This window comes from Falco punctatus, assembly GCF_963210335.1.
Source record: "Falco punctatus genome assembly, chromosome: 5".
Classification (NCBI taxonomy): Eukaryota; Metazoa; Chordata; class Aves; order Falconiformes; family Falconidae; genus Falco; species Falco punctatus.
Window position 1 is genome coordinate 79,945,959 of NC_137584.1, and position 143,670 is coordinate 80,089,628.

General features: G+C 42.8%; 4 protein-coding genes across 7 annotated transcripts in view; 2 read left to right on the forward strand and 2 right to left on the reverse strand.

Annotated features, from left to right (window-relative positions):
* LOC308064610 (uncharacterized protein C1orf198 homolog) overlaps positions 1-13,361 on the forward strand; it is a 23,234-nt gene extending 9,873 nt beyond the window's left edge. Inside the window, exons 3-4 of the mRNA XM_080389301.1 lie at positions 8,426-8,977; positions 10,897-13,361. Coding sequence (XP_080245427.1) covers positions 8,426-8,977; positions 10,897-10,953 — 609 coding nt within the window. The 3' untranslated portion in view covers positions 10,954-13,361. The remainder of the gene's footprint in view (positions 1-8,425; positions 8,978-10,896) is intronic.
* Positions 13,362-29,863: 16,502 nt separating this feature from the next.
* On the reverse strand, positions 29,864-63,928 carry CAPN9 (calpain 9). The gene is made up of 20 exons (XM_080389309.1): positions 58,043-63,928; positions 53,392-53,461; positions 52,830-52,948; positions 52,077-52,210; positions 51,319-51,487; positions 49,702-49,785; positions 49,363-49,448; positions 47,459-47,536; positions 42,857-43,017; positions 42,000-42,157; positions 41,132-41,340; positions 40,504-40,540; positions 38,893-38,973; positions 38,311-38,368; positions 37,682-37,746; positions 35,277-35,345; positions 33,806-33,884; positions 33,020-33,136; positions 31,933-31,991; positions 29,864-31,143 (listed from the first exon to the last, which is right to left on the reverse strand). The coding sequence occupies exons 1-20, from the start codon at positions 58,307-58,309 to the stop codon at positions 31,117-31,119; spliced, it is 2,127 nt and encodes a 708-aa protein (XP_080245435.1). The 5' UTR covers positions 58,310-63,928; the 3' UTR covers positions 29,864-31,116.
* On the forward strand, positions 63,928-86,494 carry AGT (angiotensinogen). 3 transcript variants are annotated; one of them, XM_080389297.1, is made up of 5 exons: positions 63,928-69,619; positions 75,181-75,997; positions 79,754-80,018; positions 80,468-80,612; positions 81,258-86,494. In XM_080389297.1, the coding sequence occupies exons 2-5, from the start codon at positions 75,208-75,210 to the stop codon at positions 81,447-81,449; spliced, it is 1,392 nt and encodes a 463-aa protein (XP_080245423.1). In that variant the 5' UTR covers positions 63,928-69,619; positions 75,181-75,207; the 3' UTR covers positions 81,450-86,494. The 3 variants fall into 3 exon arrangements, with proteins under 3 accessions (XP_080245423.1, XP_080245424.1, XP_080245422.1); XM_080389298.1 differs by having other exon boundaries at positions 75,184-75,997; XM_080389296.1 differs by having other exon boundaries at positions 63,928-75,997.
* Positions 86,495-86,621: 127 nt separating this feature from the next.
* Positions 86,622-118,822, reverse strand: COG2 (component of oligomeric golgi complex 2). 2 transcript variants are annotated; one of them, XM_080389286.1, is made up of 18 exons: positions 118,632-118,819; positions 117,631-117,792; positions 116,762-116,827; positions 115,756-115,836; positions 115,037-115,140; positions 113,622-113,730; positions 111,737-111,916; positions 108,546-108,670; positions 107,118-107,244; positions 103,147-103,286; positions 99,840-99,901; positions 98,403-98,554; positions 96,774-96,974; positions 95,865-95,937; positions 94,536-94,678; positions 92,047-92,186; positions 88,706-88,886; positions 86,622-87,078 (listed from the first exon to the last, which is right to left on the reverse strand). In XM_080389286.1, exons 1-18 carry the CDS (start codon positions 118,701-118,703, stop codon positions 86,977-86,979), a joined length of 2,220 nt encoding a protein of 739 aa, XP_080245412.1. In that variant the 5' UTR covers positions 118,704-118,819; the 3' UTR covers positions 86,622-86,976. The 2 variants fall into 2 exon arrangements, with proteins under 2 accessions (XP_080245412.1, XP_080245413.1); XM_080389287.1 differs by lacking the exon at positions 116,762-116,827 and having other exon boundaries at positions 118,632-118,822.
* Between the last annotated feature and the right edge of the window lie 24,848 nt (positions 118,823-143,670).

The window sequence follows — 143,670 nt, forward strand, 5'->3', positions numbered from 1 at the left end:
GCTGCTTCTCCCCTGTTTCTTCCGTTTTTGCCCTTGAACTATGTAGATAATCTTGTATGAGCTTATGAATATAATCTTAGCCTAATGCAGAGTAATCATTTGGAAATGCCAGTGAATATTAAATTAATCCAGTTGACCCAGGGCTTGTCAGCCTTCCCAGCTCAAGGTCACTGCCTGTAGCTAGCATCCCATCTGTGCTTTGCAGATGCTGATTAACCTATAACTTGATGTGACTCCTGGGTCCCTGCAGCCTATGGTGCTGCAGTTTAAGAGGAACCATTGCCGCTCTTCACTTGCATTAAAACTCCCTTATAAGCTGTGGTGGTTTGGGAGCCGGTGGAGGATTTCCTGCAGTGGAAGCCTGGTAGCTCAGGCAAGCTCTCCTGTCCTTCAGAAGCCTCAGAAGAAGCAGCTGAGGAGGCTTTTACCATGGGTGTACTTGGGTGAAGCTGTCAAGAAAAGTGAAGTAGTGAGAACAGTTTGGACCTCACTGACAGGGGAAATAAATCACAGCATTGGAGACATCGGCATTGTCTCTCCCCTGCTTTTTGGTGCAAACCCTAAAACTCAGTTTTGGGAATGTGGCAGCTATAATTGCATTTCTAAACTCAGTCTTGACAGGATTTTGAGAGTTCTGAATAGCTGAACTTCCTGGAGGCAGTACTTCGCGTAACACGCTGGCTAGTGATCCACGATGAGATGAATGGATTTTCTCTTTAATTGATAGTTGTCTTTTCTTTTAAATGCTTGCATGTCTAGTGAAGTGTTTTTCAACCCAGCCTGTGGTTTACCCCTTGCTGATTAAGATGGTTTTTACTATCCTGGTGTCTTAAAATGAGGGACCGAAATGGATAGATGCTATAGTTTCATGCATTTCTGTAATGAATGGAGGGTTGCAGAATGATATGGGGACGCTTATTGTGACTGCAGAAGAAAAGTAAGGTGGGAAGGAGGTTGCTTTAGAAATAATTGCCTCAGCTAATCAATTTCCCTCTTTTCCCCCTGTCCTTCCTTGCTGACCAGAGATAAAAGCGGTGCCTTTGTCACCTGTAGGGTGGTGTTGCATGACCTTTTACTTTAGCAAAACACTAGAGAATCCATTTTTCCCAGCTTTATGGGGTGTGGGTTGGGTGGTTAGTGTGGGTTCTTCCTCTGGTTTTTCCCCAGTGCCTCATACTGTGTCAGTCTTGAAAGCAAATCCTTCAGCTGCTGAGTCTTCCATTTCTAAAGGTGGAGATGTTTCTTCATGCTTACTCTTTTAATCTCTTCCCTAACCAGTACCTTAATTAAATGATGCTGAAAGGCAGTTTCTCCATGAGGTACGGGCTGAGGAAAAAGTATCCTTGCCCAATCTGTCCAGCGTGGGGAAATGGTGAAGAAACCCAAATGAGCTGTTTAATAAGGGTTCCCACTGTTAGTTCAGGCTGTCAGGCTCCTTCCATTCCATCAGCTCAGCCCCATGATGGGTTATTCTTTCTGTAATATTTTCCCTGATCTCCCTTTAACGCAGAGGGTCTTGTTTGGTTTGGGTTTTTTTGCATGTTATTTCTGTGATGACAAAATTGCTTCATTCTTTGCAGCTTTGCATGAACATGCTCTGGCTTACCCAAGGAAGGGAGCGTGGTGTTCGCTTTCTGCTTTTTCAGAGAAGGAGAAAGTAGAGATGTAAATCAGTTAAACCAATAGGCTTTTTTCTTTTTTTTTTTTTTTAACATTGAGACTAAGAAAAATAGAGCAGCAGAATCCGTATTTTTGTTGCTTATCTGTAACTAACTTCAGGAGAAGTGAGAGGGTAGCGAGAAGAGGTGAGGGCATGTTTTCTGCAAGTTGGAGCCTCTCTCAGCTGTTACAGTGATGCCAGTGGTAATTCCAGTTGATCAGTTATGAACAAAATTTTCTGATGGTAGCTATTGCAGTAGATCCCCTAATTCCATGGCTGACAAACTCACCCAGAGAACAGTGTACTAAATTCCTGTCGTTTCGGGCAGAACATTGCTGAAGGGCTTGATCGCTTCTGCCAAAAGTAAACTTTCCGTGTTCTTTTTTTAAACACAAACGTGAGATGTGGCCTAAGGCATTTGTAGCGCGGCGAACACTTGCAGAGTGCCTCCACCATTTTTAGCTGTTTGACGTGTATTTAAAGTTCTTGTCTTTCCTCTTTATTTTTAAACCCTCAAACCAGGCAAACAAAGCAGAAGTACAATGTAAACTGCTGAGTTAGTTGTTAGATAGCATTAAGAATACTAATATTTTTAGTAGGAAACTGTAGCACTTCTGAGAAGGAAAACTACTTGGGAAGCAAGGAGTTCTGGTGGCACTGCAAATAAGCTGACATTTTAAAATTAGAGATTGAATTGGAGGGAGTGATTTGGTTCATGGGTGGAGCCCTCACGAACATAACATGTCTCGAAATGTGGCCTACAGTTTTAACTAGAGCTAAAGCCAGGTTTATGAATTTAGGGCATTCTATTTATGGCTTCAGGTTTAACTGAGATGAAAGCCGACGTTTTGGCTGAGTTTAGCCTTTGAGGTTTCTTGGTTTGTTTGAAGTAAAAATTCAGCGAAACTCAGCACGGACTCCAAGATATAAATGGAAAACAAAAATCATGGCTGGGTTTGGAAACGAAATTTCACTGCAACTCTTCCTGAACTCAGAACTTTCTGGTTTTGTTGTCGTTTTTTCCTTTTCTTTTTTAAAAAAATAATTTAGTAATGGGCAGAAAATACAATTTCGGTCTGCCACCTCAGCTAACATGTTGAATGCACAGAGCAGCATGGGAATAAGTTGGAATCTATTTTTAATTCATGCTGTTAACTAAAGTAAGTTTTATTCCAAATGCTTAAGATTGACACATGCACATCTAAAAATGTGTTTTGTTACAGGTAGAATAGTTGCAAAGGTAGCTTTAGAGAGTCCTTTTTGTACTTTTTTCTTTTTAACTTCTGACTTTTTCCTCCTTCAGTTCTCTTCTGCTTTCAACAGGCCCGCAGATATTTGTTGAAAAGAGAAGCTACCAGGTGTGTTTACAAACAAACTTTAAAAAAAAAAGCAAAAAGAGGAAGTGTCAGGTTCAGTCCCTTCAATAATCTGGTTGCTGCCTCCCTGTCGAAATTCCCTACTTATATTGCTACAGAAGTGATCTAATCCCAGCAACAATTTAGAAAGAAAACAATTGTTGCACTTATTAAAAAATGTGCTTTGCAAACTATTTCCTTTATCTAAAACTAAAAGACAGTCTTCAGTATCCTTCTTTATACAAGTCCTAGTTGATGTTGTGGTTTTTTGGTTTGGTTTGGGTTTTTTTTTTAAATAGGAAGAAAGTGGCAGGAAAGAATTTCTTTTCCCCTTCTTCCTTAGCAGCCTGTTATTAGATTATTTTTTTGTTTTTGTTGCAAACTATGTGAAAGAAAGAAGAGTGATGCCTGAGGTGCTGGGTCATCCTTTGCCTTTTTGACTAGGCTACAAATGTTTAAAAAAACCACGGTGCTGTAAGACTACTGGTGATTATTAGTTCTTGAGCAAAAAAAACCAAACCTGTAGTAACAGTAGCTGTGTTCAAGGTTTATTTTAATCCGCATGGGCAGGTATTCTCAGCTAAGCATTCTGTTACCTGCATCAATCTTTAGGCAGTTGGGTTTGAGAGTAAACCCATGCACATGCCAGATTCTGTCAGTATGATTCTGCTCAGGCTAACAGTGGCAGATGAGAGTGCTGTTCATGTCACTGAAGAGTAGATTGTGACATTTCTTTCAAAGCTCCACACTATGTATCTCTGGGGTCGTCTGTCCTTATGGACTAAAATTACTTAGATTGGGTTTGAGTGCTTTGCTCTGTTTTTGCCCTTGCAATTGGTCTCTGCTGACCTAAGGATGTCTAAATAACTCTGAAAAGATCCTGAAAACACCCATGGTGTGCACAAAGCAAAAACTGCACCTACTTTGGGTCCCATATTTACTTTGGTTTTGTCCATTCAGGAAAGCAAAGTCATCTTCTAAGTCATTTTAAACTGGGCTTTCTTACCTCTGCATATATCAGGCTATGCTTAAAACAAGTTGCTTTTGACAGTGTTTCTGCAGTTATAGTCCCAACAACTTAGATTTTTCAGGCTGCCAAGCAAAACAATTTATTTTGGCTGTGTTTGCTTGACTGCTTAGTAAAATACTATACATTCCTGATGAGTGCATAAGATGCTTAAGGGAAAAAAAAAAAAAGCTCCTGGGTTCTTTTCGATCATCTTGTTTTTAATACAGACTTACGAACTGAGACCTGATTTTATACAGTGTTATTATATCATAATTTTCTTAGGGTGTAGTGCCTCTCTTTTAGAATACATTGTTTCCCATGAGTATATACAGCCACTGTTACGATTTGGTGGATTATCCCTGCCTTGAGACTGAAATTAGGTCTAAGTTTTTTAATCCAATAACATTCCTAAACACCTTAATACGGTCTTTTTAAGGAAAGATGGCCACACAACTTCCGAAACCCTGCAATTTTTAATATTACTTATATGTATTATTAGACAGAGAAAGAAGACCCAAGACCTAGGCATCCTTTATTTTAACCCTTGCAGTTGTTTGGGATCAGAGGGATAAGACTGAAAAGAACACAGACTTCTAGGTTTGCTCTGCCTCAGAATACTGCTTTGTGCGTGCTTTCATATGCACTTTTTCTCCCCCTCTCTCAGTGTGTTGAGAATGACTTACTTTTGCAATGTCTTGAAAATACTACAGCTGTTGCTAGCTTTTATTCGAACTCCGATAACTTTTAGAAATTGCAGTTAGGACTGTACTAGCCTGTCTGTAAACTCTCGAGACTTTCTGGGCTGAACAGTTCCCAGAAATACAATTTGGACAAATGGTAGGAAAAAGAAAGTGGTTTTATTGTATTGCTTAGATGGGGAATTAAAAGTACAGAAACTGCAGCTCATTCAAAGTCATACAAAATCTGTGAAAGCAGCTGGGGACTGGAACCCTATCTCTAGAATCCTGAACTGTGCCTAAATGACAAGTCACTTTGGACCATCAAGTGTTTTTTGGGGTAACTCTCTTTTAAATGTCACTTCCTTCCCCCTCCTGCTGACCCAATCAATTTCCAATTTGCAATCTGATATAAGAACCTGAGAGCAGAACACTAATTAAACTCCCATTTCTAGTGTCTAGTGACTCATTAGAACGTACAGTACTAATCGTGACTTAGATGTCAGCATGGGTTGTTTCACACATAGGTCTTCTCCATCTCTACATGAAATTATCTCCCTACTTACATTGCTGTTCTGTTGGGATTTTTTTGGGGGGGAGGAGGGCGCTTATAAGATTTTATTGCCAGTTAGTTTTGTGACTTGAAGGATATTGCATATTAATAATTTTCTTTCATCAGCTACATTTCTTAGGGGTTCAGATGTCTTAAGTAACCTTGCAAGTCAAATACAAGCATTATATATTTCAAGGAAAATAACTTTTGACTGGTCCACAGAAGTTCTCAGCTTCTTGAGCTAAATGCTAGAAGCAGAATTATTCATCTGACCTCTCAGGGCTGTATTTACATCATGCTGAGATGCAGTGCTTTCAGAACCTGTCAGGGTAGCCTTGTTGTTTTCACCCTCCTTGGAGGAGAAAGAAAATTCCCAAAGAAGTATTTTCATTCAGATTATTATGTGTCAGGTCATGAACTGTTTGATCTCCGGAGCATACCGTGACACAAATATGCAGTCTTAAGTGTTGGGTGGGCCTTTCTTCTGAAATGGAAAGGTACATACCACAGCCTCTGCTCTGAAAGGACAAAGAGGGCACCCTCTCCAGAACGTGAGTTGGAAGGGTACAGCTGCCTGAAGCTGTGCTGCAGTGCCACGCTCTTCTCTACACTAAAGCAAGCTGCCACTTCAAAACCAGACCTCTGAGCTGGTATTTGGACCTGTACGAAACAACATAACACATGACCGCAGGGAGAGGCTTTTGCTCCATAGCATGAGAACCTTTCCAGGAGGCCTGGCTTGGTGTTGTCTCTCTTGCTGCCATTGAAAGGCCAAGCTATCTTGTTGGTTTTCCTTTTTCTCATTTCGGTTGTAGCAGACCCCTGCTTCCCCTCTGTCAGTGTTTCTCCTGGATTTTATTTCCAATGCTATTCTGGTAGATCAGGGACTGTGGTGGCCCCTCTGGGCACTGACATTCCCTCTCTCTGGAGCTGGGGGGTGAAGGAATCATTTTACTGGAACTGACTGTTGTGGTGGCCGTTGGCTACTGTCATCTCTAGTATGAGCCCCAGGACAGGCTACTTAGCAGAAGGAAGATTGCTGAAGGGTAGAGAGTAGCACTGTTTTAATTCCTACATGTTAAGTACTTACGTCTAACAAGATGGAATTTTGTTTGGTTTCGGGGTTGGTTTTTTTTCTCCCCCTTGGATACTGGGGAAGTGCAGGTCTATTTTTTATTGTGTTGTGGGTTTTTTTAAGCTGGGGTTTTATCGGTTCTGAAGTCTTAAAGCATCATCTTAACTTCAGGGTGGTAAATCTCTCTTCAGTAGTATTGCCAAATGAGCTTAGGGAAATAAATCCCTGTATTTGAATATAGGGAATGACAGTCACTGTAAATAATCCTCAACACCATTGCATTCATGGTTTGTTTGTGCAGAATTTATCTAAGGAAAAATCTCCTGCTGTTAACTTTATGAGATTTGGTTTTTTTAAAAAGTAATACAAATTAATAAAATTATAAATAAAAGTAATAAAATAAAAAATAATAAAATAGTAATAAAAAAATGGGGGACTAAGGTTTTTTCTCTTTAGCTTTTTGCAGGCAAGGTGGGGTGTTGACCTGTTTGGTAAGAGTTGTGTGTGTCCTTGCACTCACCTTATTCTAGCTGAGCTATAATTACTTACAGATTGTTTATGCTCTGCATCTTTTGATAACACAGTATATTCTTAATGAAAACATGGAACTTGGTGCTTCCTTGCCTGTAACCTTGAAAAAATATCTAATGTATCTAATTCTTTAGAAAGGTCAGATAGTAGTCCATGAATCAAATATTATGTAGTCAGCTGCTGACTGTTTAGTAAAAAAAAAAAAAAAGTTTTATAAATAATCAATCAGTTGCTGAGCTAACATTTGCACTTTGATGAGAAGTTTCTGAATATTAAATACTAGGCGTGTAACACCTGCTAGATAGAGAGTTCCTTTAAACTTAACATGCACAATAATGTAGGACTTGAGATCAAACACTTCTAGTGAAAATGATATGCAACTAGGACTTGTTTTAGACTCAGGCCCTTAGACGCTGTTGTGGTTTTATTCAGGAAAGGCCAGGTAATGAAGTGGAATGGGGAAGACATCGCAAATCTGTAATGAACTTCAGAAGTATCTATTAACTGCTTATAGAAGAAGTTTGTGTTTGAAATGTCCTCTGAATTTTTTGAGAACCAGACAGATCCGTAATGACAACAGCATAGCTCTAACAGTAAATGTGATTATTTTTTTTTTTTTCTTTCATCGTTTGTTTAATTTTACAAACAAAAGTCTAGATGTTAGGTTGTTCTTTTCTGGCACTGGCTATGATGCTGTGCTCCTGAATACAGTAACGCTTAAGTGTTCTGCAGAGTGAAATAAAGTTTAACATCTATTAGCCTAAAGAGTGTCCCCTAGTTGACAACCAAGATTACTGAAGTGGTGGTAAGTAAAATGAACGTTTTGAAGTACTGTTCACTTTTGGGTGGCTTTTGCAAGATCTGTGTGTCATGCTTTAACTGTGGTCACTTGCTTCCTTGACCCAGTGTTACCTTTCAGAAATGAGTACAGCTATCTGCACTGCAAGTAAAAACAAAAGGCGGCTCTGGAATAAGTGAAGAACTGGTCTTGCTGGAGTTGTTTCCCTTCCTTCAGAAGGGCATTAGAATTGTAAAAAACGCTTATCTATGCATACCCATTACATCTAATCCTTTATCTTGGAAGTAGATGGAATTGTAAAATGCTGCCAACTATTTCAAAGACTATAATGGAAGATTGCCTTTTAAAATACACTGTAAAGCTTTTTTGCTTTATATTTTCATGTAAAACATCTATGGCTTTCAAAATGCATCCACAACTGTTCTATTTAGCGCCACTATTCTAACGTTTTAGTGCTGTGCATGCTGTGCACTGCTATCTTGGATGGCACTGAGTAACTTCAATACAATTTGCTTTCTCTGACTCCTCTGCAGCAGGTCTAGGACTCTTACATTTGTTTGCAGTTCAGACTTTTAAAAATTATTATTTTTATGTAGCTACAAAGATGGACATTTATGGAGAAAATAAGTTAGCTTTGCTGTGATATGTAATGTCTGGGAGTTGCCTGGCCATGGGCAAAGGTGTTCTCTATATGCATCAAGACCAGAAGTTCAAAACTGCGTCTTTGAAGGGCTTTGAAATACTGTTTTTCTTTAACCCTGAACAGAGTCAGATGGAGTTCAGCATTGCATCTCTGTCCTTACAAGAACAAGGTGGTGCCCAGTTGCAAAACGAACAGAGGCAGCCTGTGAAAGCAGCACCTGGTGTCCAAGTCCCTAAATCTTCTCAGGCCAATAAGACGCCTGGCTCTGATGGGTTGATAGCATCCAGAAAGGAAGAGGAGTCCTCCTTCTGGAAGATAAATGCAGAGCGCTCGAAGTTTGAAGGAGACAAGTCTGAGTTCCAGTCCCTGACCCCCAGCCAGATCAAGTCCATGGAGAAAGGAGAGAAACCGCTTCCTTCTTTTTACAGACAAGAGGTGGCTCCGAAAGAGGTGGCAAAAGCCGAGAAGCCCAGCATACCTAAACCAGAGAAGTCTGTTGCCCCCAGCCTACCTTCTGTATCTTTTGAATGGGAGAAACCTCAACCCACTCAACTCCCTGCTAGTTCTCTAGATGACTTCTTTCTTCCTGACCCACCACAGGACCTGGCATCTTCTAGGACAAACAAGGAAGATACTGATGGTACTATACTTACAGATACACAAATGCCTGGACAGGTAAGGACTGCTATACCTACTGTCCTTAGATTTTAAAACTGTGTAGCACATTAAAATCTGACCAGATCTCTCTGGAAGATTAGGGACTCCATAAAGCGTTAAGCCGTAGCTAAGTTTGCTGGCTTTTATCCTGCGAATTTTAAGAAGTCTATTTAACCAACATGTTAACTGCTACTGTTTGTTTCAGTCAGATATTTTTTCATGTAGTAAAGTGCATAGGATAAAGGTGTCATTTAAATATAATCCCAGAAATGCTGACATGGCATCCAGTGGCCAAATGACAGCAAGCTACCAATCAGTTTGGGGTAAAGAGCTTGCTATATCAAGTGAAAGAGGGTTGGTGTGTGTTTTTTTTTTTTTTCTTGAACGAGCAAAACACTTAGTAGAAAAAAAGTGTTTTAACTTTAAAAGTCGATAAACTGAAGTCTGGGATTGGTACCCACAATACATGGTGAATGGCGAACTAGTTTCTCAGCTGTTTTAAGTGGTAGCCCAACAGCCACTTCCCAGTGTTTTGTCCCAGGCAGCTGGGCTGCTTTCAAACGTGTTTTCTCTTAAAGTCCAAAATGGAAATGGAATGAGCTTCCAGAATTAGCCTTCTCAATGTTTTTTTTTAATAAAAAAACCCAAACAACCCCACAACAAAAAATGACCTTAAGCGGCTCAAATAGCCAATTGAAGCTATTTAAAAAGCAGATGGTGATCTGTGAGAAAAGAAAGGGAACAACAGGGTATGACATGGTGAGGGAAAGAAAAGGATGAGATCTGAAGCCTGAAAACTGTGAAGTAGAGGAGTGGCTCTTCAAAGAGAGCTGTGCAGTTCTGTTTGGAATCTGTAGCATCAGTCTGGCATAAGCTTGACATATTACTGTAGACCTTCAGCATGTTGCATAGCTTTTTCTCTACCGTATTTTCCTAATAATGGCTGTTTAAATTCCAAAGAAGGTGACGTAGGGTCAGAAAGATGCGGGATGAGGTAAATACTTGCAAGAGAAGTAAGTGGCAGTGCTTGGGGGAGAACAATACTTAAGCCACTTCAGTATTTGGAGTGCTATATTTAGGTGGGGTTTTTTTCTGAAGCTAAGAGATAATGCTTCTTGAGCTGTTGTGCTACAAATTGTGACCACGGTAGTCCTTTAATTTTAGTTAAATGGCTTTATCATATTTTCCCTACAAATTAATGGTTTGTTACAGTTTTAATTCCTTTGTGAATGTTCTCTAGCAACTGAAATAGTTTGAAAAGCCTAATTTTTCTCTCTGTGGAGAAACAATCCTCCCATGTCAAAATGTCAGTAGCGTAGTGGAGAAGATAGTATGATAGAGTTTTCTCTGTTTTCTGGTTTATCTTCCCTGTTTTGGGGAAGAGTGCCGTGCTGTAGTAAGATAATCCAGACACTTGGCTGTGTCCCTTGAATAGTCTTCCTGAACACGAAAATCGCCTTAGATGTCATGGCTAGAAGTGCAGCACTGCAGGGGCGAGCACGTTCTTGATAGCCTAGTGAAAACTTGTCAGCAACGTTTACACTGTGTAGTTTTCTGGAAACAACTGGCTGTCACTGCGACAGACATTCCATTGAATTAGTGATGCTTATATTCTGTGTTTGTTTCATTCTCTGCAATTCCCACTCTGGTCTAAAAATTGATCTTTATGAATTTGTCCATGGGGAAACAAAATAACATTTTGCCTGCAGACCGCTGTGATAATTTTGGGTTTATCCAGAACTGCCTTTTTCATCATTGTGAGTATTCTTCCGTGTCCAGCGTTTTCTGGTGTAAGTTCTAGGTATCCTAGAGCAAGGTGAAGAACTTGAAATATTGGCAGACATTTCAAACTTTCTTTTGTGAATAGGCAGTCAAGTACCGAGTTTTGTAATACCATAATTAACAACCACATCTTGTTTCTCTTTTCTTCCTTGCAGACTAGTACAAGCAATGTTATCTTGAAGACTGGCTTTGATTTTCTAGACAACTGGTAAAAGATACTTCAAAATAGATCAAACCAATTTTGGGGAAGGAGTTGAATATCTTTCTCCTTGTATGTTAATTTACTAGCATTTGTGTCTTTTTCTAGAAGTAACTTTCAAACTCTTAAATGTTGCCTTTGTATAAACTTTTTGTAATACCATATATGTTTTTTTGTTTTTTAAACAGTGGTAGAAGTGTGTTTTCATTTGGATATTTTTTAATATCTGTTAAAATTTTTAGTAGCTACTGTATTGAGAGGTTGGGAGAAGCTACCGTACGCATGTTAAAGAAAAAGAAATGAGAGTCTCCATATCCTAGAAATGGAACCTACAGGACCAGATTGCTGTTTTCATTTGAAACCTTGTTAGTACGGCTTGTTAAGAAATAGCATTGCAGGTGCAGTGGTTCCAAATAAGCAAATAATTCTGAACTTCAGATAACTGGCAAAAGCAGTATGAAAAATAAGCATACAGAGGAATTGCATTGATTTCTAGACTTCTTTTAGTTTGAAAGTAACTTTTGTACCACTTATGTGAAAATGCTTTTCTTTTGAAGAGGGCAAAGGCATTGCCAAAATGATGGATCCAAAGAAGCACCGTGTTTGTACCGTACAAATCTGCTAAAATAACGTAAGAGTGTTAGAAAAATGACCTGGGGAAATGGCAGGTGTTTCTGGTCTTCGGCTTAAAGACTTGGGGATGGGTGGAGGGGAATGGGACAACACCAATAAACAGGAGAAACTGTTTTCAGGGAACACAAGCCTAGCGATTTCACTGCCTCCTTACTAGAGCATAACTTCGTAATAGTAGTGCTGGAAGAAGTGCAGCACTGAGAATTGCTGGAGTGTAGATTACCTTTGTGTCAGGAAACCCCTATGTTTATAGGAGGTCATAGCAGTATAAGGCTTCTTTGTTTATAAGCAGCTTATTGTCTCAAGGACTCATCAACTTTGGTGCTTTTTCCTCCTCGCGGGTACATCCTCTTCAGCGTTCAACATCTGGGTTACGTTTGTTCCCGAGGTGCAGCGAGGCACCTCAAGGTGGCCCTCAGCAGACTTGCCTCCGGTTCTGCTTTCAAAATGATCTTTGTTTGGTGTTTAAAATGTAGAGAACAAGACTAGCTGTTGTTTGAATCTGTCGTTTCTGAAATGCAGCATGATTTACACACTGACTCTCACTGTGTTTACCTCACCTCGAAGCCTTAATTCCCCCTACGCACAGCCAGCGACTGGTCTGCTCCAATGCCAAAGGTTTGACCTTTCCCCTTTACCTCAGCAATAGTCCCGTAGCATTTGTTTGGGGTAGAAGGCAAAACAGGGCTCTCAGATGGGTCCCAGCCAAGGCTATAAGAAAGTCACCATCTCCTAGACCATAATTGTGCTAGGCTTCTCATGGATTAGCGCTCGAGATTCGGTTCAGTGCCAGGGGCAGTTAGATGTGCAGAATTGGATGCTGCAGGATTTTCTTCTGCCTGTTACAGGAAAAGCTCAAGATGTCCTGGAAGAATCCTTGCCTCTAACTGGCGTGCTGCTTGCTCTGAGCAAGCAGGGGATGCTGACAGAGCAGTAGAACTTACTTGCTTATCGAGGAAAATGCTGTAAGCTACCCCTCTCCCCTCCAAATAAAAACTAGAACCACCAAGCCCCAAACCTCTAGTTTTTCTAGTGTTTTCTTAAAAGGTTTCTTAGCTAAAGAGGAAGATTGCCACAGAGTATTAAGTCATTGTGTAGCCTTATTTGTAGACTTCTTTCCATGCTTCCTAAGATGTACAAACTCCTGTAATTAGTGGACATTGTCTCTCTGCATTCAGCAGTTCAAAAAATACTTGCTGTTTCTGCCAGCCTGGACTTTACTGCTGGTTTTTTCTTAGCTGACCTTTTTTAGCATTTGCTACAAGCATCCAGCATTAATATCACTTAGAACAACTTTAGCCCAAATTCTTTAGGTGTATAATTAGCGTGGACTGGCACCTTCTCGCCAAAGCTGACAAATGTGAACCCTGGGGTCTACAGTTACTAGTGCATCTAATTTTCTGTATGTTCAGCTCCTGAAAAGTTATAAATCCAGCGTGAAGATGTGGATTCTAATCTTACTTTGATATGGGGACAGCTGAAAACGAAGTATCCTACTGTTGAGGAGTGTAATTTTAAACCTCTGCTAAATACCTTAAAGCTTCTTAGGGAAGAACCTGGGCTGCCTGCCTCTTCCATTGGCTAACTCGACCCTAATACACATTGGGACCAGCTGGTAGAACATGCTGCAGAACTTTTTACTTATCCTGGTAGGTTTTTCCTGTGCTTTGACAAGAGTTGATGCTCCTTCTTTCTTTAATATGTTTTTATTAAACATTCTTACAAAAAAAATTGTACTTGGTCACATTTTATATTAACAATGTTTTAATAAAGTCACTTTAAATAGAACATTCAAGGCTTTTGTGCTGCTTTGTGAATTGTCCTTTCTATTCTGCTTTCCCCAGTGCCTTTGGAGTTGTTTGGGGCATCTTGAATCTGCCTGAGAGGCAGCCAAGAGTGATCTGGTTTAGAATGTAGAAACTGAATTTTTCAAATCAGAAAAAAAAAATAATCAATACAGTGCAGCTGTTTTTCAAGCCTTTGAGTGAGGCCGTTTGGGGAGGTATCTTTGCTTTATCACTGTATGTGACAGCTGGGGACAAGATGAAATTTGGGACTTCTTATAAAGGCTGAAATCTATTTTCACTTCACTGTAGCAGACTTAAACACAATACACGCTGCCCCTGCCCCCCATCTTCAGGTGACCCAAAGCAGTATCAGGATCAATGCTGCAGAGGCAGTTTGAAAACCATTATGTCATGGTTTAGCCCCAGCTGGCAACTAGGCACCATGCAGCTGCTTGCTCACTCCCCCTGAGCAGGGTGGAGGGGAGAACCAGAAGGGTAAAAGTGCAAAAACTCATGGGTTGAGATAAAGACATTTTAATAGGTAAAGCAAAAGCCACACAGACAATCAAAGCAAAATAAGGAATTCATTCACTGCTTCCCATCGACAGGCTCACTGTACAGTGCAAATCGGAACTGGCAATGACAAACTTCCAGGCAGTTTTCCTGCCGGTTGATGGTTAAGTATGGGTCTTAAAAGCACATCACAAAAAGGAAGATGCTAGCAGAGGCCGCTGGTTCGCCTCTCATTCTGCCTTCTGTCTTATGCAGCAAGTTCTCAAAGCATGAAATAATCAAGCATGCAGCTACAAGGATAGTTTTTCTTCTGTGTGCCCACACCCACTTCCAGAAATGCAAAACAACTCAATTTGGTTTATACTTGAGCTGAATTTCTACCAACAACTGAAGAAGAATTTGCTTTGGAGAGACTCAACAGCCAATTAATGGGTGGTATTTCAACGATATTTAGGATCTGTCCTACACGTAGTTTGCTTCAGTCTTGTTTAAGTTCTGTCTTAACTTTTAAAAGTCCTTTCTAATAAAGGCAAATCCACAGCATCTGTCTTGGTGTGTGGAGTCATCGGGTCTCATGACTGAGTGAAGACTTGTAAAGGCAGAGTAGAAAACACACCGTGGCTGCCTTCCAAAGGATAGTGACTGATTTATTTATTGGTGACTTCAGCCCTGGTTGCTGAGGTTCAGGCAGCACAGACCTGTCTGAGGTCGCGGCTGTGGGTGCTGGAGTGGTACCCAGCAGGCAAAGTCCTGTCGATTGCTCAGTGACAGCATCTCCCAAAGAGCTCGCAAGTCACATCCCTGAGATACAAACTCGACTTTGCCGGCATTATTCACAGACAGGCCCACAGGCTTTGCCGTCCAAGTTTGCCTGTGACCCACTTGAATAAATATGTTCTTGTTCTTATGAGGACAAAGCCATAATCTGGCTGTCCTACATTTGTGAGTTAATGAGTTAATGCCAGTGAAAGCCCTCAGAGGGCAGGTAAGGCGGGCACACCTGATTCTTCTCAACAGGTCGCTTTTCTATTGAAAATGTTATTGTCCCCTTTTTACAGGTGGGCTTTACACCTCAACACAAAATACAACCAAGTAGTTCACAATGAGGATCTACACCTGACCTCCCACCATCTGGGGAGCTTTGACAGCACCCTCTGAGGGCAATGGATGTGAGGTGGGAGATGATCACAAGACTTGTTCGCATCCCTAATCCAGCAAGCAGTTCCCCAGCAGTACTGATCTGCACCCAAAGGATGCTGATCTGAGACCAAGTTTATTCCGTCCTAATGGAGCAGAGAAGGAAATCTCACGGTTTCACATCCTTCTCCTTCAGCGGACCCTCTGTCCCCTAAGATCCTCTTCCCAGGGGCATTGCTGCTCCCTGCTCTCCCTGCTGTTCATGGTGAAGATGCCCAGGGATGCTCTTCCGGCTCCTCACCAGGTTTTCTTGCCAGGGCAAGTACACGCATTCAGCACAGTAAAGATACCTTCTCTTAGGGCAGCTGCTAGGGCAGGCAGCCACTGCTGCCCCGAGCCAGGCTTGGTCTGTGTCTCCACTTCAGCCCAACAGGTTACTTTTAGAGCTTACCATTTCTCTGTAAGCATCGCTGTGGATTTTACTCTGAATGTCTTCTGGGGCAAAAGATTCCATTAGGCAACCTCTAAATGACAGCATTTATCAGCTCTGCTGCTTAATGGCTGCAAAACTTGGACCTCATACAGGACCAAGATACAGGGCTAAATGCCCTTGGCAGGTCAGGATTTTAGTGGGATGACAAGAAGTGAAAAAAACATGTAGCTTCTCTGAAAATAGCTTACTGCAGTTTTCCTATAATACTTGTCTCCAAAATGAATGAGGGAATGAAAAAAAAAAAAAAAAAAAAAGGTGGGGGATGGAAAGAGTCTTCTGTGTTTTTTGGATGGTTCAGCTATTTCAGTGACCAGCCAGAGGTTTACACAAGGGCCTGACCTCAGCCTTAGCTTCGCTTCTTACCAAAAGTGGCAAGAGTGCTGGCGACCCCGAAGTTCAGCTGCCTCTTTGACTCCTGGGCTTCTCCTCTGAGCTCCAATAACCAGAGTGAAGGCAGCCTTTGAAAATTTCCTACTTGCGGCTCACTACGAAGTATGTCACAAGGGTTGTTTTTGTTGCTGTGAAATGCTGGCTGCTGTGAAAAGATGCAGTGGCATGCAGCATCGCAATGGAGATGGGAGAAGAGAGAAAGGTGATGGAAGAAGGAACAAAGTTCAAATAGGAGCAGAAAATTTCGCCATGTGGGTCCTCTCCACCCTGACATTTCCCAGTGACATGAGCTGAAGTGCTGGCTCTGGTTAGCTTGGTGGCAAAATTTATTTTGACTTGCAGGAAGCCTGGACTTTATTACAGCTGTTTGTTATTAAAGGATTGACTGAACATCCTGCTCTCCTTGCCACATTTTTCAGAGCTGACATTTGCCAAGAAGGAAACTTCTGGTGAGTGCCTATAAGCTTAAGTTTAAGGAACCCTGCTCCGGTCCGTGTGTTGTACCGAACCCTTTGGCTTCCACCCCAGTTTGGCTGCAGCTCAGTTCCTCCGGAGCACAGAATGCTGCACATGCTTGTGGCCAGTAATTACAGTTTTTTTTTTCACGTCTCCATCCCGGAGAAACCAAGTTGTTGCCAGTGATTCAGAGCACCTAGGAGCTCCCCGCAGGCTGGCACCAGCACGGGTAGCGACTGGTGATGGCAGGAGGGGCTGCCTCCTGCGGTGCTGCCTCCGAGCCCTTCAGCAAAGCCCATGACCTGCAGTCTGAGACACCCTGAGCTGGCTCCAGCAACTGAGTCTGGCCAAAGTCACAGCAAAAGTACCAACAGATGAGAGTTTCTTGGCCCACGGCCCTGCCAGCACAGGAGTACTGCTTCTTGCTTGTCCTCTGTTTTGTCCTCTCTGCCTCTCATCTCACGAGGCAAATGGTCTTGCTGTCACTGAAAGTCATGCAGTGTCTTATTAGCAAGAAGGTGTAAGGTTGCAAAACTCTTTAATAATGTAGCTAGGTGCTGGTACTTGCTTTCACTGGGGCACACCTGGCATATTAAATTTTATGTAGATCTTGGCTATACTTCCTTCAGAAACCACTAAAACGAGTTAAGAAAGGGGCAAAAAATCCCAGATCAAATAATTTTGAGTGTCCAATCTTTGGTCAAGTTGTATTATATCACTACCACCAGCCTTGACCCAAGCTTTGGGTCAACCCACCAGTTTTGGTACCAACTCAGTTGGGTCTGTGGCAATCCTGCAGCAGCCCCAGGGAAGCTTCTCATCACTAAGATTTCATCAGTAACATTACAGGATCACAGATGACCAAAAACAGGTTTAGCACAGAGCGAAGTATGCTCCTGAATGGTCTTTCCACCAGCTGGTTCAAAACCAGTCCTGGCTGGGAGCAAGCAAAGCCTGTACGACTCAGCTGGATCAACTTCTCCCCTGCAGCCCCATGCAGTCCCTCGTCACTGGCACCTCTCTGCCAGGAATGAGGTTTGCTCCCCTGGTTTCCAGCATGGCAGGGACTTGCCCAAGCACCAAGCCAGGTCCCTCAGGCCTACAGCCATGCTGCAGCGACTGAGACCTCTCCCTGCCCACTGCTCTAGGTCACTTCAAGCAGACAGCTGTCCATTTTGTGTTATCGGGGCTCTCCAGAGCTCTAGGGGCAGTTTGGTGTTGACGGATGGAGCAGGAACTGGAAGCCGGCAGGGTGGGCACTAGCTCACCCACCTCCAGCCCAGCCTGCTCCAGCACTGGGCTTGCCCTTTAAAAGGGAGGTTTCCCCTCCCAGGATCCGGGCTCGTTCCCCAGCAGCCCGGTTTGTTGTTACAGAGCAGCTTAGCGAAAGGCCCCGTGCCAGGATGGGACGCTTTCCCTTGGAGGCATCTAGCTGTCAGCAGCACGTAAGCCAGGCACCAGAGCCCAATCTGCAGCCCACCGCGGAGAGCCTCATGACCCTCAGCGCACAAAAGCATTCCATCCTGAGCCGCTACCTGCACCCCAATTTTCTGCTTTCCTGCCAAAGCTCCCCCCCCCGCAGCAAGCACCTCAGTGGCCAGGACATAGGAAGGCTTCACCGGTTACAGCAAAGTCTCCTAAAACACTCGGTCCCTGCACAAACTTCTCACACGTCTGGAAAATCAGGCTCAGAGGTTATTTGCAAAGCACAGCCATTACCAGACCGCTGGATTTTTGTGGGCATTCTTTAAATATGTTATTTTTGTCTCAACATCTTTTTTTTCCTGCCCTAAAGGGTGCGGAGCCCTGAGATGTGCGGAGCCAGCCCTTGGTCCCTCTGTTGGGATCAGCTCCGAGGTGGGCATCGGGGACCCCAAGGTCAGCAGCCTCCCACTGCCCTTCCCTCGCACCACAGCCCCGCTCTTTTCTCACCCCACCACCGCTCCCTGAAGTCCAATGCCTTTCACCAGTGTAGCGCCAGAAACGTAGATGGAAAAACTGGGTCGCGATGGTAATGTCCTGGTAAGGGAAGTTACATGATGATCAACAGAATCAGGGGTGGCTTCTGAATCTGGTCCCACAGGTTTTACCCAGCAGTTGGTGACCACGGTTACAGAGGACTTAAACTGACATGAAAATAATCCAAATCCTGACTCCTTTCAACTGTACAGATGCAGTTAAAATCCATAAAAACAACAGGACCGAGTCCTTAGTTCCTTTGAAATGAATCCCCCAGGGCATTACTTTTGCTAGAAATGCCGTCAACATTTACTGCTAAGTTCACTGGGAGTCACTTCTGGTTTTAATTATATGGCCCTTATAACATTTCCTCTGGCACTCTCTTAGTATGGAAAAAATGAGTGTAGGATATAGACAGATAAAAACCCTATTAATTCCAGGACCTACAATGCCAGATCAGTATAGTTGCAAACAGATTTGTCTCCGTAACCCAGCCCAAACAGCTGGCTTTCAGTGTTTGGATAGGAATGTACCAAATATGACAAAAATGTTGTTATCTGGGGAAGCTAATTTTAGACACCACTTTTGGCCAGGCAACAGAAATACTTTGGGAAGAAATTATTAAACTTCCAACAAAAAAATTGTTTTTGTAGGACGCGTTGCACCCAGTGTTTCAGAAGTGGTCTCCCTGTTAAGTCCATCACAGGGAGACTGGAGCAGCCGCTCAGCCGTGCTGCCACACACAGCCAGCGGAGCACATCCATTCTGTTCCCTCTGCGGCTTCCCCCTCTCTGTACCACCTCCAGCCTGGGGACCACGATGGACCCGAGCTCTGGCTCTCCGGGTACCCCTAGGACATGCAGCCCAGCCTGGCCCCCACTCCACCAAAGAACACGGGCTCTGGGGAGCTGCGTTTGCCAGTGGCTCCCACGAGGCTGGGAGAGGTGTTTGCTGGCACCGGTGCTGTCTCAGCCTCCAGACCAGCACTGTACCCTCGCTGTGGACCCCCTCATCCATCCTGGAGAGATGAGGATTGGGCACGGCAACTGGTGGGGGAGCAAACCAGGTTCCTGCCCCATGAAAAGAGAAACTCCAGCATTTCAGAGCTTCCCACTGTCCCAAGATGGGGCCGAGATATTTCACAGTTTAAATTAAATGTATTTTATTTTATTAAATTAAATTAAATTAAATTTAAAATTTAAATTAAAAAATGGCAGCAAAACCAAGGTAGAACCCAATGGCTCCAGCATCTGGCACACAGGTGATGTGGCTCAGTTCACTGCTCTGCTCACCCAGCTGAGCCACCCATGCAGGGCTGCAAACCAGCCCGGGTGAGGGCAGCAGCTTTCCTGAGATGGGGGAAAACCAGACCCCAGCTGCCAGATTGACCCAAGAAGAAGGGGCAAGATGTGCAAGTGCCTTCACCACACACAGCATTGTACACACAGTGATTATAACCCAAATAAAGAGGGAGGAAATGCACATGGCACATAAACAAGTTGTTAAGGGAGAGGTGCAATGAAAGATGTCTAACTGATCTAGAGCTCTGCAGTTTAAAAATTCATAGGCTTCGGGTTACTTCTGCCATGTTTAAAAATCACTTTTGAGTTCAACTGCCTCAGCACTTGCAACCAGCTACCTGCAAAACGTGCTCAGTTTGAAAGCCCTTGCCTACAACTGACCTGTTTTTGTGTAATACACATTTTCTGCCGTGCCCGGTCTTTGCAGGAGACAGCAGGACTCAGAACCAGCCATGGTTGTAGGGATTGGGTGTTCACAGTCCTGAAGGACACCAAGTGTCAATAGGATGCAAACAAATATATATGTATATTTTTAAATTCAAGAAGTCAGGGCTTAGAAATGCTCGCTTTTGATAGCAGCAATCAAAACACTGAAAATCTGCCAGCATTTCCCCTTTCAGCAAAGCTCTGAGGACTGGGGCCAGCTCCATCTGTCACACCATTTCCAGAGCAGACTGCAGCACGGCACAGCTCTCCGCTGTCCCTTTTGGCAGCCGGGCTGGGCTTCCACCCCGAAGCGCCTCCTCCTTTGCTCCGGTGCCCAAGGGGTGACCTGGGATGGGAGCCACGGACAGCCAGGCTGCAGCGACCAGGGCACTGCTGCGGGACACCTCCGCTCAAGTCTTTGCCGACAGACTTGACGTGACTTCAGATTGCTCACTTCACCCCAAGGTGCCCTTACGGGTTGTCCTGTGGAGATGCTGTCACGTGTGTGTAAAGCACATACCAGCCTAAGGACAGTAACGTTGATGTTTGTTGCCATCTCTTGAGGACCAGCTAGATAAAGACCATGGGGGCCTGCAAATTAGATTTTTTACATGTGAAATATAAAATGAAAATAGAATATGAAAGCTTCCTGGCAAAAGCAGTTGCTAATAACCATGGTAATGCCTCTCATGGCCTGTCTCAGCCTCGGTGAGACTAGTGACAGCAACATTTCCCTTCCCAAACTCCTCACAGCCCGCAGTTCACTATGAAGAGCTGGAGGATGCCCTTCTCTCTGTTGACTGTATGAGCTGTAGCCCAACGAATGAACTCGTCAATTTTGTTATTACCATTTTGTTCTGGTGTTGAAGGTATTCCAAAGACCTTTTCTGCATTGAAATCCTCCAGATGTTCTCTTGGAAATGGAAGGTACATTGGTACTCCGGTTCCGAGACTTCCCGCGGACAAAGCAGGAGGCTCTGATGCTGATATTGAATGGTGAGGCTTACCTCAGCCGAATGCTGGCATGCACCTCAAAGCATCATTTTAGCCTCCTGAAAAGCTGCAAAAAACATCAGCTGAAGTCACTTGGAAGGAGCCTCATGGTGGGAAGTGCAAGAAATAAGCCTTCCAAAGTCACTTGAGATGCTGGCAAAGACGTCGTTGTGAACACTGACCGAAGGCATGGGCTGGTGGTGGAGCAAACATCCCCACGCTTTGATGGGCTTCATGCTGGGGACTGTGCAGAGACACTGCTGCGGTACGAAATTGTGGCCAGCCAGTTTATCACCAGCAACCTGAAAACATTTCCCACACTGAGGTGTCCTGCAGAGGTGGCCCCCACCGGGATGTAATAAAAGCAGATATTTGCTGGAGCAAGTAATTTTCAGTACAATTGATGGAGAAACTTAAATCCAAAACACACTAGCGAACAGCAAAGACTTCTCAGCTGGCGGACACACCTGAAAAGGAGCTTCTATAGCCCGTGAGTGTTTCTGAGCACTCAGGCATAATGGGAATGGGCTCGACGGGGGACAGGACACATCCTGCTGTGCACACGTGGTGACCCTTCCTAGGGAAGGGCTTCCTGGCTCGCAGCAAGGGTGCCAGCACGGACCCTCTCTCCCTGGTGTTTCTGTGTTTCTGGCAGGCGGCTGCTGCCCCAAAATCCTGTGCTTGGGAAGCAGCGGCTCATTGTGCCTGCAAGGGAAGGCAGACCTGGCGTTTCACCCGTGCTCGCGCTGACAATTGTCAGAAAGAGAGGCAGCACCTCCAAAACGCCTGGGTGTGCACCCAGGGCCAACCTTGGAGTTGCCTTTGGATGCACATTCTACTCGTGGATCTATAGCTTTTAAAATTTATTTTTAACCTCCTTTGCAAACACAGCTGAATATCCTGCCCTGTGCCCAAACACGACATGACGCCTCTCCACTGACGATGTCCTGCTGAAGGTCAGTTTTGTGGCTTTCCAGGTGACCTGCAGAGCAGACCCCCTTGGATCAGAGGGGGACCCCCGGGCTCTGGGAGTCACCTCACTGCCAAGCATCTTGCCCCAGTGCGACAGCCAGCAGGGACAGCTGGAGCAGAGGAGGGCACCGTGCGCTGTCGGTGCTGAAACGTAGCTGGCACATCTAATATTAACCTCAGGAGCACTAAAAGCCCTCTGGAGTTGCAGCATCCTTGGTAAATCATCTAAATCAAGGCTGCCTGGCCTAAAGCTGGCTCTCAGATAGGAAAGGTTTAGCCCTGAATTTTAAACATAATTTTGACGGAAACTGAAGTTGTCTGCCTTCAGCGGTGACCCAGGGCATCTGAGGCTTGCAGGGACTGGGTATTAGGAGAGACACCAAGAAGAGGCAAAAATGCCTGGGATATTTCTGTTTTGCTGTCTAATGCAGATTTGACTGGGAATAGATCTATGTGTGCAATATATATTCAGAATGAAAGCTAGAAGCATGGACGTAAGCAGCAAATACCTGCAGGGTGCAGAGCAACCTTCAGGTCTATAGATGGACACCAGGGACAGCTGGTTTCTTGTTTCAAGAAGACCAATGACATTGCAGAAGCTTCATCAACCTACACAGCAAAGGGACCAACTGGGAAAAACAAAAGGCATTTTGCTTCGAGTTCTGCATTCACTATTGCCTACTTGGCCAGTATTTGGAGTTTTGAAGGCTGGCTCCCATTCAGAGGCAAAAAAGTGATGCAAGTTTGATAGGGCCTTTGGTGTGACAGGGTTTGTTGATGGAGAGCACCCACAACGGCCGTTTTGCTGCTTCCCATGGGCTCTTCCTTCCAGGCACCACATTCAGGTTCCCTACATGGGCACAAACACACATGCCTACGTCTTCCCCTTCAGGGCTCCATGAAACCCACTGGATATTTTTGTTGGCTTTTCAAGCCTGACATGTTAATGAGTAACTGAAGAAACTGAATATTCTCCTGGGGACAGAGGTGGGTCCGTGGCTACAGGCAATTGTCTGTGCCGAGCAGGCCTGGAGCTTTGGTACCCCTTCCCAGTTAATTGTGAAACCGGATAATCCATGCATGGTGAATCCAAAGCTGGCTGCCAGTACCTTTAGGGGACCGACTGCCTCACTGCTGGGGGTTGTTACTGAAGCCTTGTACACAAACTGGCCTACATATATATAAAATACATGTGTGCACATATAAATATAGATATATTCATTATATTTTATATAAAGTGTATATATATATATTAATATGCCTCTGAAGCAGTGGTTTTCCATGTCTCCCTCCCTTGTTTGTGCATCTGAGAGATGCCCAAGGGCAGAGAGATTATGGAGAGAAAAGGAATACAGCTTAGTTAAAAAATGCAGCGTTAGAAAACTAATGTTAGGTCTCCAAAGGTCTTTAAAACATTAATTCCCAGTCATGTGGTAGTTTCTGTGTTAATGTTTTCCAAGAGCAGGTTGTTAGTGAACAGGGAAACTACCAAATTAACAACTATAGAGACTTAATTGTCTGACCGCTTCCAATCATTTGTTAGGGAAGGAAATCCCTGCCTGTAAACAAAGCCAGCGTAGAGTTATTTCATGTCAGAAGCAGTAACAACACATCAAAGCATTCACAAGCCATGAGTTAGGGCCACTAAAATTATCAACAGGATTTAGACTTCAAAAAATAATAAGTGGGGGTTGATCTTTATTTGTATTCTGGTTTCTGAACCTTTAAGGCCTGCTCAAAAGACATTTTCTAGATATTCTCCGTAATCATAAAAGCTGAAACTTCCAGTAAAAAAGCTGGCAATTCTCACTTTCTCAGAGGTTTCTGAAGAAGCTGAAATTCTGTGACGCTGACTGAGCAGGCTGCCAGCAAGGAAGGTGCCTTTCTAATGCAGACTGCAATTCTGAGCAGGAGTGGAGTGATTTCCACCCCACATGAGGCACAGACCATCTTTTCAGCGAGCTTAAACCACAGTCCATGTCTTTCTGCTGTAACCAGGGCACACGCACCTTGTCTTGTGCCTCCTGGGCCATCTGAGGTCCCAGGTGTTGCATGGTAGTGGTACCTTGCTGGAGAAATCTGCTGTGATCTATGGAGGGAAATAAGGATGGAGCCACGTTTTCCTTACACAGAGGTTTTCTCCCTGTGCCTTGGGTGCTGGGGGCGCATCCCTGCATCTGCCCACAGCAGAGGGGTCCAGCTGCTGCCTACCCAGCCTCTCACGTCATCCATGGGGCATTTGGGGTGCAAAGTGGCCGCATCCCAGCAGCAAAGCTGCTCTGTGCATGCAGATCTTCAAATGAGCTTTGACACCATGAGAAGGTTTTTTTACTCCCAAACAGGCATCTGTTTTTAGACAATGCCGAAGTTAGATGGCTGCCCTCTAGGATATGCCTGGAAGAGCATGAGGTCAGCTCTAATGCAAAATTTATACAACATTGGGAAAGTCTCTTTACAGTGCTTTCCATAGGTGTCTGACTAATAAGTTTAAATGGTTTTTGTGGAGGTCTTTATAGGCTAAAATAATGAACACAAATATCCCATCCCCAGAAAGTGCGTACAGATGATCTCCTTTTCCCAAAAAGGCTTGCCTCATCCATTGCTCCTCAACAGCACTGGGCTCTGTGGGACCCTCAGTGCCCCTGACAAACAGGTCTCTTCTCAGGCCCTTCAGGGTGGGGATGGACTTTTTGCTTCTGGTTCCCAAGGCTTAAACCCATGACCATTGCAGCTGTTTATGGCTTGCACGCTTCCATCGCACTGGCGGAAGGGAGCAGCACATTTGCTCCCTAGTGGGTAGGGCAAACTGGATTCAGTCCACTTGCAATGAAATGCTTGTGGACCACAGGGTGAGCTGCTGAGGGAGCCGTCACTCCCTGGCTCCTTGCAGGCTGCCCATGGCACGCTCAGCCCAGCGCTCATTTTCTTTTCCTTGCACTGAGTGCGTGCCTTTCCCCCAGGGGTTGTGCAAACCGCACCGCGACTCTTTTCCAGCCAGGCCAGCCACCCATGCACCCGCTTTCAATCAACGTTTTTCTACTGTAGCTCTTGTTGGCTCAGAAAAGTGCTTTGACAAGCTTGACATTTCCTGCCCTGGGATGGGATAACATCTCTTTCAGAGTGCCATGGGTTCTGTTGGAGAGGTGTTACCCATGAGCTGCAGAGAAAGCTGGACTTAGGAAAAGGGTCGGGAACTGAAACAGCCCTTGGGGCGGCAGTACTAAAGATGTCCCCGAGCTCCTGCGTAGGGCACAGCTGGGGTCACTGCCATTGTGGCACCTTCCTAAAGACACTTCTCAACATCTGTTTCTTGTGCCCAAATGTTTGCTTACCCCAGTTCAAGAAAATACAGCATACATGACATCCTTGTGAGGAATAAATTTAGACACTCTTCAGCTGAGCCTGGTGGGGCAGAAAGCTGAGCTGAGGCTGCAGCTGATCTCAGGTCACCCACTCCCCTTTGCCCAGTGACGTGAAGAAACCCTCCCTGAAATAGGAGAAGTATTTATGCATGCCTTCACCTTGGAGAAGAAATCTGTGGGGATGGCGGCTTCTGTACAATGGCCCCTCGAGTTTTGCTTCCACTCTCCTTGGCCTGTGTCCTGCTAGAACTTTCAGTAAGCTATTTATCAGGTAAATATGTAAACCAGCCATCATCATATCAACATATGGTGACAGTGACTGAGAGCTGCCCTATTAATTGCTGACCCCATTTCTATTCCAGTCACTTGTTTTGTCCTCTAGGAAATGAACGGGATCAGTCATGATAAATCCATTCTCTGTGACACCAGATAATCTGTTTTCAAGCTGGAGTGGATGCTGAGATGCCCGTCCTGGCAGCTTGCTGCTGGATGGACAAGGGGGTTGTAGTGCAATGTGGCTGCATCCCTGAATACTTGTGTTGGTGCCTCCTTGTACAATAAATGTGTTTCGCGACACAGTATTGTGTCCTAAAATGCCCTGAAGTGGTATGGCACATTCCACTCCTACATCCTGTATGGAAAGGATGCATCTGTCTAAAGGTCCCACAGATTAATTCCTGGATGGCTGACAGCCTTTGATTTGGGTCTTAAACCGATGCAGAAAGGCTGAGTGACTGGAGGAGACTGGAGAAAGGTAAATGTTATCTGAGCTGCTCAAGTTTTGAGCTCAGATCTCCTGTTCCTGCTCTAACCACTGGGTTATGAGTCACTGTGGTGTGGTGGTAGGGGTCTTCTCAGCTCCCTACGCTGGAGATACTTTGCTTTGCACTGAAACAAAGCGGTCCTTTGAGATGTCACGGATGGCCGAGGGAGCGTATAGGTATTTAAAAATATGATTTTGCTGCAAACACTTAAGCATTGAGAGGAGCAGAGATCGCAGCGGGTGCCCTGAGTGCTGGGCCGGAGGGTTGGACACAGCTTTGCTCTCTGGCCCCAGCAATGGTTACTGCTGCCCTGCACAGACACGGCTGCAGCTGGCAGGGGCTGCAAGAGCCGGCTCTGTGCCCTCAGCCTTCCGCTGCCACTGCCTCGAGCAGAGAAGGCAGCTCAGCTTGGACCCTGGCTGCCAGCGCCCCTTCCAAAGCCCTGCACATGCCGTCACCCTCGCTCAGCTCCTGGGACAGACCCTGCCACAGCCCGTGAGACCCTGCGACATGGGAGACCATGGGCCCAAAGCGGGAAGTGCCCTCCCAGAACAGCACAGGCGTTTTCCCCTGGGGCGGTTTGTTTTTGCTGTATTTGTGTCCCTGGGACCCAGCTGCTTAGCAACTGGATAAAATTGTCACAAAATGCTGGCAGCGCCCTCCTTGCCAGGGCAGGGGCTGGGCTGTGTCCCTCAGGGGGGCTGTCTGCCAGGAGAGGTGGCCGTGTGGCACTCGTGGGGGGACCCCATTCCCTGTCCCTGTCCTCGCCGGTGGGCTGTCCCAAAGGTGTGAGGGAATTTGGCCCTCAGGCATGGCCAACACCGCTCTGCAGGCAGGGCATGCAGGCAGCTGCCCCGCCGGCTGCCCGCAGAGCAGGCGGCACCCTGGGGGCAGGTGAAACATGGACACTCTTGCTTAGGATGTGTCGTTAGATCTGGGTGGATAAACGTTTTTTTCTCTCTGAAAAACCAAGAAAAAAAGTACACTTGGAGTATTCTCACGAAGCACCTGGAAATGAAAACATTCACTACTCCTGACCGTGTATCAGGGGGAGATGGGGATGAATGCACCATCTTACTTTGGTTCAAGGCATTTTAAATAAAAACAAAGAAAACGACGTCTGTTCTTTGGGCCAGAAGAACAGGCATGTGACTAATGCCTGCTGCTGTCCTTGCCCCTGTTTGATGACTCTGTCTCTACAGATAATACAGAGGTATCCAAGCTGCTCAGGAGGCCAAACCCTGCTCAGTGGAGCTGACTTCCCTTGAAGGGCCATGCAAAGGGCAAAGGATAAAAATTAATTAGTTTTCAGGAGAGCAGTTTATAACACACTTGCTTTTATAAGTAGCTGACGTGCAAAAGATAGCTGTTGGCAATTGCTGACAGCTTGTGTGTTTACCTCAATCAGCAAGTATTTGTAATTAATTTAAAAAATGTTGAAGTTCCAGCCTTACTGGGAACGTTATAAACTGCCCTCAGCACTCTGACGTGCTTCCAAAACATATGCTGCCACGAGTCAAAAAGCACAATAAATCAAATATTTCAGGGGCGAGACGGGGGAGGAGTGGGAGTGATGATGCGGCTGAAATTAACATCATTTAGGTAACTCGGTATCTAATCACAAATATTTAGTTTTCATGACTGGAAGTAACCACAACTGTTATAAACGGGGTAAACTACCGTATCACTTCTAGCATCTCTCCTGCCTGATGCCACAGCACCACAATAGGGAGGGTTGGCCAGCAGTGGGACGGCTGAACTTCACTTTTTCCCTTTTCTCTCCTCACCACCCCTACAATGCCTCATGCACTCCCTGTGCTCACACAAGAGTTTGCCCCCCCCAACCTAGCAGAGATTAAAATAAACCAGTGAAAAAAATATACATTCCTGAGACAAGTCTTGCTGTTGAAGACTCAGCAATGCCGAGCCACTCCTCGGGAGCTTTTTGAAGAAGCACAGGATACTTCTGACCAAAATTGTGGCCATAATGTGTATTGACAGTTTCTGCCTCTGTTTGCACAGAGACATGGCAGAATGCAGTTTCACTATTTTTCTGCTTCTTTACATTCTTACAGCAGTTCTTCGTGGTAGTTTTCACTGACTATATCCCTCCTGGCCTCGTCAACAGGTCGGGCAGGAAACCTTCTTCAAGACAGGAAAATGCCATTGACAAACCTACCGTCAGGGCGGTAAGGGTGGTGGGGCTGGCTGAGCTTGGGACAAATGCCAAATGACCCCCCCTCAACGAGCTTATGCCTTGAGTTGACGTTGTTCCTTTAAATTGCCATGTCTCTGAGCACTGCCCAAAATCTTGGGGAGCTGAGGCTGCTGAGAGGGCACTGGGGAGCAGAAGACATACCTAGCCCCAGGGCAGCAGCCAGCCACCACTGACATCTGGCCTGAGGCTTTAGCAGCTGGTTTTAGAGAAAGATTTTTGGTTCTGTGATGGAGTAGGAGAGCGTGGTCAGATTGCAACGCTGTAGCTAAGTAAATTTTAGGTTTTTTTCCAGTAATATAACTATGAAAAATCCTTCTCATGTTCCCCATTAATACTGCTACTAGCAGACAGGCAGGAGTCCCAGCGTGAGCCAGGTCTTGCTAAGGAGGTCTGTGTGTACCACATTAGGGAGTGCACCACTCACACACATTTCGGATCATTCTAAGTGATTTGTCATGGCTCCTGTAATGCTGCAGAGCCAAACATACCTACATCTTATTCAGAGAAGGCAGCAAGATCTAGCTTTAACTTCAAGATCCTTGACTAAAAGAAAAGAAGACCAGTAAGCCCAAACCCCTGCTTCTGGGCACCGAGCTGCCCTCCTGCTCAAACACTGGGCGGGTGCTGTGCTGAGAAGGACTATCATTCTTGGATGGGGCCGTGAAGTCAAACATCTCTCACTCACCCACTTGGTCACTCACACGAGCAGCATAATAACAGACCAAAAAGAAACCTTTACCAAGGTTTATCTAATCCTCCATCCTCACCTGCACTTACTTCTAAAGTCACTTCTCCCTTTTTAAGGTGGGCCTTACTCCAATGCAGAAAGAAAATGGTCTGGTGCATAGGACAAGGAAGAGCAGCTTCTGTTCTTCCCCTTGACTTTAGCAAGGCTTTCAGCACAGGCACCCAAAATATCCTTATAGCCAAAGTGGTGAGATAGGGACTGTGCCGCAGCAGCCTCTGGGTGGCCGTGGGCCAGTTTGGTTGTATGTACAGGTTTTCTTCCACTTAACTCCCCTTACACACACCTCTGCTGTGTAGACCCCAAGGTAGGATGGGGCCTTGGCTCTGCAGTGAGCTGGCTGCCCAGGAGAGGGAACTCAGATGTTAGCTCTCAAATTCCTTGTGATACAGCCAGCCAGCAACTGCTCCGAGTGGGCAGAACACACCTCAGAGTGGTTTTTTTTTCCTTAAATGCATGGATTTAAATGCAGTGAGGATTTTTGCCTGTGCCCCATTGCTCCCACCTCAACATACACCATTTTCTTATATCAGTCCTGACTCTGCCAAGACATTCCCAGCTCTATGTAGAGGAACAGAAAGCTACACTGGCGGTGCCAGGCATGGAGACATCTCCTTTCTTCTGCATAGCTTGTGGACGATGCTGTGTTACAACAAATTTGTATCCACATCTAAGCTCGCACAATGAACCAATTAAGGACCCATGATCTTTCATTTCAAGTATGTGGCCGAATGTTTATAGGACAGTCTAGATTTTAATCCAAACTTTCCTCCCGTGCTGTCAAAAGGGCATACAATCAGCACATCTGAAAATCAATACACCTCATGGGGCTTAGTAACTCGGTTAATCAAATACCGCAACCATTAGCTTTTGCTCAGCTTCTAGTTAGCTTCAGAGCATTCTCTGCATAGTTACAAGATTATAATTGTTAGAAAAAAGGAAAGTGGGTGTTTCAAACATCACAATCCCTATGTTTTTTCATTGTTTGAGCTTCACCTTTACTGCAGCTTGATTTTCCTTCCATAATTGCTCATTAGGTCTAAATCTAGAGAAAACAACCCCCTGGCTGTCTCAGTGATTCCGGACAGTCGGGAATGCAAGGCTATTCTAGGGCCATCTGTTTCACTGCAGGAAAGTTTTTAGAAAACAAATCCAGACAGTGGATTCATTATAAAATAGACATAAATTATGAAGATAATGATGGAAACAAATCCTATGAAGACCTCTTAAGTACCTGGCTGCTATTACTGTTATTTTTTAAGTCATCACTGGCTACCTACATCACATGAATAATACTATAAGTCACAGATGCAAAATCACAGAGATTGGCTTGTGAGACACACTCTGGCCACAGAGCAAAGTGTGTAGCAGAAGAACTTTGTGGGTAGCAGAGGAAGGACTAAGGAAAGGTGAGATGCAACAGTTTTCCCTAAGTTAAATTTCTGATGAATATCAAACCTTAGCTTAAGCATCCTTCTTTGGAAACCTGGACCAGGGACCTCTGTCATAAATATTCAAGGATGAATTTTAATCCGTACATTCCCTAGTCTTCCTTCGTTTGCAGTCCACCAGACTGCAATTCATATGGTTCTAAGGGGACTTGTTATGTAGCCAACAGCATGCCTGGAAATAAATTCCAAACTGAACAAAGTTTTATGCAACCTTATATTTTCAAAAGCGTCTTACAGTAATCTGTAACCAAGCAGCAGGAGAGACTTCTAATCACCGTAGTCCGTGCTGTGCTGAAATTAAATACAGTCCTATTTCATAAAAACCTGTGGTCACTCAGGGACATCAGTTTCAGTCTGCTTGAGAGGCATGTGTGCCCAATCCAAAACCAAAACAAAAGTGTGATCTGACTGTTGAACTCATCAACAAGGCTGGAGACCAGAAAGGATGGGCAGCATGTATATTTCTCTGCATGAAATCTCCTGGTAACGTTTGCATGCAAAGCGGACCTCAGCTGCTGGGGCAGAAGTCTCGGCAGCAATGTTGCAAGAAGCTCCCAGAATCCAAGGCAGACTTCTTCAGATGTTCATTGCCAGGTTGATAAACTAATACAGGAAGAAAGATCAAATTTACAATAAATTATTGCAGGCCTTTCTCCCTTCCTCTCCCTTTCTCCTGATGGAAGAGAGATGTTCAAAAGCAGTGCCTTCACTCTGAACCCCCCACTGCTTACTTGACTTTTGTGTCCTGCCTTAGGAGAGACCTGAGCCAGCATTTACTTTTGTGCTTGGAGGGAAGGAGGCAGAGCTCTCCAAGCACTAGATGCTGATAACAGCAGTGATTTTATCTGCATCCCAGCAGTCCACACAGGCTCCCACATACACTCTGCCAGGGAATTCATTCTGCCTTGCCCCAGGAAGCTTTGGGTTAGTGCAAAATGATAGACAACCCACATATGCAACAAGGAGACAAAGAGAGCACAAGAAAATAAGAAGCCTGTGCTGAGCAGTGTGAGAAGCAGATGATGGACATACACAGGAGAGGCTGATTTGATCCCTGGGGGACAAATCAGGGACAGTGAATCGCTGCTGGTTCCCCTTTCCCCCATCAAGAGCAGGCACCTGAGGAAGGAAAAACCAGAGAATCTAGAAAGGGGGATGGGAAGTTGTCAATACACCAGAGGGCAAGGAAGGAAGGAAATAGCATGGAGGAGAGGCAATCAGTGCATGCACTGTAAAATCCCAGCCCTGCTGAATCCTGCAGGTGCCCCCTCCACTCTCACGGCCATAGATGTCACCTGAAGTGTCATGCAGAAATACTCCAGTTCTTACAAGTGGACAAAGCTCTAGAGAAGCCCCATCATTTTGTCAGCGTTTCTGAAGCTGTGCTCATACCTCGCCTATATTCAGGTTAATGAACTCCTTGTTTTTCACACTCAGTGCTTGGAATACTCCTGAAATGAAAAACAGGACACCAGTGCTATAAATACACCTCATTCATATTCATACATGAGCTCCCCATCCCACAGTGGGTGGCCGTGCCAGGGAGAGGGAGGGCCTGGCGCAAAGGCGGATCACTTCGGATTGCTCGGTGGTGGTAGCTGCTCTGACAAAGCAAAGTCCTTGCAAGAGGCAATGTCTGGCTGACTTAAGGCTTTTCTGCAAGTCTCACTTCAGGACTCGACTGGAAGAGGGTGTCCTGGGTGTGCTGAACAGTAGGATTCGGATGATACTCCAAAATGAAGCCAAGCAATTTGCCTTTCTTTATATATCTTGTTTAACTTTTCCCTCTCGGTAGTTTACTACTTCTGTTGCCACAGATCAAACCAGAAAGTGAAGAGAAGAACAAAACAAACCAAAAAATCAGTGAAGAAAGTTGATTTTGCTTCTCGTAGAGTTGCATTTGATTAGAATTTGGAGCCACACTAATGAACCCTTCAGCTTTTATCCAGCCATTTTACTTATCTCTACTACTGCTGCTCTGGAACGAGAGTGAACCTGCGCACAAATGAACTGACACCTAGGGTGCCTTGAGCTATAGGGCACCATATCTTCAGCCAAAAGCAAAGTTATGTAAAAGGTACAGGAGATAACTGTTCACGTGTATGCCAATTATCCCTTTGCATTAGGCACAAGCAATATTTGAACCTCGAACTTCTGTGATCCCAAATTAAGCTCATGGGTGAGCCACAAGAAACTAACATAACACGGACTTTGCCAGCATTCTTCACATGCCTTCTATGTTGCTGCAGAGTTTATGAAGCAGGCTCTTTTCACATGGGGAAATTTTCCATTAGCAGCAGAACATTTTTCACTTTACAGGAGAAAAGCCACCCTAAAAGCAAATGCTAAATGCAGCTCCTTTCTGTTAGCCATGTACACACTTGACCTCAGATATCGTGCAATATGCTCAACAGTAGCCGAAAGTGAAACATTTTTTTTTTTCAGAGGAGAAGAAATTCCAGAGGAAGAAGATACTCACGACTTGCATTCTCTAAGCGAATTAAGCAGTTCAGAAAATCATCAAATTCAATCTGGAACTGTTCGTCAGAGTATCGGAGGACAACCAGTTGCAGCAGGTAGTTGTTGAGCTGGTATCCTTCCCAATGACACAGGCACAAAGGAAAAGTGAGCAACCTTGTAGGCCAGGGAAGAATCTGCAGACCTCTAGCAACTAGTCTTGAAAACCAGTTAATGGGAGGATACTCTGTGGCACACACCCATCCAGAAAACAATCTGGCCACAAAGTTCTTTAAGCTTGCAATGAATAAAAAACTCTGAACAAGAAATTTTGCAGTCACTGCAGTGTCTAGCCCATGCACTTTTTGGTGTATGAGGGACCATTCTGTATCGTTGAAATTTGGAGGGATTTCTGCAAAACTGGGAGCTTTAATGAAAAGAATTTGTGATGAAATACAAATGCACTGACTGCTCTGTATAACAAACAGCTCGCTCACTGTTCCTCTGACCCTTGAGTAGAGACAGACTCCGAAGTGGTTTGTTTCAGGGTCTAAAGCTGCACATGTGCAGCCCTGTTGTAACAGAGTTCAATAAAAATGTAAACATTCTCTGACTGCCCTGCAGTGCTGGGGATATCTGGGGCAAAATTGGTCCACTTAACGTCCTCTCTAGGTGCCCAAGTCCTCTCTGGGGTTTAGAACTCCCCTCTTTTCAGGGGTACCTGGCCTGCATAATTGGTTGCAGCCGGCTTCACCCACAGACGATCTGCCCAAAAGGTTTCCCAGATAAAATGCAATGCTTGTCTTACCTGCAGCTTTAAGAGCGCTGCGAAGCTCATAGGAGGACATGGAGCCAGATTTATCAAAGTCAAATTGAAGAAAGATATTCTGTTATGAAAGGAGCACATGGAAAGCTCAGTATTTGCATACAAAAGGGAGCGCAGATATGGCATAGAAAGGCAAGGGGTTTATCTCTGTGTAATGTAAGCATTTAAGAAAGCTGGCAAGACTTTAGTCTAGATACAGTCTGATTTTATAACTGGAGGAGCAAATCTGGGTCCCAATTCTCTTTGTCATATGAATAGGTTGTTGTGAAACTTAAACGTACTGCCAAACCCAAGCATTAAAAAATAATGAGTTGGTTTTCATAAAATGTTCCATGATTTCTTAAAAAGTGATTTTATCTGGGAAGGATGTATTGTTCTTTGTCTTTTAGCTCTTAACTGACATGTTCTCTTAACCTCTTTTTCTGTTTTTCTGTATAATTCTGAAGACTAGAGACAAATTGTTTAACAAGAAGTTAAGATTGTCACTTACTCATTTTCTTCTAGGTATAAAAGATCTAAACAGCAACATTCATGATACAACCAAAAGAACTGGTACAAATGGTTTGAATTTTGACCTAATTATTAAGTAATTATTAAACTGGAGTTAAATTCCATCATTTTAATGAGACAACAAACACAAGCCTCCCTTGGAATATGAGTGATTTAGAGCTGTCATCACATCCAGCTTCAAATTTTCCAGCAAATATACATGCAAAGCTTCCTACAGGATACAAGGATCGCTCAAGCCCCCCTTGTTAAAAAACAGTGTGTCCTTTGTTAAAAGCGATGTGACATTATTACCCAGAAAAAGTGTTTGCCATTTCTGGTGGACTAGACATGAAACAGAGAACTGCATATTTTGAATGCTTGGAGAAAGCATCGATTCAGAAGAAACTATTAATGACCATGGGGAAACAATTATGATGTCTTTATTTGACTATTCAGTCTGTGGCCTGATTCTACAAGCTTACTTATTCTTACTGCCATGGAAATGTGTTTAAAATTAGAATCAACACTTTCCCAGGCTTCAGTACAGTGGACTCCTGAGAAATCAATAATGGAAATGCAATGACTTAGGAAATGATTGTTTCCTACTAGTCATGAATCATCAATTTCTTCTTCCGTACAACAGCAGTAATGGAAACTCCTTTAAGTTTTATTTTGATTGGCTTGCTTATTAGTGCCCATTACATTTTTTATCCCAAACGTAGTTGATTTGCTTACAAAAATCTCTGTTATTTCCAGAAAACCATTATGGTTTAGCATCACAGAAAGCTAAGAATGTCTTTGACTATCCAAAACAAGCCCCCACACTTTTAAAACAGTTGTTTTGAGTTAGAACTCATGGCTTATAAACACTCCTGTCTCCATTTTTGTCTGCGCACACAGAGTAAGCTATGCAGGAAATAGCTAATGAAATGGAGAAACAAATACAATGAATAATGTCACCTACTATCCATTTCTTCATTTTTTCCCAGAAAATTTTGAACTCATTAAATTCCAGTTTCCCGTTGCCACTAGTCTGGTAATCTGAATCAAGGAAAAGGATTTGTTATATGAGGGTCCAAATTCTGTCTGAATTACTCAGCACTGCTCCTTTAAGCAGAAAATGTGAAGTTGCCTGGAAAGCCTATGGTGCCACTGAACCCAATACTGGGATTGCTCATAAGGTGCAGTCGTGGCTGTGGCTGTGCTACTTGGGGAACATTATGTGATATAAAAACACAGCTGAGCAATACAGGCTCCACAGGAGAAAGACAAATTGTTCTAAGGCAAGAAGAGCTTTGGTTGTAAATGGCATATAAATGATTCAGAGAATTAAATTACCTAATTCAAACAAATTGCTACTGTACTCGAAGGAGTTAGTCAACCAGTGCGCTATTCAGTATTGTTATCTAGAGACCACGCTTTGTTGCAATGGCTCTATCAAAAATTAATGGGAGTGGTGGGGTGGGGTTGGCAAAGTCTGGTCTTCATGGTCTGGAAAAAAGGTCTGTATAGCGGGTCTGAGAGGCAGTGACTAGATTTGCCTGGCCTGCCCTGAAGTGTGAGGGTCTTCATACCTGTTTTACTGAGTTACTGATGTCACCCAAGCACAGCTCACTTGCAGGACGGGGCACTTGCTCTGGAACGCTGAGCAAGGAATGGGCCCATTTGCCTTCACCTTTCCATCCCCCTTGCCAGGACAAAGCTTGTGCTCAGATGGACGCTAGCTCCGTCAGCATTCACAAAGGTCAAAACGTGCCAAGTGGGGTCTAGCTAATGCCTGCCATTACTGAAGCACCTACACTGTTGGCATTTGGAGGGTACCCACAGATCCCATGCTGCAAAAAGTTTGTCTTTTTACCCAGCCAGATTCTTCTTCCTGGGCTCATGTAGAACTTTGCCCTCGCTCCATGCCACTGCATGGTGACTGTAGCCAGGGAATTCAGTGGCATGTGACACGGCAGGGACTCTGCCAGTGTTGACCTGGGTTTGCATTCATGTCATTTTGCTCCTCCATTGTGCTCCAAATACCATGTCCAGAGTGAGATGGTTGTGTTTGCATTCCTTGTGCTTCCAAAGCAGAGGAAGAGATGTCTCCCCATTTATTCAAAACTATGCAGAGATTTGCTTGGAAGCATTGCAAATCATGGAAACTATTTAGTTATATCCTAAATAGTAAACCTAGGACTGCTGCCATGCTCCTGGGTCAAGTGCACACCCTGGCTCTGTCCCAATACCATGTAAGGATGAGACAAGAACATGGACCAGCTCCCTCCTGAAGCTTGGTATTTAAGGGAGGAAATTTAGGACTGGTCCTCTGTTTCTTATTGCATATGCATGGTGACTGATCTGCACGGAATTTTAATGCTATGGACATAGCTTTAACAGGGTACAGTTTTGTCTGGTTTGGTTTTCTGTTAGAAATGTTTGAGAGGATGTTACCTCTGTCATGGGCTGGAACAATGAAAGCAAAAGATAAGAGCTTCTAAGCTGAACAAGCAAGATGTAAACCAAATATTAGATACTTGCCTTGTTAGGACTGTATCTGTTATGTCTCACGTGTAACAAAATTGTCTGTCAGGAAAGCACACCGCAAAAAATAGCTCTACCTGAGCAGAAGCCATGCTAAGCAAACTCAACAGGCACCAGAACATTGCAAAGGATGAATCTGGTGGAGGAGTACCCAGGGCTGTGATTCATCTCACCTAATGTCTGAGCAGCCATTTAGCATCCCTCACAGTTAGGTGCATCCAAGATGATAATTATACCACCCTTTTCACTATCTACAAAGGAAGTCTAGAAAGCCAGATTAGATGTAGACACCTACACCACAAATGCCTAAATTTGGACAGACAACTCTCGCCCACATGTCTGCTTCCTGGAGTTCCAGGATCCAGCTGAAAGACCAGATTTTCCAGCTTTTAGTCTGCTTGTCAAAATAACCACAGCTTTGATATCAGTAATTTTCAACACCCTGCTGAACCTTAATTTCTGACCCTGTCTGGTGAATTTAACCCTCCAGACAACAGACCTTTCTTGACCTATCTCTTCTAGACCTTTTTCAAATAAAGCACAGCTTGAAAAATGCACTGTTCTATACAGAAGTAATCTGAGAATTACTTTTAAAAGTGGTCAGCATTAAAGCATCTGTCTTTAAGTCTGCAGCAGAAAAAGGTCTGACTTGAAGCTCCTAACCCTAAATTTCTAGAATGAAAATCATGATACAACTTCCATATAATCTTTTTCTTTGGGTAGTGTTTTGGCACGACATTACCACATTCATCTCTGGTGGTTGCTATGACAGGTTCCAATGCTATGGACAATTACATTCACTATTCACTTAGCCTCATGAGCACGTATTTGAAAGGATACATCCATAAGAGAAATGATATTTCGGCATGAAATGAGACTTAAGTTCTTGAATTTGATGTTCTTTGCTGAAAAAAGACAATAATAAGAAAGAAGTCATTGGGTAAATCTGCCTTTTATAAACTGAAAGTAGAAAACTGGTTTTCATAAGCAGAGATAGCTGGCTCTTATTCCTCGTAGGAGGACCTGTATGGTGGAAGATGAAGACAGCCCTTACTATAGAGAAGTCACAGTCCAGACAAAAGAAGTATTTACTGAAGATATGACAGGAAATACTGTCCTTGTTTTGTGTATCAGGAGATGAGGTTCAGAGGACACCAGGTTTCCCATTATACAAAGGGTCTGTAGCAGGGTGATGAACTACATTCAGGTCTTACAAGTCCCAGCCCAGCACCTGTCTTTCCACAGCAGAGCAGCAGTGCAATGGAGAGCTGGTCTCACTGAGCTGGCATGGATCATGCTGGAGGCAGGGCAAGCTCGTGGTTAGATCATGGACGCTTTCCTGGATCTGCACTGGCTGGCTGGAGGACACCAGGCAGGAGTCATAACACAGCTTTTATTTTTCCACCTGTAAGTGAATTTAATGGCAGCTTTTATAAAGTTCTTTACCGCCCTTAACTTAGAGCACTTACTTTTTTCTAATACAGCATTCAGAACATATTTGAGTTCTTCCGCAGCTATCTCCATGTCCTAAAGTAAAAAAAAAAAAAAAAAGAAAAAAAAAAAAAAAGCGCAGCATCTGTTACTTGAATGCTTCTGTAATCAGACATAAGAAAAAACACAGAAAGCACAAACATCACCCATCTGTACTTTATTGCAACTCAGGAAAAGAGAACCATACAAAACCCCCCAAAAGGCTAAACACTAAAGGGCTGGCGAAATACAAAAGTGCTGCTGTGCACAAGACTGTCTGAAGGAGAACTTAAACAGTAACCATTGATTCAAGGAAAAGTAAACTGCAGCTGGACACCGAACCAGGTAGGCTTCCCTAGAGCCTGAGCTCTAGCTTTGGTCCACCTGCTTGCTCACCGGGGACTGCCCTCTTCTCCATCTAGACACCAGGCGTGGTGACATCTGGTGCCCAAAGAACACACTACAACTACGCATTCTCCTCCCCAGACACGTCATTTTCATTTCACCTGGCCCTGGGTGGGAACAGAAGTGTGTCCCCTCTTTCTACACCTTGCTGTGGCCCACAAGGGTTTTGCACTCACCTTTCCTGAAATCTGCGCAAACAGTGCCTGGAACAGCTTTTCTTCTTCCGTTTCTTGTGGGCTTGGGGTTGGGTTTAGAGGCTGCAATGTCAACACGCAAGTCATTGTAAGAATTGTAAAACATGACATTTGTCCTGCCCATAGCCCCTGGGTGCATCAGGGGACTACAGTACCTCTTAAAATAAGGATACACATGCTCTCGAACATTGCTAGACCTGAGGCCTCCCAACCATCTAGCTGTCTGAGGGGAGCCTCACCTCCTCATTTCCTTCACCCACGGGACTGTGTAGTGTGCCATTGTCCTGGCTATGTCAAAACCTGGAGCACCCATCCTGGAAAACACCACTCCTCTCATCCCACCCCTGCACCACTCTGCTTCCCCAGTCCATGCACAACCACAGCTCTACAGAGCTCATTCTAGCGGCATCATCCAGGGACCCCTCTCCCTTCTTGAGAGCACCAGCCAGAGGTGGGCGCACATTGGCACATCACTCAGCGCCATCCTGAGCCTGGATGCACTTTTGGCTGGCTGCCAGCTCAGTGCCTCAGTGCCCTCACAAGGGTGTAGAGTCCAGGCTTCAGTCTACACTCATGAGCAGAGAGATGCAACGGTGTAGAGCCACTGCTGTAGTTAGGATGACCATGTGAACAGAGAGCAGCTCTTGGGCCAAAAAAATGGGGGGAAAGAAGGCAACAGCACAGCACAGGAAGCAGAGAATTGAGCTTCGTTTTCTCTACCCACAGAAGAGCCAACATGGGTGCTATTTAGTGCACTGTCACCAAAGTGGCACTGGTGACACCGCTTGGCCACTCACACTTTTTTTTGGCCGTATATATGTTCCTCACTTCCTTCTGCACAAGTTTGGATGCAGTCCCTTGATGGTACTGGGACAGGGGAACAGATTTACCTTGCTACTGAACATGGCCCTGGGATCCCAGGAATGGAGATGCACTTGTTAGCTGGTCCCCGGAGGAGAGCTTTCGGTAAAGAGGGACACATGAGAACCTGGCTTAACTTGTTTCCATGGGAAGGCACACCACAATTAATGGCTTATTTGCAGGGATACACTTAAACAGGAGCTGACTCAGATTCAGCTGCAATTACTGCTCAGCAGGCAGACCAGGACATTCAGAAACAAAAAGAATTTAATCATTTCAGTAGGCACACATATGTATCAAGCATTCCTTCCTAAGCCCTGAGGATACTGCTAAGCAAAATAAGGATATTTGTATGCAAAACGAATGTAGGTCTGTGGACATTCTTTTGCCTCTTATTTTTTCATAATAAATAAAATTCTAAAAGGTATGAATGGCCGTGTGCCTCCCAGGTGCTAACGGCTGGGCTTTCAGCCCACCCAGGGTGGCTGATAGCCACCTCTGGTGCTGGCTGATGCCGACTGCCTTGAAGCAAGTGCAGAAGCATAGCAATTATGATTTTGATACAGCTCTTTTACCATATTCAGCAGAACTGACTGCTTCAGTCACATACACAAAGCTGGCAATTGTGTAACATTCCTGTGAAATGAACGTGTTTTAGCCAAAGACAGTAAAAGCAGTGTGTGCTGGCTTCTGCTGAGCTATTCTCTTGCTATTTTAACTCTGTAGACTTACCTCAGGGAGATCAATGGCAACGTTTTCATCTAGATCCCTGGAGAAAACAAAACCTTATTCGGTATCTGAAGATATACAACATCTGCCTAGGGTGAAAGTTTGCTTATTACATTTTCCAGAGGTGAATGATAAAACTGCATTTTTTACTGAACAGTTTAAGTTTAGATAAAATTCATCAGACAATCAGATATTTGCACTGTTTAAATTTTGGTATAAGCCCTTAAAGCAGACTTTAAGCAGGACTCAGGGAGGGCATAGCTGTGCATGCTGTCTGCTCAGGAATTAATTTCATCCTTTATTCATTGTGAACTCACTTTTTCCTCAATACCCTTTTTTAAGATAAATTTCTCATTTGGATAAACTTTGGGAGGAAACAAATACTGCTGCGTTCACAGATTCCTGAACAGTACCAGGTAGCTAGCAACTTTTCCTTGTCAAGCTTCCACCAGATTCACCATGGCAAGCCCTATTTCCTCAGGTTTAGCAAAAATGGGCAAATGCAAAAGCAAGCCATCAGGAGCTTTCCCTGCCAGGGCTCTGCTGTAGGGATGGGTGCCCAGCAGCCAAACTGTCCTCAGCAGCCACAGCCCCATGCATAGGTGAGCACCAGGGCTCACTGCTGACTTACTCGGTGATGGCCTTCTTCTCAGAGAAAATCCTCAGGCAGAAATCTGCCTCCTGGTGTGGCTCAAATGTGGTCGGAACAAGAATGTAATCTCCTGGCGGCAGCTTGAATCGGTTAGATACTTCCCTTAAGTTAATGTAGGTTTTGCTCCTGGCCTTGGAGGGGTGGTACCTGAAGAAGTCTTTGCCCAAGTGTCCGTCTCTGCCAGGGTTCTAAGAGTGGAAACAAAGGCAGCAGTGCACTGTCTGGGGTGTGCTGGGGGCCATGCTTGCCCCTTTCCCAGTCACAGAGCCAAAGTCTGCCTGGCACAAACCTCTCCCCTGGCTGTGACCCTGACTCTGATCCCTTCACCCAGCTGCTCACAGCAACCTAGCTCCCACCTTATGGCAAGGACCTATTGCTGGTGGTCCTTTCCTGCCCATAAGGCAGTCTAAGAGGACGCTAGAACATTGTCTTGCTGCTTAAACATTCCGCACCATTATATATCACCGTCTCAGACAGGGTGTCACAGAGCAGTGACAACAGATTTGCCAATCCCAACCTCGCTCAGGGTCAGGCACTCCTGTGTGTGATGCACCCCAAGAGGCTCATAAGGAGCAACATTCCCTCTCGGGGAGCCAGGCAATGGATGACAGAATCATGGGACTGAGGAGTCTGTCCTGATAACCCATGGCCCTGTAGGGACTCCTAAATCCTCCTCTGAGAGGGCTCCATGCTGACCACATCAAAATTCTCCATGGAGCTCAACGTAACTGAGATTATTTTAAGAGCAAGGGCTCTAAAACCACATGATGACTGGCAGGGGTACAAACTCAGAGAAAGATGCTAATACTGATAGTGTGGCTACTGCACTGTAAAAGTAATAAAGTACCTCATAAATAGAGTAGCCAATGGTTAGCATTTCAGCACCAAGCTTCTTGAGTTTACGGCGATCCTTTTGCATCAGTGCTGCTATGAATGTGCAGTCATCTTGTCCATCGTCTTTCTCTGTCAAATGTAGCTTGATTTGTGGATTTGTCCAGAAAGTCTCTGCCAATGTAAAGAACACCAGAGAGTTTATTTCCTCAGAATAATAATACCACCACTACTAATAATAATAATAAAAAAAAAAGAAGACAAAAAGGACAATTGAGCTGAGGTTTTGCTCAAATTTAGTTTTTCCATTAGCTGTCATGCTTCTTTCCACTAAGCTGTGCAGAAAACAAGCCAAATCCCAAAGTCCTTCATGGAACTAGGTGTAGAAAAGATTTTAGGGCTGATACTTTATTAAGTTACCATGGTTTAAATAAAGTTGTCAGATGGGATTTTGTTAAAAGTACATAGCTACAATGATCTCATAGTGCTGGTGCCAGACCGGAGTAACACAGTTCAGATCCATGTCACTACTTCGGAGCCACATAAACATGCTGGCTGAACTGGATTTTTGTCTCATTTTACACTTACTGCTGCAGTTTCAGTGAGTTATTTGGAGCTAGTCCTGATCATGCAAATGTAAATGAGAGGCAAATCAGATCCAACAAACTTGAGAGCAAAGAAAGCAGCTTTTTAACCGCAAAGCCTCAAGTCGGACCATATGAACGTTTTTCCTTTTGGCTGGTTCCTGCTAGCTGAGACTCAGCTGGCCTGGCCTGCACCCACAATTCTGGCTATGGGGTAACAGGAGAGGTGGCTGAGGGTGGGTAAAGACTTCAGTGCCTGCTTCTCATTTTCAAAGCAGCGTGTATTTACCTAGAAAATTTCTACATCCTCCTGCAGTGGATCCCCGGACCCAGCTCCCTTGGTGGATGGTCACCTCCCACTTGTGGGCAGCGCTGTCTTCCAGGGCATCCGGAGTCAGGTTGCAGATCTCAACTTTATCAAAATGCACTTTGAAGTCTTCAAATCTCATCCTGAGTGAAAAGACGTGGGAAGGAACAAGCAGTCACTCACTTCAGTGAAGGTTGTCCAGCAGAAGTCTTTACTCCCCAGAGTCCTAGGGCCAGATCACCAGCTCACGTGGGTCTGAATAGTTTCAGTGACCATGGACAAGTGCCAAAGTGTACCAGGGGAGAAGCTAGCTCTTGCTCACTGTGGTGTAAAACACAAGCAACCTTATTGTCTGGGTCTCCTTCTGATATCTCTTACACCTTTCTTTTTGTACTACAACTGTTGATTTTATTCAATTTCGGTTGAGTATAAGATGGAAAGAAGCGACACTGGCACAAAGCCTATGGTGAAAAGAGTTACTTCACCAACACCATCCTGGCCTTAATGGCTGCATCTATATTGCTGAAGAGTCACCAAAGGATGGCAGACATCTGTGCAGGAGCTAAGTCTGCTTACAAATCAGCAGTGTGTTCCATGCCAGCCGCGTGCCAGCAGTACAGGGGACATATGGTGATGGATTAGCCAAGCCATGGCATGGTTAACCTGTCCACACTGCAGTTAAAGTCCCATTTGGGCCTCTGCTAAGGTGCCTAGGCTCAAATTGCTCACCCTCCCCTCCCTCATGGGTGCCTGGAACCTTGTCCTAGCAAAAACACACACCAAACACAAGAGCTAAAAATTGTGTTCCAACTTGAGTGGTGGCTCCAACCTGCCCTTGAAGGTGGTATAGAAACTTCTGCCTGCTACTGTGTCACATAGATTGCGCTATATATATTTTATATCCAAGGTGGATACATATACATGGCCACGGGAAGGAGGAAGCAAATGCCACAATATGGATAGTTTTGAGCTGCTAGGCTGGGCTGGTTGAAATTAGCTTGCTCAGTGTGCCAAGAAGCAGATAAGCAATGTGATTTTGTCCAGCAAGTAAAAGGGCAAAAAGATACCAACAGCCCTGCTAGCCAAGGAGCCTGGTGTTCAGGATTGAGCAAACAGCCAAGCGAAGGGACAGTCACAGCCAGGCACCACTGGGCATGGTGTGCAGCCTTGGGCAAAAGAAACAGAGCAGGGAAGCTCTCTAAGAGAAAGCAGCTTGCAAGGTGGGCGCTGCAAGGACGGGAGGCCCATATGCTCTAAGACTGAGGGTAGCCTTCATAGGCAGAACTTCCCTCTGTAAAAGAGTAGAGGTATTAGACCTTCCTGAGGGTGATCTAGCACCCAGGTGTGTCCTCCGCTCTCAATCACTATCTGTAAGAGCCCCTCTCTCTCCACAGACCATAGAAAAAATGTACAGAAATGGATCTCCTCCCTAACACTAACTTCTATAACTATCCTTTTCCTCCAGTGTCTGATGCTTAGCAACAAAATGGAGTAGCAGGAGAGCAAAATCTCTCCAAGACCACACATTTATCTGTGGCAGTGGCAGCAGATAGGACCCAGCTAGTCCTCAGGGTAGTTAACTAAACACAGCTAGCTCCATTTTTCTGCTGCATAAATAGTAGATGTCTGTGGTGGTCTTAATTTACACTTGCTATGAGCCATTTTACAACTTGTTCTCAGTGTGGGAAGAAACAGCAGGGTTTGCTTTCCTGAGCCCTATCCTCTTTCTTGTTGGCTATTCCCACATGCTGCTAACCCTAGGCACGGCTGATTCTCACTTTGATGCTCAGTACACTAGAGCAGGTGCAGCACAGCAAAATCTATCTCCAAGTGGCTTGGTTTCCTGGCCACACTATGCAATTTTGGGCTCTTTGGAAACATACTGCCAAGCAGATGAAGGAGTTGCACTTTATAGATCAGATTTGGCTCCTAAGAGGTAAAACACCTGGTCTGACTTCCCTAGGACTGTACTGGATTTGTACTGGTGAAGGGAAGAGAAGACTGTGACCCTCTGATTTTGGGAGGGAAGGGACTAGAGTGAGTGAGAAGCTGGTTTCTTAGCCAATAGCAGCATGCCTTCTTCACATTGAGTAGAAGCATCTGGACCAGATTGAACGACTAATATGTAGCCAACATATCTTTGGTGTAATTAATGAGGTCAGTCAGCCTTCAGCATATTGTCATGAAGATTTTCTTCTGTTCTCAGAAATTCAAAGAACAAAAGGGACAAAAGGTCTTATTAGATGATGTTTCTGACCTTGGCTGCCTTATCCCATGTTGTCCTCTACAGTTGTGTTGCCTTTCTGCATTGACTGAAGACACTCTGATGTTATGACACCTGTCTTGCTTTAAATGTTTCATAGTTTTTGATCTGATTTCCCTTGCTGATGAAGTCTAACACAATACATGAGAACAAACAGGTATGTGTCTACTTTCTTCTCTTTCATTTAACAGAAATGAGCCTGTGTAGGAGAAATGACCATTGCTTTGTGTGCAGTCAGCACATGGAATGAGCTGGGTCCAACACCTGCAGCACAGTTAAAGAAGTTGTTCATGAGTGCATAGTAGGTTTCTTAGGCTGTCTTTCAGCTTCCAGACAGCCCAAAGAGCTCGGTGACTGTAAAACTGAAGTCTACTTCAGTAAAAACTGGTTGTGTTCAACAAGGAGAGGAGCCCCATTGCACCTTATGTTATTTGCTAAGCCCAAAGATAATAATGCATGTCATTGAGATCATGTTTTGAACCCTTGAAGACCTAATTACTTTGCTGCTCACTATTTCTAGCAGCAGAATTCAAAGCACCTCATAAAGATTACCCAAGCTTTCCAGGGAGGCAAGCCAAGTGCTGAATAGACCAGCCGAAGGTCCTCAGCTGCAGAAGCAGGAATATACCTCATTTGCCATCTCCTCAGCTAAATTGCATCAGCAAGAACCACAGTAGGAGCAAACTGAAAGCTGGAGAGAAGCAGCTGTGTTCATCTCTTTCCTCATCTGACCTTTTTAATGTCTTTAGGGATACATCACATTATTGCACATGTAAAGTCTGTATGTGAAGCCTGATGGGGAAACCATCAAGGTGTGGCTTACAAGGGGGCAAAGAGGCAAACACTCCTTAGAGAAATACACAGAAGTCAAAAGGTGTTAGGAAAAATAAGTCTGATGGACTGGGTGGAGGGTTTAGCTGGTATCGAACTTGCCTGGCTGGTTTTGGAAGCATTTCTTTCCTTATGCATATGATTTTTGTCCACTTAACCCCTTCAGCAGAAATTTCAGTCCCAATGGCTTTTGGTTTTGCTCTGAATGGCTGAGATGCTTGGATGAGGAAAGCCAACGTTTGTCTGGGTGTTCCCAACTTCATTAATTTTTATTGGCCTTCCAAGGACTTACTTGTCAGCTCAGCTCTGTTGGACAGACGACTTTTTAATTAATTTCACTGCTCCTTTGATGCCTACTTGCACACTTGTACCTCCATTACACAGTCAGGATTTAAGTCATGCCCTGGTATTGAGAGACTTACTGGAGTTACTTGGATTCCAGGTAAAGTCTTTGCCTCCTTTTCATTCACCCCACAAGCTCCAGCTGTAGCCAGGTCAAAAACAGACAAAACAACAAACCAAAGAAAAAAAAAAAAAAAACAACCAAAAAAACAAACGAAAAAAGCTTTTTGGAAAAACTGGAAATGCCCTACTGCATTTGCAATGTCAGTAGGAAAATAACTCAAAATATCCTATGTAAAAATACTTAAGAAATAGATCAGCTATTGGATATACTTCCCTCCAAAGGTACCAAAGTTTAGGGTAAATCATTTTATGGAGCAATGTGCTGCATTGTCTATCTCAAATCACATTTCAGGCCTAAAGCTGAACTTTGGTTTAACTTCCGGGAAAAATCTAGAATAGCTCCACTGCATAAGTCTCTAGATTTACCTCTGTGTAAAAGAGATGAGCATCTGGCCCTAGAAAATGTGACTAGACACATTGTCAGTAGTGCACAGCACCATTGATACGGGGGGGAATCATGTGCAAGTCAGCCATCTGCTCTGTCTGAGATTGTGAATTTTGCATGAAGAACACTTCACACTTCTAAAGCAATTTCCACCGCATTTTCTTTTTCCCATTTAATTTCATTTTTTCTTGAAATTTTCCATCATTTCACACAGATCTTGGTGTTCTTTTACTTTCCATAACAAGTACTACTGCTTCTCGGGATGTCCTTCCCTTCCATTGTATGCCTAGCATCAACCCTGAAGGCATTTCATAGGTGATACAGAAGATACATCGCTCCCTTCTGTAGAGCCTCCCTTGGTTCATGGCAAGGATTTAAAGGGTGTTACCTTCATGGCAGACACACAGTATTTGAAATATGTTAATTCCATTAACTAAGCTGACTTTTAAAATACCTTTTGTTATTAAAATAGACATGGGCACAAATGAAACACATAGAAAACCAAATGAGCATTCTACCTGATCTCTCCTGAGCAGAAACAGAGCATTTCCTCACACAGACTTCTTCCTTATTGCTCATTTTGGCCACCTGCACCTTGATTTCTGACTAAAGCCACACACTTTAAAAACCTGTGGCTTACCAGAACTCTCCATCATCCAGTGCTGTCTGAGATAGGCGTCTCTGCTCTGACAGGCTGACTGAATGCCACTCTGGAGAGCTGCAAGAAAACAAAACCAGGTTTTACTACAGGTATGTGGTGATTAATTTTCTCTGGCTCAGAATGACTGCCTGGGCACAGCAACAGGCTGTTCTCCTTCCAGTTGTGGCTTATTTGAGTGGCTCACACAAACACAGATGTGTTTAAGAGGTTTTGTGAATCCTGCTATCACTCATGGTCACAGACACCCAACTAATGTAGCTGGAAGCAGGACCAGGCCAAAGATCCCAAAGCTGCTCTGGGATGGTCCTGTGTGAGTCATTGCCTGCGTTCGGAGCTGGGACTGTTATCAGTTGTTGGGACTGGGCATAATAGGGTTATTGGTAAACCTCAAGATTTTGGTAGGTCACATCCTTCCTTAAATCTGTTCTCCATCTGTAGCACCATCTCTCTTTTTATGTTTGTCGGTAATTTATGGCCAGATGTTTCTTCAAAATCAAGTCAATGGGAACCGAATAGACTCTTTCCCCTGTACAGAGAGATTTGCTGGACTAACTGGGGTTCCAGGTAAAGTCTTTGCCTCCTCTCATTAACCCCTACAACTCCAGCGGTAGCAGATCAAAACCAAACAAAAGTCTGATACAGCTTTTTGGAACAGCTGGAAATGCCCTACTGTATTTCCAATTTGACATAAACTGGGAGTAGCAGGCACCTTGTGTTGAGCTTTGTAATTACAGGAACCATTGTGAAACGGCAACAGATTCCTGTGTTGACCTGTGAGCCCCTCTGCATCTTGAGTTCCAGGAAACCTCCCAGGTGCAGAATCGAAGCTCTGCTTTGCAGCGACAGCCTTCCCAATGAACAGCACAAATTGACACATGCCTGTCCTGATCTCAACCTCTCAATTTTTTTTTTTTAGATTTAATCACTCATTATATATGCCAATTATCCCTATTTTCTTTTTCAAGATAACAAAAGATTATAGCTGATGTGGAAATATTTCATTTATTCCTGAATCATGTTAAGGATGGGGACTCATAGCAGTCCTACAGATGGCTATGTGTCTCAACAGTTTTAAAGGGACAGGCCAGTTACAGCTCCTCTCTTCTACATCTGTGTGAATTAAAAAAACCCCTAACTTAGTAGAAGAAAGTGAAACAAAAATGAAGCCCTGAATATCTGCAAAAATATATTGAGAAGTGTAGGGGGAGGGGGGGACAGGGAATGCAGTGTTGTTTTTTACTATGTAATTTCTTTTTCTTTTGTATTATTTGTTCTTTGTTTACCTTCAGTAGTAAAACCAGACTGGTTTTCAGACCAACCCTGTTGTGGTTTTGGGTCCTTCCACAACTTTAGTGGGTACCACATGAAGAGGGTCTCATTTAATGTTCATATATAACCTGTAAGGTTTCTGCCTATTCCTGACATGTTTAGTAACCCAGAACAACAAATGCAACTAGAGGCTCATAAACTACTTACAGGGGGTAATACAATATCAGTTTCCAGCTTATCTGCAGTAGGTGTAGTATGAATGTTGTTACAAGCACTACAGCAACAGGCTTGCAAAAAAATAAACAAATAATCATCCCAAATGTCTAATTTCTCCTAAAAACTTATCTAAACTTGTCTAAAACTTATCCCATTTATATTAATGCAAAATTTCTGCTACTGCCAGATTTTGGGGGCTAAATTTGCAATGTCCCCACAGCTGAGCAGCTTTGAAAATACTGAGAGTACCATGTTAGTATGGTAGTAATACTGCTAGACATGTGCAAACCCTTGATTTAATTTTCTGTGGAATAGCTGGGGCTACAGAAAGCTAGCTGTGCAGCAGCAGCTGGGATTTGGCCTTCACAAGGCCAGTGTGTATGGGACAGCACACGCACTTGTCACTCCAAGGGCCATTCCACTCCACATTTCCCCAGGGGTTCCTTATCCTTATGAGCTGCACTTGCCGGCCCCGATAGCTCACCTGGGGAAAAACAAAATAAAGAAAATACCAAATGTCAATAGCTAGGGAGCAGGACTTCTCAGTCTGCAGAGGCTGGACCAGCTGGTGTTAACAGCTGGGCGAAAGGTGCAGACTGCTACAGGAGATGTGGGAGGGAAGGATGGATGGGAATTTGGATAATTCCAGTAGAATAACACCCCCTGTCACCTGAGGGTGGGGGGCACTCCGTTATCTTTTCCCCAGGTCTCTCCTTGCCCCACACTGCTGAACATACCTCACTGATGCCAGTCACAGAGTAAGCGTGGCCCTTTATAAGGCCAAAGGGGGTTTTGGCTTCTGACTCTGCAGCACTGCTGGTCTGAAAATGGGAAAAAAAGTGTGAATCTGAGTGAGACAGCAAGTGGTGCCACCTGGTCCCTTCCAAGCATCAGGTGGGAAGTCAGTGGCTAACCAGTACTATGAAAAGGGAACTTGTCTGTCTGCTCGATACAGTGATGGGGCAATGTGATGTCCTTTGAGGACAGAACAGGATTTATTTTTTTTTAAAAAAACATTGTCCACTTAGAGGGAAAATAATATAGTTTCAGACTGAAATACAACATCACAGGGGCAGAGAAGGTATCAACATCATCTACGTTTCTGGGATCTCAGTCTTAACTCCCATGCAAATGTAGTTCATGTCAGCTAAGGAGTGGGAAAAGGTGCTCTCAGACTGAGATCAAGTGTTGATATGGTCTCATTTCTTTTAAGAAGACACTGATGGAGCAATGATGGCAGTAAGGGGTCCCATCAGCCAGCTGAGTATCATACTCCCTCTATATTCAAGAAATATTTAATTAGTTTTTGCAAGCAGCAGAAGTTTATCAGGAGAGAAAGGGAAACTCAAACCAGAAAACAAAAACACTGAACCCCAAAGCTGAGGGCACAGTCTTGAGTAAAAGAGTTCATGGAAAAGCTTTGCTTTCAGACAAGCAAGCAATTGGTTTGAGACGAGAGGTCGCCCTCAGCCTGGCCAAATGTTCGATGAGGGGGGTCTTGAGCAGACCCCAGCCTGGGCACTTCCTTTGCCTTTGTTACAAGTGCCTGAAAGGGAAATTAAACATTTTGTGCTTGGTGGGAGTTTTCATTTGCTCTGAAGCCTTTTTCTGCAGCTGCTCATTCTGGTGGAGAAACCTGGCACACTTTTGATTCTGAACTGCCATTCCTGCTGAGCACAGTCACCAAGGAACAGCAGCAGGGCTTTCGCTCTTGCTGTTGAGCAGCTCAGGTGTTTTTCACCAGAAAGCCAAAGATGGCTCCTTTTACCCTGGGTCAGACACACTGGCAGAGCAGTTTAAGTAACCTATGCAGGTGCTCCCCACCAGCAACGTTTTGTCTGGGAAAGCTGAAGGTTTTAGTCTCTGGAGGGATAAACCTGACATACCTTAATCCCTAGCCCCTGTCTACAAATAAATGTGTTGATCCTGAAAACTGTCTTGAGTCCCCCAAGTCCCCACAGGTGTTGTTACAGAATTCAGGGCTGAAAAACAACAATTTTATAGTCTCTGGAACCAGTAAGTCCTCAAAAAGCTATGGCCATTTTTAATGCTAAGTGACCAAATAAGTCAGGAAATACAGCTCACTCACTGAGTGCTCATACTCATATCATTATTGCCTTAAATACAATGGCTGTCAACTGCTGAAAAGTGATGAATGTTTTTCTTTTCTTTTTAAGAACGGTATGAAGGACTACATTAATACTACGTATTTATCAGTTCATAGCTATTATTTGCAGAGTTAAGAGCATATCCATTTACTTGTTATTAATTTAATCAATCTTTAAAAGCAGCTTTTTTAAAATGCAGAAACCACAAAACTAAACTGAGAAATCCAGACCCCAGTTCTTACTTACGTCAATAGAGCAGCCCACCATTGAGCACCTTTTCAGAGCTTTCTCTAGGATTTCATAGAAGTTGTCAGGAGCCTTTTTGACCTCATACATTTCTCCTACACCCCCAGTGAAATCTTCCATGGCTTCTATTGTACTGCCTCCTTTCAGAGCCTCGTAGCTGCCATTCAGCCTGGAAAAGACATGCTGATGTGAGATGTGCTTTCAAAACTTTGAAGGCACCCATGCCTGAGAGCTTTCTCACATGGGTGTAAAATTGCAGCGACAGCACTGAAATGAAAAGAAGTAACCCAGAATGTACCCAGGATATATGGGAGGGCCATTGGGATTACTCTGCTTTCCTTGTTAATTGCATTTTTAATTCATTCATTTCTCCATATCCTTAAAGCCTGAGGCTTTTTTTTCTTTAGTGCCAGTTGTCAGGCTGGCAAGGACCGAGTATCACTGTCAGTGATTTGCTACCTGCCAAATAATTTAAAAATGATTTAAAAATACAGTTAGCCAAAACTATCAATTGAAGTCTCAAAGAAAAAATGGCAGGATTCAGGCTTTGATCCAACTCTGTTGCTATTAGCTAGGCTTGTATCTAATGATGTGCTGGAAGTCAGACCAGAGATAGATGTAACATCTTTAGATCAGGGCAGCAGCAAATGCAAAAAAACCCACCACCACCAAGAAAAAATACTCGATAACAGCCATTCACTCGAGTTGTGAATACTGTATGTACAAATAGCAAATTATGTATGCGCAGTGTGACTTACTTGGCATAGGCTTTCTCTAGTAAGGCACTCCAAAATTCATTGCGTTCAGCTGAGTGCAGGAAAACCAACCGGCCTTTGAAGGTGGGTAATCGGTCATCGATCACGACATCCAGCCACTCGTTGTGCTGCCAAAACTATTTAGAAAGATGGGGCGTGAATTTGCTGACAGCATGTCATTTCCTAGGCATAAGACTCTGGTGTCCCAGCACTTCTAATCCTAAATTAGTGACAATCATAGGCCAGATTAGAAGTCGTATGTAAATCGTCTGTTCCCACTATACAATGCTAGGCTGCTCCGAAGGAAGGGAAGAAGAAAAAGTCTTTTCTTATCTTAAGAAAGGCTAAGGTTTAAAGTGTAGAGCTGTACTGTAGCTCCTTGTCTGGATAACATCTCTCATATATCCACACAAGTAGTCACCACATGATTCAAGACACCTTTAAGATACACACATTCAGATCCTAGTCCGACTCCTTTAAGGCTTTATATCCTAAGTGAGGCTTGTGTGCCCAGGAAAATTAGAAATTAGTTATAAATCCATATATCTCTTCACAGAGCAGAAGTGGCTATGTGCATGCCTGTGGAAGGCTGACATAACCCTCTAGGTTGCTTCTCAAAACAGAAACAACAGTGTAAACTCAGTAATCCCTGTTTTTTCAACGTCTCCTCTGCAAGGACTGGCAACCCCACTGAAAAATAGTCCGTGACATGTAATGACAGAAATATGCTCATGCTGTTCCAGAAGTTTATCTTACCTGGAAGTGAAATATTCCAGCATAATCTGGCCCAAAATCTTGATCCAGCGGCACCACTCTTGCTAGTGTTTTTTCATTCAGCGTGAGAGAAGCTATGGCTGCCAATAGCCAGCAGTCACCTGTGAATTGAGAAGGCGGAAAAAATCCCTCATTTTCTTTTCTTCGGGAGGAGAAGGTGGTGGTGTAGGGGGCAGAGGAGTTGTTATGGCAGTTAGCTGCCACCCGTTTTGAAATCCAAGGCAGCTCCTGTGCCCCCAGGAAGCATGTCCCTTTCCTGGCCAGAGCAGACTGTGCTGCAGTTTGGAGGTACTGGTAGACAAAAGGCTCCCTTGGGCTCACAGTACCTTCAAGTGAAGATCCTGCCCTGATCTTGAATCCCACGGCACCAGGATGGTCCCTGGCACAGGTGGGAGGATGCTACCAAAGAAGTGAGGGCTGGCGGTACGTCCAGCTTCACTGCTCCCACCAGTTCAGGAGGGACAACATCCCCTCGTATGAGGATATTCCTGCTGCTCCTCACAGGGTATGGGCATTAATGCATCCACCCGGGGGAATCACTCACCAAGATCCCCTTGGCAAATGTCAGTTCTTGTGGCTCCTCCAAGGATAAACTTGGGGTCTTTGACAATGTCCTGCGAGAGTAGGAGACATGCAGAAATGGTTTAGAATGTGCCAGAAAAATACCACCATCACTCTGAGCCCAGACTTGCAGCACAGTGTGTGCTACATTAGCTATATTATCCTGCAACAGAGTAGCCACCACAAAAACACTAGGTGGGGAATCCTTGCTAATTAATTACGGTTGTAGAGCAATTATAAAATCAACTCTACTCATTTTTTTTTTAATTAGTTAGCTGTTAATGAAAGGCTGGCATTCTTTATTCATCTGTAGGCAATTGTTAAAATATCATGACACAACCTGGTCCAAAATCTCAATGTTAGATTACAACCCTGGTTAATTCTTTTTTATTATTTTTGTTTGTTTGTTTTCCTGAAATTATTAGAAAAACTAAAATTGGCAATTTACCTTTAAATGCATTATTAAGCCTTTTATTTACCTGTACCATAATACTTGCAGCATATCATGTCTGACAATCATAGGACCATTTCCTCCTCAAATAAGCAAACAACAAAGGTAGACTCCAGCCTTGTTTGTTTTACAGTTAATTTCTAAGAGGAGGTAACAGTACCCACCCTTGTGTTCTCAGAGGCCGGAGGGACTGGTGCTCGTGGTGGCATTAAAACAATCCTCAAGCATCCATTTGCATGTTTTAGTTCAATTACTAACACCACAGCTGGATAGAAAAATTACAGTGGTAAGCCAACAAATGTGGCAGGAATTCCTCTCTCTTTTCTCCCCTTTCCTGTGAACTGTAGATTGAATTTAACTGTTTGAACTGAATAGAAAAAGGAGGAGGAGGGTATCTAATATATCACTAGAGGTATACGCCTGTAGTTGATCAGCCTGACCTGGTAGTTATTGCAGGTCCTATGGCATGAAGCAGACCCTTCTGCCTAAGCAGTAGAAACTTGGAAAAAATTTTAAAAAACCCCAAACCTAAAGTGGGGTGGAGAGGGAAATAGAATAACACATTTAGTCATTTAACCCCTGCATTTGCTTAGAAGGAAACAGAGTTGCTTTTGGTTCATATCACCGCATTTTGTGAGGCCATCAGGGAAGGATATTGATAGTGGTGGCTGGCTTCTTGCACTTACTGCTGAAGCATCTGCTGCTGGCCACTGCTGGAGCCAGGACACTCTCTCTAAAGAACCAGCTCTGCTCCTGCAACGCTCACCCTGCAGAGGCAATAATCAGGAGGAAGCTGGTTTGCCTATTTTTTGTTTGCCTTTGCTGGGGAGGAGGCAGTGGCCACGTTGTGCCTTAGCCACAGGTGCCCTGGGGAGGAGGTACTGCAGCACTGTGTGCCCCCGGTTCGTGGAGCAAAGGGAAATCAAACAGCAGCTCCTCCTGCTTGTTAAATACACTCAACAGCAGCTCCTCCTGCTTGTTAAATACACTCAGTCTTGTAGGGACTGGACGTGAACAATAAAAAACACAGATCATTGCCTTTAGACATTAATATAACAACAGCTGATAAAGTAGCTGATCTTTAATAATATGCCTTTTTTTAGAACCATTGCTCCTGGGAAACAGAGTTCTTGTGGCAAGGACTGTATTTAGCTGTTTCCAAGAAACTGTGTGTTAGCAAGGGACAAGATAAAAAAACCTTTCCACTGATGTGGGCCTGAACATTAGATTCATGGCTCATTGCTTATTGCACAGCTCTACAACTGACATATGGAAAAACATCTTCAATCTCCTATGTGTAAAGAAAACAAATAATAATTTAAAAAAAATCAATGAAAAGGATTGAAAGGATTTTGAGTGGACCTGTGCCATATTCCCTGCTACACGTAAGAAAACTGTTCTGCAGTTTTTAAGTGGATGTTAGAAAAATATTAATTTTAAAGGAATTTTCAGACTGGATGGTATGATAATGTGTATCAGGGCTTTCATCATATTAAAAGACAAACCCCAGAGGTGGGTCTTGCATACACACACAGCATTCAGTAATTCAAGGATTTGCCTGCACAAGGATATTACTTAGAATTAAGGATGTGCAGCCCTCAGAGAGATGATTCTTCTGATGCTACATCAAAGCTGTGTTTCTTTAGTCTCAAAAGAAAACAAATTGCTTCCCCTGTGCCTCTCATATTGGTAGAGGGGGTACGTGGAGACCTAAGGCAAGCTGAGGCTGTTCAGATGGCCTCATTCCTGTGATTACATTTCTCTGTCTGGTTCCAGCATACAGTACCTGTCATACCAGTTGCCAGTGGTTGTTCATATTAAGAGAATTTCCTTCTTACCTCCTTCTGTAGACCATAGACTCATTTGGCATTGGTAAAACACATTTGTCTTTCCTCTTTTTTTCTTTTTTTCTTTCATTCTTCAACTTATATGTCTAACTTTCCCAGATACTGAGTTGTTAAATTTATCCCAGGAGCTGAATTTAGATATAAATTAAGAAGGGAAGGCAAAAGGGGAAATACAATGACAAAAGGGTCTTCAGATTATTCTAAAATTTTAATAAGGTACAGTTCCAAAGGTTTAATTTGTAATGAAAGGAATGGCTAGACAAAATCACTAAATATCTTTTTTGAATCTTAGAGCACTTAAGATTTATGTAGGAAGAGCTACTCATCTGGTGTGGAACCATGTAGCTCACGTTGCAGTGGGAAATTTACAGATTGGGGCTAGCTGAGGGTCTCATTCACACTGCATGCAAACGTGTATACATGCAGGTATATGCATGTCAAAATAACGAGAAAGCCTTCTCTGCTCTCATGAATAAAGGTAAAACTCTAACAGAGTGTAAATCTGAAGACTAATATTATTTGGCCCCGCATGTATTGTGCTACACTACATCCAAGCTATTGTAAAATAGAGACGGTAAAAGCCAGTCACCGTGAAAAGCGCTTTGAACACAGGTACCCTACACAGAGGCTGTGCTCTTGGGCTCGCCCTCTCTGGCACCACGACTTTGCCAGCTGAGCCACAGCAGCTAACCCGGCACACACTCCAGGCCTGTATCCCACTTGCAAAGTAAAATGTTCACTTCTTGAAATGGTGTTACAGTGCCTCTGTTTTGCCGCTGTTCCTGACGGGTGACAGAGATGAAACTGATTTAGCTTAAGTGCTGAGGAGCCAGAGAAAAGCATAACTAAACCCCTGTCCTTACACACCCTCTCAGCCTCCCCTGAGCTTTATTTCTCATTCTGCAGCTCACAATAGTTCACCTTCTTGCATGGTGGGAACTGGAGTGTAAAGAAAAGCAGATACTATTTCAGGTAACTTACTCATCCTGGAAATGCTTCCAGTTCAGTGTACAAAGTTCCTGAAGAAGACTGTGGCAACTATGACAGACAGAACTGCTCTCCGCTGTCCCTGGGTACCACACACAAGCTCTCAGCTGCTCCTGGTCACATTTTGCCATGAAGTTTAACTATTGTGAAGCCCCAGATGGAAAACAAGACAAATTAGCACCTAATGGCTGCCAAAGGAAAACCATTCTTTCTGATTTAGTGTCACAGGCACTTGCATTTTTCATGCCCCACCACACCAAAAGCATCTCAGCCCCAGTGCTCCATGCTGTGCTGGGGGGCAGCCCCACAGCCCACCCGGCTTTTGGGGCATGGGTAGGCAAGGCAGGCAACGCTGCCTATGGGGGCTGCACATACCATGTGTAGGGATCTCTTATTTTTTCATAGCTGAAACTTGTCCAAGAGTAGTAGATTTAATTCTGCTCTGTAGTGGCACTATGTTAATTATCAGATGCTGAGGCATTTGAATGCCTATCAATGTGGATTAAGTTAAGCCAAAAGCTTATTTTGTTCTTTTTCTTCCTTGGTATCAGTGTCACCAAAGGAAAGTGCTCTACTAAGGGAGAAGCTTTCAGACGATGAAGAAAAAGAGAATAAACATCAGTCACTGGCAAAGAAATAAATGTAGACACAAATTTTCTTTGGCTAGTAGTTAGAGAGTTAAGTGAGGAGAAGGAACCTGGAGCGATGGTGGGTTTGTGATCTGAGAGCATGTGACTAGTGAAGCTTCAGGCTCTTGCTGTGTTATTAATGATTGTTATGCAAGATGCATTAAGAGATACTCATCAAGCCCTTGGCTACTGCTGAATAGCTCAATAACCATGGCATGTATTTGTAATCTCTCAGTGTTTCACCATGGAATCAAGCAAGTATAAGAGTCTCAGACTCTAAAAGTTAAAAGGTTTGATTTTTTTGAAGTTTAACCTTAATTATTGATTTCCTACATTCAACAACACTTGACTCTTACATAGCTAGAACATCATCGTAATGCATTTGATCCTTAATTCCTCGCATGTCCTCTTACTTTCATCTTAGCGTTGCTTTTGTTTGGCAATAACATAACAGAGAAGGCTGATTACAGGTTGTTTATGCATGTACATAAATACATATGCATGAAGTGTGCCTATACAACAAGCTACATCCGAAAAATGGGGTGAAGCCTTCCAACCCTTTTTGTCCCACAGCTTGAGCTCTTTGTGGGTGGTGGGAAGGGTCTCCTCCTGCGCTTGGTCTCTGTCTCCGTGAACACGCCATGCGTTTGATGTGATCCCAAAGCGCAGCGGCACTGGCTTTTGGTAGGATGGAAGGAGAGAATGCAGCGGCATACTCACCCCGGGCCTTTTCCAGATGAAGGGGACAGGTGTCCTTTCGCTGAAGAAGAGAGAGGAGTTGCAGGCGGGGAAGTCGGGGTCCTCAAAGAGGACGCCCCTGTGCAGGCACTCCTGCTTCAGCTCCTCGTAGGTCTTCCCCGAGCTGTGGGTGGTGCGTGCAGCCCCGGGCAGCGCCGGCGGCCTCGGCTTCGAGTCCTGGTACACGTAGGGCATGGCTCCCTCACACCTGCCAGAGACACAACCCGGGAGCCGAGGCTCAGCAGGCATGGGGGCAGAAGAAGGTGGGAACAGGAAGGAAAAGAGGAGGGAGCAAAAATACCTGTAGTGCCTTGCAAAGGAAAAGGGGGAGGAAAGGAGCGTGCTGCAGGGGATCCGGCAATGTCCTCCAACCCTCCTCTGTCGCGCCTCCTTGAAACACAGTGTGAGACTGACCTCCCGCTGCTCCAACAGCAGCCGAGGCAAACGCCCTGAAAGCAAACAGGGCAGGAAAGCGGCCGCCCCGGCCAGGCGGGGAGCGGCCCGCTGGTGCCCTGTCCCCCCTGGGGCCGAGCCACTGTGCCCGCCCGGCGGGGAAGGGCGTGCGTGGGGCCTGGCACCGCTCCCCAGCGGCCACGGGCTGGGCGGGAGGTAGCCACTGGGCCAGGGATGACTTCGAGCTATGCAACACCCAGCCAGAGCCCTTCAATTGTGCGGCGAGCCCTGGGAGAAAAACCAGAGCCACGTGGCGGGCTGTAGCCGCTGGGCCAGTTTGCCTGTTTCTCACAGGCGGGACAGCAGCCTGGCACTACTGGCGGCAGGGCCACCATGGCGGGCAGGTGTTGTTCCCGCTGGATGATGTGCAGTAGGGACAGCAGGGCCGAGAGGTAGCCGTGGCCAGCACTGCTCTGCCAGCTGGGGTCCGGCCGCAGGGCAAGGGCTGGGGGTGCGCAGGAGCTGGGGGGTGGCTCGTTGTGGGGCTCAGAGCAGGACGTGTGCCGAGTACCAGGGCAAAACCGGGGCAAGTGTCAGAAAATGTTACCCCGGGGAGGGATTTTAATAGACCACGCACTGAAGGAGTTCTGTGTGCATTGTAACATGCGATTTTAAAAATAAATATGTGTCTACTTGTGGCTGTAAGCACACACGTAAGTACATGTGTACTTTTTCTTCCACTACCCGGCTTTTACCTCCGGCATCGTACCTCACACTGGACAGTAAAACACTGGAGAGGGTGCCAGTCAATGTGCCGTGGATGCTATGAAGGAATAGTGGCAAGGCCTAGCCAGGTGGGCATGGATATTTTCCTTGGAAAGGGAAGAGATGCCACCCTCTTGTAACAAATTACAGTTCCTGTAATACAAAACACAGACCCCGAGTACAAACAGCACTCGGCCCCCCTTGGCTTTAATTGGCCCTTTGGTGAACCAGTCGAGCTTGCTGCCAGGAGGTGATTTATGGAGAGCAATTAGGTGAAACAGATTTAGTTCCTTTCTGTTCTGCTATTTTTCACAGCAGTGCTGTAAGGAAAGCTTTCTTTTCCAGAGCATATATTCCCATGTTTATACCCCATAATTGCATCCATTGTTGATGCCTGCAGGCTCCCTGCCGAGACCGAGTTCCCATTGTCCAAATGTATGGATGCTGTCCAAACACACGAGACGAGGCAGGCCTGGTGCTCCAAACATGGCTTTCGTTTGTCCAAACGTTAGGTCTGCAGAATAGATTCCAAGCTATTCACCTCAGCTTTTTCTACAGTCAGTGCAGAAGATCCACCTTCAGAAAGTGATTTACTGTGTACTCCTCTGTTGGGGTCTGCAGCAGGTCTGCAGGTGAGTTAGCTGACTTTGAAGACTTAGTCGTGTACCTTTAATACAGCCACAAAAATGTCAAGCATGTAAACAGGATGTGAAAACCCGAAACTTAAAACTGCAGCATGCGGCAACATACAGCAACAGCAAACAGCAAGCAAGAAGAAGACAAAGCCTATCAGCATCTGACACGTACTATCTAAGATATATAAGCAATATGTAAAAACAATAAAGTGCCATTTTGGCCCTTTTGCCTGAATCCAGCCATGCTGATATAGTGTTTTTGAGTCCATCTCTACTTGTGTCCACCACACTCCACCATAAAATCCTGCTGGAGATGACTGTGTCTTTCGTTTGCCTGTAGACAGACCCTCATGCCCTACCTTAGGGTAGGTGCCCAGCTATTAAGTGTGTATAGTCAAGTGAAAGAGATCCCAGCCAAGGGGCTAAGGCAAGTGAAAGGCATCTCAGTGCCAACACAAGCCCAGGGATGTGATGTATCAAACATCCCACATTCAGCCAGTGGCAAAACCAGGAACTTTATCCAGAACACCTCTGTGCGGGCCAAGGCATGTCCTCGTATGCCAGACTAACGTGCTGACTGGGGAAGGAGGTGTTCAGCATCCTAGACATGCAGGCTCCACACCTGTTACAGCCCAAGGAGAGTAACCGTATATCGCTTCGGGGAATTTCTGCTTTTCAGAGTTCAGTTGCATACAAAAATGTGTGGGCTGAGCTCTATGGGTGCTCATCCTGCTGCAGGAGAATTAATGTGGTTTCTCTCCCGTGTGAGCGCTCTGGTGTGTGATGCTTTCATGCTGCAATCTTTCTCCCAGAGGGCAGGGACAGCCTTTCCCTCTCCTCGCCCTGCTGCTTCATGTCATGACACTGCAGGGAAACTTCACACCCCTGAGAGCTCAGCCGCGGTGTCAAGACACAGAAAGTGCTCAGGAGAGATGGTGCTTGGGGAGAGCAGGTGGAAAAAAAGGAATGAGCAGAAAACACTAATAAAATGTCTCAGTTCTCATTAAAATATAACACTTTGCCAGTCACACGTTAAGAATTGCGGGCTCATCGCTGAAGCTTTCTGGTCTGGAAGGGCAGAAATATACAAATGTATGTAAGACTTCTTACGTACTTACCCCATGCGAGTGTTTTACAAGGAAAGGGACTTCAAGAAGTTTTGCTCTTTTACCATGAAATTGCCTTTTGAAAGCAGTGAGAAGTGCATTTCTCCCCTAAGATGACTCTTGTTATTGCTGCCACTTGGTGCTCTCTGCAGATTCTCGGGGACTGTTACGGGTGGGAGGAAAGTGAAACACAGGTCCTGTGATAGATACTCTTATAGTCAGACACCAGGTCTGTGGTGCAACTAGCTCAGGAGAGTTGTGAGCAGGATTTGTACCACTGACCTAGAACAGCTTTTCTCCTTAGACGTGCTGGTCAACTGAGTAAAAGCAGGACAGATTTTAACACTCCCCGGAACAGTAGGTGAACATGGACGATAAAAGGCTGTGACACCAGGCGGTGTACATTTTCATTTGGCACGCTGTTACAGCAGGCATATTGTGACATTAAAGCAATACAAGACAGCCCTGAGTAATAAAGCCCTTCCTTCACGATTACACTGTCTCATGGACAGCAGGTTTCCAGCCCACGGGCCCTCTCCCAGCAGGGGTGATAGTCCAGGTCTGTCCTTGGTCTGCAAATTAAGTGCCTGCCAGCATGTGAAGGCACCCTGACTGAGACAGATGCCAGACTGAATGCAATTAATTCCCAAGAGGCCACCTCTGGACATCATTAGGCTCCTGCGGTCTGCAGACATCTCTCTACGAGCCACATCACCAGGCAAGATTTCAAGGTGACAGCATAGCAGCACAAGTGACACACAGGCTGGCAACATATGTTAAAGCTGAACACTGTTTTCTTCCAGGCACCATAATTAAATGCCTGTGTCTGAAACACCAGGATTTGTATCTGTTACCTTCAGCCATGGCTCCAAAGCACAGAGAGAGCGTGAACACCAGTCCAATTCCAGCTGCCCACAGGCATCACCCTCCTGCCTAGCCACACTGCTCATCCCACACCATCCGCAGAGGGGGATGGGTACATGCTGCACTGAAGCAGTGACTCTGACGGAGGGTGAACATCCTCTGCCAAGAGCATGGGTGATAGGAACAGGAGTGGAGTCATTTCTGCCTGCTGTCAGGTCAGACTTCCTTGGATCTTCTTGTTTTCAGCAGGAAGGCAGAAAGTCCAATTTGGGGTTTTTTCTGTTTGTCTGTTTTATTGTTTTTTGTTTGTTTGTTTGTTTGGGTTTTTTTTGTGTGTGTGTGGTTTAAGCTGCTTAACCTGCTTTTTATCTAAGAGAGACTTATTCTTTCTCTCAGTAGTTATAGTTGATGAAGTAGAAGATGACATATAGGGGACCCAAAAGGCCTGATGTAGGAAACTATGATTTCCACTTCTCCTTGGCCTCCTTACTACAGCTTTGACTTCCACCCCATGCTGTTCCACATCTAGCATGTGTTTTTCTGAGTCACGCTTATGTAAGTCCTTCCCTATTAACATCAGGTGGACCCTGGTCATTCAGGATTTAAAGCTGGTTATTCAAATGACAGACACCTGATTAAGTCTTTCATAACCTTGTTGTCATTAAACCTCATGCCCTGTCATCAGTTTAACATTGGAGGGTTTATCCATAGCCTTTGACCTGACTGATCCCACGTTCTCTAGTGTTTGTTGCCTGCTGGCTAAGCCCCTTCAGTGTCATCTGACCTTCTCTAAGGGGCTGGTTTAGGCTAGGTTACTTCATTTTGTGTTCTTTCTCCAGGGGTTTGAGAGACATGACTGGTTTTGTCTTGGTCCCTTTACAGCTCTCCTTATATTTGCAAAGATATAAAGGTAGGTGTTGTTATATGGACTGAGGTACCGTCTGTGAAGCTCTGCAGCACTCCTTCCTTCCTTTCTCCTCTGAATTTGTATGGAGTTATATAAACCATCTTTGTTCTGCCTCTGAGATTAGTCTAATTTCATACTGCTTGGCGCCCTCTGAACCTTGCATTGATTTGAATCCAAACGCCACAGCCAGGGTCACATGAAACCAGGCTGTTTCTTACACTTTCCATTACTTAGGCTCAATGCAGTGCATGGACTCTTGCCCGGCGGCTTGCAGCCTGGCAGGCGTCGCACATGCTCCTGCATGCATCTTTGCTAACTGGGGACATGTTATATTGCTTTAGCAACTGCTGAGGCCAGATGAAATTGAGCCCATCTTGGGGCTGTTTTTTTTAAGAATTTTTCCTTTGGCTTTCAGGCTTCCAGCAATAAGGTAATACATATGCTTTCTCTGGCATTGCCAGGGCTCCCTACAGAGGGGCTGGAGCATTCTTCTCTCCTTCATTTCCAGAGGCAGAAGTGATGTGGAGGGAAGGGATGGGGGAAAGGCCATGTAGGGCTTTAGGGATTGTAAAGGGACTGCAATCCAGGCCTGAGGACTGGACAGCCCTACAAAATGTTGTGGAGAGCCTAATGAAAAATGCTGGAGAGCAATGAGAAAAAGGGCACCAGAAATCAAGGGAAGGGGTTTTAAGAACTGCCCTTTGAAAATCCTGCCCTGAGTTGATTAAAGAAAAAAAAATATCTTAGAGGAATTGCAAAATATCAAAATCTCATTCAAAGGAGGATCCTAAAATTACAGTGAATGTTCATTATCATTTTGCATAGTGGTGAGAGGCCAGGGGGCACAGCCTGGCTGATTTCACTGTCGTGCATAATGGCAAAAGGTCCTTCTCCTAAAGAAGCATCAATCCCAATTGTGGTTTTAGGACTAAGCTGTGCTCACACCACCTACAGCTTCACCATCACTGCCCACTGCCGTGCCTGGTTATGAAATGCGGACCTGGGGGAGACATCCTGCAAAACCGAGGGGAGGTGGATGCTGAGCTGTTGCCCTGACTGAGGGTGACCCCGTGGGGCAGCTTCCCCACCGTAGCCCACCTTGCCCAGGTTACCCTGATGCTTACAGCACCCAGGGCTGGGAGGCAGCTCTGCTCTGCCTGTCCTCTTTCTGCTCAGCATCCTTGATGGGCTACCCAGAAAGAAGTATGAAACACATCTTCATATGTGCTGTGGTAAGTAATGACAGCATTATCTGTGCTGGCAGCTGAAATATCATTGTTAGACAGCCATCTAAGTGATTTACCCAGCCAAACAGGCATGGCTTTCTGAGTTGTTGTTCCAGGCTTTTGTCAGAGCTAAGCACGCACTGCTGCATCAATACATTACTTTGGAGGAGTGGCCGTTTCACAAACAAAAGGCGGCTTTTAAGATTATTTTTATTCTTTAGACTGTGAAACACCGAGTGGCAGCGTGGGAGAGGAGCCAAGCTGCAGCATGCCTTCAACCCCCTAAGCCAGAGGCAATCCCTATGGGAGTTCAGCTTTTCCTGAGAGAATAGCTGTAAGAGCACCCACTGATCCTTTTTTGGGGAAGCTTATAGTTTTCAGAGGCATTTGTCAGGGTCTGCTTCAGCATCCTGATCAGGAGGCAATCTTAATTCTTTTCTTACTAGGAATATCCTGGGCTGAATTTACCGTCCCTCGGCTTTATCCCTTAAACAGTAAACTAAAATATTACTGCATGTTTTTACAGTTAACATTGAAAAGGTGGAAAAAGAAAGCAAAGTAAAAATGAAATGAACCCAAAATTGCAGTGAACATGTAAGCTTTTGCTTAAAAATCATCCAGTAAAAACGAAAGAGCAGGAAATTCTGATCTGCAAGAAGACTGATTTTTGCCACTTATGGAACCCTAGAAACTTCAATTACAAGCTCCTCCATTATTTCTTGTAAAAAACCACCACTGGGTACAAATTTAACTTTTCCCTCCTCTTGCTGTCAGAATTATGGGTTTAACAACGTGCAGTAAGGTAGTCACATTTCCCAACGTTACTGGCACCGCAGCGGTGAGTGCGGGTGCGCAGCCAGCCCCCCCGCGCCGGGAGCAGCGATGCGGTGGCGCTCCGCACGGAGGCAGCTTCGGCTAAGGAGAGAGGGATCTGCCACCATCCCCGCAGCTCCGCAACCGGCTGGATTAGTGCCTGCCTTCACCCGGTTGACCTTCTTTTGCAAAATTTCAACCTGTGAATAGCTGCACGTCGGTGCCGGCGTGGGAAGTTAATTCCCACTTCTGCTTGCCATGGCGGGAGCTGCTCCTGAAGGAGGTGATGGGTCTGCACAGCAGTCTCGAAGAGAGAGATCCTGTGAGGCTCTAGAAACCTGGGCAGCCTTAACATAGTGCTGCCTGGCTCGATCTGTCTCTGCTTTCTCCCTTGCCACCTTTCTACCAGGATCTGAAAATGGGAGGGAGTCCAATGTGGCCAACAATTTTGCTACCGTCAGTTGTGCACCCCTCAAATTAAAGCAAAACTGAAAGCCATACCCTTCTCTCAGCTCACAAATGAATCTGTTCTTTTCCATATATAGATTGTATTTGGAGCAGTGAAAATTGCTGCTCCCTGCCCAAGAGGCTGGCTGTGTGGGAGCTGCCTTTCAGTGGCTACAACTCCAGAAAATGGAGGAGTCCCCTAATGCCCGCAGTGGGGCAGAAGCCAGTCTGTTTCTCACTAATGAACTGCACAAACTGTATGTGATTAAAACCACTCCTCGAGTGAGGCAGAAGACCACCACAGACAGTGTTCTCAGAAGAACACTGAGTAGCAGCCAAAATAGTGGAGCCCTGCTGCTTGCCCACCCAGGGCAAGAAGCTGCGGGCGGAGGAGCAGGAGGAGGGGTGGAGGTGGCCTGAGGGAGGCTGGGGAGATGAAGGAGAACCTGAGTTTGCACAGGGAATAGGGTTATCCCAGTTTCCAAAGGTCTTTCTATGGCTATGCTTTGAATTTCCAGGCTGGGAGACAACAACTATTATGCATGGTGCCCTGGGGACAGTTCAGGTCAGGACCAAAAGGTGCAATGAGATTTTCAAGGTCTCAGTAGTGCCAGCAAGGATTAGCCTTCCAAGGTCTCAGAAGATCCCCAGGAAGTAAATCGTCGTTGAACTTTATGCAGCAACCTTGCAATACTGAGAGGAGCGGGATGTTTGGTGGTGGAACCTTTTGGAGCTGAATATTGTGACACCTCCTAGACAGTGGTCACCTGGCTGCTTCCCTTGCTTATCTTGGGGAACAGCTAGAAGGCTTCAGTGGCTGACCCAGCTGGGAAATGTTAGGACAAGGCAAAATCTCTCCCTGACACAAGGGCATCTGTCAGGAGAGTAATCAGAAAAAGTGTTTCAATTCTGATGACAAAGCTGGCCTCAGCTCTTTGACAAAGCATCTCTCTGTGCAGGCACTGCCATCCCTGCCCCTCTGCCTTGCAGCTCTCACCCAAGGGACGAAGGCACAGCGTGATCAAATAGGTGACACGCTGGGCTGGGAGTCAAGAAACCTGGCTGCTTGTGCTTGAGATGTTGCCAACCCGCTGCGTGACTGAAGGTGAATCCTGTCACCTCTTCGTGTCCGCTTTCCCTCTTGGGACAGAGGCTCACCCTGTCCTGACTGCTTCAGTCCAGGATTGTCTCTTTGCTTCTCACAGGCACAGCACCTGCCACAGGGAAGGACACAAAATCAATTATAGATCGCCAATGTAACTGTTAGCGACTGCAAAGTATTTTGAGATCCTCAGGGTAGGAAATTCTGCATGGGCAGGCTGTGCATAGATCATTCTGAAAATGCTATTAAAAAGTGTGTCTTCCACCGGGAGAGGGAAAAAATAGGGTTACAAAAATTCAAAGCAAACTCTACACTCAGGTCCTACAAACAGAAGCCATAACAAACCGAATGCAATTATAAGCTGGAACAACGCGTGCTAGTGTTACTGTAAGTTCATTTGGGTATTAAATAACTCAAAGAGCTCCACAGATAGGGGGTGATCAGAGCACAGACCTCCCTCAAGGGGACAGAAAGAGATGCAAAGATGGTGATCCTCCTTCCTCCACCATGGAGGGTTTGCAGCACGGCCAGGGCAGTGGCTGCCAGGGCAGCTGGCACAGCCAGGACACGTCTCCTCCTGTGAGGAGGCAGCGCCATGCCACGCGTGTCCTTTCGGGGTGGCCCCAGCTACCTGAGTCAGCTCTCCAGCTGCCCACTCACCATCATACATTTGGGCATCATCCAAGCTGGCACGATGCGTCCCTCCACCCCAGCACAGGGGTAGAACACCTAGTCCTTGGGGTTTGTAGCAGCTGTGTTACCAATTTTTCCATTGCTCCTTGCTGTGAGAACGCGTGGCAGAAGCAGGATAATCTCTCTCTTTCATCATCTGTACTTTGAATGCTATTATTGAAAAGCATTTTTGCAATCCTCTTTACACAAAAAATTGGGCAAGCTGAGTACATCCCCCACGCTCACCAGCTGCCTTCACAGAAAAATGGTTCCAGCCAACAAGGGCAGAGGTCAGGTGTACAGAGAAAACATCGGAAAAATCACATGCAAACCTATTCCTTGTCAAAGTTTTATTAAAACAGTTTAAAAAAATTGCTTTACACAGCCTTTCTCCACCAGGGAGAGCAAAAATAAACAAATAAAATCAGGTCCATGGCAGCTTGGCACAGCTCTCACAGAACGGGGGGAAAATTGGTTTGCTGATGTATAGAAACCTGCCTGACCCATCATCAGAGCCGTACTCCTTTTCCCCTGCTTATTTACTCTGGAAAAAGTTGCCAAGTACTTTGTGTGCAGCTGAAGTGAGAATGGAGCCCAAAGGTCCAGCAGGAGACAAGAGACACATTTCAGACCCCAGTGCAGTTAGTACACATACCGTGATTAAGAGAAACAAAACTTGAAAAGTAGCTAACTTACGTTAAGAGCCTACCTACGGTTTTTGAAAATTGTTCATATCTTCTAGGGCTTATGTTGATTCTGGAGAGATAGCAGCAGGTTCCTGAATGCACTGTGCGCAGGAGCACAGCCCAGCAACACCAAGGCTTAGGGTCAGGTTGGCTGGGTGTGCAGTTTCCCTGGCAGAGCTCTGCTGAAAGAGTATTTCCAGTCTGTGCTGCAGAATGAGCCAGCATAAGCTGGCCTCGGCTCAGACGTCTCTATTTCCATCGCAAGTTGAAGACAAGCCCTTGGAGGGGAGCGCGAGAGCTGTTCTATGGATCAAGCTGAAATCCATTCCAGCCAGCTGTCTGGGGATTTCCCGAGTTAGCAGTCGCACCTGGGCCATCACGTTCTGCATCCTCCGGTGCCCACACCCTCTGTGATTTCATTTAATCTCTTTTTGTACCAGCTAAGACTCCACAGCATCCTATGGTAATGCCTCCTGCACCTTACGTATGCGAAAGGGACCTTCCTTTCATTTACATTTGCTGCCTGATGCTTTTATTGGGAACGTGCTGATTGTGGCATCGTTACTAAACAATGATTCAGGACTTGCTGTTTGCCTTCATCACTTGCCATTTATACTCCCTGCACCAGTGGTTACTCTTCCAAACTGAAGCTTCTTGGTGTCTGTAGGCACTTGACTGCTCTACAAATTTTTTTCCTGGGTGTCTCACAAATGGTGGTCCTTCCACTGTCATGACTGGCTGCCACACCTGGGGCAACCACCGCACCCACTGATGAAGTGATATTCCCTATTTTCCTTTTGTTGGATCCTTCTGCACGAGCATCCTCATTTTCCTTTCTTTCCTGTCCTTTTCCCAGTGTCTGTTTGCCCTCTCCGTTGATGCCTTGTCCAGACCCTGCACTGCCTTCCCTTACCCAAGCAGAAGAGGGAGGGAACGTTATGGATGTTGATGGGATGGAGATGTCTACAATTACCAACATCAACCCACAGGCTGTATAAACAATCTGTTTGTGGCCTACTTCTCACTCAAGGCACTTTTAGTCTTAAAAAAAGAAACCCTCAGATTTAGTAATGAATGCTGTATGACCATGCACGTGCTGTTATGTCTGAGTTAGCCATATGTTAATTCATAATCTATATAGGTCAGATATACCAACCCAACCCAGGAAAAGTCCATGGAAAAGTCTGTGGTCTGAGGTTGTAAACAGGGTGATTTATTATCCCTCCTCCACAACTCCCACCATAACCTCATGGGGAGACAAGAACATCATCACAGGAGTACATATGGTTGTTTTGAGTTCAGATCTCAGGGCAAAATTTGGGAAAGCTGGAAAACAAACTGAACAGAAGAGAAAAAAATATTTACTATTGTCTCTGCACAAAGTGCTGACTTTTATACAGCTTTTCCCAGAACAATCTGGATCAATGAAAACACTCTTTGACAGAGTGGAGACATGATGTTCTTCAGTGAAAGAATAGCCGCCTGGCTGGTCAATCGCAATTCTAGCTCAGACAATATCATTTTCAAATTCTACAGCTAATTACACGCTGCTGGCTGTAGGGTCAGTGTTCCTGTGCCAGGGTTAAAATGCCTAAAGCCTATATGACAGTATTTACACGGAGAAGGGCCAGCAGCACCGTCACCAAGGCATTCTGACATTCCCGTGGGGCAGAGGAGCGCTTCCCCATCGGCACTGCAGAAGAGCAAGGCTGCCCAAGAGATCCACCCCTCTTTGCTCCCTCTCAGCAGCCACCATGAATAACAAGCAGGAAAAACAGAGGCAGGTTTTGAAGAGAAATGAGGGCAGCAGAGGGGAGGAGGGAGGGCCGGCCCCGCTTATGCAAGGACGGGTATAAAAGGGGGAGCCAAGCGCCTCTGCAAGGTAGGGAAGCTTGGGGCCAGAGGAGAGCGCGGACCTCTTCGCTGAAGAGCAGGTTTGAGAGGTCTGTGGCTCTTTGTACCTTTACTGCCAGTGTCGCAGGGAGGCATTTGTTAGCAAAAGCGTGTGGGCCCTGGGCTTGCTTTGCATAGGGGATGCCTGTATGCTTCCCAGCCTTGCTATCACCTTTCTCCATTCCTAGTTGCTGGAAAGCTTTTTTTTTGCCCAGGTTTGGCCCCATGCAGGTTTTCTGGTACAGCTCTCTTCAGGGAGCCAAATCCTCCAACCCCGGAGCCGAAGGGCAGGACAGAGACTCTCTTCTTTCTGAAGCTGAAGCTCTATTTTTAAGCACACGCTTGTCCTAAAGCATGGCAATCCAACAAAAAAAGCCGGACAACAGGGTCCACGTATAGTAATTGGAATAATGCTTGTGGACTCCTGCTTAAAAATGGCTCAGAAGTGAAATGAAAGACTAACTGTAATTAAATCTTACTAGGATGAAATACATTCCAAGAGTAGCAGTCTATGTTCTCCACAGTCTGTGAAGTATGTTCCAAGAGTAGCAGTCTATGTTCTTCATAGTCTGAAACCTCCTTTAGTAGAAACTTTGAGAAGATAAAAGACAAAGATCTAAGAAGTGTGCAAGTGCATGATGCATCTTAATTAGGGGAATATTAATTGGGTGAGTATAAGTGATGGTCAAATTAGGGGGCTGTTGTGTACAGGGACTTTGTAGTAGGACATGAACATAAGGTGAAATCAAAGGATCTCCCTCATTACTGAGGCCAGCCACATTCCCAGTAGTCTGAAGGAGGAGGAGCACTGGTGAAAGTGGGTCATTGAACATTTTCTGGTGAAAGTTTTTTTCTGAAGAAAGCTGGGTATTTTAATTCTGTGACTGTATTGATTGGGGGGGGGGGGGGGGGGGGGGGGAGTCTCCTGCACTCCTCAAAGATATTGACAGCATTTTTTGTTGACAGAAGACAATAGAACTCAGTGCACAGACACCAAAAGAGCCCCAAAGGTCAACTAGGCTGAAAACCCTGAGAACTTTAAACTAACAACTGATCTTTATTCATGTGACGGAGCCAGATTGGAGTTATCATTCAGGTGCCTCTTGCTCCTCCTCTTTTGTGGGGCAGCATCCCCTGCAGCCAAGGATGCCTGACTTGGGGCTGGTACCTATAGCAAAAGGAGACCACCAGCTGCAGTGTGACTCAGTCATGGCTTGCAGGGGAGTTGGGAGCAGGAGATACCCAAACACTGCCCTCCAGGTGCTACAGCACAGAGGCACATGATTTAAGGAAAAAAATAATAATACAGTAGCTTCCGATTATATGATTTCCCCTTCTAGTGTTTCTTGTCCACAGCAAACATAAATCTGGCAGCTGTAGTATATGTTACTAGCATCACTTAGAGCTTATTAGCCAAAGTCAATAATTCTTGTTAACAAGGATACTTTTCAGAGTGTTGCAGAACACAAGGCGCCCGCCACTGAAAGAGCCTAGGTTTCTTTGTCCCCGATACTGAGATTATCAGGCCGGGTTTGCTTTTTCCCTGTGTTCGAGCTTCGCCTAGGGGGATGTAGCAGAGCAGCCACAGCTCACAGGCACAGCATGATCTGGCCGCTCTTGCACACCGCTGGTGCCTAGTGCCTCATGTGGGGCTGTGTGGGTGGTGGGGCAGGAGACACAGGTTTGGGCTGTGCTGTCACACGTCCCACCCGCACCTCCACTGGCCTCTGAGGGACCAGCTTTCTCCTCCAGCATGCCTGTGGGAAGGACTCTCTGGGGAAAAGGGGAAACAAGGGGAATGGCAACCCAAAACCTAGCTCGTTCTAGTAGCATTTAGCCGAATAAAATGCATTTTTGATGGAGAAACTTCTCCCATTGCCTGTATCTGTGGCTGGGCTGCATGCATTTTGTAGCTGTCTGGAGACGGTACAAATGCTCAGGGACTGTTCTGTTGCCAGGTGCTTCCTCAGCTGAGATGTCCATGCAGCAAAAGGACAAAACACCGTGAATATTTCAAACTATTTGTTTAAGCCTTGTGTGCATGATAGCATGTCATATGGGCCTGGGCTCAGAACTACTTTCAGACTTCATTAGACTTAAGGTCATCAGACTGTTTAAATGAAAAGCAGGGCTGCAGAGACAGAAATTCCCAATCCCTTTGGTGTTACATGCCTGGCACACGGCGCTTGGGCTGGCAGGACTCGGCTGCCCCTGTCTCCTCCAGCTCCAACAGCTCCGACTGCCCTGGTGCACTGAAAACATCCCTCTCTCTCGGCTCTCTCCTTGCACCCAACATCTAACTGGGCACAGCAGTACAAACCATGCCTGACTGGCCCTCCAAAATCAGGGCATGGATGTTAAAACAGCCCTACTCCCATTATAGCCATGGGATTTTAATTACGAACTGTAACAGGGGCACCGTGCAAGACCCAGTCTAACCCAGCTGCATCATCCCTGGTTTGATTCAGTGTTTACTTGATTAAAGAGGAAGAAGAGGCACACCAAAACTGGAGGACCATTTCAAAAGCAGCAGAAATATCTCCAAATCCCATCCCTTTTGCCAAATAGGACTTGGGAAGCTGAGACTGGGAGGCATGAAGTCTCTGTGATCCAGCTCTGGCAACCTCATCCGTTTGGCTTGCATCCTCTTCTTTTCAACACATTTCACTTTGAAAAGGAAAAAGAACAAACTTTTGATCTTCTGGGTAGATCAAGAGGGAAAGAAAGGGTAAAAATTGAGAGCTTAATCCTTTTATTCTGCAGTAGCATACATGTCCCACTCACTGATGGGTACCCAGGCTGCAAGGTAGAGATTAAAGGCAATTTGTCTGAGAAGAAAAAAATCTGGTCTGACTGTACAACAAATACAGGTACAAAGAAATCTGCATTCCTTTCAGTCTGGCACAAAACAAGCTGAGTTATTTTCAGCTCCTGTAATTTGTTCTTCTGCACAGAAAAACGCCTGTGTCTGTCTTAGTAAATGTGTAACCGCGGGCTACACAGACATGCTGGGTCTGGTTAAAGGTTGTGTATCCATCCCTGAAACTTTCTGTGTGGCCGGTGTTGAGCCATGCTCTGGTTTCATCGGGTCCTGTCTGGCCTAAGCTAACTTTTTTTGCCCCCCCCCCCCCCCAGCCTGTGATGTAAAGTAGCTTTGTGTAACGCCACTGCAGACGTGTCGAAAGGGCCATCCTGCGGAAAGGGCATAAATCCACCCGCAATCACACCGCCCGCTCCAGGGGGAAGAGGGCACACGCCAGGACGGAGGCGAGTAAGCACACCTAGATTCACTTGGAATGCCAGTTTTTCAACTCGGGATTCTGTGCTTTTCTGAAAGGCTCAGGGCTGACTTCTTTAGGGCTTTCTGCAGGTGGGGCTTAGTGCAAGTGCTGGGGTGAGAGCTGCTCCTCTCGCTTCTGCTCAGGAGAAATGAGCTGACATGGTGGCTCTGGCAGCCTTGAGAAGTAACCACCAGGCACCAGTGATACCTAATTGCACAGCCTGACTGGGAGGCACAGAGACATCCTCCATGCTCCTACGGGAAAGATTAAGAAATGCTTCCAAGGAGTTGCATGATGGAGACAACAGGGTGGGAAGAGCAGTGCCTCTAATTTGGGGCTTTTTGGTCTGTTTTCCTGAGCTGTCTCAATCAGGATAATGCAGTGAGTAGTCTGGAAATGCACAGTGGCTGGGCTAGCAGTGAAGATGAAGTTGGGAAGGCAGGTCCCAAGATAATTTTTCAACTGGTCATAAGCAACGAAGAAGCTCTGTGATGCGCGTCACCTGCTGCTGGCGGGGCTGGGGAGGCAAAGACAGGGCAGGGAGCAGAGAGGACAGCAGCGCTGGCTGCGCTGCCTGCACGATAATTTAGAGGATGGGATGGGAGTTAACAGGGAATAGCAATCCTTGGATGAAAGCACAGCGCTGGAGATATGCAGCAGGCCCTCCCTTGCGTGCTTCTGGGGAGCAAATATTTTCAGGCCTGACTCACTAGGAAGATGTTCAGAAATTCCAAGGGACCATCACCACCAGCAGAAATGCCATTTGCAAACCAAACTGTTAGACAGGAGCCTACAGCCTGGGAATTTAGAAGTGTATGTTAGCAGGCATATCTACTTAACAAGGTATGTCTAATTACCAAGCATCTGCACATCTCAGTTTTTTGCATTTGCAAGAGAGTGGCGATACTGCAAACAGGAGTATTATTAGGCATGAAACACTTGGGGGTCCCTCAATGAAATGAATATGATTACACACAATAAATCAGGATGGAAAGGTGCCAGGTCTTGAATGGCTGGATTTAAACCCAAATACTTTTACCCTAAATTAAAATGTTGGTGAGACAGATAGTGCACTGTGTCCTCTCAAAAGGCTCAGGCTACTGGAATTGCAGTACCTGAGAGGCTGGTGTGACTCAAAAAATCTTAGAGAAAGAAGGCAGGGAGTAGAGTTTGATCACTGCTGAGGCTGTTAGCAGTTTGCCCATCCAATGAGTCTGCAGAGCTTGGAAAGGGGAAAAGAGAGTGAACAGAGCTAAAATAAATAAGAAATGACTAGTAGAATGAAAATACAGCTCCGAATAACAGCATTTTGGCCAATAGCTGCATAATTTCCAATGCATTTGGATCTCAAATACACAAATTCAAGGCTATATACTAGAAATCCAGGGAAGGTACAGCAGAGCTATTAGTTAACAAAAAATCAGATACAGTAAAAGTGAGAATTACAAAAATGCAAACTTTTTCAGTGTATTTGCACATATGTGTGTATGTATGCATGGGTGTGTATGTGTGCCAATGGCTTTCTCATTCCCAATATGCAGCAGAGCCTTTGTGCCAAAACATCAGTGACATCCATATCCAGTCAAACTCTCTACTTCTTATCAGGAAAAACAAGAGCAGCAGGTAGTCTTTTACCACAGGAGAAGACTACCTGTACTTTGGAGTAAAACTCAGCTTACCCCCTCTAACTCTGTATTCAGATAAAGAAGGTTCTATGAAAATGGTTTCAGTGTCAGCACATTTGTATAAGGAAGCCGTCAGTGTGTTTGCCTAGAAGCTGGAATGAATGTTTGCACTGGGCTATGAAAACACAAAATGCTCTGCTAGTGCCAAGTATTATGCTGACTGGACATATAAAGTGAAATCATTCAGTGGTGGGACTTTAAGAGACCTGGTTCCCGACCCCACTTCGCTTAGCCTGTCTGTGTACCAGCCAGATTCATGCAGCAGTTTGCAGAGACAACTGACCAGGTCCCACAAGCAATATCGTCGCACTATTACAATGCCCTGCCAGAACCAGCACGCTCTAGCTGGCAAGCCCAGCTGGCTGGCGCGCACAACCGCACTGCTTCCCATGCTAAATCATTAGGGTGCCGCAGCGGGTAACGGAGTCACATCTGTGCTTAGCATTTCCCCACCTGCCACCATTGAAACCAGTGGCCATCTCATGCTGGACTTTTCAGGGGGCACACTCAGACCAGCCAGCACTAAATACTGAAATTCCTGCCTTTTTAATTCCAATGCAGCACTAGCACCTCACCCTGTGAGTAAGAGAAACTGTATTTACAACAGGCTAATCAGTCTTCTTTCCTCCTCACTTTTTCTTTCAGCAGACGCCGTGGAAGCAATTTCCCGACATGAACCTGATAGCAGAACTTCTCTGTTTGTTGGCATGCCTCACCACACTGACTTGTGACCGTGTCTACGTCCACCCTTTCAATTTGTTTTCTTTCAACAAGAGTACTTGTGAGGAGCTGGAAAGCTTGGTACAGGAGGGAAAGAAAACTTTTGTCCCTGTCTCCATCAAGTCCCAAACCACACCCGCCTATGAAGACGACCTGAACCAGGACAAGCTGGAAGTCCTGAGCCCGAGTGGCCGGAGGAGGCAGAAGATGAGGTACCTGAAGGACTTAATCTATGTCCTGGGTGCACGGTTTTACAGCGTGCTGCAGGAACGGCGGCAGGGCCAAAACGTGCTCCTGTCCCCAACCAGTCTTTATGGCTCCTTGGTGTCTCTCTACCTGGGCGCCTCAAACCAGACAGCAGCTGATTTGCAGCGTTTGCTGGGATTTGTTCCCCGCTCCGGAGATCCTGACTGCACCTTCAAGGTGGATGGACACAAAGTCCTTTCCAGCCTGAGGATGATTGAAAGCCTGGTCAAGAGCAGGGATGAGGAGTTGCAGTTTTCCAAGATGCTCTGCCTGTTCTCTGCCCCCAGTGTGCCTCTATCCCAGCTGTTCGTGCAGGACTTGCTCCCTTCTGCTGATGCTCTCTACGCCCGAGCTGTTGACTTTACAAAACCAAGTGAGGCAGCAAAGCAAATAAATGCCTTTGTGGAGGCCAAAAGCAAGGGCCAAAGCAAGTGCTTACTGACAGACATCGACTCATCTGCTGATCTGCTGTTTGTGCTGGACGTCCACTTGGCAGGTATGAGGCAGCACTGCTTGTTTCAGGGGCAGGCTGGGTGGCGGACAGGCAGTGCCTCTGCTCCTGGGAAAGATGATGAAAGGCTGGACCACTGCCCCATGTGCAGTGCCCTGCTCCCCACCGCTGTGCTGGGGGTCCTGCCTGCACTCTGCCATGAGCCAGCAAGGGCAACGGGGAGGAGGTGGAGGGAGATGGCCTCCTAGAAATTTCCCTTGTCTAGGAAGTGAAGAATTAGGAATGGTGTGGGAAGATGAATAAGAGAGGTATGCGCAGCATTTCTGACTGCAAAGGAACCAAGTCATGAGGGGCCTCCAGCAGAAACGATCAGAGAGTAGCTTTAAAGCAAGCCAAAGAAATACCTGTCCCCAGAACCTGTGGAAACACAGGGAGCTGGGTGTAACAGGCTGGAGGTACAGATTCAAGAAAGGCTGAAACACGTAATGGCCATGACTCCTCCAGTCATTAAACACAGAAGTCTGGAGGCAACTTCTGGGCCAGGAAGGAATCAAACAAGCTACCAGTTATGGAAGTGGGGAGCATATACAAAATTAGAAGAATTAAAGCGATGTCTTAATTACCTAGGGTTGTTCCATGCTGCTGTCCCAGAACTCCCCCTGCACCGTAGCTAAGCCTCCTCTTCCAAGCGTAGCTGCTTTCCAACATCCCTGTGACTGAATGCGGTATCAGAGACCGCACACTTTAGGGTTGCTTGCCTACCAGGGAATGTATTTCAGAAAATTTGCAGTGAGCCGTAAGTTTCTAAGCAGGCCTCTGCTGCTAAAGGCAGAGCTCTGGTGCCCATGGAATGCTTTTGTGCCTTCTCCTTCCCACCTGAAAACTGGATGTCAGGTTGTCTTTGCCTTTCATGGGTGCTGTCATAATGGATCTCAGCTCTTCAGGCAGCTGTGAGCATCAGCTTTCTCTTCAGTGTAAGGTCTAGAGATGATACTGCAAAAATAATTCTCGTGTTACAGACTTCAGCATGGTCACAAGAGTTTTCCTTTAGCAGAACAGTTTTTTCCTCTTCTTCTGTATTGGAAACATATAATTTTATTAGCTTAGGAACACGTTTGAGGGTCTGAGTCACTGGGTCAGCTCTACTACCTTCTCTCTCTCAGAAATGGGTGAACTTGAGATGTAGTCTCCACGTGTGGGATGGAGAAAATTGGCTCAAGAACAAATGAGTTGGATAAGCAAGTCTCTTCTAATAAACACAGGAGATGACTTCAGCAGTTGCTTTGCCATTTGGCTGTGGAGAGCAACCACGACAGCTAATGCTGTCATGTTCCATGTCTGTCCCTATAGCTGCAGAAAGGAAAAAGTATATTTTTTTGATCTGAAACACATTATATATGCTCCTGAGATCCTATCAACAGCCATAGGATTGATTACATGACAGAAATCCAGACTAAACAACAGCTAAATCTTCCAGTGGTCTCAACTGTTGTTTGTTTGCACACAGTTGTTTTTACATTTTTAGACTCGCTGCTGAGCAGAGGCTGCCATTTAGAACCCAATACATAACATCAGGTGCAAATTTTGCTGAGACGAGACTTCTTTTGGTTTTTTTGAAGTTGCAAAATAATTACAAACTACTGAATGAAAATAGCACCATGGGATTGCACAATCTTAAGCGCCCTTACCTTCTCTCTTTTAAACGCTTTTCTGAACAGACAACCCTCAACAACTTAGTGTTAACTTGAAATGTGGCAGGATGCTTTTTGCTATATTTTTAAAAAAAGTAAAAAGTCATAGCTTTCCACAGGAAGTCATCCTCTCATTAAGCTTGCCAGGCTGGCGTAAAGCCTGTATCACAGAACATGGAGATCATCACCTGAAGCAGAGAGGTCCAACATTTCTTTCCTGCACTCCCAAGCCAGTACTGCAGCATACTCTTGCTCTTGCAGGCTAAATCTTCACTCATGGCTGACAGCCTTTTTCACTTCAGCTATCTTGTCTGTATTGTAGACACAGGTTTCTTCCCTGCTCTGATGTGGCTGCCAGAAGGCTGCCCAATCCCACAGCTTTAGTGTTCCGATAAAAGATCTCACTGTAAGAAACCATTTCTTCCAATGTGTCAGCTATCACTTCCTATAGCAAGGATGTTCATCTTCAGTTTTCCTTATATTACATTCTGGGTGTCTGAGGCAAAAAGCAGGGTTTCTGTAGTAAATGCATCTCTCCCATGTCCTGAAAAAATGCTGTGAGGAACAAATAGTTATATTAAGACTACGAACATCTTTTGGAGCACTTTCAGGGGAGCAGCTAGTTACACATTTGAGGACACAGACGTCCAGACCCTCACCTAGCAGAAGGCTACAGGGAGTCGTTTCGCACAGTGGTGCTGGTTTGTCAGTTCAGAACTGGCACAATATTAATGGACACAGCCCCAAAGTCAGTAGCAAAGCTTTGAAATTTTGCAGTATCTTTCCCAAGACTATTTTAAACCAATTACTCTCCCACCTTCATACATTTAGCTATCTGAATGCTCAATTCTTCTTTCTCCCTTTTTATTTAACTCTGTTGCAGTCTTGACTTTTGCTATCCTGTGAGAATAAATTCTGCAGGTTATACAGACCCCGTGAAAGTGGCTCCTTTCTGCTTGCCTCTCATAAGAAAAAAAGGTGAACAACTCTATTTCCCTATTCTTCGTTTTGCTTACACCTTTCACATCTCCTACCTGCCGCTTCTTTTTCGGTGAAGTTATAGTAGGTGAAAGTGCCTAAATGCTCTTCTTACACAAACTCATCCAACTTATTTAAGAAGCAAGTGTTCCTATGCAAAGCCACTTACTACATATTAAATATATTAGGGTCCAGCATTTATCTGGATTAATTGGAGAATAGACTAATCAACAGTACAGCCAGACCAGCTCCTATTTTATACCAGTATTAATTATTTTAATGTAAGGAGCTCCTTTCTTTACCCCAACGTGTACATCTGTTTTCCTAATTCCCCCAAACAGCAATTTTGAGATTTCTGATCTTTGCCCTTCTTGCTGATGGCAGTAGTTTCTTTAATGCCAACAGGATTATCTGCCTAACTGGGCAGCAGCACTGATCTATGGCAGTGAGCAGATAACCTCTTGAAATGCAAAGCTGCACAGAAGCAGCGGGAGGTGAGAGCAAGGCTTTCCATACTTGTGAACTGGGTAAGAAATCTATATTAAGGTTTAGCAAGCATTCAGGTACGTCCTTTTTAACCTCCTTGGCTCAATCAACACTTGGTGCTACGCTTACTACCTTCCCCATTGCTTTGGTTCATGCAATGGCCAAGGGTGAGACCTCAGCTAGAGCTTGTGCTGCCTTCCCGATCCCGAATCCGCCTGGCTGCCTGCGGGTGCTCCTGCAGCCAAGGGCTGGCTCTGATGGGTGCGCTCCCAAACCACCACCACCACCACTCAAGGGATGGAGAGGAAATCCATTGGCCAACAAGGAAGCAGGCAACCAAGCAAGCAGAACTACTGTGCCCAGAAAAGGCCACAAAGCCAGTAGAAATCTTGTGGCTTTGGCTGCAGTCCTGATGGTCGCCGTCCCTGTGCAGCCAGCCTGCACCAGCCTCTGCCTGACGCTACCAGAAAGCATAGTAAAGGCAAAATACATATGCTTGTAGTAGCAAAACATGATTTTATACTTGCGACCCTTGTCTAATGCACAGTGTGTTGGTTTTAAATGAACGTATATACTGGCTAAGGGGCAGGGGGGAGGAGTGAAGAAAGTGAAGAATAAATTTCTTCTTTCTCAATCTGTTTTTCAGTGAATGTTAAGCAAGCCTGCCAGCTCAAAGAGCCTCAGGAGTTCTGGGTGGATTCAAACACGAAGGTCTTGGTTCCTATGTTGTCAGTGACGGGGACATTCAAGTACAACACTGATGCTAGTGGGACTTTTTCTGTGGTGGAAGTCCCCATCAGCAAGACTGCGCTGCTGGTGCTGCTGCAGCCCATCAATGGCAGCGAGTTGGAACACCTGGAGTCTGAGCAGCTGTTGCAGTCCTCAGCTTGGCTTCAGCATCTGGCCCCAAGGTAGGGATGAACAAGACAGGTACCCCACACAGGCCTGACGGCTCACTGACCGGGGTCGGATCCTGCCAGGGAGGGTTTAACACCCAGCACCAAGGGGAACACCTGCAAACCTAGGGGTCTCACTGCGAGGGAGCTCGACTTCAGTGGGATTGGCTTTTTATCTGGGGTGTTTCAAGGAAACGAGCAAGTGCTTTTCCATAGTTGACAACACAGGACCCATGAATTGGGATGATCTGGGGTTTAAGTGTGCCCAGGGCAGATTTAAGGCAACTTCCCACTTGGAAACAACAACATGACACCCATCAGCCCTTGGTAGCTGTCTGTCCCCACATACTGAGCACTTCTTGTGGCTGTTTTCACATGCCCGTTTCCCAGGAGTGCCCAGATACCATGCTTTCATAGCTGGGAGCATGCACTTGCCTCTCTCTCTCTCTCTCTCTTTTCTGCAGAGAAATTAAATTAACACTGCCGGAGTTAACAACAGAAGGCAGCTCTGATCTACAGGAGCTTCTTGCAGATATGGAACTGCCTACACTGCTGGGAAAGGGGGCAGATCTCAGTAAAATAAGCGATGCCAATCTAACAGTTGGAAAGGTACAGTACACATCACTGGCATTTAAAAATATGCCTCCTGCTCAATTTCAGCCTCTTTAACTGTACAAATTCACCCAGAACAAACCCATCAGAGCCATGTGGGACACATGCTCAGTAGGGAACTTTCAAGGTGACTGAACGATGCAAATATTCCTTTGATTAACCCTTCAGCAGCAACAGGTTTGCCTTAAACTCTTCAAATTTCATCGCTGCAGCCAATACAACACGTGCACAGAGATGAGGTTTGAGATCCGAGTGTGCTGCACATACAAATCAGGCTGCATTTGTTACCACCTCCAGCTCAAATACCTTCAGGCACCACAGCAGGAGTGTATAGTAGAGACTGCAGGTACTGGGCTGCTGAGGATAACCCTCCATCACCGAGGGATTAGGAAGTTCTGTCAGAGGCTGCAAGGGTACCAGGATTTCCTACAGCCCAAGCGTACAAGCAGCTGTAGAGCTTTTCCCTGTTATGGAACAAGTACTCCATCTTTTTAAACATCCATGGAGTCTATCCCGTGCTGCTTACAGCTGATCTAAGTTATTGATTACTTCATGTGCTTTATCGTTTACTCAAACTCTCATTTGTCTCTTTGCTATCACGCTTTGGAACCATCAGAGTTACTTATATGTTTTGCTTTACAGGTAATAAATAAAGCCTTTTTCAAACTGACCGGTGGTGGAACAGATCAGCCAGAAGACCCCACAGCACAGAAGGAAGATGTGGCGGTCCTGGATGTAACACTGAACAAGCCCTTCCTTTTAGCTGTTTTTGAAGAGAAATCAAGGGCAATGCTTTTCCTTGGCAGAGTGACAAACCCTCTGAACAGGGCTTAGTGCAAGCACAGGGGATAGGGAGGGAGGGGAATGACATGCATTTCCCATCACCTTCTTCTTATTCATCAGCTAATTTTACTATCTTGTTGAGTGCTCTGTTTAGCCTGGACATGAAGCAGGTAGTGTCTGAAATACAGCTTTCTGAAAGCTTTTAAAACATTGCAACGTTTCATCCTTGTTCATCTATTTCATACAAGGCGACTCAAACTGTTCCTCCAGCTTCTTTTCCTTATTCCCACTTTGTCTCCTTTCTGTCCCCAGCTCCCTTTTTTGATCCAGTGGGGACAAAGTAGTAGCCAGCAGGGCACTGATTTAAAAAAAATAGTTTTATAAGCCCAAGCAGCATTTACTAGAGAAAGGTGTAGCAAAGGGCCTCTTCATTCTTTAAGAGGTCACTTTATAATTTTTAGTTTGGAGAGTTTTGCAACAGAGACTCCCTTTTATGCTACAGTGAAAGTTTCAGCTATCCACAGAGATTTCTGTCTTCATCAGCAACATTTTCCTTTAAAACGCTGCCAACAGCACAGGCAAGCTTCACTTGTCCCACTGAGACAAGATTTTCTGCCTTGGAAGCAAAAACACATTTAGAGGAAGTTTCTTCTTTCCGCAGTCCAGATGGATACATTCATTTCTTAACTCTATGGAAAAGCTAAAAATAGAGTTTGGTAGCATTAATGAACAGTGATGGATAATTCTCATAGCTTGACAGAATTATCTCTGACTTTTTAGGAAAAAAAAGCCCAACTATTTCAATACAAACCCATTCCTTGGGTTACTTTCTAACCTGAGAGGCATTTATTACAGCCTTACATCGAAAAAGAACATTACCGGTTAGAGCCCAGATATGTAAACTTTAACATATCAAAAACATATGTTCTTAAAAACTAGTATTAATGGCAATAATCTGTACTAGTATAAATGGTGGATGTGCTGGTACGCATGAATAAAAAGGTTTCAGTGGTCCAATCCAACTGTTCACAGAGTCATAAAGGTTTGAAACATTGAACTGGAACGAGAGATTATTAGATGGCTCTTGAATTAGGAAGTGAGGAATTGGAAATGAAATCTTGGTACTAAGGAAAGCCTCTCAATGGAACAAGGATTTCCACTTCTAATCTCCAGATTTGCTTTTAACACTGATGGCATTTAGAAAATATCTGCAGACCTCTTTGGTATATGATGCCAGATGTATCCTACAAAGCACGGTAGCTCATTGTCATCCAGAGTGGCCCAAATGTCTAATCCAAACCCACTAATGCCAGTGGCTTGCTATCGGTGATGTAGATAACGTGACAGATCCTTCTGGGGTGTTGGAAAAGACTAGTAACACAACTAGATAACGCTAGGATTTCAAGTGCCATGATATAGCATCCATGTATTTATCCGATTACACTGTATGTATTCCAGCTAACATCTAAATACTGTATTCATACATAGAAGCAATTAACTATAAACATGCAGAGATGGAAAAATGCAAATAAACCCACTTCCAAGTTGCTTTGCCACAGTTCAGTTTGGTTTACATCCATTACTGCCTCCCTTGTTCTGGCTTCTGAAATTTGCTCCAAGTCAGATTTATGTTTTTTTTTAAGTCCGTGAATTGCAAATTTTCATGCAAGACAGCCAATGGTATAGCTGTAAGCATGAAGCCTGGCAGCTCCCAAGTGTTTGTACCAATTTTAAAGTTACCCATTTATTCATTAAAGGCAGAAGGTAGCATCAGCCACAAATAAAATTTCTGACCACAAAATGTTCCATTTCTATGTTGATGATGGAGGACAATGAAAGGAAGCCCCAGCCACGCTGCCAGCGAGTTCTGGGACAAAATGCTATTATTCGCTGGTGGGGGCTGCATGCTGTTGGAGGACTCCATACACTGTCCAGTGGTATACAGGCAGGAAAACAAACAAGCAAAATCTAGCATCCACAAACCCAAACACATTTCAGAAAAGAAAAGAAAGCACCTCTCACCTCTCCACTGACACCCTGGAGAAGAAAAGGGAGGAAGAAAGGGCAGAGACAAGGAACTAGAAGTACACTGGTCAGAGCAAGGCCTGGGAAGAGACGTGCTGGAGCAAGCACTACAGTACCAAAAAGTTAAGCAATCTGTACTTGTACCCACGCACCTGGATATTTAAATGGTAATAAAACCAAACCAACCAAAAACTAAACAAACATCACACACACACACTGAATCTCTCCACTTCCCCAACAACATATAGTCTCTTGAGACTTGTTTCTGACATCAATTTTACAACTAAAATTCTTCTGGCATTTTGTACTCTTCACTCTCCTGCAGTGGTGTCCTTCAGTTCCACCAGATTCCTCTGCCAGGCACACAGTGATGCACATCCTAAGCATCACTCACACACTGAGCTCTAAGCTGCAGTTTACAGCTCAACAGTCTAGTGAAAGAAACACCTAAAATCATGCTCTAACAGGTGGGAGATTTGGAAATGGAAAACAAAGGCAAGGACAGGCTTTTTACGTTTCATCAAGACAACATAGTTCATCCCTGAGCATAGCTGACAATTACGTGGGTAAATTTAAAAAAAAAAAGTACGTATCTAGACAGCTTGCTCCAGTTCAAGCATGAAAATACAACTGCTGATGGAAAAAGAAGAGTAAATGTCATTCAGTATTGAGTGGTCTGGCCAAACACAGACATTGCCAGTTATCTGCAGGTGATGAGGTTAAAACAGCCCGGTCCACTTCTGGTATAACTCACAAACTTGAGAATCCAATTACCATTTTAGAGGAAAACATGCCATTATTCTTTCCCTCCTTGATGCTACTATACAAAAGCTCTTCCAGCGAATTCTTTCCAGAATTAGAAAGGCATAGCAAGTTTTCTAGAAGTTACAGAAGAAGAAAAAGACAGAAAATCTGCGTTACTGTCATGAAGTACAGCGCACTTAAAAAAAAAAATATCTGTGGAACAGGAATTAGTAGCAGAAGACATCTCTGTCAGAACACACTTACATGGTAGATCCTCTTCTCCTGACTGATCCACAGTATTGGAAAATGCTAGAATTTTTTTTACCAAAGACAAAGCCAATTAACACCTCTTCTTTCAACACGGGTATCACACAATTTTTTAAATAATGCCATATTCCACTGAAAGAAAATTAAATGCGATTCAAGTGAACAAAAGATGGGAAACTGACATAAAACCAGTGATGCAGGCATTTACAGCAATCACAGGACCATTCAGTAATTTTGATTTGCTATACGATGTTATTTCCTGCCTTGAAATTAAAGCTGGTCTTCAGTGGAAAAGAACAGAATTCAGCCTGTACACTCAGCAAGCTGATGGTGACAAGTGGGAAGTGTTATTGCAGGAAGATGTGGGAAATCACGGGCAACAAAAGGGCAAGTAACCTTTTCATGCCTTTTTGGTTTGGTACACAGATCGCATCCTTTTCCCTGGAGGATACAAACAAAGCTGTTCTATCTTCAATCACTAGCATGCGCAGATCTCAAAAATCTGCTACTTTTGTGATAGCTGTTACAGTAATTTAAATTTATACACACACACACACCTTCCAAAATTAGCACAATACATTTACGGTTCTACACTCTCAGCCTCAGACCACAACTTACATATACATTTTAGAATAAGAAAACGTCATCGAAAACAACAGTAGCTAGTGGCAGCAAGATGTCTCTATTCCTGACTTAATAAAAGCAAATTAAGAGGTGCAGGGAGATAAGACCAAGCTTTCTAGGTTCATCCGTTAGAAGCCTGGAAAAACAGAATCACAGAATCATAGAATGGTTTGGGTTGGAAGGGACCTTCAAGTTCATCTCATTTCAACCCCCTGCTGCAGACAACAAACTTCTTGTTCATAAGGAGTAAGTTACGTTCATTTTTAGTGTGTACCTAAGCCCTTGGCTGGCTGAGGATCTCCACGTCACTGAATGAGACAAACAGATCTGACGTGCAGGAAGTTGGTTCACTTTGCTGTTTCTTTCTTCAGCAGTAACTTGGATGCTCTCTGCATTGGATATGTTGCCGTGAATGGAGAGATGCTAAGCAAATGAGAAAAGCCAAATCTTGCTCTCCATTACTCAGATTGAATCCAAGAAAAACCAGCCTGATGTTAAGCAGCAGCACTTTTCCCACTGCCCCCCTTCATAAAATTAGTTTTAGAAAAGCTATTATAATCTTCCGCCCTAATTGCTTGCAAAGCACAGTGATCACATATGTCTTCTCAACTAAAACATGGTCAGTTCTGCAACAGTGCAGAATAAAAGCCTTAATGCTGTGAAAGGTTTGCTCACTACAGCTTCAATGCTACATAACAGCCGTGTGCTACAAATGCTGTTATTTCTCAGTACTTGGAAGATTTGCATCATTAAGACCCAAGCTCTCTAAATACTTTAGGAAGAAATGGGTATTTTTATTTAACAAACATGAACTAGAATTCCAGTGTTAAATTCTCACAGGTTAAAAAAAGCCCACCCCACCCCGCAGTCAAATTAAAAACCACAAACAAAACCTTCCTTTACTCCCACAGGGCACTCTCTCATTTGAAAGCTTCAAATCCACCTCCTACTGTCCCCAGACTGTTACCCATCCCTTAGATACAAAAGAGAAGTGTCAATAGGCAAATCACTCTAGGTTCAAGAGAGCTCTTTGTTAACCCCTCTACCATTTAGAAGCCTAATAACACTTTCAAATCTCCCGCTATATAAAGATACACCTTGTATTCAAGTAACTGGGTTTGAAGTTACAAGAATTCTGTATGTATTCAGGCAAAATACTCCCCTGAATTCTAACAATGTGATACAAATTAGAAATATGCCAACTCTGAATAAATTCTAGCTTAGCGAGTTAAGTTTTAGTTTGAAGGAAAACAGGCAGCCTGAATGTAACAGTAAGTTAGATACTGATACTAGAAATTATTTTTTAAATTAAGAGCTTTTTCAATGCAGCACTTCTGTTTTTTTCATGGACCTGGTTGGTGAGATCAGCAAGAGGAAAACATTCAAAACCCAAACAAGAGCTAACCATACCCCATGTCAAGGGAAAGCAGGTAAATGCAAGGCAGTAGCAAGAAACAGCAGATTCCTATTTCTGTGAGCAGTTTCTTTATTCCAGAAGAGCTGGAATAAAGTCCCTTTGAAAGCTTTTGACAGCTATCAATGAACACACTCAATTCAAAAACGTATGGGACATCAAAGTTAGAAAGACAATTTATTACATATTATTTTCATCATATAAGTTCATTTTTCTACATTTTAAGATGTACAACAAAAATAAAAAACCCATTTTCTTCTACTTATATTCTACAGTAGAAAGTTTAGAACTTCTGATTGCTTTCCGTACAATGGAAAACTATGGTAAATTCTCAAGTCTTTTTGGTAACACAAGCTTATCCTGACAGATGCACTGATTTGTTGCTCAAGATACATTAGGAAGCACTTCATTGCTACTTATTTGGTAAAATAAAGAAGAATTAAATTATCTTTCTTTCTTTTAGGGCCATTGTTTATCTTCAGTCACATGCTTTCAAAAAAATATCTAGGATTGTTCCATTGTAGCCTGATCCTTGGCAGTTAGAACCAGCTCTGTAAGGGCTGAAAAGCTTTTTATGCTGCTTGTTTCCAGTCCCATCTTTCGTATCTAAAAAGACACAAAAGAAACAATTACTTTCTTTAAAACATCAAAACCTCACTCATTATTCATTATTCTACTTAAAACATCTAGCAAACCATATGTTTTGTCCTGAATTGACATGCGGCAAAAACCCCACATCTGCATATAGTGAACATTATATAAAAAAAAATAACATATTGCATCCCACTTTGCTCAGTTTAGTCTTTCCAGTTAATGTAGTAGGAAATATAGATTCATTTCCAGGCAACTAGTAACTACAGCCAGTTGGAAGTTTTCCAGTGAAACAGTCACAAAGAGAAACTTGGCTGTAAGTTTGTTTTTAAGGCATTGATTTCAACTGAATTTTTTTCAAACCCCAAATGAGGTTTCTCGGCAAAACTTTGAAGACAAACATGAACACATCCAACAACAGCTAGCGGTGTGATGATGAAAGCATTTCAAGAGGCTGCAAGACCCTATGGTTCTAACCTTGAACTTCCTGGGGAATGAAAACAACTCTACAAATAGGGAGGTTGCTACGAGTCATTTCTTACCAAGGAAATAGATTGCTCTGACAATCAGAAAAAAACGCAGCCATGAGAAAACTAAGACTGCACTGAAAAAGAAAAATCTAGACCTAAATCAAACCCTAACAAAATGATTCTGAAAAGGTGTTTGCTGTTGGAACTCTTTGTAATGTTCACATGTACCAAAACAGCGCCTACATAATGATGAATAATCTATACCAGTTCAGCTTAAATCCACATTGCAGTGATGTTAAGAAATAAAAAGAACAAAAGCCCAACCCCAGCCACAAACTGCCAAATAACAGTTCTTGTTAGTAAGATTTCCATACTTCCACCCAAATCTTCCTTTGTAGGAAGCCTCAGATACAAGAAAAACATCTGCTTACACACAGGCAGACTTTATCTACCTGTTCCAATGCATCACCAGCATCTGCTCATAAACACGACTGACGACAACTTCTTGGCAACTAATGATACGGACTTGCCGTTGGAAGATTTTTTTTCATATACATATATAATTTTCAGAAAGAAGTAAGTACAAAACAGTACGCTTACACAATTTGATGTAGCTACTGCACATATCTCTTCTCCTGGAATAGTTTATTTTATTCATTTTGTTATTTAAAGTTTCATATTTGGCACCAAAAGGAACTTACAGTTATGCAGCACAACAAATAAAGCTAGCATCTTCAAAGCTCTAGGGAACAGACACTTGACTATACAGTAAATCAAGGCTGAAATACCCAGAGAGGCGGCAAACAAAAACAGGGCCATGGGACACAAGGAAGGTCCCTGCCCTCTGATCTGTCCACACGGTGTTTCTTCTTTGTGCTTCTAAACACTAGCCGTACTTGAATTTTAAATAGTAAGAAACACAAGGTTTGCATTTGTGTAAGAAAGGACACAAAGCACGCATCGTTGCTCAAGTAGTATCTACAATCACCAGGGTCTCGAGCCACCTTCCTTATACAGATGTGAAAACACAAAGCAACCCCCTCCCCATACCAAAACCACATCAACAAAGCTTTCAAGACCAAAAAATAAAGTTAAGCTTCCCTTTCCTCCTCTGTCTCACTCCCTTCCAAATCCAGTAATAAAAGCAAGCAAATTTGTTTCTGATAACTTACTTGTTCTCCAAAATATTCAACATCTAGGGCTAGCTGCAGTCGGATTTTATCATCATCACTCATGCCCCCATTTGTACCGACAGGGTTTGAAGTTGCAGTTCTTCTGGCTTGCTTCAACCTTTTTAGGCTCTCCTCCATTTTCTTAACAGAACTTAGTACATCAGATACAGTTTCATAATACCTAAATTGAGAGATTAATGAGAAAGAAAAAATACTACACTTTTACCAAAAGCCTACTTCATACACATCAGTACATCACTGCCCCTGAGAAAAATGCTGAACAGTGCTGGGAGAAGTGGTTTCCCTTGTGAGGAAGCTAATTACGTTTCCATCGTTACCAATTAATCAGTATTTCCCATCATTAGGTCTAGAGGTCAATCTATTCAGTGTTGAAGCCTCCTTCTCATCACAACATTTCTGACCTGCTCCAGGTATTTGAACTCAATAGAGACCAAAGAATGCAACTGCTCAATTTTGAATGGTCTGAATCAGCCTCTATTTACAATCAACAGAGCATTAAGTAGAATTCCTTTTGCAAACAGGACAAGAACAGCCTGACAAAACAAAAAAAATACATAGTTTTAGACAAGTTATAGAAGTGCACACCAGTGTGAAATGTCTATTTCTAAAATGAAGAACCTGATCTAAACAGGGCCCTCGAGAAGCTAGCAGGAAAAGTCAGAAAAACAGTAGTGCCAAGTTAGAAATGGTATAAACAGGATAAAAGACCACCTCCCACATACTGGGATCCACATTAAAGCAAGCATAGAATCAAACCAGGTAAACAAATCAACTCATCAACAGAAGTTCAAAAAGCATTACGGACTGAAATCCCACGCCTAAATGGGAAGAGCATAATACCACAGGCATTCACAGATGCCCAGGACAGCAAGTTGTTAAGAACAGCTAAGAGAAGAAAACAGAGCAACAATGGGAAATGAGAGGATCCGTAAGTGATCAGATTGAGCTATGTTCTATAATTTGCTAAAATCTGTAAATTTTAAAAAGCCTCTCTGTGACAGTGATGAAACTACTACTGTAAGGAACTTGAAAGAATCTTTCCAATGCTTAATTTTAAACAGGGAGGCAACAGAAAGCAGGCAAGCTTTTTTAAGGGATAATTAGATAGGAATGGCTAAAGAAAAAGTGCTTGCCAGTGCCATGGAAACTGTTTAACGATAATCATTCTACGAGAAGTAAAAAGTATCTTCATAAAAGTCAACTGTGCTCTCTTTTCAGATTTTGGTATTTCCTAGTCCCACTCACTACTTTTGCTGTACTTCAAAGTTCTTCTGCCATTGAAGCAAGTTCAGTCCTTCATGATTTTTAACTAGTTTATGCTCTTTTCTGTTTTTCTCATATAGATGCAAGAAGATACTGTCACAGCAGGAAATTAAACTAATTACTCACATCTGCACTCTCAATGAAAAAAACTACAATATTCCTCCATTTAAGAAAGTCAGTTTCTTTGTCTCCTCTTGTTCATTAAAGATAAGACATTTTAAAACAAACTGATAAAAATCGTAACAACAGAATTCAATACAACAGTCTAAGGAAATAAAAAATGAACTCGCCAATCTTACCTGTGTGTAACCACTACTGCTTAAGTGGGTTTTGGTAATGGTGACACAGAAAGTGAGAAACTTTTTTTTTGGGGGGGCGGAGGGAGGGGGCAGAGGAGGGGGAAGCTCTGGCTGGATCCAAGGAACTACAAAACAGCTACTTACATTGCGTGGTGTCACCAGTTTTACTGAAGCTTTAAAAGCAAGGCTTACTAGACACAGAGAGGTAGGCAGACAGGCAAGAAATCATTCTAATATGTTTTAGCTCTACAAGCATGCAACTTGACAGTCCAGAAATCTTTGGAGACCTTCAGCAATGTTAATTAAACAAATCTAACTGCTGTGGGTTAAAAGTAAGCTTGTTTTTATGGACTAGTAAGTGGTTAAAATAAGATACGCCAACCTTGAAGAAGTTTTTGTGAAAAATGGAAGCAAGCAGTGGAATCCAGACCAATCTATGCCTACCCCTGTCCAAAATACTTAAGAATAATTTTGAGGACAGTTGATGAATATTTCAGCATCAAAACGGTCCTATAATTCCAAGTTTATTCTGTATAACCAAGTAAGTGAGTGCAAAGTGCTGCAGATGCATGCATTGGGCATTAACAAATACCTGAGAGGTGCCAGAAGCGGAGCAGCAGGGAAGGATACAGAGGGAAAGGGCAGGAGAGATTTCACATTCTGACTACAGTTTAAAGCCTCAGTATTATGTGGCTAATTCTCAGAAAACGTCAATCCACTGCTCAAGCAGCAGTCAACAGACAAAACAATATGCTAAGAATTAATAGGAAAACCATGTAAGGACAGATGGAAATCACAGCATCACACTTTAACCTGCATGGACTGTTCCGATCATACCATCTATCACCAGAACAGACAAGGAAAAACAACAAGCTACTATAAAGATGGGAAGAGGAAAGAAACACCAGAACAGGCTAAGAGGACTCTTTAGACTGAAGCAAGATTACAGAGATAAAAAAAAAATTATAGCTGGCACAAGGAATAAATTGTCCACAATGCAAGAAGTTAGGGATATCCAGTGAAATTATCTGGCAGGACTTCTAACAAAACCAAGTATTGCTCTGTCATGTTGCAGAGTTTAACTGGTTGAACTCACAGAATGCAACATCCCATGGCAGTATGAATTTAAAATACAGCTAGACAAACAGACAGAAGCAAAATCCATTAAGGAACTTAATGCAGATGGACATTCATGCTCAGTAAGTTCTTCAAGATGCTAACTAGGAAACAAAATCTACTAAAGAATTATTGCTTTACAACTGCCTTATTAAACTGTGAACAATTAGTTCTTCAGCAGTTAAAAAAAAAAAACAAAGCTTTTTTTTAAAGCACTAAAAGTTGGATAATCATTACATACATTAAAATAGTCAAAGGGAAGCAGAACTCAAGTTTCTTGAAAATCCAACCATTGTTCACTGAAAATAACATGACGTTAAGGTCTTAAGTCAATTCTGAAACAAAATGCAAATTTTTAGTTCGCTGTTGCATTATTAGAGGTAAACAATTTTTCAAATGCCCTATCCATAATGTCATGGTTTGCACAGATCTGAGCAGAAATCATGTCTCTGGATTCCCTGCCCTGCTTTTCATCTGCTGAATACACAACACCTGAGTAAATCTGAAGAAATAGACCCTGCCAAAAGAGGGGTATATTCTTGTTTTCTTTTTGTGTTAATTCGTAGTGGTTTTTCCTGTGCCCATTCAATGGACACTGGAGGTTTTAATTAATGCAAAGAATGTTCTGTATGGGTCTCTTACTTTTGCGTGCTTTCAGAGAGGGCACCTTCCAACCATTGATGAATCATGGGCTGCTTCAATGCATCTTTGTATTCATTCTGCAGTCTGTAGAAGGGCTTAAGAGCACTGTCAACATAAGGTGAAGCTTTAGTTGGCACCTCCTGGTAGATGACAGGGAAACAAGGTGGGGAAAAAGAACCAGTAATATACTTACTGAAAGCGTCAACAACGAATACTACACCGAATACATAAAATGCTAAGCCTGCACCCAAGCAAACAGATACACACTCCATTCATGACAGACCAATGAAGAGGTCATCTTACACAGGAAAAAACACCATCACAAAATCATTCAGTAGTGTCATACAATGTGACATAATATTGAACAAGGTTCAAAATGACCAAAGCTTTTTGAGAGATGCACGTGCCAGCCAGCCACTCCTATTATGAGAGCATGATCCTGAATGCACTTTCTGCTTATGCTGATTTCAGAGAAAGCTAAGCAGACTCTGTGTCCACAACAGATTATTATATCTTTGTTAAAATACCTATTTTTCATACTATACTTCACTAAACTGAAGACATGGCTCCTTCTGTTCTTATACCATCCTGCTCCCTCAGTTATTTTCTAGAAGAATGTTTTGGGGGTAACTACTATCCCCTTACCATCTTCTTCTCAACCAGTTTTGGTTGCAGAATGCTTCATCTCTCCAGGGATGATCCACACACAGCTTGGGTGAAACATCATGCATTGCAGAGCACAGAACACATCCAGGGTAAAAAAAAAAAAAAAAAATCTCTGACACTTGAAATACCTCATCAACCTCTTAAGAGTTCCAAATCTCAGAACCTGGCAAGCAAGAGTCTTAGCAAACCTGATTCCTACAAAGACTATTCTCATACCGAATTCAGAATTCTGCTGAAAAAGCAAAGTATTAGAACACAGTAAAAATAAAGCTGCCAGAATGTGACTATAATAATGTACCTTCTCTACCCAAGTCATCTCTCAGCTGTTTATCAGTTCAGGCTCCACACCACATAAAGTCAGTTAGGCTGACGGCCAAGAGAGCAATGCAGTCTCACTCATGCAGTACAGAGCTCAAGCTAGCGACTCGACTGACTTGAAGGTGGCCAGGTCCTATGTCTTTGTTTAGGCACAGTCAGCTCACCGTCTCTTAAAAATTCCATAGATAATAGAGATGATGGCAGTCCACTAAATCACTACGTAGAGTTTGCTTTCAGATAACTGAGCTAAGCACTGTAGGGTTGCTGCAATTTCCACCTTCCTTGGACTTAACATACTTTGTTCTACTCTTTCCTTAACTTCAGGTAAAGATATTCTCTTAAATACAGAACAATCTAGTCACTACATAGATTAATTTATTAGCCTTGAGGTTGTCTCTTGTTTTTAAATACAATTTCTGATTAAGTATGTCCTTAAAACTAGAATAGTGAGAAAACCTAGGAATAAATGAAGTAATAAACTACTCCCTTAGGAACCAATTATCTTCCAGCCTACCCTAAATGTTTAGCACCCAAAGAAAATGTAATATCCTTGAAATAAGTAGATTTAACAGCTCTAATTTTTCCCATTTACCCACTGAAAAAGTACAGCACTGCCGGTGGCAGCACAGTTTCTTCAAAATAGCCAGGAAAGTGCTTTTGATTTTAGTAAGCCAAGGCAACCCCTTTCCCCCAGCCCCAACCAAAAACATCCCACAAACAAGCAGGAACTGAGAGCAAGGGGAGAGGGGTAAATGGGAAAGAACTGTGGCCTTGCCGATTGCAGCCTGCCTTCTGTGTTCACATTAGGTAAGAACGCAGAAGTCTGTGGTTCCTGTTACTCAACTTTTTCTCTGCTATCTGAATGACACCAAGCTAACCACCACCACGACAGTGCAGACAGACTGGCAAAGGCAAGTTGCAGTAGCAGAACAAGCCAAGATCAGACAATTGGGTTTGGTACTGTAATTTATCATTACTTTTTATTAGTTTCTCAACAGATTGCTCTTTTTCCCCAACCCTCTTTTTTTTTTTTAACCATTCTCATCTCGTTCCTTCTGTGCAAGATACTTCTTTAATGAAATCCAAGCAACTAGCTCACTGGGAAGAAGTTTCTTATCAGAGCAGGCAGAAGTGTCATACTCCCAAAAGAAGTCTGCAATTCAGCAGCACTGCATCTTATGGTGTATGCTATGACATGAGGAAAGTGCATTTATTCTCATTAACCCTTTTTCTTTTGCATATCAACGGTTCTACTCCTTCCCCTTCCTTCTATCTCAAACCTGTGCTCTCATCATTGTTACCCTACTTAAAAATTGTGAAAACACCATTTTATTTTTCCCTTTGCAATGAGGTTAACAGTAAATCACTAAGTTATCTCAAGATATTTAATAGGGCTCTTGGCTGTCAAGCAGATATGGACAGGCCTGAAAAACTCATACATGTACTGCCCAGTTAACATTCTGGCCTTTCTGAGATTTATTTCTTCATCTGCAACCAGCACTGACCTTATTGGTTCTCCTATACAATCTTGGAACTTCCAGTGCACTCTTCAGGTAAGTGAAGGAGGACTCACTGAGATCCTGGATAATCCTGTTATTCAAGGTAGGCACGCAGGCCGATAAAGAAGTCTTCGAGTCTTCCAAGGCTCCTATTGAAGTAAAAATGCTAAAGTTTAAAGTGAGCTACCCTGCCCAATCACAACATAAATTATGTGACCCTCCCATCATCCCAATCTCACTCACTACCCCTGATGGCTCCTGGTGTCAAATACAGGATGCTTACTAAATAAATACACAGTAGCCATTTATAAACCAATAACAACAACTGTTCCTCACCCAGAAAAACAAAACTGAGGACAGGAAAGAAAAAAAAAAAAAAAAAAAAAAGGGGTAAAGTAACATTCTCGAGGTTCACAGTTTTTTCAGCATTACCAGTGTAGCAAGTGGCTTGAATCAAAAGGCTCTGACCTACTAAGGAAACTGTGGTTGTGAAATTCCTTCTCACAGTACCTAAATTCCATACGGAGTGACTGGAACATGCTCAACTCAAAGCTGTAACTGACAACAGACCATCTACTGAGTGGGGGATATGCACAAGCTCCCACCTCTCTTATGGACTTGGACATCTACCAATAATCCTGATTTAGAGATTTAAGTGGAATTCACAGTGCAGAACTTCTGGTTCTGCTGAAGACAGGGACTAGCTCACTCACCCAGCTACATGCCTGGCTTTAATCACGAAATTAAAGTCAGATTCTGTGTTTCACATAAAGAATGATCATATAAAAAAACCTAAAAAAACAACCAAAGAAAGAAACAAGAAACCAGAAAAAAAAAAAAAAAAGCCCAAATAGTTAATTGCTTCTGTCCTCTGAAGTTAAGGTATTTAATTATGAAACTCTGATAACTCTCGTCCTTACATGATTGATCAGGCTAGGGAGAGAAAAATCTTTTTAGAAAAGTATTTTTGTTCCAACTGGATAATGAAACCCCTCTCCTTACTTATTCTCCATTTCCAAGTAGATGTTTAAAGATACCATATGAATCTTCTAGTCTAAAAGCGCCCTACAAAAACAACCCAACAAAAAAGCACCAAAAACCCAAAGCACTTTAGATTCACTCAATTTTCATCATTTTCCAGACTCAACATGTCAGTTCAAAATAGTTTCTATTTAACAATTTAAACCCTAAAGCACAACTTCATTAATAAAAATATTGGTATTTTCAAATTTTTCATTGTAAATGATGAAACTGTGTGTAAAAGCTGGTTCTGTATGGTTGGCAGAGGGGATTTGGGAGAAAAGGGAAAGACAGAATTTAGCCTCTTAGCTTTACCTGCAATACAAGATACATTCTTGAAGCCGATCATTTCAAGTTTTGGTTTCATCATTTCTAAGATATCAGGAATCTGAACAAAAAAAACAACAAACCAAAACAGATACAGTCATGTTATAAACATTTTAATTACTTTTCTTACATTCTGTAAGTTTCCAGTCTTTCAGAAGACACCTTCAATCTTTTCTATATTTTTACTGCATTTTTGGGAAACCAGTACTAGAAGAATACAATATTCACGGAAATTAATAAGGCCTACGCACTAAAACCCCTACCTTACTATTGTCCTCAGAGGAAACAATTTAGAATTAACAAAATATCAACCCAGACGCAACTTACAACTTCACAAATAACAGAAATTTCAGTTTTATTGACAAAAGATATGACAGAAGCTGTCCCTACTGAGAGAAAATTAATACATCTCTTTCCAAGATTTTCGATCACTAGAAAAGTATAATCAGGATGATAAAACCTTTCGCAACCTCAGAGACTAAAACCAGTAAACATTTTAAAAAAAACATAATATTAAAGCTGAATATTGTACCACACTCCAAGCTGCAACAGATATTTTACTAGCAAAGGTAAGACTCTGGCACAATGACACTTTGCACCAAAAATGAGCAGAAACATTATTTTAGGGGTTAAGTCCAGCAGTTACTGATAAAATTTAAATACCTGAAGTGGTTTCTTTGTAATCTGCCATTCCAAATAAGCACAATGTAGACCACTCATTTCAGGTGGTATTTTCTATATCAGACTACTCCAGATTTAGCTTTTAAGATAAAAAAATAGCTTGATGGTACATTATTTTAAACAATTTAATGTCCTTAACAAGATACCAGACTACAGTGGTATATACGCACACAGATCAACAAAGATTCTTTTGTAAGTATAGTCAAAAGCACAAACCTGATCCTGGAGTTTGTCCAGATCTGCAGCAACATACACCAACTGAGTACTAGATATAGAAGGCAATGGCTGACTTTCTGGAGAAGACCCATTTCCTTGGTCCTTGCTAGGACTGAGGCTTACAGAAGACTCCTTTCTACCAGCTGGCACAGATTTTTTGCTTTCCTTTGTATTCTCACTGGAAATTGGCCTTACAGAAACCTGAAACACCAAATTGAGACGTGAACCCTAGCAATAGCGAAGGCAGTTCAAGCTGGACAAACAGAAATAGTATATAAAGGATTTGTAGGTTCTCAGCATCAGAATGCCACACTTCCAAGGGATATTAGTATTCCTAAATTACATTATAAAAAAGATATTTTTAAAACAGTTTTTGGTACACTAAGGAGTTGGATGATTTGGAGAAATCTGTCACTACAGGAGAGGGCACTCCAGTCCCACAGCAGTATTCACCTGTGTGGTGCTCGAATGAACTACTGCACTGGAGGAATGTGCAAGACCAACAATGTGATCATTTTCTGCTTCACAGAAGCATGGTTTATTTTTGTATGCTGGAATATAAAATTCATAACCACTCACTGCTGTCAAACAGCCCCTTTCTCCTACATCTCTTCAAGCCCTCTGCTGTCAGGCACACACTTCACTCAACTACTCTGATTAGCTCAGAGTTTTAATGTTGGTACTTATCAGTATTTTCATGAGCCAATAAACCTGAGAGAACTGAGTCACTGATTCTTAAGAAAAGGATAAAGGGATATCTTACAGCTGTCTTCAACTACTTTAAGGGGCATGTATAGAAGATGGAATCAGACTTTTCCTTGAGGTACAGTGACAGAGTAAGAGGCAATGGACATGGACTGTAGCAAGGGAAATTCTGACCAAATATGAGGAAGAAGTGGTCAGTCATCAGACCAGGGTTCCCAGAAAGGCATGCAATTGTCATCTTTGGATATACTCAAAATTCAACTTGAAAAGGCTCTGCACAACCTTACCTGAGCTGGCCCTGTTTTGAGCAGGAATTGGACCAAGATGACCTGCACAAGTCCCTTTAAAACCCACTTATTCTATCATGCTGTCTTTCTCTGACACAAGAAACAGAGGCAAACTTGTATGCCTGCGAGCAGGGAGCAGAAGAGCAAAGCACAACTCTGCTCAGAAGCAGGGAATCATTGATGTTGAGTTAGCTGCCCAGGAAACTTCCAGTTTTACAGTTTCAACACTGAGCAGTTGATTTGGATTAAGGTACCCCTTTTTATTTGCAGGGTTAGTTTTCACCTGGCTCAGTTTCACAACCTCCTTCCTTTTATCAACTAATTAAACACACAAACAGAGCAAAACCAAGATTGTGGTGATTTCTTTCAGTGGCAGAGGCAGCCTTAAACATACATGGAAAGACAGCCTTGGCAACCAGCAGCCAGCAATACCACAACAGCACTGGTATTTGTCGTTAGTAACATATTTTGCAGTGATACTCTTTAGAAAACAAACTCGAACCCTTCAAAGTGTTCTTGTTAAGTAATGTTAAGTTCAGAAAAAAAGCACTTTAAAAGACATCACATACTTTGTTTCAAAAGGTCTCTTATTGGTGGACATACCCAATCAACAAAACCATAAGCATGCTGCTCTTACCTCACCAACAAACACAGAGTAGCGTGCCAAAATCTGCAGGCTAAGTTTCCACAGACGGTGCGCTAACAATGGTAAAAACATTTGATCTGACCAGCACTTCACAAGACTCATCCAGACCATGTGAGTGGCCAAAAGACAGTATGAGCTGCCAGCTAGAAACAATCAGACAACAAATGTCATATTCCTAAGCACATTTTTAAATAATGTAACATCAGTGTAATTGCATTAACTGAGATTTAAAAAAAAAAAAGTAAAAAAAAAGTCTTCCAAAGAGACACAATCAGAAAGATAGCAAAGAGGATTTATTAAGCATTGTCTGAAACTCTTAAAAGCTCCTCGTTGCTTTAGATATCAAATTCCACCAAGTCTTGCTGTAGCTGTGCAGGCAAAAGCAACAAATGAGAATCTGCCTGCAACAAATGTAGGAACAGCTTGTCTAAATAATCCGCTTCAGCAGATAACGTTTCCAGGATAATTTTTGCCTGTCTTACAAAGAAGTTTTATTAGACTCATTTGCCAGCCGTAACAGCCATTGACTCCTTAGCACTAAGCTACTGCTCCTGTCAGTTGTATCTGAGATACCTGCTAGAAATATTTATTTTAAACACAGTAGGAATATCCATATTTAAACTAAATATTTTTAAAGCACTTCATGCATTAGTATTTTATAGTTTACAATCAGAGAACTAAGAAACATATCAGCAAGTTTCAGGCAAATGCTCGAAGTGGTAGGATTTATGCATTTTGTCTCCACTAGAATTTTTTTCTCCTTGCTCTCTTTAAAGAGCATGTGTGCATATATATATATATATATACACAGACACACACTTCTACGTTGCTCTTAGCTGCCTTCTTCATAAATATTTACTCTGTTAACTGAAGTAAGTTTTTCTGATTACAACAGACCACTAACGAATATACCAGGTTTTCCTTACCACTCTAATCCTTCCTGTGCATACCACCTCATTTGCTCATAAATCAGTGTTTGTTTTTGGAGCAGACACAAACACTACAAACCATAGCAAGCCTAAATGCTGCCAACAGATTGCCGTTTTCACTACCACATAGTCCTACAACCATTAAGGAAAATATGCCTCAGTAACATAGCACAGCCTTTTGGTTGCCACTTAAAAGAGGATGCCAAATGCCAGTTTCATTCCTTTTTGTACTGAAGGGGCAGTTCCACAAATATGTTAATGGCTGGTGCCAGAAAGGGCGGTTTTGGTAAGTGAAGTCACTTACACTGAACAGTACTCTCATATTGCCTGCTCTACAAAAATCTATTACACTGTTTAATCAGTTCATCAGAAAACAGAAAGCTCCTGTAAACAACAGGATGTATGTTACTAAATACTCAACAGACAAACAGTAATCGCTACTACTTACACCCCTGATTCCTTCACAATAGAGCAATTATTTTTTGCAATAAAATTTTACCTGGTGCCTCCTCTAATGTGTCTGAAAGTGCTTCTTCTAAGGCTCCAGCTATTTCTCTGAATCTGAGAGACAGAAAAGTTTTGAATATTACAATTCAACAACTGTTCAAATTGATGCCTAAACGCTTTTCAATGTTTATTTCAATATTATTTCAATGCATTACCAATGCATATTCACAGATTTTAAATGTGGGGTTATATTTGCCCAACATAAATTGGGAGATAAATCAGACCAACATTCAAATACTTGAAAGAGAACCTTTGACATTTTACAGGCAGATATGAAGCTTATATTTCAGGAAATTATTAAAGTCACAGTTGTAAACATTATCAAAATGACAGCTCACAGAGTGTCAAGTCCTCAGCTTTTTTGAGAGAAATTTTTTTGTTTTGTTACTGTGTGTAAACTAAGTGAACACTTTGTCTCATGCTTGCTTTAGCTGACCTTCAGATATGTCACGTGACACTGCCAGGCTTCAGCTTTCTACATATTTGTTAATGAACAGCACCATAAGGTTCCGCAAACAATTCTGTACCTAATTAAAAAATCAATAGCTCCTTACAGGATACCTTGACCTCCTTTTTTAAAAATTCATCCATCAGAAAAGTAAAAAGAATCCTGCCTCCTCAATTTTTTAAGTATCACAGCAAAGTTAGTATTAAAATCTGTGATATTTTTCCATACTTAAAACATACTGGATAAACAACATAGCATTTCCCTCACCTAAAAACTGTCAAGCAAGATGCAGATTTTTCTTTAATGAGGTTTTCCCTCTAAATGCTGAAACAAAGCTATCATTTTAAGCTCCCCTATAGAAAGTTCTATTGTTTTTGGTTTCCCCTTTCTTGCTTTTATGTGCATCATAGTAACACTGTAAGACTTTTCAAACTTACTAATTACAAACCTGTAGGGCTCCTCTTAAAGCCTCTTAACTGTCATTTCCACATGAGAACAGAGGCCCACCTAACTTTTCTTATCAAACTGCTAATGGACTAGATGCATGTTTAGCACCTAAACACATTTCAGAAATAATTGTGAAATTATTTCAAAACCTCCTTCCTGCTTATACACCAATTCCACTGATAGAGCAGTATATTTAATAAATTTTATGGTGAAAAGGATTAGAGAATAGAATCAGATTTTTAACAATGACATAATTTTTGCTCAATGTTCCTTAAGACAGAAAAAAAAAAATCTCTCCAATGTGGGGTTCGCTACAGTTCCGCTATCAGTTGGACTAACATAATTGAAGGAATGGTAAGGAAAAGAGTTACTGGTGCTGTCTGTGCCAGCACTGCTACAGAAGAAATGCCTGTACATCCATCTGATCGTCAAAGGATTGTTTGTAAAGGCTTTAGTGAGGGCTGATTGTTCTGGGTAATTTCTGTAATTGAAAACAGAAAACCCCAACAATCTTAACTATAAATGCTATAGTATGAGATAATACTTCAATAAAAATCCTGTATGACTTAAGGATGTTAACATACATCAAAGAAAAAAATTCCCTATAGTAATATGTTGCACTATTTTCACAGTTGTGCAATAAAGAATTCATGGGCACTTCTGAAAATTACCAGATTATTCCAACATGGAGGAACAATACGGTGAAAGATGAATGAGCTGCTGTTAACCAAGCATTTATCAAAATAATTCACTATTTATATTTACAGTAATCTTGGATTAAAGGTAAATGATTTTTTAGAAGTTTTTTTTCATCAGTCGGAAATCAAAATACCTAATGGGAAAGAATGTTTTTGAACAGAAAGAATTATGCTGAAGCTCCATTTCAATTTTATGAGAAAGAGTATCAAAGTTGGATCAAGTGGTTACTTACTAGAAAAGCTGCACTTTCAAACAAAAGGGGCAGACTCACAGAGCTATTAATGATATACGTCTGTTAAAAGGTTCATAATGGCTACAGTTCCATGGGCACTTTTCGTCTGTGCACTCAGCACTACTACTGTAGTGAGCAGTGCTGCCCTTTTCCTTGGGCCAGCATGAATATTTGTGCAGTTAAACGGTTTGGAGATACTGACTGGAGTTGAACATCAGCCTTTTTTTGCCCAGGGTAACAGATCTTCGTATCAGTTCACTACACAGCTGCGGGAAGAGATGTGCAAGCAAAAAATCAACCGAGGATGTCACAGGCTGGGGCTACTGTTTTACAGAATGCAGTGAACCATCAAAACACTAAGACCCTGCTCCAAGCCCCATGCTCTTGTCACTTATCTCACATTGGATACAGCACTCATAAGATTCCTTTATGGAATTTTTCAGCAGCAATGTAGACTTATCCTGGATTAAAGAAACTGCATAAATGTGGCTACAGTTGTACTGTTATCGCCAGTTATAGAGCCACACAATACAAAAATGACACAAAAGTGATCCAGGTGAAAAAGCAGTATCAATTTCTCTCCCCTCTCTATTGGAAATCCTACCTTTTCAAAAAAAAAATCCCAAGCAAACAAAAAAAAACCAACTCTCAGAAGGCTTTGTGCGCATTTAGGTCATAGCACACTTCAACTGTTTCTTTCTTGCCTGGATGCCTGCTATCCAGCCCTAAATTCAGATGCGCAGACTACACTTTCTAAGAAGATGGTTTTACATTCCATGTAAATGAACAAAAGTTCATTAAAATTCTAGCATTACTAGAACTAAACCGGGGCTTTCTTGAGTCTCTCTGCTCTCTTCTAGCTGGAAGATCTGTAAAAGCTAATACTACAGGTACATCAGACCTACCAGAAAAGTAAGCTAAAACTTATTACTTAGCTACTCAGAAAAAGGGGATAGTAGGGCAATCTTTGGAAAGGCAAAGCTGTAAGACTCAGCACTTCACACAGCACATCCTGTGAGACAAAAAGGATGTCAGAAATATGGCTACGCCTGGAAAAGCTACAAGTTGTCAAGTCTTAAAATTCTTTACTTCTAAGAAGAAAGACTTCTCTTATGGTAAGTATTCCTCTGGATTTGCACAAGTAGCATACTTCAACACCCAGTTTAATTCCAGGGACACTGGAGAAAAAGAATTTGAAACAAGATTTCAAGACTCATCTAGATCTGTTCCTGGAAGTCAGCAGTGTAACATGTTCAGTCTAACAACAACACAGTACATACTGAAGAGCAGCTGGCTGTAGTTTTGCTAAATTGTTAAAAGATATATAAAACAGTTATTTGACTTAGTAATTAAATTCTAAGTTTTACTTCTACAATGATTTGTTGACAAGTGATACTTCGAACCTAAGCCAAGATCATCTCTCTGTGACTGAACTCTACTTTTGAAAGGGTGAACAAAACAATGCATACTAACCTTATTTGAAAATATACAGGCAAATTCCATTTGTTATTAAAGCTGTGGTAAGAAGGATGAGATCTTAACCGTTTCACACTAGCCTGGGAGCCACACTGTCGTTCAAATTTCTGTACAAAATCCATACTAGTAGTGTACTTCTGCAGAAAGAGAATGAATATCCCGATCATACACAGGGTCCCAGCGAACAAGGAAGGCCACCACCCATTCAGCAGGACTCCTGTATCACACTGTAGTTAAACCTGAGGTTCAGAATGGGCTGACACTGCTCCCATCACCTCACCACACAAGACTAAAATCCTGGATTGCAGTGAAACGAAACCCAACTAAATAGCAGATGTTTTTCTATGATAATAAAAACTAGCGCAGGACAATCTAAAAGGCATAACATTGTCCAAGTACCCTGAACAAGCAGAACTGACCAGAGAGATGCATCAGTATTTCTGAGCTGAATCACTGGGGTGGAAGAACAGTGCTGCACAGTACTAACGCAGTCAGTTGCAGGGGATAAAGGTATACAACAAACAATCAGGAACAAAACCCAGAAGACACACATAACCAAATACACATGAGAATGAAAGCATGATTTTTTTTGTTATATAGGACCTGTACTATAGGAACTTCTAGAACTGTTTCCCTAAAAATACGTTTTGCAAATACCAAATATTTGCAGAACTTCAAACAACTTCAGGTAACTTTACCCAGTGTATACTTTTAATAAGATGTTTACAAAAAGTATTGAGTTGCAAGCAAACAGGAATTCCATTTACCCTCAAATGCACTGTGGGCTTACTCTCAACAGTAACTTATTAACACCCTGAAAACAATGAAATAATAAATTAAGATGTACAGAGCAGAAAGCTGAACACTTGAGTGAAAACCAGAAGCAAAATAGTGCAAAAACTGTTACTGCACACAAAACAGACCTTGCTAACAGAACACAAATCAATTTCAAATCAAAATACAGCTACAGTTACAATCTGCTTCTGTGCTGTGAAAAACAGTTGGGCTTATGTGCAAGTTTCTTCTATTAGAAAAAACAGAAAGCAGCCATAAAACTTAATACACATGCTAATTAAGCCACTGATGAATAATTAAAATAAGCCTGACTGAATCTCTCAGTGCTTCTGACTTCATTGAAATAAGAGCAGCAGCAGGGGTGTAGCAGGAAGGCTTTTACCACAATCCAGAGCACTATGTGAGTGATGTGATTTTGTCTCTTACAAAGCAGTAAAACATTCACAGGAGAAGCCCCTGAGTTGCTGCTTACAGGTTCTGCTCTCAGAAACTCTCCTGCAACCACAGGACACGCACTGACATGGGTATGCTTTTGTGTTGTATATCTCAGTAAGTATACCTTTAACAGAAAGTTACGAAATTACAGCATATTTTTCTTGTGACATGGCAGTTTCAGTGCATCAAGATAGTATTCTGGAAATTGCACACAAAAGCTTTTAGGTAACTACCTTTCTCCCAGCGTGGCTGTATTTATAACACAATGGAACTGTAAAACGTATGGGAGTTAAATCCAGAATGAATGACAGACTATTGCTCTTTCAGGCTTCCTTTCTTAGATAATAAAGCCAGCACTGTAAAAAGGCAAACAAGCTGTTAATGCCCAGCTACCTTAAGTATTATTTATATTATAAAAAGTGTTTGCTTTAGATCTCTGACAAGACCTATCACTTTCGAAACAGAAGACAACTCAAGAGACATCTAGTTATCAATAACATTACATCCAAGAGAGGGAACTAACTGCAAGATTGGTTCCCATTTCAGCTTCTAGGATTGGATTGTTGACTGCATAAAACTATTTAAGAGAAGCTAAAGTGGGAAACAAAACGGAGCAATTTTCAAACAGAGGAATCTAAACTTAAACTCAAATGTTTAGGGATAAAAACAGTATTCTTTCCAAATACCTGTAAATCTTCAAACCTGACTCAGAAATAAGGGAATGACAACCTGAAGCAATTTTTTTAAAAAAACCCTGCACAATAAAAAACACATGTATGCTTAACCCTGCCAGTCTGGTTTTTACAGGATATATATATAAAAAAAATTATTATTCCTCTCCTCTACTTGTAAAAGCCTCCTAACAAATAATACTGCATATTCAAACTTTTCAGCTTTAGAACTATACACACATACATACGCAAACAAACCTGAAAAAAGACCTTTCTGCCTTTCTATCATCCTAGAAAACAGAGACAGAAGAGTACTGTCCGAAATCTGTGTTGCATTGCTTGCATTATCAACAGTGCAGAAACAATTTTAAAGAGGTTCCCCCCCACACCCCTTAATTCAGAACTATTAGTCTTTAGATAGACATAATAGCATTTTTACACTTGGCATTTCATCTTGTTATTGATTTTTGGATAAAATATTTTAATGATTTAGACTCTTGAGTCCCTTAAGCAGTCAAAAGCAGTCTGGAAAGTACTTCAGACTTAACACATTATTTACATGAAAGCCATGAGGTGTGTGTTGGGTTTTTAGTTGTGGGTTGGTTGTTTTTTTTTAAATAAACAGCACTATCAGTGTTGGTCAATAACAACATACTGTAAGATTAACAGCCTTTTTAAAATAATTACTTTAAAACAGCAACAGCAAACCCAGCTCTTCAGAAGATAAAACACATTTTGCTGTAAAAAAAAAAAAAAAAAAAAAGAGGACAAATGCCCAGCAAGGCTCACAAACTGCAGTATGCAGGGCATTAGATGAAAGCTTGAAGACTGAATTTTTACACAAACTAAGTATTCTCATCAGGCAGGGGGAACGCCCGTTAGCATCATTTGTATGGTATTACCACAGCTTTCTTCAACAGCTATTTCATTTGCTTCTTGAATAAATTGGCTCTGAATAAAGCCATTCCTGCAAACTTCACTGCCATGCCTGCCTGCCTTCAATATTCAATGTATTTGTATGAAAGAGACCTGAAACTCCAAGAAAAATAGAAGTATTTAGGTAAAAGCAGTTTTGCATGTACCCAGGAAGAATCTTTTTCAGTATAAACCTCTACCAGCCATCTAACATTTCCCTAAATCGTGTCCTGATCTGCCTATTAAGCCTTCCTTCAGACAATTTATCACCGCCTGCCACCTCCATCTTGAAAATAAAAGGTTTCAGACTAATCATAAGTCAAGCTGCAAGGGCAAAAAAAAATCCAAATATTTCAGCAATCACTGCTACACAGAGACAGGACATGAAGAAAAGCAAAAAACTCACATTTCCTACTTGTGACATACTAATAAACTAATTGCCAGAGCCACTCTTCATACTAGACCAAATATAAATTTAATAAAAGATCATCTTTTAGAGGCAGAGCAGCACTGCCAATGATGAAAATACAAGTGACAAATACTTTAAAATCATTTTATAATATAATCTTTCTTCACGATTGGTTGTGATACCAGAGAAAATACTACTTCTGTTATAAACCTCATCACACTGCCTCCAAGTATTTTTGTTTTATTTAGTTGACTTGTGTTTCTAATCACAACAGAATCTGCAGTACTGAAATACAGGAAAAGCTACAACAAGCGAAACAAATCATTTTTTTAACTTTCCAATAGTACAGAACAAGTTGTAACCCAGGTATTTAACTAATGTAACAGCCCTTGCTATACAGAAGTCCTGTTCTTGGGTGAACACTGTAGTCATCCACTCCCACCTTCACTTACATTGCAATTCTAAAACTAAGAAAGAACATCTACTCCTAAAGCAAATATTAAGGCCAAATTCACATGACCAAATGGCTTCCAGTAACTTCTGTCTATGAACTTTCCTGACAAACTTGAGAGGAGAATTAATTCTTATGAAAATTAAACCAAATTATTTGAGATAACCTCCTCTTCTGAGCCATTCAACATGAATTTACACAAAAGCAGCAGGGGAAAAAAAGATAGAGAATAAGACTCATTCAATTCTTGCACGTTAAAGGAATTGCAAATGGAAAAATTAAAATTAATTACCTCGTGAAACACATCTGGGTTTCCAGGGTTAAACAGTGATGGCAATTTCTCTTCTAAACCACGTACTATTTCTGGCCACACTGAATTCACTAAGAAATCATATCCAGGAACAATATCTGCTTTTTCACTGAAATAAAATTGCAGTTATTCCATGGTTATATTTACCATTAGGCTTCTATTTGGAGGTAGGGATAATTCAGAAGACATGCACTGCACTAGACGAAATATAATTAAGTTTTTTTTACTAGGTATGCTGATTCCCTTAAATTGTTCTTCCTTTGAGGTTTCTTATCTAATCCTACCGTCTCAACAAATGCAAGGTATTTTTTATAACTCAAAGTGTTTTAAATTTTTTTTCTTACGTATTTTACAAGTGTGTTGTAGAAAATGAGTACATTTCAGCTGAGAACTCCTATTCTTACTTGTATATTTCATGTTTTAACAGCTCCAAACTTCAAAGAGATACCAAGTAGGAGTAATGCGACTAATGCAATGGAAAGAAGCAGAACTTTTTCGTAATTGTTCCAAGCTGTATTCATACATGATACTGTGCTTCGAAGCAAAAGATTAAAAGCTATCTTGATTATGAAAATTTATAAATTGAGAGCAGAAGAGATAAAAGCATTTAATTCCGGTTCAGTACACCACAGTACAAAATAGCAACATTCCATTATTAAGAAGAAAGATTAAAATTTGCTGAGGGATTAAAAGAATTGAAATGTTAGTAAAACTTAGGAGTCATAAAAAGCTCAGCAATGGATGACTAATTAGAAAAGTAGTTCTGCAGTCCCTGGGGGCTACATCCATAGTTCTTCTAATTACAGCAGTCTACTATATTAACCAGCCTGCAAACAGATGAATAAATGGATACAATTCAGTAGACCTGAATTATTTAAACTTCAAACCAGGCAATTTAATTGCATAAGGAATTAAGCACTTTTGAAGACAACAGTGGAAGCACAAATCAATTAAACCTGTAGTTCTAGTACACCAAATAAACCAGTGAAACCTCTAGGGATCATCCCCACTTTTCTGATGTGCAGTAATGACCCAAAAACTTTTGAACTTAGTTTTTTTAACAGCTTTATTACACCTCTCTCCTTGGATGAAGTGTACAATCATATTAAATGGATTAAATAAAACAAGGTATCTGACAAACTGTATCATGAACAGTACTCAATTCTACTACTGAAATACAGGATTCTCTTTCCCTCCTCTGAAGGTCTGGGCCACAGCACCAAAGAAGTTTTTTCACTGTTTTTTTTTGAAAAAACACAGGCATAAGAGAGAAATCAAATTTGCCTATGAATCTTCAGGAAAGGCCAGATAAGTCATTTGAGCATGGAATCTAATTATGCAAAGCATTTCAAAAGTATATCATACTTGCTGTTATTTTAGTGTGACTGAAAGAAATCCCAAGATATTTACCTTGAAATAGCTCCACCTGTTACTTCACGCAAGAGACGGCAATGATGAGGAACAAACTCCAATAGTTTATTATACATAGCCTGAAGGCCATTAGGGTGAGACTGAACATACTGTTCCACAATCACCTGCCAGAAAGAGGACAATGTTAAATGTCAGAAAAGTGAATATAAACCACTGTAATGCAAGACTTACAGTCTACTCAAAACTGCTAACACTACAACCCCAAATGCCGGTGTAATGCAAAAAAGTAATAAACTGACTATAACTTCCAAGTATAGCTTGACAGCATGAATTATTACTTCCTTTAATGCAACACTCTAACTGGCAAGACTGGCCCAAAGAATGGGAATGCGCCCCTTGCTTTTAAATGTTAGCCACTGTGCCCAGCTCCCCACCCACTGCACACATCACTGCCACCAGAAGCAGTCCATGAAGTTGAAGAGGTGAGTGGCAAAAGCTAATCACACCTCAGAATAAAGTAAAAAATTTCTTCTAAATGTAGTTGGTCCAATCCCAAATGCAGGTAAGCCAATAGCCAAGAATCTTCTGTGACAATGCTAAGCTCCTAACACAGCTAGCAAAGCAGTTTGTCCAGACAGTACTTCACATCCAGTGAAAAGGGATAATCTCTGCCATAAAGAGAAGGCAGACAGCAGCTGGACAATACAGGAAAAGAACAATAGCTTGTATTTATTTGGTATTCTTCCATCTGTCTGAACACTTTTGCCTCTCGTGACACAAACAAGCAAAACAGTGCAGAGGTTGGGAAAGAACAGACACTGAGAAAACCAAGAGGGGAAGATGATCTGTCCCCCACAGCAGCAGTTGCTACAGCATTAGCAAACACTTAAATGAAGCTTGTCCTTAAGGGGAGAGGGCACCACTGCTCGACTTCCTCTCCCATTCAGAAGTCAGGAGCTCTCTTTGCTTTGTACATCTGTATGCATACAAAGTAAAACCAGAATAATTTCAAATGTTTCCTTCCCAACAGCAGAAGAGAAACAGCCTACTGACAATGACATACAGCTCAGGTGCCACCAGAAATACTATTCCTTGCCAGGAAAGGGAAGGGTAGTAATTCCATCTTTTGGCTGCTGAAGACATTTCTGAGTGAAAAAAAGGTAATTTCTTCTCCCTATCTTGATATAGAACAACTCCTTCAGCAAAAGTTATGCAGATTAACTCTTCACTTGCCTTGACTGGGAACACTGAGGCAAATGATCACTAAATGAAAAAAGGAAGGGAAATGAAAAAAATCACTTCTGCATTTATATTCAGAAAGGCACATCAGTGTAAGAAAAAGCAACTGTATTATTGCCTACAGACACATGTTCAGTACTTTTAGAAACAACGGTGACATTGCTTTTATGGGTGTTAATAAAAATGTTAATTCTATACTTCAAGCAGTCTAATAGTTTTGTAAAACACTAGTAGAGAATTAACTGTTTTAAACATCCCGAAAGCAGAAAAAGAGTACCCCACATCATAATATGACTCTCACGGTTTACTGAGCAGACAATGTTATTAAATAGCTCAATTTAAAGAGAAATGACCATAAAAAAATCTTGAAAGCAAAGGCAAGATGTATCAATAGCATAACTGGGGACCCAAAACCACTAACAACATGTTTGTATTACAAAGGCAGTGATGAGGGGAAGATCTATCCTGCTTTCTATTAACATGCCCAAATTCAAGCAAGCGTATATTTGCAGTCACCAAGGCAGCTCTGGTACTTTACAGTTTTTCCTCCCCACAGGAGCAGGAAAATGAATACTGCTGAAAGATTCATAACGCTAGTTTTAGAACAACTACTTTATAGGCCTGGTGCTGGCCCAGTCTAACTTCTTTAAGGACAGTGAATTTAATGCATTTATGAAGTACTCTGACAATCTAGTGAAAGCCAGGGAAACTTCCTGCAACAACAGGGCAGTCAGTTTGTACTAGTAATTATATTGTAAAAGGGCACCAGTTCAGATCTCAGTATGGAACAAATATCCTCTGAAATGACAGGGAACAGTTACCTGACCTGGACATAATTCCCAACACACTGATGAAAAGGGTGAAAAGCAGTCCTGGTATTACAGCAACATCACTTCAGCAACCTCCACCAATAGCATAACGAACCTGTTTTTGTCAGGTCATTTCAAACACAGCAGACTATCAAATATCTTAAAATAAATTTTTAGGATTTTTACTTGAGCTACCATAATACCATCGTAGGCCCTTAAAAATTATTTTAGTTGCAACCACAGGTCTGCTGACGTACAAGAAAAATTGAGCACAACTGACTGACTTGCTGACCGTTACATTATTGTGGCAGGTTACTGTCTGAGGGTTTTTTTGTTGTGTTTTTTTGTTTTTTTTGGTGGGTTTTTTTTTAGGAATTACATTATCATCAATCACAACAAAAAGAAAAAACATATTGTAGACTAGTCACCAACTGTTCAGGCCAGAAGCAGCAGTAAGAACAAACAGTGCTACAAGAGGGTGAGAAACAAGTTGCACAGTCATAAGAATTAGCAGAAAGTCCCTTAATTTCAGAGAATTCAATCAGTACTTTGTGATTGGTCCATCTTGGCAAACTGATGGCCTAGTAAAATCAGTTTCTCACTTAGGAAATTGGCCATCTGACATATTTTTCCCACCAGACAACAGTAAATGCTTTTCAAACACACACTTGTTCCTGCTCTTGCTAATGTCCTGGTACATTAGTACATACTGCTGGGAACTGCAGAAACTGCTTCTTCGTACAACGCGAAGAAAAGGATGTTGCACTGAGAACTATTTTTGCTGCATTTGCCTGCTACTGAGCGAGCCACAGAGAAATGCAAAGCCTAGATCTGATCCAGTTCCCACAGACGCACCCTGGTCCAGAATAAATTGGATTTTACTCCAGTCATATGCTTTGTTTAAGGTTTGTTTTTTGGATTCTTCACTCCAAGAAAAATGTAGACAAGAGAAAGAATTCCAACTGGATAGAACCTGAAATTGATAACAGGCAGATAGAGAATTCCTCCACCCTTTTTTCTGAAATAGCAACAATAAATTAACTGACATTACATCGGGTCTCAGTTCTCCTGCTCTCTCCACAAAGGCATTTTGAAGCTGCTAATGAAAGCTGGAGGTCAACAGGAAAAATAAGCATGTTTGCAAAGCACCTTGTGTTCTTCGGATTCTTGATTTTCTCTTACCTCATCTATATAAGGTTTTACAAGCACTTGACCAACTAATGCCTCTGCGTCTCGTGTTTTGTCAATTGTTGCATAAGTGCGAAGACAGTGACGTATTATGTCAACATTTGAAGTCTGAAGGCCTTCCAAGAGCAGCCCTTCCAGAGACTGCTGCAACATAGCTGTTATTCCAGCTATACGCTATGAAGAGAAACAAAATACAGCAATAAAAAAAACAAAGCCTTGTCATCATTGCTGAAGTACATTCTTCCAAAAATACTTAACTTTCCATTTTCATTTGAAAGCTGCACAAGTTTTGATAACTGTCAGCAATAAATGAACATTAACACAAGCTTAATGGGTTACTGATCCTGTTTAAACATAGTATTTATTACAGTAAGCTCAAAAGGCAATTACTTTATATGTTGTAAGTTACGCAGTAACATCTAAGGTCCTTTTTATCCTGAAGAAATAGGTCAATTGTTCCTTGTTCAACTGACCCATTATGTGTGATAATACACAAAAGCTTTACAGTAAGTCACCAGGGATAACAACCACGGCATTTATCCCTCACTGTCAAAAACTAAAACACAGTGTGTTCCCAGCACTACTTGTCAAATCAATGCAAACCGAAGACATTGAGTGACACTGGCAGGGGTGGGGGGTGGGAAGAGACATGTCATTAGATTCCTTCTGGCTTCTGCTAAACAGCTGCTTCAGTCAACATATATTCTCTCTTTTGCTAACCATTTTTCCTGATCTCCTGCTACATCCCTTCTACCAGATCCAACTCACTGCTGCACTACCTGCAGATATACTACTGGGCCAAGATGGCACCTTACAACCCTGTATTTGAAGCAAGTTCAGCAACACACATTAATGTAAACAATAGCTGAACTACGAATTTAACCCGTCAAATTTCTTCTCTGCCCTTTTGCATGCCATACTGTGTTCACCCATCCTAAAACAATTCCACGGAATTTGTTCCGAACATGCAAAGTCAGTAACTCAACTGCTGACCAGTTGTGAAATCTATGACCTCGTGAACCTTAGCAACAACAGTTACAGGACAGAAATCCTGGCAAGCATCATTAAGGAAGCCACATAACAAAGTAACAAAGGCTCTCTCACCAGGAATACTACTCCGCTGCTCACGCTTCCTTCTGTTATTATCCCTGTTCAATAACACAGTGGCCAGAAGAGTCTTGTAATCTGTCCATGAATCAACATGGTACCACAAAAGACTTGAGCTGAAACATGTTTATATGGCTAACAGCCATCAAGGATGACAGCTCCATGCTATCTAGCTTAAAGCATTGCCCTGCCTCCATGTTCATAATATCTACCTTTAAGCACCAGTTTTCATTTGTTCCCTCTTTCCAATGAATGAAGAAAAAAACCACCAAAACATCAAGTAATCTTTTACAGTAAATAGTCATTAGAAACAAGATATTAGGGAGATTAGTATACCAGCCTGAACAGTCAGTTAGGCAACAAATTTCACCAAAAGACAAACTCCAATATATTCCAGTCAGCCACTCTATGTGCACATTCCATTTATATTCTGCTCTGTATGCTGCAGCTAACAAAACCAACATACATGTCTAGAACTAGGCCTCAATATCAGTAATCCCGACAAACTGCAAGATACACTGGGCTAATAAAAGTGTCTTGTCATATTTCCTACTCTTATTCTAAGTAATTTATCCTAAAGAAGTTAGCAAACAAAGCATAAAACCTCAGAAGAAACAATACTTCCAGTCAACTGATAAAAATGAGCTCCTGAAACCCGTTTTCCTCCCTAAGTTAATTCAATAGAACTCTTTCAAAACAGGCATTTGTCTTCCAAATACGTTGGTTTTGCTTAACCTTACAAATGTTAAGCTGGCTGTCATGCAATACTTACTGGTCTCACTTTGTCCAAAAGGGGCATTCCTTTGCTTTGTACTGCATGAAATTGTAGTTGATTAAATTCTGTGGCAATTCTCTCTAAAACCTGTCCAGTTAAAAGTGGGCTGGAAGGGAGAAAACACAAAACGTGAATACACAGATCCTCTCAAATCAACTCACTTTCCTCTGCAGCAGATAATGTCCTCCCCCAATTTTTGTGGTTTAAGTACTTTACATTCTGATAGGTACTACTACAGTTACTGCAATCACGTAATAATAATTAGGAACAGACTACATGATTAGAGTTGTTTTGGAGCTGCTAAGGTATGAAGTGGGTGAAGCAGAAGCTGAGAGGAACATAAGATCTTGCCTCAGCAATACGAAGCACTGTTTTCTATATGGCAGTGCTGTTTATTGTCACATAAAAAGTCAGCCTTACAGAGCTCAAAAACTGCAGTAAGTGCTCTTCACCATCCAGATTTGTTTCTTATTTCCCCTTTCTATCATGTGGTAAAACTAACGACACCTACCTCTAGAGAAACAGTCTTACCCTCCTCAGGTCTACAGAGTCCTGATAACTAGCCAAATTTTCAGCCACTCAAGTACAATCTTGCTTCCAATCATAATTCTGCAAAGTGTCTCACCCTGACTGAAAACATCTGCATATGCTTTGTGCCTCTAGGTATCAACCTATTCTTCTGTCTACCTTCCCTCGCTATCATGTGAACTAGTGCACTAAACTGAACGGCAGTTTCATGTTCAAACAGGTTCACAAAATTGTCTTTTCCTCCAGCTTAATTTGTACTTGCACCCCAGTCAACTATTTCAAGCACATGGCTGGTGCACCAGTTCCAGAACTGATTGAAAGACATCTTCCATTCCTCAGCCAAGGCTGAGGGAGAGGACACTTTCCATGAAGTTGTTAAGAAGCAAGACTTGGGAGCCTGACTTGAATTTGTCACAAACCTTCCTTGTACCAGAAGTATTACATGTGTGGCTTGCCTGCCTTAGACTACTCTTGCAGCAGTCCCTTCAGTGATATGTAAGCAGGGAAAACAAGAAAAGCTGTTTCCCATTTTAATTCCAAAGGATATTGGAATAAACTGTAATGTAGGAAGTATTTCAGACACGACAGGATTAGTGACTTCCAAGAAAAAAACCAAAAAACAAACTATTGCATGCAAACTTCAAAAAGCATGCTTACTGGAAGCACTACAAGTAATTCGGAACTTTGGAGAGTGAGTTACATGCCCTGTGAATGACCACTTTGCAGAAGACTAACACTGAGAAAATACTAAAGTAACAGTCACTTATTCCATCAGTTACATTTCTAAAGATATATCCTAATGCTTGTAAATTCATCTACAACATACTATGAAATTAAGTTAGTCCCACCAGTTATAAAAAAACCTGAACATTACATATTTTTACCTGTTTCCCTCTAATGAGGACAATTCTTTAGTGCCTTGGGAATGTAGAATCTTCTCAATTTTCTCAACAGACTGAATAACATGAATAAGTCTCAGAACACACATCTGTAATTAAAGAAAGATTTTTCATCTCTGACCCCAATCCCAATTTACATTATTTAATGACCCTGAAGATATTTTGGATTTTTTTTAGGTCTGTTTTTTTTTTTTTTACAGGTGTAAGTTTTCTCCCTTCATCTTAATTCTTGAATCATGTCTTAATTGAAGTATTGCTCACGTAAGTCCATAAAACTCCAGAAACATTTGTCATGAATGTAGAACCGCTATTATTTCCAATTTTTTTCCAAGTTAAGCACAAAGACAAATGTTACTCTGCGTGTCCCCTAAAAATTAAACTGCTGTATTTTAAATTACATTCATAATAACCAAATTGATGTATTACAAGCAGAAACAAGAGTAATTATAATTAAAAAAAGCCAACCAAATCAAACATATATGTTTTTAGCAAATGAAGTAAAATAAAGATTTATGATCAACTAGACACTGTAAAAAATGAAGTCTGTCAACTAAAATGACAATAATTATTTTTAGAAGTGCAACATCTGCAGTGCGCACCTAGACAGCCTAGAACTTTTAAAATTTCATTTTCTCTGGGTTAATGGCACAAAAAAAAGTCATCCTAAGGAGGATCCTTTCAAGGTAATAATTTATCTGTTGTACCTTTTTTCTTCTAATATCTTCTTGTTTAGTCATCCGGTCATCTACTGCTTGAATTCCTTCACTGACACAAGACTTCAGACTCTGTGAGGGAGAAAGTCAGTATGTAAAGCTGGCTTCCCACTTAAGGTTTAAAAAAACCTTAACTCAAAAATCTAAACTTAAAACTGGAGACAGATTAATAAGAATATAGGACTAATAAAAGCTACAGTACATCAAGGGCCCTCTACATGAAAAAGCCAGAAATAAGACTAAATTACTGAAAGTATAACCTGCTCCTTAAGTACTGCCACCACAAGTAGTATTATTTCAACCAGAAGTGTTCTTTTAGTACCTTACAGAGAACAACTGCCTTTCACATAGAAACGGGCAATAAACCAAAGATGATTTTATGTCTTGAAACTGCAGTTATAAATCAGATCTAAGTACCATTTTTCACATAATAAATATTTCTCTATGTTAACTGAACCTATTTTCTGTTTTAGACATCAAAGCTGTGATATTCTGAAGGCATGTTTATGTAGCAAACATCCCTCTGAACTGGCTGTCAGGATGATCAAAAATTGTCATTTGACAATTACCACATCACTGTGGAAGTGCCAGAATAAGACACACCTTCAAGAGGGTGACCTTTTACAGTTAAACCACAGGACTGAGCAAAAAAAGCCCTTAATGGGACTGTGTGGCATCAGAGTTATTTACTATCATCTTTCAATTACTCAAATCCTAGAACAGTTTCTGTATTTCACCATAGACTTGTAAGAGTCCATTCATTTACCACACTTAAAGAATCTTTTATCTCTTGGTTGAAAGGCATGAGAGAAAATGTAAATTCACTGCTACTAAAACTGCTTGAAAACACAAGGCCTCTCCTACTAACACTAAGTCATCAATTTTCAAAGAGAAGTTTATTCTAATAATTATTAATATGAGTAAAAGACATTCTGTACATCACATGAAAGTGAGCTGAAGTTTATCAAGCTGTGTATAATAATTGTTTTGAGCATACCATAACTTCTTCCCTTAACTGTCCCAAGGGTACTGAAAGCTGATTAAGAGCCTTGTCCATGCCAACCTAAAGAAATTACCATAAAAAAAATTTATGACTTCTTCGGTAAGTTCACAAGAGAATTACTGTCAAAGCCTATGGTTTTACAGATACTAAGAGAGAACAGAAAAGACACCTCCCTTTATAGCTTCCATTTTAAATGCAGTGCAAAAATACTCTACCTCAAATACAGGTATAAGGATATCCAACTGCTTGACATACAAAGCCAAAAATTCAAGAAAATTTCAACCTACAAAAATTTTTCTTCCCATAAAAATATTAAATCTCAGTCTTTGAAGCCGTATAATTGGAAGCTGGATGAACCGGAGTCAAAGAGCAGGAAACACAATGGACAAGACGTTGTAATGTGAAAAGTATCACAATTTTCAGTCATGTAGGTTGGTTTTTTGTTGTTTGGTGTGTTTTTTTAAGACACATAGTAAGCTTAAAGATTCCTAAAAGAATCCTTCAGAACAGCCTCATTTACCTCATTGCTGTGCTTTTTTAATCATTTTATTTCCTTCAATTTTAAAGCTACTGGCAATTTGAAAAAAAACCCTTTGCCTTGAGTCTAACTTTCTAATGAATTAGTTTTTCAAGACAAAAAGCATACATCCAAAACATTTATTACAGGCCAACAACAATTCTGTAGAGTAGCCAAGTTCTACAGGATTGGTCTTTCACTTTCTCTCACTGCAAGGTATCACAGTTTAAGATGTCTTAAATCTAACAATGCCAAAATAAAAGCCATATGCTTTTCATACGAAAAATAAAAATCCCACTAAAACACATTAAGCCTGAACTACACAGCACAATTTAATAACACTTACCAGATTTGTTGAGAGATTAACAAAATCTGCATAGTCCTTATTTATAAGTTCTACCATAGCAGTTTTAAGGAGTTTGTAGTAGAGCTCCAGATCCTCTCTGAGCTCTTCCAGCTGCACACGTTTCCTGCAGTCTGACACAAAGTGGTCAACATCAAAATCCGGCTGAAAATGAAACAGGAAAGAGAGAAAGATGTAAGTAAAATGTTCAAACCAGGAACACACCCCTCCCCACCCCCAAAATACAGTATTCCATATGCCAATGAGCTAACCAAACTAAAGCTCTGGAGGCAAAAAGGCTACTTAACAGAGTAGTTTCCAATGTCCCAAAGTCTGGGGGTTTAATCTCTAAAGCACACAGTGCCATGAGTCACAGACTAGCTCTCCAAAATCCAGAGTTGTATATTCCTTTACACACTTTAAAAACAAAACAACAGAACCAAAAGCCGAAACACACTATTAAGAACTATTTTAAGCTCTCCAAGCAATAAGGCCCGAACGCTGGTTCTTACCAGCCTATCTGCAGCTTGGCTTCAAAGCACGCAAAGTATGCAGGAAGCATGGCTCGGGTCTGCCCTAGGAAGCGAGCTGCAGCACCCGGCCCGGGGCACAGACACTCGCATCACCGGCTGCAAAACTGCAGGCCCCCCGCCCCGCCTCCGGGCAGGCCTCCCCCTTCACGGGCAGGCCTCCCCCCGCTCCGCCGCTCAGGCTCCCTCTCAGTCCCGCCAGGCTTGGCCGCAGCCAGCCTAGGTACACCCGCGGGGGTGCGAGCCGCCTGGCTCTGGGAACGGCCCGCAGCCCCCTTCGGCGACACGCTCACCGCTTCTCCGGGAGGCTCAGCCCGCGCAAAAAGCCGTGACGGAGCTAAAAGATCCCGGCCAAGGACCCGGGCCCCTCTCACCCCTCAGGGAACCCGCCACCCCCGTCCTCAGGGGGGCCCTGGGGGCACCGCGGGCCCACAGCGCCTTTCGCAGCCCGCCTCCTCGGCGGCCCCCACCCACCTTCATGAACTCGTCCTTGTCAAAGCAAAGGTTCTCGGGGCCCCGCGGCAGGTTCATCTTCTTCGCCTCCATGGCCAGCCCCGGCCCGGCCCGGCAGGCCCAACGCGGCGGCAGCACACACCGCTGCTACAGCCACGCCCCCTCCGCCAGCGCGGCACCGACCGGGCAGGCCGGGGCGTGCGCCAAGAGAGGCGCAGCGGCCGCCCGCCGCCGCGGCAGCGCCCCCTGGAGGGCTCCCAGCGGCCCTGCAGCCGGCAAGGGGCGGGGGGCGCGGCAGGGATCTCAAAATGGCGGGGCGGGAGGCGTATGTGTGAGGGCATGAGGGGCATGAGCCTGTGAAGCTGGCCTTCCCAGCCTCTTCGAAGGATGTTTTCTGATTTCTGTCGTTCTGTGCTGTCCGGGGAGTTGGGCTGTGCCGCTGAAGAGGGTGCCTGGTGCCCCTAAGCAGGTAAAACTGACCCAGTCACATAAAATTGCAGGGGTCAGCTGCTAGTGCCCATGGCACAAGCTGTTGGGGGCCTAGGGCTGCAGAGGTGGGAAGGGGCACTAGGCCACGGTATGGTTCCGTCCCCCAGCCCTGAGCGGGGTCACCCAGAGCCAGCGGCCCAGAGCCACATCCCTTTGAGGTTTGGGTATTGCCAGGGGTGGGGGGCCCTGCAGCCTCCTTAGGCAAGCTGTGCCACGGTCTGACTACTCCTAACAGCCAAAAAAAGCTTTTCCTTAGGTTTAAATGTATTGCAGCTTGTGCCCACCTGGACCTGAGTAACAGGAATTGAGTCAAAGCATAATTTACCTCCTCTGTCCTTCAGCTTTTCTGCAGACTTCTGCTAGGGTCTTGTTTCTTTCACATTTTTTTTGTTCAAGGTCACTTATGCCTTAGTGAAGACAAATATAGCTCTAAAAAGCCTCCCTGCTGTCACTTGTGTTTCTTTTTGCTGCCTCGGGATGGAAAATGGCAAATGATACTGTTCCTCACATGTATGTTTTATGGCTTTAATTTTGTTTCAGTGAGCTCAAATGAGGAGCGGGCCCAGCTCCTTCCCAAGCAGCTCTCAGGGTACATCTGCTGTGGCTCTGCCAGTTGCTCCATGGGCAAGGGTGGAGAAGGCACCATGGGCCCGATGGATGTGGTTCAGTGGCACTGCAGTGGTACATTGGGCTGGAGATGCCCAGACCTCCCGGGTGGCCAGCGTTTTGGCAGGGCCAACACGTACAATCCTGCCTAACTCCGTCAGTGCTGCCACAGAGCCCAGCTGGCTTGTAACGGGCAAAGATTTATGCCAGTGAGTCCCAGCTGGCACTGAGTTCCTTAGGGTTTCCCTGAGTTATTAGAAGTATGAAGAGCCAAGCAGTTCAGTAATGAATGGGGTGGGCACATGCATCTGGTGGCTGGCTCCTTGGGTGCTAATTGCCCCTCTTTGCTTTCACCCTGTCCCTTTGGAAAGCTCTTTGAGACTGATACTTCGCAGTGTTCAACCCTCTCAATATCTCAATTGTTGGCAGGCATGGTTTATAGCTGTCGTGTGTTGTCAGCTACACAGCAGAAAAGATACACCCACCATATAAATCCACACTGGCACTTTTTTTGTGATAGCTATGACTATATGTACCAGATCAAAAAAGTTTTCTTATGTTGTGATATTTGAATGTCTACATTCTGGTACGGGAAGCAAGCCAATTACTGGTCAGCTATCTTTTTAACTTAATGAGTCGGCTGTGCTTGAAATTAAAATTCTAACCAGTTTTTTACATTAACTCTTTAACAAAGGAGTTACACCTACTTTTTTAATGTCTTATGTATTAGCTAAGCCAAATCTTGCTCTGAAGAGATCTACTGTTGCCATTGGTGGTGGTGTTTACAAAGTTCCTTAAGGAAATAAAGTATGCTTCCATTTGAATTTGTTTATTGATGCGCTCCTTACAGTCTTCATATTTATTGATGTCATTGTAAATTAAATATGAAGTTTGTGGAATTTAATAATTTGCCAGTGAGAAACTGCAATATAGCATCCATTTCAGTAAGTTAACAGTAAAACCAGAATTAGGATTCATGGGTTATTTCCACATGCTGTCCCTGAACAGCCAGCTTCACCTGGGGCAGAAGTGCAGAAAGTAAATTTTCTCCAAGATGGAAGAGAATAGCAAAGTGAGGGAATTAGCCATTCCAGAGTCATATAAAGCTCTCTTTACTTCCATTCATTTTATGCTAGGATTATTTAGTTCATTTGTGCTAGGATTACTAGGTTTTACTAGTACTTGGTTTTGTGCTAGGATTACTTAGTTAATTTCTACTACAAGCCCCTTCATCCCTTTCCTTTCCTGACTCGTTACTGTCATTCCAAGATTTCCAGGCTTAGAAAAAAGTTTTAAACTTTTCCATCACCCTTTCCTAGCCATGAAGACATGACACAATAATTTCTTGTAGAAACTGTAATCGCTATTTAATATGCAGGTTTTGGATAACATATCATTAATACACCCATTAGATGAATGAAGAGAGAGCATCTGAAAGTCTGTCTCAGTATTATTGTTATTATTTGAATAGGGGTGATGTAGGTGCCAGAGCGTAGAAAAGCTACTTTTAGCTCTTGTGTGGGTGCGAAATTTTAAAGATTCCAGCATCCCCTCTTACTCTCAAATAAAGAACATTTCAAGGGATGCGTAATGATATGACAAATGATGTTTAGTATAATTGTATCATCATTTTCCTGAAGGCTGCCAATGACTAATCCACTATCTCGGAAATACTTCCAGTATGTATCAGTTAAATTGGGAAGGAAAGCAGCTAGTTTTACCTCCCACCACATTCTTAACTTTTCTCTCTTCTTTTGTTATTTTATAAAGGCATTGCATACAATTTATGATAAAGGAGAAAAGTATGACAGTGTGCAACTCGCAGGGACAGAGATACTACAATTAATTTGTGGTAGAGGCTCCAAGTACCAAGGACCTTCAAAAATGTAGATGGTATTGGACAAACTAAGGTGCCGGTACTGATATGTTATTTTGAGTATCTTGCCTTCCTAAAATGACACCTCCATCAAAGTATCACATGACTGGCAAAATTTTGGAAGAAAAATTCTGTGTTGGCTGCTTTCGGTAAATGTTAAAAACAATGAACAAACAGTTAATAAATAGAAGTTCAAGGCAGAAAAGGGTATGTTCCTAATACTGACATCTTAATGAATGCTTTTATTTTGTTTTCTTTTAGGAATGGAATTGAATACATGAATAAAGGTAGAAGAGTTTTTGTCCCTGGTTCCAACCGTGAACGCTGAAGTCAGTGACTGAATGTTGCTGATTTCTGTGATTAACTGTCAGTCACCGCAAGACATGCCTAACACCAAAGGTGTAAATAATCTTTTGACTAAGAATGCTTAGTCATGCTTAGTATCAGTAAGTAGCTTAAAAAAGCCTTGGCCTAAGTGAACAAGGTAAAGAACTTTGCAAATTCCTCAAGTGTTGGGTCTTGGAACCCGACTACAAAATTATAATGCCATTGTTTTGTGATTATGTTAAAATATGATTTTATATGTATGATATAAATGTACATCTTGACATAAAAAAATGAATTTTTAAAATAAGCATTCACTGGAACAAACTCCCCAGGGACATAGTGGAGTGCTTGTCACTGGTGGTTTTCAAGATATAATTGGACAGGGTACTAGTCTCATCTGGGCTCCTCTTCCCATGAAAGGTTAGACCAGATTATCTCTGGAGCTCTTTTCCAACCTGGGCTGTTCCATGATTCTATGTTATGTATTATAAGATCTATAGTGAATGTATGTAAAATGTAGACCTGCACTATGAAAATGGACCAGTCTAAACCCTGTTTTGAACATATATAATGTTAAAATGTTGCAGAATTGTCACCTGAAGTATATAGACTGCTGTTTTACATCAAAGATACGCTGAGCATAGAGAAATGAGGAGGAAGAGAGGCAGGAGGGGAGGCAGGGAAGGAGGAGGCTTCAGCTCTCTCATGCTTGAGCTTCCATGCTTAAACAAATGATAACATAAAAGAGCTGCTTATGACATCCTGCCTCCGTGCCCCAGGTAATTGAAAAAAAAGCCATGGGTTTCCACCTTCTCCTCCTCCTGCTCACGATGACAGTGAGGAAAGCTCTCAAAACAGGACTTAATAATTTTGAATTTGTCTGAAATTTTCTTCTGGGCTCTTGAATAGTTACCTGGCTAATTGGAGTTCAGTGATATCCCAGGCAGCACAAAAGTAGCAAAACTGAAACTGAGATAACTGCTTACATCTGATTCGGCAGACTCTTACCCAGCATTCAGGGACTATCAACTTATTTCCATCAAGAGCGGAAACAGATGGTAGAGTTGTTTATTTCTTTGATAATGCACTTATTACAACAAAGTACAAAAGCCTCCCTTTTTTAAGAGAAGAGGGTTCAAGCAACAGCACAGTGTATTGGTTTGTGGATCCATGAAAGTGGTCATAGGGCTGGAACACCTCTCATGAAGAAAGGCTGAGAGAGCTGGGGTTTTTGAGCCTGAAGAAGAGAAAGGTCTGAGATGCCTTATTTCAGCCTTTCAATATATAAAAGGGACTTGGAAGAAAGATGGAGAGAGACCTTTACACCAAGGCCTGTAGTGATAGGACAAGGAGCGACAGTTGTAAATTGAAAGAGGGTTGATTTAGATTGGATGTAAGGATGAAATTTTTTACTATGAGGATGGTGAGATATAGGAACAGGTTGCCCAGAGAAGTGGATGCTCCACCATTGGAAGCTTTCAAGGTCAGGCTGGATGGGGCTTTGGGCAACCTGATCTAGTGAAAGATGTCCCTGCCCATGGCAAGAGAGTTGGACTAGATGATCTTTAAAGGTCCCTTCCAACTTAAATCATTCTTTAGTTCTGGAGTTCTGTGATGCTATGACTGTCCAGAAGATCACTCAGTTGCTTTTCTTTCTTTCTCTATTAGTTTTTCAGCTTGTGTTACTCCGTCAGACACATACCTCCCTGGAAGACTACCTAGTGAAACCCTTATGTGTATCTTCTTTATATTTCTCAGTGGTTTCACATGTTTATTTGTTTGTTTATTTTGCATTGTGATCTGTATCTGTGTTTTGTTTGGAGATGGCGTGGTTTCAGCCACTTGGTTTCTTAAGGAAGCTCTGTCATTTCTTACAGTTATCACAAAGGAAAGATAACAGTTGCATGTTGCAAGTTCAGCGAGGTTTAATCAAATCCACAGTAAGAATGTGTTCTGGAAGAACTAGGAAACATTTTTTTTGCCTTTCTTCTTTTTCTAGTAACTATCTATTAGTGAAAAAGATAGAAGTTTAGGTGTCCCTTGACAATAGGGGTTATGCATTTTTAGCATTTGCATTGGTAGCCACTGGATGTCACTAATGGCTCATAGAAGCACAGAAATCTGTGCACTTTTTCCGAACATTAAAAAAAGCCTTAAAGAGCACAAGGTTTGGAGGAGAAACGTTCTCTGTGAAATGGGAGCAAATTTTATCAGTGTGTGGTAAGCATAGATCTGGTTGGGATTGCCGAGTTGTGTTGAACTTGATGACTCTTTAGGTAGCAAATAGATCCTCTGTTACAAGACTCCAGGGAACAAAGCCTGCAAAGTTTCTTGCACAGCTCAGTTAAGAGGCATGAGCATAACCAAGCTGGAAGAGAAACTCTGCATGAGAAAATATGTGTGAGCTGTGATGGATATTGCACATAATGTGCACTCACATGCACAGAGTCCATCTAATAACACCACAAAAGAGGAAATAATGGAAAAGATTCAGATGTGCCATTATTGTGTAAACCAGTTAAGAGGAAGTATACACGTCTGAGTATTTTAATAAATGTACTTTAAGGTGGTGAAGCATCTTCTGGCCAACATCACCATATAGATGCCACTACTGTTGTGCCTTTTGCATTGTGAGGCTCAAGAAGACAACGTACCAAATAACTTAATGCTGCCATGATTTTTACCTCAAATTAGCAACCACTAGAATACCTGTTACAGATGTGGATAGGACTTCCATACTTTTGTTCAAGAGATCCTAGAGAGACATTTCTATTTATGGAGCACACATACCAGATATCAGACATACCACAGCTGCTTCAGATTTGCTGTGAATGTACAGATCAACTGTGCAGCCGCCAGGCAAGGGACAGCTGTTTACTATGGTTCAGGCAGGTGTTTTGGTCAGGTCTACTGGCCTCAGACACATTCCCGTTGCCTGGAATACCATGAATTTCCTGACATACTCTGCTCACGTTCGCTCATGCACCACCAGCCATCTGCCAGGGGCTTCCTGATTTCTAGAAATTCAGAAAAATAGTCAGACTCTGCTTTTTCTCCTAGGATGTAAACGGCAGGAAGGAAAAAAGGGTATGCCAATCAAAAAATGAATCTATAAGCAAGCATACAGAGAGCAGAAGTAAAGATACGCTATAAATACAGTGTAACCATTGCAGTCTGGGCACTGGCCCACATGTTAAGGCAAGTTGCCCTTACACATGAACACTCATGTGATCAAATTATTATTTCATTCTTTGTTCTTGTTATCTCTGTTTTGAATACTAGTATTTTTTGCTTTGTCCACTATCAGTTCCTTCCATTTCCATTTTAAAGTTTGTCCTTGTTTCTAAGTTGTAGTCATGTTAATGTTTGTGTGCAAATTAAAGCCCAGGCACAACTGAAAGTGATAGTGACAGTGGTATATGCAAAGTGTGAATTTTACGGTAAGGGATACTGGCAGTAGCACCAGCCAGACTATGATGAGGCTCAGTGTACTAATCGTCTTGGTATAACTCCTAGGACTTCAGGTGGATTATACCAATATATATAAAAAAACTTGTTTCTTAATATGTACAAAAAGATGTGCTGAGCCATGAGGCAACATCGGTCGATGGGTGCCAAATGTAAGGGAGACAACTGTGGTTTTAAGGGACTGATCATTCATGGACGGCATACCCACAGCTCTCTTTTATCAGTGCTTGGGCCAAGGACAGATGCTTACAAGATGTGCTATCTGTTCTTTTGTGGGACTGCATCCTGGTCAAAGACTTGGGAGAGCTGAAATTTTAATCTCAGCTCTGATATTAAGTTCCTTTTTGATCAGAGGCAATGTGCTTAACCTTTACTTGACTCCATTAATGTACATTTTAAAAAATGACTCTGCACAGCTAGAAATCTAGAGTGATATTATTTTTTAAAAAAATCCTAAACTCTATTTAAGTTTACCCAAACGTTCAGAAAAACCTGTCTTTTATGAGAAAAGCTGTATGTGATTGGAATTAATTTTGCCCCTTCCTACTAGGATGCTGTCAGTCTGCATCGTTTTCTTCTAAGAAGAATTCTTAATCCTCATGCAGATGGGAAGTAACAATAAACACCATCTGCTGCAAATTAGGTTACTCTCTTAGCAACGAGTGAGATCAGACTCCGTCTCAGCCTCCCATTTTCTGTGCTGATGTACGCACTGGTACTTTACCCTGTAACAGAAAAACTGATCAGAAACAAAGCGAAAATGAGAAATGAAAAAACTTTCTTACTCCCCTCCTGATAATATCCTTTCCATCCCTGCCAAGCCTGCTTTTTATTGCTGTATGCCAAAGAGGCCAAGCTCTGCTCCTCACCCCACCTTCCTCCAGCTCCCAGCTCCTCTCGGGGGAGTGGGAACTGCATCATCAAACACTGGCAACCTCTTGCAACTGCTAGGTGCTGGGAGCCGGCCCAAAAAGTCAATAGGATCAGCAGGAGAGGGCTACGTACCAGCTGAGAGGTGATCTAAAGCTGTCTGCTGCTGGCAGAGCTCACAGGGAAGACAGCCAGTGAGGCACTCCATTGCTAGCTGGCCTCCCCCAACAGGACCTGTCCCCTGACCCACAGCTGCCCCATAGGTGCCATTGGCCTCCCCAGCCAGCCATCAGCCTTCTCCTCCCCAGCTCCACCCCAGGACTCCTCAACGATTACAGCATGTCAAGTTGTTTAGGACAGCAGGTGTCTGAGCAGACACTTGTTATTAACTTGTCATGGCACCTCTCCATGTAAAGCTCTCCTGCACCGCAACAAGGTCACTTTAAAAGAGAATGGTCTGGTTTTTCCATTATTTTATACGGTGCCTGACTGGCACTCTGTTGGTAATGTCCACAAGGTCTTGACCAGATTCGGGCAGCTGTTAAGTCAAGTAATGTGCACATCACAGATTCACATGCACACTCAGAAGACAGAATTCTTCAGAAGTCATTTAAAGCATCTTTCTGATGCAGCTATATAAGGAAATGTTATCTGTGCCCTGAAATCACCAAAAATACACTTGTAGACAAAGGACTTGAAGTTGACTCACTGCCAGGGGAAAGGTCTCTCTGCTTTTTATTCAAATATGTGTGAAAAAATAGGCACATCTTGACAGTTTTGAGAACTCCTGATAGAAATGTTGTATGTGTCATTCCTTTTTCATATTTGTCATGCTACAGTTTCCAGTTTATGCACTGGTAGGGGAGCATTGGCATGATTAGTCACTGGAAACCAACCTTTTTAATCTGCTCAGGAAATGTTACTGCCTCTGTATTGAATTTGTTAAATTAACACGTGATGCTCCATAAGTGAGACTCGGCTAATTGCAGTGAGCTGTATAGAGTATGCTTCTAGGATATGTCGCCCTCTGCTTACTGTGTACACACGTGCTAATCAGCTGATGCTCCTGAGACGGGTAGGGCTTATGAGCACATGCGCTAAATCATCCACGTGTTCATGTGTTGGTCCTGCAGGTCAAGCACTGTACATCTGATCTATTAATGCTCAGAGGAAATATTCCAGCTTTCCAGGCATACAATAGCCTGGTCGGAGCTAGTGAGAAATAATGCCAGCTGCCCAGAAATGATAGGCAAATGTGGAAGATCCTCTTATTCTGCCCAGGCAAAATTTTTGAGTGGAAAGAGATTATATTTGAGACATACGTTTGCCTGAACTACACATAAGGTTGTGAGTCACTGTTGTGGTCTAGTACAATTAGAGCTGGAGAAAAAACACAAAGCTATGATTTGCAATCCTCATTCTGTCCTTAGGCTAGCTTTGTCAGATTCTCACTTAGGCTACCAGTTAATTTACACGTGGCAGTAAGTGATTGTGTAAATGGCAAGATGGCAGTAAGTGATGAGCTTATATTTTCTGTTGATTCCACTATTTTCTGCTTGTCCTCTGCCTTGTAAACTTAATGAATGGCTCTTGTCAGGACACTTGTGCAGCCAAGTGCCTTTGTTAAAAAAAAATCTCCCCTGACCTCAGCTACAGTATGGGAATATACTATAATTGCAGATGAAATTTTCAGTCAACTAGTTTTATGGTGCTTTTGGTTTAGATATAGTTTATAACACTTTAAAGGGACCACATATTCAAAAGTCATGTTTGAGGATTCTTAAGAATCTGATCCCTACAAGGTGGATCACATTTAGCATCTGAAAAGCAAGGCAAGCAAAATCATGAGTCGTTTATTAAAAAAGTAGAATGTATCTGTGCTTTACCAGTGGTGTAATTATGTGCACTAGGTTAAGAAAGCTCTTTTTATTAAAAATAATTTTTAGCATGCACTCTCCTAGGATATAAGCAAAGAAATTAGCAATAGAAATTACCTATTCGGTCATTAAGTACATCCCTTCACAGCAGGATAATTGCTGCGCAATAAAGAACACAAATAGCTCAGATAAGCTTAAATTTCTCATGGAGAAGACTGAAGGCAAGATAAGACTTTTTTATACAGATTAAAAGGACTTGCCTTGATGAAGTGGTCAGCGTTTGTTATAAAAAGAAAAGAATCATTGTTTGTTATAAAAAGAAAAGAATCATTGTGCCAAGAAGACAATATCCAGCCTGACCCAGTTTCTGAAAAGCAAAAACAGTCTTTTCTGCCGTCTTTTGAGTATATGGTTCCTGTGAGATATGGGAAAGATGTGCTATGGAGGCTGATTAGAAACAGGAGTGCTAAATATCATTTGCTGTTAGGAACTTTTCCTGTTTCTCCCTTACTGATTGATCGGAGTGACTGGCTGTTCTCCACTTTCTGAGCAAATAGATGTGGACCTGTTCTGTAAACCTTGCATGAATGGCATTGGATATATGGTGTACTCTGCTGGAGTTCCCCACACCCATGTTAAATGTAAAGGTGGAAGGCAGGGTGCCGGGGTACACACAACATTACTTGTGGCCCTACTTGCTAAACTACTGGAGCTGACTACCCCTGAGTCACTCCGCTGTGGGGGATCCACCAGTACGAGGGAGGCATTTATGTCAGCTGCTCCTAGTGCTCCCACACGTGCTGCTCGCTGGTAATTTTTATTGCAAGTCTCACAATACAGCACTTGTTTCCTTCAGTTCCTATCGCACTTTTCGCCCTAGCCAAACGGCAGAATGGACAACAGCTGTTCTTCAGTAGCTGGATGAATCCTTGAGGGCACATACAGGGGACAAGGCATAGACATCTGATGGACAATTAGAGAATCTCAGCCTGAGGTCAGAGTCTTACACCTCCCAGATATGAGTGCAGCCCAGAGTTGGGCTGATAGGTGTTTTTGAGAGTGCTGCTGGATGGCTTTCTTTAAAGGATTGTGGCACTGGAGAAGCCTCAGAGCGTACTGTGAACTGCATTCTAGCATGTTTGCATCACAGTTAAGAAGAGCAAGAGAGGAAAAACAGAGGAAGAAAGATAATGAAGAAGTCAGAGCAGTCTGAACTTACCCAGTAAATCTATATACAGGTGCTGCGAAGATGCCCAAGAATGCCATGTGAAGCATTTGAAGTAAAAGAAACCACAGGAAAATTAACCTGGAAGAGTTACAGGTCATCCAGGAATGCTGAAGAAAGTGGACTGAATTCAAGTGAAGGTGTCTGAGTCATGGGAGAGACTCACAAGAACACTGAGGCTGTAATACTCTTAAGCCTTTCTGAAGCCCACCTCTAAGTTGTTGCCTTTGAAATTCTTGGCAGTTCTGAGTCATCTGGTGCTCTGCAATTACTATGTCCCTTGCTGTTCACAGCTTGATTCCACTTGACCAGGTACCTCTAGATCTATCTCCATTGCCTGATTGGTTTTATATCCATCTGAAGTTTCATAAGCTGTATTTCACATGGCTATAATAAATGATTCGCAACTGGATATGTTGTCATCCACAACAATGACATTGTTTGGAAAAGAGAGAATAGAGCCTGGGAGAATTTTCAAGGTTGAGGTACATTTTGGGTAGATATAAATAGACTAAAGCTATCATCACACCTGCTTCTCTTCTCTAACAGTCCTCCAGATCACAGGCTTTAAGTGTCACACTCAGCAAGGACAGGAGAATACAAAAGAAAGAAAGAAGTACTGCTGGCAGTGTAAAAAATACAAGGTTTAAATTTATTTCTGGCTCACAGGCCCTAAACCATGACAATTTTGGGCAAGTTGTGAGTTCAACCATGAAAGCACTGTGGGTCACCTTGCTGCCAATATAACTCACTGCTATTTTCTCTCATTGTCTTATAAAGCATGGCAGGTGAGGTTTCATTTCTGCTTTACTGTTCCAGCTCTCTGCAGTTCTGCAACATCCCTCTCCTAAATTTTTTTTTTTCTAGTCCCCTCTGTAAATTAAAAATGTTTCCAATTCAGCTTTTGGGGTTTTCTGGTTTTTTTTAAGATGATAGCAGTTGCTACAGAAAGTCTGACTGACAGCTCAGCTGGCCCCGCATTCTGTCCTTGGTTTCTAAAAACAAGGAAATTTACTGAATCCCTGAAAGATACTCTGCTAGCTCCCTAGCTAATAGTCAAAAGGACTCGGATGCCTCAAAGCAAATTAATAAGCTGAGATGTCAAAAAAAATCTCTTCTTATCCCAAACAGTGATTGCAGCATCCCCATTAATAAAACAAAAGGCCAAGAGTTAGGCTTACAATTAGATCCAGCTTCAGGCGCAAATACTCCAGTGACTGCTGTCACCATGCGCTTACAAGGACCTCGCCATGTGCCACCCTGCCTGGACCTGCATCGCATTAAGCCAGCCCTCTGCAGCAACTGCAGACATGGAGGCTTTAATTCAAGAAAATTGAAGTCCTCTTTCCCTTTGCAGGCAAGGCAGCTTGATGTGCACTGTGGCACAGGATAGTAGTGATGCTGGAGTGACAGATGCGGTGTTGTGGGAGGTGCTGGATTTGCAGCTCCCAGATCTCTTCTGCAGCACCCTGTGCAAAGACTGAGCACTGCCCTGTAAAAGCACTGGTGAGGCTTGGGAAGCAGGGTATGGCATGGGGTGAAGCACGGGAGGTGAGCAGGTAGAACATGGGAGAGGTGGAAAGGATGAAGACAGCCATGGGATGGGCTTTCAGCCTGTGGGGAAAGGTAGATGTGCTTATTTCAGAACAACTTCGAGCCCTGAATCCAAGTTTGGCAGGTGGCCTGGTTTTATTTCAAGCCAGTCTTTGTAGTACACGTTCACTCCTCACCAGAGAAGGGGGAGAATTTTCTTCACAACATCTGAGCTGACAGGACCAGCTGGAAGCAGACAGTGTGGGGAAAAAGAAGGGAGACTTTGAATAGGTCTTCAACCAGCCTGGTGGATGGCAACAATTTAATTTGTTCCTTCAGCTCAGAGGCTCTGCAGAGAGCAGTGTCTCATCAGCATCCCAATTTGTCTTTATGACCCTAAGGCAGGAATCTCTGTTCACATTTTTTGCACTGACCCCTCAGATTTTTATTTTTTAATTTTTTTTTTAAGAGAGGGCACAGGAAATTCCACGTACTCTAACATTTGCTGTTTGTTATCCTCCATCTCATTCAGATTATGGCTTGCAACTTCTGCAGGCTGGGAAGTCTGCATGATAGTTTCAGTTCACTTGTTAACAGTAATTATTTTTTCCAGCCTCTCTTCTGGTGTAAGCTGAATAGCTTGGCCTCTAAGAGATGTAATTAGTGATTCCTGCAGTTTGCTATGGAATGGGGCAATTGTGTCATTAAATTCAAGATAAGTCTTAACTTGGTGTTTCAAGCACTCCTGTAATGTGTTATGCAACAAGGGAATAAATGCTACACAATCCTGTCCTTAAGAACTTTGCCCCAGTTTTTTTCTGCCTCTCCACAGCTTTAATGCAAAGAAAGAAAACACAATTGATTTACCATTGCAGATGAAGGGATTTCAGCTGCCCAGACAGCGTCAGCTGGCATGTAGTTGGCTTGTGTGACATGGGATGAAGCAGCGTAGCTCCCCCTGCTCCCCTCACCCTTTTGGCTATGCAGCAAACAGTATGGACATCACGTGTGCAGCAGCAAAGACGAGACATGATACTCACTCAAGAGAAACAAAAAAAAAAACCAGTGCCAACTTGCTTGGAAGAAATTGTATCTGGGGAAGTCAGGTCAATCATTCAAGGGTGTTAAGATTTACTGTTTTCTCTCTGCTTGTTTATTGTCTTCTGTGGAAACCCAGTTAGTGCAATAGCAACCCTTGAAAATTTTTAGCATTTGCTATCAGTGGATCTGAAATCTCCTAATGTTATTTAAGCCTCATGACACTCCTGTAAAGTAATCATGATGTTATTAATAGGAATACCCATTCCCCACCTCATAGGGAAACCAAGGCACAGAAATTGTAGTGTTATCTGTGTATGGCTGTGCATAGCATAGGTGGTAGAGTGAAGAACTGATCGCTAGTATCATGCAGCTTTACCAGTTCCCTACCTTCCCATTTTATCCCAGGAACAAACTAATTAAAAAAAAATAATATCCAATCACAGGGAGGGAAAAAGAATTTAGTAATATTGAAATTACTGTTTTAAACATTTACTGTTTTAATTTTATTAATTCCTCTTCTTTGAAGATAACTAGGGTTGATTTTAAGGTAACAATTCTTTGAAGTTTATTTACAATCCCCTTAAAAATGTCCCTGGTTTGGGACTGTCCTTTCCTCAAAGTCATATGGCAACCCTGTGACAAGGCAGTTGTACCTGCACACAGAAATCCGAACACTGCCGCGATGATTGATAGGACACTGCCACACTGGAGACGGGAGCACATTTTTAACAAATTGCAGTCCCATCTTAGGGGCAGAACTGCATGACACTCAGAAGAAGTGGCAACTACACCAAAACTCATCACTTTTATTTCTGTCTCCTCTGACCTGCAGGCTAATACATAGCTGGATGGGTGTCTCCATTATTTCTTATCAAACTGTCAGTTGTTCAAACCATATTTTTGCATAACCAGCAAAACACATATAGTCATTCTTGGACTATTCTTTGAAGTGCACTAACATACTTCCATTTTACAGCCCTAAGAATGTTTTACTAGGGCTAGTGCTTTGTCCCTCTGACGTTATCAGAAAGCAGAGAGAGGTGAAAAGAAATTTTCTCTTCTTTCTTTAGGTTGCCTTTTCCCACTTACTTTTGTGTAGTGTATCTCTTGCCTACGTACATATTCTGAGGTTGCCTAATTGTCTCTTTTTCCACCCTCTCTTACCTGTTTTCCAACAGTTTTTGCTCCCTTTTCTCCCCACTCTGCTATTCCAACTCTTCATTTTAACATTCCAAGAAGAATATCCCAAATATCACAATGGATCCTGTGAATACTGGGCCAGATTTAAAATCCATTTTAACCAAGGGAAATCTGTTAATTTCAGCTATAGACAAAAATAACATAGCAGGAACTGGAGTTTGGCATTTCTGGTGTGTCCTTCCAAAGCACAGATCACACATCGGAATTTGGCAGCTCTGTCCCATATGTTGTTTTTTAACTTTACATGGATATAGTCCATTAGTAGGGCTTGTGCATGTTTCCCATTTCTGAATTAGCCAGAATTATTTTAATTTTAACATCCAGACTCTCTCAGGAATGTGTCTTATTACAGCAGTATCAGTATTGCCTTGAAGATAATATCCATCGCATTTTTGGCTTTCTTGGACAAGCTACGTCTTGCCTATAACCTGGAATCAATTTTTGAAGATGTCCTTTTACACTCCATTAATTTGTTTATCACATTTCATGTATCAGGCATTTAATTCCTCGTTCTTGCTGTGGCCAATAGGCAAGAGAAACACATCATTCCTCTAAAAATTGCTACCATGGGGACCAAGCCCAGCTTCTTACTATGATTTATGGGATATGCATGACTGTACTCAGGTGGCTGATCCTTTGTTTCTCTTCCCCACCACTGCCTGTCCTATTGATGGATGCACATTCTTGGGATCTGTGATGTGAGAAGGACTGTGTGGTGTATCTTTTACCAGCTTTGGTTCACATGATCCTTCTATTCCATCAAGGTTTGCCAAAGAGAAGAAAACAACAGGTGGAAATCTCTGATTGAGTTGGGAGCAGAGGCTGTCCTAGTGACAGCCATGTGAAGAGCAGCTCCTTTTGCATTCCCAGGAAGCTCAGCTACCAGTAAATGTAAATTAGTTCATTAGCATCCCCATTAGTGTTTGACAGTGTGTGATAAAGCTGCACAGAGCACAATTGGGAAGTCAGTCAACAAGCTGGGAGAAATTCAAGTCACTCTGAAGAAGTCTTCCAACAACAGAGCATTGGAGGATGCTGCTCCATGGTGTCAACACAAGTTAGTACAACTTTTGCAGGAATGAAAGCAAATGGAGGTCCTACCACGTGTGAAGGAACATGAGGCAAGTGTTGCTTGCTTTGGAAAAGTTAGTTGGGGTGCTTTCTTCTTTCTCAATCTCTTCTTTCACCATGTTCCTCAAAGCCACAGACCTCTCATTGATTCCCAAGATGAGGCAGTTCCATGGAGAGCCCTGATAAAGGCCATGGCCCATCTCTGGCCTTTCCCTCTCTCTTCTCCTTAAGCTAAGGCTTAAGTGAGCAGAGTAGAGTGGTGAGGCATGAATGCAGAGAGATGGTCGGCAGAGCTGTCCCACAGCAGAGCTGGCCCACAGCAGAGCTGTCCCACAGCAGAGCTGGCCCAAGAAGAGTATCACAGGGAATGGAAGCATGACTGCCCTGTTTTGGTGGGTTTTGGTCCTGTGGCTGTTGTAAGTTGTCATTTTTCCCTAGGATCAAACATCACTCAGCACAGGTTTCTATGTTCTTATAAAGTCTTCTGTAAAACGACTGGGTAGGGAGTTTTTGAAAGCACAGCTGTAGGGATTATTCAACCATTCATTGCTAATACAGCACTTTCTTACACCTGTATCTTTTATTGCATTAGCATAATTTTGTTACTACAGTAAGTCACTACCCAGTAATATTTCTTCTATTTTTTGTTCTCTTTTATGTGATGGACTGTGTTGCTGATGGAAAAAGCATGTCTCCTTATCTACGATACATAATCTGTGGATTAGCGATCAGTCCTTACAGGCGATATCCTTGACCACCAGACTAGAAAACAGTCTGGACTTCATTCTTTTCCACAGGGAGGGAAAAGCGTATGATTGCCTTATAGTTCCTCTGTTTCCTAGTACCTGCAAGGCTCCTCTTCTTGCATGGGAGGTGGGCAGGAGCATTGCTTTTGCGTGTGCAGGTGGTTCCACCTTGGACAGATGCTCCATGCCCAGGACGTGGCAGTGAAGATGTGCAGAGGCTGCAGATGACGCCAGCCACTGGCTGGACAGAGCCAGCTTGCACAGGCACTTACAGAAGCCACGCACCGCCCTCTCTAGTCCAGTAATTCCTCACAAAGCCACCAGGAAAAAGAGCTTAAGAAATACCTGAACCCCGTTCTGGTTGTCACCATTTCCCACTCCTCAAAGGCAGAGGGCATCACCTTCCAGGTCTTTGCACACATAAACCCGAATCCAAAGGGTGGCGTGCCAAAATCCAGAACTCTTTGGTGTCCCTTTAGGAAAATACAGCTGCTAAAAACACCTCCTCCACAATAGCTACAGATTATTTTGTAGAAGTTATTTTACAGTCATCTAGGGAAATAACTTCTCCATTCATTGACTATTCCAATGACTTTGCAGTTTGTGAGAAGCCTAGGCTGTACTGATTTGAATGATTTGTTACAGTATCCTCACCTCTTTACTTTTAATGAGTGGCTTGAGAAATTTCTGGTAGGTGTGTTATGGCCATTTTTCCCCAGCGTGGCTTAGGCACTATTTTTCCTGCAGTTTCCTTACTCTGATGAGGAGCATAAATCAACAGTTGGATAGTACTGCACTGGGGATACATCCTTCAAAAATGTGAGAAAGAAGCCAATTACTGTAGAAATTATTTTGGAGAGCCAAAGAAAGCTGCGTTCACATGCAAGGCTTAGCTGTCTTGACAAGTCATTAATATTATGTTGGCAAACCCCTTCTTTTTCTTTTAAATCTATATTTTTTAATTCAGTGTTCCCATTGATTTTACAGAAGACTAATCTTGGACTAATACAGCCTGTGTAAAATCAGGGCACAAAGTGACACAGAAGAAACAATAAAAAGGAGAAGAAACATGAAAGAGCATATTGTGGTAGGGACTGGGTTCCTCTCACTGCCTGTAAGTAAGCCTGCCTGACACTTCCCAGCTAAGACTGCTTTCTGTTGACTGTGATTATAGAACTCTTTAGCTGTTTAGGATGAAACTTGCCTTGCTGGGTGTCTGCCACAAATAGACATCCTCATTATTTTTTTTTTTTCATTGTTTAATGCCAGCTAAATACTTAATGACAGAAAAGAAACCCTGAGGAAGATTTCCCTGATATTCACCATCTGGAACAGAAAAATCCAGAATGGCATCCTATGAACAAGGACTGTCTAGAAAAGCCTCCTTAATGGATTATGATATATGTGGCTATTGGCATAAGCAAATAGAAAAGCTGTTTCTTTAACCTAAGTAGCAATGCCCTGGCCTTGGAAACCTCAGCCTCATTTAGTCACCCATCCATTTTAAGAGACCTTTTTTTCTCTGATAGCATGTGAGAACTTCTCAGTTTCATAAGGCAGTGCAGTACATCAAATCTACTTTTCTGAAACTGAGGAGAGCAAAGGTGAGCAGCTTTGCCAGTCACGAGGAGGAGAGTCTAAACCTCTATATGTATTTTGACCCTTGCAAGAGGCAGCTGTAGTCAATGTTAGGAGCTGCAAATGCAGCAACATATTTGATTGAGGAGGCAGCCAGTCTTTGCATGCTAACTTTACAAGGTGACTGTTTCTTTGTGCTTTGAGACCAGTGCTCTAAAAGTGCTTTCTGACTTCACCTGTTGATGGTTCAGACCCCATCTCTCCTGTGCAGAAAGATGAATTCCATGAAGACTGCCACCCTAGCCTGAGCCTCTCCATCCCTTTCCTCAGCTGTCACCCCCACTTATGCTTAACTTCATTAAGGCTCCTGCTCACCCTTCAGTTCAGTCATGTCCACTCTTGGTTCATTGTGAAGGATGAATCCTTCCTGCTTCTGTAAATGCTGCCCACATCTCTTAGCTTTGGCTTCCTCTGTGGAAAGCAAATAACAAAAATTCTTGACCCAGGGATCTGTGATTCGTGACCTGCTTTGGCAAAGTGCCTTCAGCTCTGCAACATATGAGAGACCCAGACCTCATTTCCAGTGAGCAGAGTAGCTGACGGACCGGTCTGAGGCATGCAACCCAGAAGTAAGCCACAGCCGCTTTAGGGACTGGCCCTCACTTGTCTGAAGTGTTTATGGGTTATAGAAGTGCATAAAGGACATGCTGCTGTAGGAAGAGATGCTCACATCTCCATTTTATTAAAAGCTGAGGAAATTAGCCATGACACAAACAAACTCACTAAAGCACTCATTTTTCTAAGCATGACTTCTGAAGCTGAAGAGATGCTGAGCTTTTCTCTCTTTTTGCATCCTCAAGGAATTCTTCTGCAACAATTGGAAGTCAAAAAACAGCAGGTTTGTCCTTGTATGATGTAGAAAACATTTCCTTTTTGAGTTCTGACGTCCTGGTCAAAGTCACATTTTTCATATGACATACAGTGAGGTAACTTTGCTTGTTTACATACCATTGCCAGTTCTACCAAATCAGCTAAGTAAAGCTGAAAAATCAGTCAGTCATAGCTGGATTCAGAATGCTGGTCTATAAATACACCCTGAGCTGAAATTTCTGTTACTGATAGGAGTGGTAAGAGTTGCCAGATCTTGAATAATTCTGTAGCTCTTGCCTTCAAATCTTGATTTGCTATTGAACTTTGGGAAATAAAATCTGTGGAATAGATGGCTTAAAAATATCCATCTGTTACTTTGATTATCTGAATTTACATGGCACCTACTTTTGCATTTTCTTCGATTTTTTTTGTATTATGGGGTGCCTAGAAGCCTCATCAATTTCCAAGCTTCTGATAGCATTGCTTCCAGAAATAGCTGTGGCTTCTTAACAATTTGGGTGAATGGAAGTGAACTGAATGTTGTTTTCATAACAGGGTAGTTGATGAAATTTCCAGACTTCGCAGTACTTCAGAGAGATTGTTCAGCAATTCAGTGATTCAGTAGCAAAGGGGAAGATTAACTTTTCCATCCGATATGACCTGCTCCACCATTCAAAGTCTCATTTCATGATCTTTCACTGCACCCTTTCAAAACACGCTGTACCAGATAGCTTTGGAAAGTAGAGCCAATGCCTTCACACAGACAGTTCCTCTCATTGGATTAAAGATGTGCCTGCCTGATGCTGTGACTAACACTTCCCACCTTATGTTCTGAAATGTAGCATCCTGTTTGGATAATTTCTTGCTTCCTTTTTCTTTCCCCTGTAGTTATGTAAACAGCTTTTGGCCTGCCTCTTACAGTGCTTTTGGCTTGTTGCATTCAGAGCATACCCGTGGCAACAAATACATGTAGCTCATATTTCCTTCTGGTGCCGTCTGCTTTCTACACCCGACACAAAGCCTGGCCTATTAGCAAAATCATCATTGTGCACGCTCTGTTTTTCCTCCACGAGAAGTTGTTGTTCCTCCTAATAGCTAATCTCAATCACATCCATCATGTGACTTGTTTATTTAATGTCTTTCAGTTTATTTATAGCTCATTTGAAATCACCATCAGCTCCTCCCTCATGCCGCAGAAGTGGGTTCACAAAATCGCCCTGAGCAGGATGGCTTGCACAGGTGCATATGTTAACCCCGTGTCTAAATATCTGGGCAACGCAAGACCTGAACAAGACTTTTCCTTGGTTAGAATTTGCCTTGGATGGCTCTGCACTGGAAATGCACTTTTTACACTTCCAAATATCATTGCTGTCTGTGTCATCTCTTTGGAGGCTGTACTGATTGCATATTGGAAGTACCTGAGCTGGATGTTGTGTTTACTTCTCTTCATTCAATGTATAAAGGTGCTTTTGGTCAACAGTTTCTGTATATAGCCTTTTTTCCTTAATTCCAGGAGGCTGCCCATACTGAATCAGAACAATGACTCCTCTAACTTGGCACTGTGTCTCTGATACTGGCCAATAGCAGATGCTTAGAAGAAAAAACAAAAAAGGGGCAAATATAAAGCAATCTTCCTTCTGTTTCTTGATGCCTCAGCCATTGAAGCATCAACAGCTGGAGTTTTTTTGATCAGGAGGTTTTCTTCACCTCGGAGACTTAACTGGAATGTATGTTAAATAACCCTTGGTCAAATTCTGATTCAATGAATATGCCTAGCATGTTTTCTAACTCATTCATGTTTTAGTCTCCTCAACACCTGTGGCAAAGAGTTCCATGGTTTAACCACCTGCTAGGGGAAAAAGCACTTCTTTTTGTTTTATTTATATTTGCTGCCCCCTGTTTTGTTTTGGTGCACTTTCATTCTTCCAGTATGAGAAACAGTGAAGATCTATTGGCCTCTTCCAAACCATTATAATTTCATAAACCTTAATCATATTTTTGCTCAGTCATCTCTTTTCCAAGTTAAAATTTCTAGGCTATTTCCATAGCTTTGAATGGACTTACTTCCTTTGTCCGTATCTTTTCTGAAAAATAAAAAGAAAGAAAATGTTTTTCTCTGAAAAATAGGGGCACACAGTGTTTTTATCTAATTAATGATGGTTTCTATTTGTGATTCCTATCCTTTTTTCTCCCAATGTTAATAGCTAAATTAGGCCCCATTCACTTTTATGTCTATTTAGAAGTGTTTTTCCTGTATCTGATACAATGATCTTAACTTTACGTTTCATCTGCCATTTTGCCATGCAGCTATTCAGTATTGTGAAATCCCTCAGCCACTTTTTGCAGTTAGCTTTTGAACAGATTTTACTAAATAATTTTCTATCATCACAAAAAGTTTGTCACCTATGCATGCACCTACTTTTCCTATCATCTCTAACTGTTTCACAAGTTCCAGCACATAACTTTTGGGATCCTTGGTGGCAATTTCTCTTCATTATGAAAAGTAGCCATTTGTTCCTACCCTCTTTCCCCTATGTCATAAGCAGATTTTAATTACAAGAGCTCTTTCTTTTCCATGTCATGATAACTATATTCCTTTAAGATCTTCCTGTGAGAGCTTACTGCAAGCTCAGAAAGGAGAAGCAGAGCAGGGGTGACCTCTGAGAGCTGGGGATTCAGATTACAGCACCAAAGCATCTGGGTCAACTGGAGGGAGCTGGAGCTGCTGAAGGTCATGACAAAACAGCTGGACAAAATATTAAGGAAACCTAAAATTAGGTCTGGCTGAGAAAAAAAGGTTAGAGAGGCTAAATGATCAGCTTGCACAAAAAGTTAATTCAGATTAAGCCATGCTATGTGAATGCAAAGGATTATACTAAAATCATGTCACAGAAAAAGCATTAGATGGCTTGAGGGAGAGGCTGTATGTCTTATTCCTATTTGACTGTCAGTTTAAATCCAGATCAGGGCTTTGTTGCTCGAGACCTATTAGCATCTCGTGGCCCATCTGAGTGCAGTATGAATCTATTTGCAAGTGCTAGTCATTCAAACGGGGACAACGCAGAATTTCCTGTGGATGCCTGCTCCATCCCTGGGCCAGTTCTCACGACCAAGCCTGTTAGTGTGTACAGATGGCACTTTGTCCTAAAATGCAATATTAGAAACTGTTCCTCTTTGGGTGGCAATTAATTTAGAGGGGGAATAGCTCTTCAGAGAGATAATGGAGGTGGGTATTTAGTTTGTCCCACAATAAATATTGAAGAGTCAGAGCCCAAAGCTGGTTTTCTCCTTAGTCCGTTACAATGAAGGGTGCCAGCAGAGAAGCCAAAGACTGATTGGGTGGGAGGAAAAAGCTCGTTCCCAGCCCACCAGCAAATCCATTGCCAATGGCCTTGTACTGGTGACTGAAGATACACAATTTTTGGTTGGTGAGATCTTTCACTCAGCCTACTCTATTTTCTCTTTATGCCACGGCTTACTTCTGACCCAGTCAATTTACACATGTTGTGTCATTTTGAGAGAGGTTGAAAACTGGTTTTGGAAAATATTTGGAGTTGCCTTTTCATTCCCCAATCCTGGCTTTTTGGATGTGCTGTGTGCCCAATCCGTCTTTGTAAGGGTGCATGGAGCCTGCTGCCACCAAATTGTCCTTATCAGTAATAAAAGTGTGGTATCTAATCAAATGTATTGTTATTCCCCAGACTTCCATTCATTCGAACTGCTGCTTCTGCAGTGTTTATATATATTTCAAAAAGGCAAGGAAACAAAAATATCACTCGATCTATTTGAAGCAAAGTAATAGCTAACAGGGAACTGGAGTTTATTATAAAAATATGTTTTAGTTGCCTGAGACAGGGCTTTAACCACATATCAGAAAATTCCTTCTTTGCGTGTTGTTATGTGACCAACAGAATTACAGAAAAAAGAGCTAGCATTTGTTTGTAGGGTCTTCTCATGTTTCATCACAGACGTACACCTGGTTCATCACTGAAGGAATGTTTTTTCTGCATGGAAAGACAGAGTTCATTACGGTATGTTGCTGTGCTAGTGTTGACTTTTGTAATGCTGTGCGCACAACTGAAAACTCTTCCAGTTTGGATTATTTTAATTTAAATTTCAGATAACAATGAAAGAAGAAAACTTCCATGTCAGAGGGGAGAGAGAGAGAGAGAGAGAGAGAGAGAGAGAGAGAGAGTTATTAGCTTGAAAAGTTAAACACATAGAGCCATGAATCTCAGCAGTTGTCTTCATTGCCTCTGTCTAAATTAACAATTTGGACAAGTAGTGAGGTTTTTAAGAGAATTCTGTGATTGTCTCCACTTGGTGGTTTGCTTCACCAAGTGGCATCTGTGCACAGGAACTGGATGTCTTTCAGTGAAAGCAAAATGGGAAGCTCTGCTCCAGCTGTGCACCAAATGGCCTCCCATCATTACTGGGAAACATAGAGGTCTGGAACAGTTATTGGTCCTTGAAACAGCTTTGAACCACACACATGATAGGATCATTGAGTCCAAGATTCCATTGAGTAAAGGTAATTCAAAGTAAACCCTCTCATTTGGGTATAGTGTAGATACAGGAACCTCATCTGATCTGCTCCAATCAGGGCATGAATGAAGTCGGCTGTGGTGCCAATTAGTTTCTGAGGGCTTATAACTTGTCCTCATTTTTCACTGCATTTTTCCTCTTGTCTCAGCTGCGGTTTCATTTCATGAGCACAGCTGTAAGTCTCTTCTGCCTGAGTGGAGTTCTGGGAACTGTGACCTGCCATGCCACCAGTGTCTCACTGAACATGCATGGAAAGCCACAGGACCGTCGAAAGCGGGACAGACGGTGACTGTTTTAGAGCTTCTTCAGCACCTGTGCGTGTTCCTCGGTTTAAAAACCAAACTGGTCAGAGTCCGGCTTCATCCTTGCAACTGCTGACAGGTTCTCAAATGGCAGTACTGCAGTCTGGGGCTTCAGAAATTATTAATCTGAGGGATTGTTTGTTCTTGCTGTCTGGCCCTTTAAGATGGAAATATACTATTTTTCAGAGGAGTAATGCTTTCTGTATCACTTTAGAATTCTGCGGAAGGTGTAATTTTTCACTGAAAGTTTTGGGCATTTTAAGATGAATTTCAGTTGAACTCCATTTTGACTCCTGAGCACTCTGTTGTTGCTAGAGGTCACTCAGAGGAGAGGTCTTTGTAAAGCCACAGGTTGTTGTTCAGAAGGACAACAGGAGCAGCAGTTCTGAAAACATTTTTTTGGCATGAGGAATAAACCCAAAGTTTTAACGAAAGGAAAGTGAAATCTCTCACATTTCCAGCTGCACAGAGCATAATGGCCCATGTCCAGAGCTCCCTGAGAGAAGCGGTGAGCTTTACTTTTACTCAATGTGTGCCGCAGTGCTCTCAGCTCTCCTTTTAATCTGAAAGTAAGGTACCCTATGACTAATAAGTTTGGCATTGCAAAACACCTTAATTCCTCCTATGCTGTAAAACATAGACATATGTGGTGGGACAACAGTGCAAGAAGTTTTGTTAAAAAAAAAATAAAAATTGGACAAAAGTGTAGTAGTTTCTTTGTGCGTGAATGCTCCAGCAAGAAACTAACTGGAGAGAATTTTCATTAACAACAACAGTAGTAATAGTAATACTAATGATGATGGCAAAAACTAATACATTTTGCATTTATACAAAGGAAAACTTTATCTAGAAATTTGCTTCCAAAAGTGATATTCTTCCAGTCCAGGGACATGCACTTACTATGTTATATGTATATCTAATTAAATCTAGGCAACAATCATCTAGTTTCAGGTATCTCACATTTTTAATAAACTGTACAAGAATAAAATCCATCTGATAATAGCATAAAGATCTTTCAGGGGCAGGCTTTATTAATCTTTATTCTGTTCAATGAACACTTAGTCACATGAAGAACCCTACTTAAATGAATGAGAGAATAGTGTGGAACTTCTATACCTCCATAGATAATTACGCATAACCAGGAACACATTTTACCAATGTTGTCTCTGTCCCTTCTCTAACCAAAGGGGATGGCTGACTAAGACATTTATAAGGCACATATCCAGATTTGTAAACAATGTCCGAAATGAAGATTTTAAAGTCACTTTCTATTGTTTTTGATCCAATTTTGGAGTGTGCATGGTGAACATGCCTGTTAATTTAACCTTTGTGTTGGTTCCAGCTCTAACACGGAATGCATTCTGCTTATCAATAATGAAATGCTTTCCCTTGCATTAGTGGGAAACTGCCATGTAGTATCAGATTTGCATGGTATA

What these genes read in the sequence shown, in the direction of transcription:
- COG2 (XM_080389286.1), bottom strand. Translation starts at nt 118,703, where the DNA reads ATGGAGGCGAAGAAGATGAACCTGCCGCGGGGCCCCGAGAACCTTTGC. An exon ending in TTAATCTCTCAACAAATCTG is followed by an intron (nt 116,828 to 117,630) that starts GTAAGTGTTATT and finishes TAATTTCTTTAG; the next exon opens with GTTGGCATGGACAAGGCTCT. An exon ending in TGTATAGGAGAACCAATAAG is followed by an intron (nt 92,187 to 94,535) that starts GTCAGTGCTGGT and finishes GTCATCTACCAG; the next exon opens with GAGGTGCCAACTAAAGCTTC.
- CAPN9 (XM_080389309.1), bottom strand. Translation starts at nt 58,309, where the DNA reads ATGCCTGCTGAGCCTCGGCTCCCGGGTTGTGTCTCTGGCAGGTGTGAG. An exon ending in TCATCTGGAAAAGGCCCGGG is followed by an intron (nt 53,462 to 58,042) that starts GTGAGTATGCCG and finishes CTACTCTCGCAG; the next exon opens with GACATTGTCAAAGACCCCAA. An exon ending in CTGGATGATGGAGAGTTCTG is followed by an intron (nt 43,018 to 47,458) that starts GTAAGCCACAGG and finishes CTTTTCACTCAG; the next exon opens with GATGAGATTTGAAGACTTCA.
- AGT (XM_080389296.1), top strand. Translation starts at nt 75,208, where the DNA reads ATGAACCTGATAGCAGAACTTCTCTGTTTGTTGGCATGCCTCACCACA. An exon ending in GCTGGACGTCCACTTGGCAG is followed by an intron (nt 75,998 to 79,753) that starts GTATGAGGCAGC and finishes TCTGTTTTTCAG; the next exon opens with TGAATGTTAAGCAAGCCTGC. An exon ending in CTTCAGCATCTGGCCCCAAG is followed by an intron (nt 80,019 to 80,467) that starts GTAGGGATGAAC and finishes TCTTTTCTGCAG; the next exon opens with AGAAATTAAATTAACACTGC.